Raw genomic sequence first — 141,867 nt, forward strand, 5'->3', positions numbered from 1 at the left:
CCTTGACCTATCATAAAATGGCAAATTGCCATTTTTACACTTTGGTTTTTGTACCAATTAAACAAATGAGATGCAATGTGTTAATTAATGAGCATTAGAGGTGTTGGTAGGTTTTTTTGTCAGAGCCAGGCTAGCTCCTTCCCCCTATTTTTAGTCTGTGTGCTAAGCTAAGCTAACTGGAAGCTGGAGCTTCATGTTGAACGGACAGATATGAGAGTGGTATCTACCTTCCCATCTACCCACAAGAAACGGCATGAAAGCAAATAAGCCAATTGTCCACACTGACATGTAACACTCATTGCTGAGGATTCGCTCAACCAACAGTCGCAGAATATGGCCTCACAAACGTGTCGGCGCTCTTAGTGTCACAAACTGGCACTCTCCACTCCCAGCCTCGGCCCTCTCCCCAGTCAGCTCAATGTTGGTTATTTACTGTGCTGTGCATCAACATCTCACACTCATCCTCATCTCAGCTGGGCTGCAGTTGAGCAACAGGAAGTTGCATTAAAAGGCTTCAGCGCTGTTTGCTGTGTAACGAGGATGAGTCCATTGACGAGGATCGAAGTCTCATTTTTGGAAGGAAGCTCTTTACTTGCAGGCATGTGTTTGACAGCGGAGCATGCTCTTAGTCATGATACACTGTACCTCCAGGAGGAAAAGATCTCCACTCTAACAATATCCTTGACGATGGTCGGTGGCTGCTTTGAGTAATCCTGAGTCATGCTGCTAAGTACATATTTAGCTACCACTTCATCTCCAGCCAGACAGCTGTGTTTGGATTGCAGCCTCAAAGTCGACCACTGCAATTCACCCTCCTGTCTTCATACTTGTGCTTAGTGCTGTGAATCCCTCCTTATCACTAGTCCAAATGTGTCTTTTTTCGTGAGTGATCATTTCCGGACCTGATTTCGATGATCTTTTTACTTTCTCCTTCCAGTTTTTGTTGGACGTGATCAATGTTAGCTGGGGCAGAATTAGTAGAAGAGTACAGGGCAAAGAATGGTCTGACTGGAAGCTTTCTGCCTGTCGATATTATGCCATAGGAATACAGAGAAACAGCTAATATATTGAGTCCTCGGCAGCAGTTATAGTCAAGTATTGAATGTTTTCCTAAAATCTCAAAGAATGGAGATCTTTTCCTCTGGTGTTTCATCTCACGATCTACCACTCAAAGGTGTCCATGCCTACTGTAACCTACTGTGTTTGACTGCCTTAGCCTCCCAGGGAGAGAGGGGCATCATGGGAGCTTGTGAACACTACACTGTGATTGGCTGTCGTTCTCACATGGGGGCGGGACTTTGATCTGCACATGGCTCATTGCGATGTGAGCCTGGGCTCATCAACCCGACCCAGGAGCAGCCATTTCTCGGTTGTAGCATCTCTTGTTTATTTGGTTTCAACCCTCTCTTCCCCCCTGCAAAAAAAAAAAAAAATGGATGTTTTTCTTGTACCTTTTTTTGTTTTTGAGATGAATTTTATTTTCTCTGAAGAGTTTTACCTTTTGATTTTATTTTTAAGAGCGTTGTTTTTGGTCATTGGCAGAAGAGATTTTCAAAAAAAAAATATGTGAAAAAAAAAAACGAAGAAAGAGTGGGCACAAGATCAGTCATTTCAAAATAAAATTGATGTTTTTTCCAAAACCTGCTTCTCCAAGTGTCTTTTGTGTGTCTATGAAGCTACATTACCATGAATATAGGTCATGAATTGGGTTGTGTCAATGCTAGTTACACGTTTTTCAGTTGGCTTTGGTCAACATGTCATCTGTCATGTTAGAAGACATTGTAGAGCAGTCAAAGATCCCTCTGATTTGTTAGAAAATAAAAGGTGAATCAAAATAAATAACCCATCTTGTAATCCTTACAAGGTTTTCTACAACTGATTTCAAACTAAAATGAAAAACTATGGAGGTGATGGAGGCTACGGCTCTGGGGAAGAAGCTGTTCCTCAGTCTGTTTGTACGTGTTTGTATTGTTCTGTACCTTCTCAACCGACAAACAGACTGTGACCTGGGTGGGATGGGTCCTTGCTGATGTTGCTAGCCTTCTTGTGTAGACGGCTAGCAACGTATCGAGTCGGGAGCTTGGTTCCTACGATCCTCTGTGCTGTCATACAGTGTGCCAGTCCTCAGCCCTCTGTTGTAGCCTAACCATTACTCCAGATCTCAGCTGTCATTTTGTTAGACCTCAATAAATGAATATATCACTTATTAAATGTTAGTCATTTCAGAAGCAATGTTATTAAGTTACTTATTACTGTAATATTCAAAAGCTCTGCTGCAGTTTAGTTCTGTGTTTCTGCTACGCCGACATCCCACTCTTCCTTTCTGAAATTCAATTGTGGTGCGAATGATCAGATTAGTTGCACTCAGAGGATATTTCCCTTCACTGCCTTGTATTTAAACAGTTATTCTCTGTATTCACCAAGATAGGTAAATACATCGCTGATAAGTGTGTTACCATTGAACGCTGTTTGCTAACGAATGAATCCACAGACAGTAAGACTTCACATGGGCGCGGCGAGTCAGTATGTCCACAGAGAACGGGCCCAGTGAGTGAAAAATCAAAGGCTGGACACTGATTTCCAATAAAGAAGACCCGATTCGCTTGTTCGCCCGTCGTCCTCGATGCCGATATGAGTGACGGCTGCTGGTCTGTATCGGGTCAGCCGATGGCCGCCAGCTGTTCAAGCCCACATGCCATCGGCATGTGTGTGTTGCTCTGCTACAGCTGTCAGATGAATGGATTAATGGTTTTGTCAACATGACTCAGCAATGATCAAACATGGCTTCTGCTGAGGCAGTGTGTGTGTGTGTGTGTGTGTGTGTGTGTGTGTGTCTGACTGGGTGGCTGCAGTGATCTATGAGGACTAATAGCAAGTTGCATAATGACAGAGCTCTGGTATCGCTCGCTGTGGCTTTAAGTAAGCTGTGAAGAAGTGAGGAGTTGAAGGGTTTGAGTTTAAGCTCATGGGAATTAAAGATGTGTTTTAAGGGGTCGTGTTAATGAGGTTCATTTTCTGTTTGGGGCATGGAGAAATAATTGAGCGTGAGCATCATTCCCTCTTTAATTTTGTTGTGCTCATGTTCCAAAGAATGAGGAACTACTTGGTACTGGATGCCAAAATCCACCTCCGAATATACGCACAATATACTCTTTTTTTCATTGATAAGAAACTACTCTCCAATTTGTTGAATAAAAGTGAGACAATGAGTGAACAGCCATGCTAAGTGCTCCACGAGGCTGTGCTGAAGCAGACGGTGCTTTGAGCTGACTGAACACATTCATGTAGCCATTGATGTAGCAGTGAGAAGTCGTTTCATGACATTGGATAAAGATCACAGTGTACAGGAAACCCACTCGCACAGAACGGTATCTCAGTGGGTTTTTCTTAACCCTAAGCACTACTTTACAACATATAACATCCGCCCTCTGCACAGAGCAACATCTGGTCAGTGAGGGGTGGTTAGTGAGCACGAGGAGGGGGAGGATGAGAATGCAATCTAGACTTAAGACCAGCATAAACACTGCTAACTCAACTGGGACCCCCAGGAGCATTCCGGTGGGTCTCCCTCCTGGGGCTTGGGCTGCCGGAAACATCTGGATCTGAAACAGCTGATGGCAATCACATAATGTGAGCACAACTTCAGTGCTCTGACTGGATCACAGCTTGCTCTGACGTCATATCAGTCGATAACCTTGCCAGATCGAGGTGCGGACGGAGCTTTTAGAGCCAAGTGCCGCAGTTGCTCTCCACCGACTGCAAGGCCCAGGGCATGATGGGAAACGCATGGCGGTCGCCCGATCCAGCTGATTGGCTCCTCATTTCATAGGTAATCCTATTTTTTTGTGTAATATTCAACGCTAGGATGTTAAATATTAATCTCATGCTGTGCAATGAAGGTTTAATTTGTCACCGATCGAGAATGCAGGGTCGACCCTTAAGACACCCCAACGCTATCATCAAGGGTCAAGAATGAACTTCCATGACCAAGTCTTATCGTGGTAAAACTTAACTTTCTAATATTTTTGTACAGGGATACTCATGTGGTACCTACACTGTGTGGAATTAAAACAATATGGTTGATCTCAACTGAATTTCACAATTCAGTTGAGATCAACCATTGTTGTAAGTTTCATATATTATTTTCGATCCATTTGATTACAATAGGATTAATCTTTAGGCATCTTGATTCTTAAATGAATGCAGAAATGAGCTATAGCCCACTTAGACTTAAAGCATGTGTTTATCATCCATGTCTTCATCTTCACATTGACAGCAACAACATTTTGACGAGTTCTTTTTTTCGTTCATGTTCCCGATTCATAACATCACAACTTCCCTTAACCGTTTTCAATTCTGTATCTTCCAGCTTTGTTTAATTGTTTTTGCTTGTTAAAATGCAGCAGTGACATTTTTAGATCCTTTTGACTAAATCACAAGTTGTGTTAAGGTTAACTGTGACTAGTGCAACTTTCTGGGACTTCAACTAGACTGAACTTGGGATTTGTAATGGACATTAGATGTACAGCAGTCACCCCGATTGTATCATAGTTTCCATGTTTCTAGCACATTATAGAACTTAACCAGTGTGATGGTGAGTACAAGAGAGAGAGAGGGAGAGGTTCACATACAGGGCCTGGAGTGTCCAAACAAGGACTGTCAGATTGGTTCCTGCAGGACGACACCACTCAGATCCTTCCTGCATTCCTCAGACCTCCTCAACACAGCAGCATATTTTAAAGCCCACAGCAAGTCTTGTGCTCTGTCCAAGCATGTGTGTGAGAGAGAGAGAAAAAGGCAAGAATTGTCTTTTGGCCACCCAACTTCTCCACATGCTTGTGTGATGACGATCTTGTTTTGTTTTTTTATCCGTGTAAAGAATCAAAGTGCCCTCACAGAGATGTGATGGTAATAGGCTGTTTTTGGTTTGAGGGTTAAGATTGGGAGTTGTTTTTTATAATGTGGTTAATTGTTGAATGTAGTCACGTGGTGTAGTAGGTTGCAGTGTTGTCAGTAGCACTCAAGATTGGTCTTGGTGTCGAGAACGCTTTTCTAAGGTCACTGAATCAACAGCATTTCTACTCAGACAAAGAGGATTATTTCTGTGGTTGAATCACTAAACTGCCTGTGCATTGTCCGATTGATTTGTTAATATCATTACTGTGAATGCACATAGAAAACAAAGGAAAATTCACACACATAAAATGCGGTCTTGACCTTGACTTGGTCTCATCCCCTAAAGTCTTGGTCTTGTCTAGGTCTTAATATTCTCTTTTCATGGTCTTGACTCGGCCTCGCCCTGCATTGGTCTTGGTCTTGACTTGGTCATGATACACTGGTCTTGTTCAAGATTCGGTCTCGCACTGGCTTGGACTTGGTCTTTTCTCAGCCTTGATACACTCTGGCCTTGGTCTTCACTTGGTCTCTTCCTCTCTAGGTTTTGGCTTGGTCTCATCCTGTCTTGGTCTTGGTCTTGACTTTGAGGGTTCTCAACCCCTCAAAGTCTTGCTCGATACATTCTGGTCTTGGTCTTGACTTGGTCTTGGTTTAGGTGGTCTTGACTACAACAGTGTTTGAAAACGCTGTTCTAAATGTCTGAGCATGTGTGTCTGCTCCAGTTTAAACATCTCTATTGCACCACTATTATGTCTTTTTTTTTTCTCCAAACACCGAAAGGCTGAAATACTTTATGTAGGTATAATTCTCAGCAGTGGATACACAATGTAAGACATTTAGTTTGGAGTTTGGAGAAATAAAAGCCTTTCAAAGTTGGTCAGTTGGTTCTTTTCACTTTTGATCTTCGTCTCGGTCGCCGCTGTTTGACTCATTCAACATTTGGTTAGTCACAGCTCAGCAGGGGACCCGCATCCAAACGGGCCAGCGTGCTCTGAGACGTCTGTGTTCGAATGAATTGTGGGAATGAGCTCATAACGTCTCCAAGAAAGAGACAGGCAGCGGCTCTGGGTGTGTATGAGCCCTGTGTGTGTGTTTTGGGAGGGCGGATCTCTTCCCACGTCATGAATTCATTTATAAGAAATATTTCCCTTATATTTTCTCCCACTGCATACGTCTTTCCTACAGTAATACATTTTTTCCTGCATTTATAAGTGATTGTTGTACTTTGTCTGTTGTAAAATGAATAATTAAGTGTATAGTGATAGCTCTTATTACCAGCAGATTCTAGATAGCGCTGCAGCTTGCATCACTTGAAATAATCTGTGTTATCTATTCCCTGTCATTAGGCGTTTTTGGTCAAAATCCTGAATTTATGTTTAAAGCTCTCACATTCAATATTTTCATATGGATGACATAGCGTTGGTGTGATATGAAAGGGGTCACTCTTTGCAAACCAACAGAGAATTTTCAACAGCTCTCCAGTTTCCCTTAGCTCTTTTTATTTGTAATTTATTTGTTTTACAAAAGCGTGACTTGCACATTTAGTCACATCAGGGATTTTATAAAGGCACTACGACTCTGACCTCCAAAACTCTTTTTGTTTTTAGGATCTAGGAATGGCACTGCTGCTTAATTTCAATGTGATAGTCTGTCTAAATAAAATGTAAATTGGGAAGGTGTTGGAAGCCTGACTGAAACATGAAGAGGGAGAGACACACAGAGAGAGAGAGGGAGAGAGATAATGGTCGGCGGGAGGAGGAAGGGGGGGGGGGGGGCTTGGAAATTGAAATTTGTGCAACTGAGCAAAGCAAATGGGGGTGGGGTGGGTCTCTTTTCAGATTGTTCCAGGCCATGTGAAAAGGGAAGACAGAGTGACAGGGAGGGAATGCGAGTGTGAATGGGTCAGTTCTCAGAGCTCCTGTGTGCCAGCGCTGCACAGTGTTGGCACAGAGGTGCCATTGTCGGAGACTAACGAGCCCGGGGCCACTTCATTCTCCCGCCCCAAATGAGCATCTGTTTACCGAGTTTACTGAGTCCGTTTACACTCTGGCCACAAGCTGACAGTGGGGTGTCTGTTTGCTGTGATGTCACTGTTTTTATTCCTTTTTTGTATCACTACTGATGATCAGCCCCTCTGAGTTCATCACCTCTCAAATGAAAGATATTAATGATTTAATGATGTCATCTGTATTACAATGTTAGTCCGGCGTTATTGAATGTGTTTTCTTGAGTTCAAACTCGGCAAGATGAATGGCAGTGGGAACATGTTATAGGCTCATTTACAGCAAACGCCATGATAAATAAGCATGTGCATGTTGGCAACGAAAGTGAAGTTTTTGCCCCAGTCTTCCCGATGAGTTAGCAAGCTTTTAACATTGAAGTCAAACTGCTATTAACCGTGTTGACTACCACTGGACTGTTTGTTTCATCTGTTTTAAAAGTGAATAAAGTCAAACCTCTGAGTCTTTGTCCTGGTGTCTGACGTTCTGTACATGAACACAGATAACGGAGTTGGATCATCTAGAGACATAATGTCTCCTGGTGTAACGTTACAGGCTAGTTTTTCCACCAAATACATGTTTATATCCGGACAGAAAATACTGGGCCACTTGCTAATGTATTCTACCCACTCACTATCAGCACACAGATCTGTAAAGTTCATTTGTTTAGGTTGAAATTTGCGGTCTTTGGTGGTTATTGCCCTTGCACAGCTTGGGACTCAGCCCCCAGCCCATTTATTCCTACTGAATACTCAAAAGCCACAAATATCCAATGGTGCAATGTAGATTTTACCAAACGTTTTTCCAACAGGAGAAAATAGTGCATTTGCTTAGGACTCATTTTGAGTCTCTTCCTGGTTGGTAAGTGTCTCTCTGAGTGATTTTTTGGAGATGAAGAAGGCCTCTGGGGGCCCTGCCACTTTGGGCTTGGATGGATTAAGAGTTTACCCGGCCCTAATCCATCCTTTATTTAGTGTCTCATATTGTATCTTAATGTCTGTCAGTATAATTGTCTCTAATTGTCTCTTTGAATTGTATTCAGTTGTGGTGTGGGATAATGTTTCACATTATATTATGTCATAATTCACATCATAGTGTATTGTGAATTATTACATCATGGTGTAGTGCAGTGGTTCTCAAACTGTGGGGCGCGCCCCACTAGAGGGGCGCAGCGGTATTGCAGGTGGGGCGCCGGGGAAATGCAGATTCTTTTTATTTCAAGAACTTTATTCATACCTGAAACCATGTCGCTTTTCAGCGAAATTCGCCGTTTTGAATCAAAATATATCATCCACGTGAATCGTGTAGATCCGTAGAGGGTTTTTTTCTTTTGGGGGGGGGGGGGGGGTCAACAGGCCAGCCAGCGTTTCTCAGATTGGAGTCGAGGAGAAAAGATGATGTGGTGATCTTCACAATAAAACATCTTTGATGTGTCGAGTCTTGGCCAATCAGCGTTAAGATGTCTACACCGTCTTTCCCTCCGTTAAAGTTACGTTATGTTCCGTTACAGTTGACTTGCTGGGTTAAGGTAACGTTCGCTGCATGCGCAACTTTGTCAACTTCATTTGTTCATCATTATCGCGATTTAGGAGGAAAAAGCGTAACGTGATGAAACATTATTTTTTGCACAGATAGAACTTTATTTGCATTGTTCTAACAAAGTGAGTGCACATTGTATTTGTTTTTCTCTGATGGAGCAATCTGGTTTACTTGAAAGTGATTGCAATTTTCTTTATTCTATTATTTGAAAAAGCACAGATGGAGGAATCACAAAATGTTGTTGTTTCAATAATAGTTCAACATGAACCATTTTGTTACAATTTTATTGGGGCGGTGGTGCATCAACATTTTTCTTCCTCCAAAGTGGGGCGTGACAGAAAAAGTTTGAGAACCACTGGTGTAGTGGATCATATTTGTCTGTATTGTGTCAGTGTAGTATTGCATTGGATCCTAATATTGTTTTGTATTAGGTGTATAGTATTGTGTTGTGATGTATCACACCATATTCAAATGTGCCATATGCATCATGGTATTGTATTGGCATTGTCCTGTTGTATAATATTATTTGACTTGTATCGTATTGAATAATTTTGTGTGCCATTGTATCTCATTCTATTCCATCATATTAAATCATACAGTATGTTTTGATTCATAAAAATGATAGAGCGTCATATCTCGTTGTATTGTGCATATCATATTTTTGTTACTTATGTATTATATTGTATTCCATCATATCCCATTGTGTTGTACCGTGTTGTTTGGCATCACATCGTACTGTCATACTTATAATCTGACATACTACTGTACATACATTTTATACTCATACAGTATGTCACACATGACACCATGTCAGTAACCCTACAGAACATTTTCACATCCACTTAATAAGCCAGGAGGATTGTTTCTTGGCCGTGTCTTTAATTGGTCTCCACAACAGCTCCACTCACCCTCGTCTCAATGTTCTACCTTAAGGCCACACATATACCTCCTTTCCTCCTCCCCTTTACATTCTCTCTGTCTGTCTCTGTCAGACCAGCAATATCTTACATAATTCTGCTTTCTGACCCCCTTTTCTCCAACAATTACTGTGCTTTTTTAAATCTTTCTCTTTCCATTCAACTTTGCCTCCTCCCCCGTAATACACTGCGCTCATCTATTTCCTGCTGAAGACTCTGCTCCGCTTTTAATTAAACTATAACTCTCTGCTCTGCATGGATCAGTGACACCCAGTAAAGTTATTCATTTATTGAACCTTCTGTAGCCATGACGTTACAGTGAAAGGTCAACCACGAACATTTATGACAAGAACCAGAATGGTTGTGCATTTAAATGGCACTCTGAATGACTCCAAGACCAGTTTTTGTAATCTCACTGTAAATCAAGGCATGGGTCAACTGGAGGGGGAAATCGAGGTCTGACCTGTAAGCTATGGCGACATTTGTTTGATTCACGATGTAGAAAACTTAAACTGGATACACACAAACGTCTTTTATCTTCATGTCATCATTAAGTGTAATCGGGTAATTGTGTAAAAAAAAAGAAATTAATTTGATTTAGATCCTGTCAGCAGATTTCACTTAGCTGCTTACTTGCAGCAACATTATCCTCAAACAGCTATAGCTCAACATGCGTGAGAGATACACAGAAACATGTCAGAGCAGACAGGCAGTGACATGGGTGGATCATGGGCCCCTGGGCCCCTGGGCCCCTGGGCCCCTGGGCCCCTGGGCACTGGGACATGCAAAAGGCCCTACCACTTCCTCTACGTAGGAGCCAGACACACATACTTTATAGTTGTTGAGCCTCTTTTCTCTGTGCATTTTTGTCTCTTTTTGGTCATTTTGCATCTCCTTGTAGTCTTTTTGTGTCTCTTCGTAGTTGTTTTGCATCTCGTTGTTCTGTATCTCTTTGTAGTTGCTTTGTGTCTCTTTGTAGTTGTTCGGCATCTCTTTGTAGTCGCTTTGTGTCTCTTTGTAGTTGTTCGGCATCTCTTTGTAGTCGCTTTATGTCTCTTTGTGATTGTTTTACATGGTTGTGGTTGTTCTGCATCTCTGTGTGGTCGCTTTGTGTCTCTTTGTGGTTGTTTAACCGTCGTTGTGAGTCTCTCTGTGTCATTATGCAGCTATTTTGCATCTCCTTGTAGTTCTTTTGTTGTCATTGTAGTCTGTTTGTGTCTCTTCGTAGGGGTTTTATGTTTCTTTGTAGTTGTTGTTTTGAGTCTCTTCCTAGTTGTTAGAAAGGAGGAGTGTCATGGCTTCATATTACATCATTGGGGTAGAACACATGTGCAATAAAATCTGGTCTGCACTGCCGAATGGCTCACTAGCTGGCACTCGTTCACTGAACATCGGGATGATTGATTCGTATTGCTGAGGCGCCTGCAGGGACGGTGTCATAGTAGCCTATTTTATGGGTAAGAATTACAATTCTGCAATTATTGAAAATAACTTTAATAAAGAACATAAACAACTGCTTTCTGTTTGAAAACGTTCCATTGTATATCGGGAGTTAAATGAGAAGATTGATGCCACTCTAATACTTCTTCGTTCAGTATAAGGCTATGGTTAGCTTAGCTTACAGCAAACAGCTAGCCTGGTTCTGTCCAGAGGTAACAAAATACACCTACCTGCCTCTCTAAAACTCACAAATTAATTCATTATATATTGTATCTGTACAAAAACCGAAGTGTAAAATCAACAACTATGTCTTGGCTCTAATAGTTGCCAAGCAACCAGCCCCTGTAAAACCCCAACATGTTATTTTTATAATTCAGTTTTTGTACTAATTAAACAAGAAGATATATATATATATAATGGTTAGTTTTAGGGATGCTGTTAAGTGTGTTTTGTTTGGACAAAGCCAGGCTAGCTGTTTCCCCATGCTTCTGAGACTTTATGCTAAGCTAAGCTAAACGACTCCTGGGTTTAGTTTCCCATTTAGCGTACAGATATGAGAGTAGTATTAATCTTCTCATCTAACTCACGGCAAGAATAAGAATAATAAATGTAGAACTATTCCTTAAATACATTTTGTGGAGTACAATTACAATCTCACAAAAATGTTATTCCATTACCTGTATGCATGGGAGCGATGCTGCTGTTTGAAGTCTGGTATAGTGTAATATTGTACAAAGCACAGAGATGGCACATTCCTAGAATAATGTCATCTTAATTTCCAAACACTATGCATCTGCGTTTCCAATAGATGTGTCAAACACACAAATTTGCAGGGCTAAGTTGAACAAGTGCTAACTCTGAGCCTGCAGGAGCCAGCCAGGAGTGGACACCCAAAAATTCAAAAGCGCACTTGAAATCTTTAGTTGAATGAGCTTCAATTGAAGTTAGAAGGAAGCAGAGCAAGTATTCACAGAATGGAAGTGTAATATGACTGTACCTTTGTCCTGGAAGGAACAGCAGGTGTTCCTAATAACATGGCTCTGGTCTAGTGCATTAGTATGCACAATACCAAGACCCTGGAACTGACACGCCTAAGTGGAATGCAGCCATTATGTTATCAAATTGATGAAACGTGGGGCCTCCCTATTTTTGTAATGTGACACAATTCTTTTGCATTTTCAAGCAATACACTTATTTGTATGTCCGTTCAAATGTGTGTGCCTCTATATGTTAAAAGATATTGTTCTCACCTGGCTGAACAAATGTCAGACAGATAACTTTTCTGAGATATGAAACTGATCTAAGCTCCTGTACTTCCTGGGTGTACTGGGGCTGCATTCTGTGATAGGTCTGTTTTACAAGGTTGCACTTTACAGTCAAACCGACAAGAAGAAGTCCCAAGAACACCCACATGAAAGCTGTGATGACACCCTGGACTGTTCTGCAGATGAATCAGCTGACGTCACAGTGACCACAATGAGGAAGCTGTCTTTCACTGCAGCTGACAGAAAGATATATGATTTGCTTGTGTTGGGTTAATTGTGTGGTTGCTCACTCTCATGCAAGTATTTCCAGTTGCCTTAAACAAGTAAGTTTCACAATAATAATTTCATTAAAGGTTCCAAGTTCATTTGTCATGAAGCTTAAAAGGTGAAGTTCCTTGTGGCCAATAATTCCTGCATCATGTGTGTCAAGTCAATACACTCAAGGCCCAAGTCAAGACAGGCACATCCAGAGTCAGACAGGTAAGTCCCAAGTCAAGTCCCAAGTTATGTCCCAAGTCAAGCTTGGGAGGAGGTATCAAGTATTTTCAAGTCAAAAGGATCAGTCACAGTCACAACTCATTGTCGATAAAGTCCATGTTGAGTTGCTAGTCTTTTTAGATTTTGTCAAGTAGAGTCTAAAGTCATCGAATTTGTGACTCGTGTCAAAGTCACATGACTCCAGTCCACACCTCTGCGAATGAGTATTAGCTGTGGCTCAGGGGACGGAGCAGTCGTCCACTTTTCAGAAGGTCGGTGGTTTGATCCCTGACCCCTGCAGGCCGTAGTGTCCCTGGGCTACCCCAAAATGAGTGTGCGTGTAAATGTTTGTGGCAACTTGTATGGCAGCCTCTGCCACCAGTGTATAAATGTGTGCGTGAATGCTGGCTTGCGGTGTACAGCGCTTCAAGTGGTCGCTAAGACTAGAAAAGCGCCATATAAATGCAGCCTATTTGCCTTATTGAAATCCTTCAGTAGACACATGCAAAGCACTTAGGCACTCAACACAAATGTGTAAAGGATATCAATGTGTTTTGTTGTTTTACTGTGAGATCTTGGTAACACAGCCCCCCTTGTGACAGGCCTCATGCCATTTGTGTTAAAACCTCAACAGAAAAAATGCTTTAGGTCAAAATCGTTTTTACTGCATGTCATTGTGTCTTTCTTTTATTTTTCAAATGAATAAAAACGTCATGTGATCATGTTCATGATCTTTACCACTGGACCGAGAACACAAACAAAACTCAGAAAGTACAAGTGACTACAATTACACGGCAAGCCAGCGCAGAATAGCCTTTCTTCAAATGGATATGCAAGAACACTTTGAAGTCAGGTGACAATTTCTGTTTATTAAAGTGTATATGTGGTGTGTGGCTTTTTTTCTCTTCTTCTTTTCAAACGCGGCATTCAAATGATGGATTTCCTGTGTAGTCACCAAGCAGTGAGACTTTTACCATATAGGGATGCAACTGAGAGGAGGGTTAGTGGGCAAAGGGAAGAGAAAAGAAGAACTAACAAGGCTCACTTCTCAAGTCTCAGCTTGCAGACAGCTGAATCAGTAGGAGCATGCACACAGTTCAGTTCAATCAAGCCAAGTCTCTCTTTTATTGGACGCAATCATGTATCAGTGAACCATATGTATCGCCTGGTTCTGTCTGTGCCGGATTGAACTACCAATGTAGAAATAAAAACAGCAAAGAGAAGTATAGATGGAGACTGGTCTAAATTGTAAACTGGTCTGATTGCACCGACAGGTTTTTGCAACTTTTAACCCAGAATAGACATATTGGGTTTTTTTCGTGGAAATTTGCCCATTGACGTCAACAGGCACCTACCTTTCGCTATCATCCTGCACAGAGGAGGATTAGGCCCCTGTGAAAAATGCATTGACTTCGGGCCTCAAGTGAAAAATCATTTTAATAATATTTGAAGTCATAATTCTGAAAATGAAGTCAGAAGTCTAAGTTTAAGGTCAGAAATCTGAGAAGAAAGTCATAATTCTGAGTTTTAAAGTACTAATTTTGAGAATTAAGTCTTCGGCATTCTGACTTTTCAAATAAATTCTGAATTCTAAATAATAAAATCTGAATTCTGGGTTAGAATTCTGTATTCAGATCTTTACATTTTTAATTCTGAATTTGAATTTAGAATTTTGAGTTCAGAGCCAGAATTCTTAGAACATAGTCAGAATTCTGAGTTTGAAATCAAAATTCTGAGTTTAAAGTCAGACTTCGTAGAACAAAGTGAGAATTCAGAGTTTAAAGTCAGAAATCCAAAAATAAAGTGAGAATAATGAGTTTTAATGTCAGAACTCAGGAATCAAATAAACTTCTTAAAAAGAAACACATTATTCCTCATACATATACAAATATAAATTAATAAGTAATTAAACTACTTACGTGATTAAGCTATACTTACACTACTGTTGTACCCGCCCCACCCCCACACAGTTTAGATTTATGGCTACTATTCAGCAAAAGTTTCTCAGGAGTAACCAAATTTTCTATTATCATTCCCTTATTTTCGTACAAAGCATTTTAGGCCTGTATGGGTATATAAGAAAAGTGTACAAACTTGAAGCATATGCCCAATGAAGCCCAATACAAACTGCCTACCCCAGCTTTAACAGTCTTATCTAAATATCTCTCCATCAACTCATTTTGTCAAATCAAATTAAGTTAAAATGTGTCCTTAAAAAATATGTACCAAAACGTTTTTTTTTTGTGCTCTTATAACATGACAAATCTCTATTACGATTTATCAACACACACACACACACACACACACACACACACACACACTGAACATCCTGTTCAGATGTCTCAGCTTGTAGAGCTGGAGAGTTGGAGACTCTGAAAGAACAAGTAGCCATCAGCTAAGCTACTTCCTATCAACATGGTTATACCTACAGTAGGAAGTGGGCAAACGGTTATTGCGTTGGTGATAAAACTAATGCTCACTATGTGTGAGGGGTTACTTTAGGTAGGTTATAACAAGCTCCAAGGTCAAACATGACCTGGATATCAACTTTGGAATTTGTTTTTACAGTAAATGCACTCCAGAAGACTCAGCAATTATTTTCTAGGTCTGTTTCATCTTATGCTGCACATCTTATGTCTGTGCACTTGGAGGTGGCAGATGGCTGCACGTCACCTTCACATTCAGCCGTGCCGACGTGGGTGCTTCCTCTGTCCTACAAGACCTCATTACAATGCAACACACCCAGCCCAGCGCACTCACATAGTAAATCACATGCCCTTAAAAGGTGCTTTTCAACTGCCTGCTGTTTCTGCAAAGGGCTCATTGTGTCTTCAGCTACTCCTGTGCAGACTCTACTGGTGAAAGATGGGACAGGACTGCAGTTCCTCCTCATGTTGCTGTAAATTATCAGGTTTTTGTGTGGGCTTCCAAGTTTTTTTTGGGGGGGGGGGGTTTGGCTTATAATGTGTGTATTTTCCTGTGAAGGAAATTATGGGTTGAAAGATGAAATTGGGTAAGGGAACATCAGAGATGTCGTCAGACCCAAACGTCCAATCTGGATTTACTATTTATTTCCTGGAAAATATATGAATGATTAAAAACAATTGAGAGTAAACCACACTTCCCAGATTCACAGTTTGATTCATGCCTTTTAAAAAAATTATGTAATCACACAAATCTTTCCCTTTTACTTTTACAACAAAACAAATGATTTTATCAATGTTATTTCAAATCTTTTGAAGCATCAGTGCCTTTTACTTTAGTGAGATATTGGTAACACAAGAGAGTAAAGTTGCATTTGCTCTGATCTAGTCTAAGCTTGTTGGCTCATTATATTTCTTTGACCATGTCACTGTCACTGAGTATGTGTGTCTAATACACGTACGTCATAGATTATACATATATAACTTAATTTTCCAAACCGTTGAATATTTTAGCCCAAAATAAAACGCTCCATTGTGTCACTGAACATAACCCTAATAAACACCGGCCAATTCACCCCGCCTTCCGACATCATGGACCAGTCACAGCGAAGCAGGGGTGACATTTGGCTCGTTTGATTGGCTGCAGTTAATGGACTGCAATGAGTCCTAAGACCAAGAAGAGTTGAAGTCGAGAGATGTCATGGCTTCATATCGCGTCATATTTTTGGGAGTACAACACATATGCAGTAAAATCTGGTCTGCGCTGCGCTGGTCACAAAACATGATTGATTCGTGTCACATAGGCGTGTTTATGGTGTGTGTCATAGGGTATTTTATGGGTGAGAATTACAATTCTACAATTATTGCAATTTTTAAAAATGAAATACCATAAACAAATGTGTGCTATTTGAAAACGTTTTATTGTATATCATCCTACATCCATTCGAGCGTAACAAAAAAGTTCTGTCCCCACGACAAAGAGTTCCTGAGCGGACACCATCGCTTTATATCTAGCGCCCTCTGCTGGAACCCTCCAACATCGTAGCTCCAGTTACACTGCGCATGTGTCATTCAATAGCCTCGCTCAGCACCAGGAAGTTTGCATTTTGTGCAGGATGGAAAGCTTAAGCTGCTGTGCTTTAACAGGTTAGCGACGCATGTAGAGTTCGTTTTGCTTAGTTTGAGAACATGACGCACGTCATATTGCCTTTACATGTAAAGCGTTAAGGCTGTTGTGTTGAGGGAGACAAGTGAAGTATCGTTAATGCTGTGCTTTGCTAGCTAGCGCTAGCTAAGTTGCCGTTAATTATTCAAGGTCCAAGATGAGATGTGTATGTCATTTAAACCACGGAGACTGCTGTGTGCGGTCTGTATTATTATGGCTGTGTAATAAGAGGCTGCTGCTTTACATGTAACGTGTAACGTTTCGTGACGTATGTCAGAGCAATGTTGAATTTGCGGGGCTGAAATTAAGTTTGACGATACAGTTTCATAGCTTTATGTGAAAACGGTCCACACAGTACTCTGGTTATGGATAGAGAATAGAGTTGATACATCTTAATAACTTTAATATTACACAGTCAAGCTTTAGCACACAGACTTTGAAACATGGGGGGTTGGGACCTCCGAGGATTTGTCACTCAAATTTAAGCTTAAGAAGTCATTAAAAGAATAACTAAAAAATGATTAAAATATGTTGTCTTGTGAAATACTGGCATCCTCTCGCTTCAATAATGAATCAGCTGAATAAGGACAACAGCAGTCTTGGTGATTTCGCTGGGATATGGGCACATTTTACAACTGACAACAAATTGCCAAATTCAATTGGAACTGATATTATTGGCAGACTTCTATGAGGATACAAAGTCAGTGGTTAATCCAGTGTCAAACTCCAAAAAAACATTCATGACATCATCACTTTAACTCCTGACAACGTCGTGATTAAACGTAGCCAGCTAGATGTTATTTAGATATATACAATACAATACATGACTTTACTGAAATCATTATTGCACGGTATCTGTTTTAGGGTGGATTAAAAAAACAAAAAATTGTACCCTACTGTATGTCAACATAATGTGCGTGTGCATACCACACTGTGTGTTGGTATGCAGAGCATCATGGGTAACACGGAGAGCGTGGTGGTGCAGAAGCGGATGGCTCGCTTCCGCCCCGAGGAGCGGCCGGTGGTCGAGGGGGTCTTCGACAGGCTCCTGAGTGCCGCCGGGGGCCCTTCAGCACCCCCCGGGAGAATGCCAGCGGGGACAACTCTAACTCTTGAGATGCTGCAGGTGAGGCTCTTAAAGCAGTAAACGGACTTTACCATCAGTATATCTGTCAGGAATAAGTAGTTTCTGCCAGTGTGTGGCCCGTGTATAATCAACCCCTCCTTTCGTCTGTCCCGAGTCCTCAATGGGCAGCCTGGCACCAGACTCCATGGTGAGGAGGGTCTACCAGTCCATGTGCAGTATTGACCCCGGACCGGCAGCTTCTGGGAAAACCAGCACCTCTGCAGCCTCCGGAGTCGGTCGAGAGCAATTGGTCGTCTTCCTAGCAGACACCCTGCGAGGCACCGCAGAAGAGCGGGCTCCTCTCGTCATGGCCATGTCCCAGAGCGGAGACGAGGCAGCGGTGGCTGTAACGCGTGTGCAGCTAACAGAGGTGAGCAGAGGGTAACATTACTTAGCAAATAATGTCTCATTTCTCTAGTATTTATTTTCTTCTCTTCTTTTTCTTTTATTTCAACCCTCCTTCCTCACTTCTTTAGTTCCTCCAGGACCTGATATCTGCTGTAGTTCGTATTCTGGTCCACAGAGGGCGCCTGCAGGCCTGGCAGCCTGAGAGAATGGGTGACAGCTCCCTGGGTGTCCAACTCCTGGCTGAGCAGATGTGTTCTGAACTCAAACCCTCAGGTACACAGAGAAATGTGAATCCTCTCCTCACCGCTTCTCACCTCCCTGCTCTTCTCATCTCCTAATGTCTGCTTTCCTCTCCTCTGCACTCCTCTCTTCACCTCTCCTCTCCTCTCCTATCTTCTCCTCTCCTCTCTTCACCTCTCCTCTCTTCACCTCTCCTCTCCTCTCTTCACCTTTCCTCTCCTCTCTTCACCTTTCCTCTCCTCTCTTCACCTCTCCTTTCCTCTCTTCACCCCTCCTCTCCTCTCTTCACCTCTCCTCTCTTCACCTCTCCTCTCCTCTCTTCACCCCTCCTCTCTTCACCCCTCCTCTCCTCTCTTCACCTCCTTTCCTCTCTTCACCCCTCCTCTCCTCTCCACCTCTCCTCTCCTCCTCTTTTCACCCCTCCTCTCTTCACCTCTCCTCTCCTCCCTTCTCCACAGATCAGGGCGGTTGTGATGTTTCCTGTCTGGAGGACTGGATCTTCAGGGTCTCCCAGGTATCGCTGTACCTGGAGATGCTGGTAGCTGAGGGCCTAAAAGTGTCCCTGAGCGGCCGGCCGGCCCCCACCCTGCTGCCCCCCTGCAGGGAGACGCCCTGGAAAGAGCTGAGGTGTCTGCTGCTGGACATTCCCACCCTCATATTTCTGGCACCACAGGTCAGAATGCAAACTTATTCAGCATCATATTGGTCGATTCTCACCAAAATGTCTTGACTCTTTCTTTGGTTTGAGCTAAAAATGCAACAATCAAACAGCATGGCTTGGTATTTCAGCTTAACAGTCATTTGCTGTTACGGCGACGGATGACAAATATGACTTGTTTAGAATCAGCTTTGCTGTTTTGTAGCATCAAACAAAATAAAAATCACTTTTTGTTCTTTGGAACCATGATAACGATTGCTCATTGCCACGGCTGCTAACGTTAGCATTGCTAATTTGCGATCATGTGTGCTCTCTGAGTTTGACCTTTGACCCTTAAAGTTACAATATAATTCAAGTGGGCAGAGTAGCCAAAAACTGTGCTCAAGTTGGAGTACTGTTACTTTGCAAAAGGAAGTACTCGGGTAGAAATGATTTCAGGTTGTTGAACATGGAGAATCATTTGTAGAACATTTTGTCTTAAGACAAACATTGAACTCCTATTTTGTGCTTGAGAGAGATCAACGTTGTGAATTTGTTCACAGAAATGTAATTTAGTTTGTTGTGCGCAAATATTCGGACTCAAGTTAAACAGTCCCGCAACCTTATTCACGTTTCTGAGAACACGTGTACATTCTATATGCATTACTTTTCCATCCCTGCACTGCTTTATTCCTGTTAGTGCAAAGATCAGCCAAACCTTTGACTGCAGCGAGGCGGGGCTACAGTCCTATAGTTATCACTACTAATATATGTGAGCTGTTCTATTTCTATAACAGGAACTAACAGCACTGAGTCAGGTAGAGTGGCAACATATTATCATGTAGCAGTAATGTGATCAGTTCCACCTTATTGTCATGTAGTTTTGTTATCTCTTCAAACAATTCACCCAACGTCAAGTCTTAAACTTTAGCTTTGCATATCATGTCATAATAGAAATGTTTCTCCCATGATTTAGCAATCTCATCTGCCCCTCTCACGCCATTATTATCAGATGGCAGATTCATAGTTTTGAATCACTGCAGATATTACTTTGCAACCAGATCAGCCGTTCTGGTTTACTCATTTCCTTTAGTTAGATTTTGAATTGGTCATTTTGTTTTAATTCAAAGAAAAGTCCATGCTACCATACTATTTAGTATGGCCCAATACAATGTATTTAAAATGCAGTATGCTAAAATGATACCAGGATGTTCTCCTACATCCGGTCACATTTTGCCGTATGCAGTCTAGCATGCTTTTCTGGCTAATCTGACCCACAATCCTTTGCGCAGCAGATGTATGAGCAAGAGCTTCAAGGTGCCATGTTATGAGGACGTAGTATTTCCTAATTGAATGCAGTATGTGCACTTTGTAAGGGCATCGTAACCCAGAAACAGGCATTAAGAATAACAATACTGAAATAGCCAATCTTCTCGCTGAATGTTTAGTTTTTCGTATTTAGGTCCTTAGCCTCCTTTTCCACAGGAACTTGACCCAGGGGACTAGGAACCTTTTGACAAACACATTGCGTGTCGACCTCAGTGACAAGGGCCTGAATTTTGTTCTGGGGACATTTTACCCCCCAAAAAGGTGCGTGTTGGGTGGGTACTACTTTCTTAAAGTACAGGTGCTTTCTGGGTTAGGTTTGCAGGGATGACCGTCACCGATTGGTCAAACACACACAGCGCCTCTACTTCAACTCGTTTACTGTTTCATTCATAAAAAAAGGAAGTGCTGTAGTATCGAGGGGAGTGCATTTCTCTTTGTTCGATAGCACGAAAAGTAAAGTTAGTCTTTGCTGTCGGTTTCCTGATTCCTGACTGAAGGCACAGAAAAATTGAGGGAGAGAGATTTCGTGACCATGAAACGCTTAACAGATGATTTACTGTGGAGTCGGACGCTCTCCTCTGCATTTTATTCATTCAACAGACTTCAGTAAACACTAAGCTGCCGTAAATGACGTCGCGGTGAGACAAAACCTGAGGTTTACTTCGTTTTTAGTTTTTTTAGATGGAACAAGCGGGCAATGTGACGTGCAGGCTGCAGTGTTTAACCTGCGACCACTAGCAGCCCTCGTCAGTCTCCAGGTCTTTAGATCGCTATGGAAACGCAGACAACAACAAGCTGAAGGAACCTTTTAGTTACTTGAAAAATAGTCAAAATTACAAGGAACTTCTTGGTGGATAGAGGCATCGGTATTATATGAATTCATAACCACTTCTTGGAGTAGCTTTAAGTAATGACAAGGGATAGGTCCTGTAAATGATCACATGAAAATAGACCCATTCATCATTGGTACTTACACAACTACATTCATCTCTCCAGTTGCCGGACAGCTACAGCGCCCCCTGGAGACTTGTGTTTTCCACGCAGCTACACGGCGAGAGCTTCAGCCGGATGGTGGCCGGCCTGACAAAGTGCGGGCCCACGCTGCTGCTCATCAAAGACACAAAGGGCCACGTTTTTGGGGGCTTCGCCTCCCACGCCTGGGAGATCAAACCACAGTTCCAGGGTGAGGGAGGAGCCTACGATGTTATTTGCTATTTGAGGAATAGCTTCTCTAGTTCATTAGCTGCCTTCCAACAACTTCATAGAGAACATGAGCCGACATGTCTTGCTCTCTCATGTTAGCAAGTGAACCAGTGCTACAAAGTTTTGCATAAGAAATAGTATGTTTGATATTGAATATAACTGTAACTCAGGTTCTTGTCATTATTGATATAACTGATAACAAACGCTGTGATTAGCTTCCCTCAACATAAGTATGGTTTAAAGTAATAGCATGAGCTATCAAACTTGCATAGTATATTAGCAACCTGATAAAAGTGCTCTTTCATATTTTTCACTTTTACATAATTATTACTAAGTATTTTGGTCAGTATGATGCTGGTAGTTGGTCGTCTATTGGAACCTTTTCTTGATAAAAATGTGCAACTGTCGCAAATTCGCATCTCTGTATTTATATATTAAGGCTTTTATACTTCAACAGTTTAACAACAAAATGTGACGTGCAATATTATCGTCTAACTTGACAAAGTTAATGAATTTCAGCTTCTAAATAGTAGAAACAGTACTAACACGTTAGTGTGGACCAGACCCCACATGAAGACAGATATTAAAGCGCTGAGAAGGAACCATTGAGGAAGTAATACTACTTGTTTGAATACTGTGGACTGTCACTTGAGTTTTCTCGCAGATCTTAATACTTTGTATATATATATATATATATATATATGTGTGTGTGTGTGTGTGTGTGTGTGTGTGCAGGTGACTCCAGATGCTTCCTGTTCACCGTGTTCCCCAGACTGAGAGTTTATACAGCAACAGGATACAACCAGCACTTCATGTACCTCAACCAGAACCAGCAGACCATGCCCAACGGACTGGTGAGCCTGCACTAGTTTAACGGAGGGTGGCTTCTGTTGCTTATAGCCTGTAATTATCACAGTGAGCTTAAAATGTAATTACCTTCATTTAGCCAGTAAATATTGTTTTTCAGATATAAGTTTTCTGATTTAGGGGACAGAAACCTTTAATAGGTCAAACTGACCTGTCATGTTAAGGATCCAATACAATGCTCTATGAAATACAGTATTTATTGTATAACCAATCTCGGAACCTGTCGGCTATTAGTCTGATGACGATTTAGCTTCTGGGGCAACTGCCAATTTTCCAAGACTCCTCCTGCTCATTGTTTGCAGTCCGATTAGCAACTGGAGACGCAAGAATGTTGAAACGACGTCTACAGCTAATCTCTATAAGCAAAACAAGCTAAAACGTCGTAAGACATTTTGGCCAATGTGTTCTGCCTCTTTTGCTCTCCACATGGACTGTTTACCGTGAACGTGATTGGTCAATACTACAAATGGACTACAAAGGGAAACAACAACCAATCCTATAAAAAAAACTTGTCCCATTGCCGACAGATTCTGCACTCAAATGCAGATATCTGTTTATAAAGATGATTGTATTACTTATTGTGTTTGTCACATTGGTAGAACACAGCCCGAATAGCCAGTAAGCAAACTAATCTCTGAGATGAACAATCGATATGTATCACCAATAAAGAAGTCCTGCCCACACCGGTGGGGAAAACAATTCATTGCTCTCCATTGACTATTGCAAACAACAGTAAGTAAGGCATCAGCAGGAGGAATGGGAGGATCTAGACACTCAATATGATAACGTTATGTGTGTAGCAAAGATTTTTGTCTAAATGTCATTTATAAGCTAGTTCAGTCATTTTTGTGTTATACTGGAATGTGGATAAAGCACAAAGCTATGCATTATTGTGTTTCCAGGTGCCTTAGCTAACTGCAGCTTGCTAACAGCTAACTTGTCCCATCATAATTTTAGTTATCAACTGCATCCCCTGGTAAACACAGGGTGGTAAAATAATCCTTAGTCATGCTGAAATCTGATGTCTTTAGCAAGCTAAAGGCATTTTGTGAGCGTTTCAGCCCTTGTTTTCCCCTCTGGTGGGCGTGGTTTTCACAGTATGACACGTTGAATTATCACCTAAGAGCTGTTTTCAGTGAAAAAACTGTTGAATCCACTGTACACTACCCAACACTAAACAGTAGAGAGACACAAATAGAACCAAAATTGTTCTCAGGAGTTGGTGGAGACCAAAACGGAGCTAAAAGGAGAGTGACTATCCTCAATATATGTCAATTTTGTGTTTTCAGCTTTTTCCTCCAAGTGGCTTAAAAATATATATTAATGCAGCTTTGAAATGGCTTTGTAACATAAAAAAAGTCAATGTGTTCTGATGCAGTATTACTGTTGGTTTTATTTTCATCGTCATCATGAGCTTCAATTTAAGTCTTCCATCGAAATACTTTTTTGGCGTCGCAATGGTCCCATTTTACTGAAATTAGATTTCACAAAATACTGGTAGTTGAATTCCAGATACATTTTTCCCACTTTAGGATAGAACAAAAAAAGACTTCAATGAATAAAATAAAAATAATTGTCTTCATTAGGGTATGGGCGGTCAGCACGGCTACTTCGGCCTGTGGCTGGACAGTGATTTTGGCCGTGGTCATAGCCGTGCGCGGCCCAAGTGCACCACCTACGGCAGCCCGCAGCTATCCGGAGAGGAGGAATTCACCCTGGACTCAGTGGAGGTGTGGGCGGTCGGAAAACCCCCCGAACCAGAGGAGGTCGGAGTCCTTGCTTTTTTTTGCCTTTATTTAATAGCAGTCACAATACAGGCAGACAGGAAGCAAGAGGGGGGAGGGGGGGTCACATGTAGCAACGGTCCCTAGCTGCAGTTGAATTGGTGATGTTGTGGTTCTGCAGTATGCAAACCATTTAGCAAGCAGAATACTTGCTGTTTCCACTGGGACGAACCCGGTACAACCAGTGAGAAAACAGCAGGGCCTGCTGGGTAATGAGGAGCTCACAGAGAGATGGAGGAATGAACGAGGGAGACAGACCTTACAAGTTTGTTTTTCAGGTCTACACTGAAATCTCTGTAATTGTAACAAAACTGGCCAACCTTTTTTTTTTTTTTTATTTAAGCAGAGGAGAACATGCACATCAGGCGTGTAATTATCTGCACCAGAAATAGAGAACCTCATTTACATTCCAGCTGTTTCCTTTCAGAATATGAAGAATTAAACCTGTGCTATTTCTGTATGTCGTGTGTTTCAGGGCGAGGAGGGGAAGGGCAAGAAGAGCATCCTGGATGCTGATCTAGAGGTCCAGGCCATGATGGAGATGACAGGGAAGACTCTACACAGTCAGGGCCTCAGGGAGCCAGAGGAAGACCGGGAGCAGTGAGGGGCAACAGGGAGATAGACCAAAAACAATCTTAACTTATTGGGGCTCCCAGTCCACCTGGTACTACTGACACAAATTGGGATTTTATCATCTGTCACAGCTGGTTAACGTTTACTCCTGACTTTTAAGACATGTCTTCTGTATACGATATAGGGATATTTCCCTGCCTTTATGTTTGGACCTTTTAACAGACACAATTCAGCTCTTTTGGATTACTGAAGCCCTGGGAGGCAAGTGAGGGACAATATCTGGTGATCCAAACTGATCTAAAGTGTTTTCTCACCTGTGTTTATAACTTTTAAAAAGTTTTGATGGGATAATCTTTCTAATTTTTGCAAAGTTCTTTCTCTATTTGCGATTAACATCTATCTGGATTTTGTTGTTGTTGTCAGGATCATTTTTCTAAGTGTTTGTTGTTGTATTACTCATTTTGGCCACAAGAGGCTGAGATGCACCACTATTCCATTTTCTAAATAGCACTAAAATCATTTGTTTTCTCCAAGGTTTTAATTTACATATCACACAATATAATTGTGTTTAGATTGTATGGATAATTTAAAAGTCACCTGGAAGAAAACACAAATTCTTTTAGCACTATTTTGAACATGGGGTGACATGGGTCACAGATGGCAAAACAAAACATACTTTAAATAAATGTCCTACCTTAGAAAAAATATCCTGACAACACGTTTTTTTCACCTGTTCTAAAGACATAAACACAGGAGAGAAAACTATTTAGAGCAGAAAATGGATACCTAGATTTGTTCTTGCTCACTTGCCTCACAGGGCTTCCATAATTAAAGATGGAAGCCCTGTGAGGAGAGTGAGCAAAAAAAAAATAACACTAAAGTCATTCTCATGTTTATACCGATCAGCTGTTGAAGATGGCATTTGCTAAAGAAGATGTCAGAAGTCATTACAACAAAAACCAGGCCAACAAGGTTTAAGTAGGTCTGAAGGCAGCTTCTAATTGGTCTGTAAAGTCAAATCTAAACCCTTCACACAACTGAAAGCTACCAGTGTGCATAAAGCCAGCTTTTGTCATCAGTGTGAAAGGGACCAATGTGTCATGGGTGTGTTCACTCTTACATCCTCCAAGCTCCAATGGTGTTAAATAGATAGAAGCAAACTTTTTTGAATACATATTCACTAGATACCGCAGAAAAATCTATCAGATAAGAGGCAGTAGAAGATGTTGTTTTCTCCCAGCAGTAGCCTCAGGCAACCAGAATGCAATGCATCCACATCATCTCTAATCAAACAAACTGAAGTACTAGGTTAAGGAAAGTGAGCACAATAAAACTAAATTACACCATTAAAAGTTGTATATAGCAGTAAAATACACTACCTGGCCAAAAAGAAAGGCGCCACCTGGATTTAACTAAGCAAATAGGTAGGAGCCTAGGTTCAGCAACAGTATGTGCTCAAAGAATGAGGTCAGCTGACTACCTGAATATACTGAATGACCAGGTTATTCCATCAATGGATTTTTTCTTCCCTGATGGCACGGGCATATTCCAAGATGACAATGCCAGGATTCATCGGGCTCAAATTGTGAAAGAGTGGTTCAGGGAGCATGAGACATCATTTTCACACATGGATTGGCCACCACAGAGTCCAGACCTTAACCCCATTGAGAATCTTTGGGATGTGCTGGAGAAGGCTTTGCGCAGCGGTCAGACTCTACCATCATCAATACAAGATCTTGGTGAGAAATTAATGCAACACTGGATGGAAATAAATCTTGTGACATTGCAGAAGCTTATCGAAACAATGCCACAGCGAATGCGTGCCGTAATCAAAGCTAAAGGCGGTCCAACAAAATATTAGAGTGTGTGACCTTTTTTGAGAGATTGACTTTTTATTCTAATACCAGGGATTCTAAATACTTCCTCCCTTCTCAAACTGACAGCTGTGGATAAGCTTCTTGAATACAAGAGACAAAAGTACCTCTGGATTTTTTTTGCGTTGAATTTTTATTTATTTAGCAATTTTTTGGTTCAAGGTCTATTGCTTATCCACCCACATCATGGCCCACACATTAAATGGGATGTTGGATATGTCTTTTTTGTGTGGAGCAAATCTACGACATGGAGCAGCAGGTACAACAGTTTTAATACAAATTCCTGTAAAATGTACCATTATAAATAGACCTGTATTGTGCAAGCAGATGTGAAACTGTGCATTTTATTGTCTTATTGTATCGGGTACAACTGAGACTGAGGAACTTCATCCAAATCATCAGGTGTGTGGTAGAGCATGTAATGACAAGCAAAGTCTCAATCTTTTAAAGCTAGGGTCAGTAATGTTGAGAAACAACTAGTGTACGGTAGATTTCAAAGATTATTGAACATAAAAACCCGGCCCAGTATTGCCAACTCTTTTCCATTAACAGTAGCTAGCAGCATTAGCTCCAGAGAACGCTGAATGTACGGAGAAACTGGGCAAGTCGGCAACATTGAGCCCGCCCCTTCAGGCCTCACTCCAAAGCCATACCCCCAAAATGATCATGATGAATGCAAACATGTCATGACATAAATGCATCATAATTAACCTAAGTGCATGATAATGAAGGTAAACACATCATAATGAATGTAAGCACATCATAATACAAGTTTCCTTTTAAGAAGAGGGGGCCCGGAGGGTGCAACTACTTACACTTGTGTTTCTCATTTGAGTGAACTATCAGTGCGTCATAATTTGCTCATAAGCTGTAAAATGTTGGCATCACGATAAACGACCAGATCTCCACTTTGACACCACTAATTGTACCATTACAACATAACAAACACCTTCTCAGAGACCGAGACAGGCAACTCTGTATTGACCCCCCCTCCCCCTCCTCCTCGCTGCTCTGCTACCATGCAAATTTACTGAGGCGAGCTACACATGCAAATCTCTGATATATAATCTTCCCACAGTAGCACAGCGGACGTGACTCCATAAAGAATGTTTATGATTGTCTTTATATTTGTGTATGGAAATGATTTGACCATTTTATTCCCAGAAATGTGAATATATTTGGAGCTCAGAATCATCTCATTATATGCTTTTCTTTGCACCTATTCCTCCCCGGCTGGAAGAAATGCTGTATATTTGTATATGGATGGTCAACCTTGATCCCTTAATATCTCAATAAGCCAATCAAACTTTACTTGTGTAGCACCTTTCATACGGGTTATTATCCGAGTACTTAATGCAGGAGGCCTATGACATAATTATGATCTTATTGTTATTTGCTAACAATATCACAGCAAAAAGATACTGTCAGCAGTAAAACAGACATTGGAAGACCAATGCACAAGTGTCGTGCATTACATTGTGTTTATTTGCAATTCATTTGTTTTCCCATTTTTGTAATAATTATATATTTTCAACTTTTCTCAACCATTATTTTTGTCTCTCAATGCTCTGCCCGCATGCTGCAGTTCATGCACATATTTACATAGTTCTAGTGACGGAGCTGTATTTCCCTTTATGTCCAAATATCACTTTTGTTCAACGCTTACATAAATTGAGTTTTCTTTACTTTGATTCCACGGTATTTGCTGTTGTGGGGACTTGATTTTATTCTTATATGATCTTTTTCAAAACCTTTTTAGATGTCAAGAGACCCCCATTTGGTTTTGTCATCAGATTCTAGATCAGTTATTCGCTACCTTGTTGCCGTGCAAAAGGTAGAAGGAAAAGACAGAAGCATGAATTGGAGGAAATTGGATATACATTTCTTTCTCTGCTATCCTCATCCACAATTATTTCTTTGAAGGATATATTTTTGATTTCATGACAGTGGTTGAATGTAACTAAGTACATTTACTCAAGTACTGCAAAAAAGTTAACTTTAAGTTAACTTTGCTTAAATATTCCCAATTTAACTGTATTTCAGAAGGTTTTATTGTACTTAATATACTCACTACTGTTATTGATGAAACTACCCAGTAGGTAAAATAAGGACATTAAAGTTCTGTTCATCCATCAGTCCTAATATTCCAATAATATAACAATATAACTCCAAATTGGATCACTCTTAAGCATAATACACGTTGGTGAATTATGAGACAATGGGCCCCCTGTACACAGACATGCCAAAGGCCCCACTAACCAGGAGCAAGACACAAAGACTTTAAAGTTGTTTGGCCACTTTTCTGTAGTTGTTTTTTGTCTCTTTGTGGTCATTTTGAGTCTCTTCCTGGTTCATACATGTCTCTTTGAGTGACATTTTGCAGGTGAAGGGAAGGGGGGCCCCTGACACTTTAGGCCCCTGCGCCTAAAGTGTCAGGGGCCCCCTCAATAATCCCTCCATGATCATACGTACTTTTACTTTTGATACTTTAAGCTGACACAACTTTTGCACGTTAACTTGATTAAGGTTTTGAACTGTGGTACTTTTACTTAAGTGTAGGATCTGAGTTCTTCTTCCAGCACTGATAAAAGATTAGAGTAAAACACATGTTCTCCATCTTTGTTTTTCCTTCTCACTTTTTAAAAATTTAAATCTAGCATTCTTTCAAGTCAGTGCGATAATTCTTAGCAGTCCGCAGACCTTCTGGACCACCTCAACGGACAAGCAGGAGTCCTCGTACCGCAGTTTGACAGCCACCTGTGTAACACATATGTCAATGGAGTTCGTTTAAGATGGCGCAACTTTCTCTGCGTCCTGAAGCTGCACTCGGCATCAGAGACTGCGACTACATCCACTGAGACAAGACACGGAGCTCCTGAACATGGAGAACACGTCTTCATGCTGACGCCTCGGAGCCTTCCGCCCGGTACCTCCCGCACAGTCTCGTTTGCATAGATACCGTCCTGGCTTCCGGTCCTTTTTTATTTTTTAGAACTTGTAAGCTATGCCTGTAATGCAAGTTAACTTTTACTTCCTTGTACACACAGATAGAGGAACTGACCGTTTTGCCAGTGGCCTGTTTTTGAGTTGTTGTCAACACTCTACATCCTCTCCGAGCCTCAATTCATGACTTTCTAAATCATGACCAGTTAGAACGTTGCGGGAGCAGAACACCACACAATTCACTAGTAAGGTAAGTCTTTAACTTTGCTGAAAAGTGCTTTTTTTATACGCTGCCTGTGGTGTGAGTGTGACTGAGTTCAGTTAAGAAGAGGGGGAAATCCGCTTTTTACCGGCAGCAGCACATCCTCCACTGGGCTGGTGTGACTTGATAGCTCACAGCATGGTGTCGGTCCCGTGTCTGTCTGTCTGTCTTACCGGCTAAACCGGCTTGAATCGCACAAGAACAGCAGCTGGCGGTTTGCTGCGTTCACCATCACACTTGGATCTTTTTCTTATATGTCATTATGGCCCTAACGGCGAACAGGGCTGCTGGATTCTTTTGACGGCGCCTCTCTGGGGGTAAGAGCCTTTGAAAGCTTCGGTATAGAGATATTATTATCATCATTTATGTTTCATTCTGTTGTGACCACATTTGTTTTGGTTTCCCTATTGTCTTGCCTCTTTATAGGGGAGACATTGTACATGAAAAGTCAAGTAACTGAAATGTTGTGTTGACATTTTTGCATAGCTCCTTTACGTCTATTCACTATAAGATCATTGCATATTTATTATAAATTCACATGGAATAAAATACCAAAACAAATGGTGTGAATAATACAGCAAGATAATGTCTACTCAGGAGAAGCCAAGATAAGGATAAAGCCAAAACTTACAAATGATTTGATTATTTCTGCTTCTTATGGTGATTCCCTGCTTGGTATGAAGCCAGGGTGACCACCTATTGGGTCCATGCAGAACCATTTTTGCTTCATTTCTGATTTCTGAACTTCCTAGTTGTATATTGTACATTCAGTTCAAATCATATCTTCACCGTATCTTTACCCCAGAAGGGTTTTGTTGTTGAATTATATCAAGATGTGTGTCTATACGTATTGATAGAAAACTATGAGGGGTGTTTGACATGTCTCTGGAAGTTCATTTGATCTATTTGAGTGTCGTGCTGTCAAGAACTGTTTTTTTAAAAAGGCTCTGAATAAGCCCTGAAATTCTCTACGCTCCAAATATCGAGACTTTTATCCCCGATACAAGCAGTTGCTATTCTGTATAACTAACAAAACAAAGAGCTCTGAATGTCTGCATAGTTAGCTAAACAATGAATAATAGGCATTCCTTAATGTTTTCAAGTAGTTGACAAACAATGATAGACTGCAGGTCTTGATTGGACTCACAGTATGTTAGAGCCGAAGAGAACATGCCTGTTCAGAAAGGGCAGAATGCTCGGCCTGTGGTGCTGCTGCTTGCAGCTTTCTGGAACCGCTCATGCAAACAACTTCACACTCAGCACTGCGCTTCCTTTGCTCCTCAGCAATACGCCTGCCATGACACGCGGCTAGTCACGGTCAGAAATGAAATACACTCTAGTTCAGGGGGGGGGGATATTTCAGATTTTAGCGTAGGCTTCAGCCCGTTTAGTCTGAGGCCCCGAAACAGCTATAGGTTTATTATGATGTTTAGATACGGAAAATATTGAATTATGTTACTATTCTAACTCATCAAATAACTTACAAAAGGCCCCCAAAGCACGAAACTCTCCAGCATCGTTTTAGGATTAGAAGCTCTGTAAATGTCAGTACATTGTGCTGATGATGCCTCTCTTTCACTCTGCACTGGAAGGAAACATTTGAATGCAGGACCTTAATGTGCGGTGTTAATAGTTTGGAGTTTTACTTCAATATTTTTTAGTCAGCCTACTTCTTCTACAACTGTCAATACCAACATGCCAAGTTAGAGAAATTGTAAAAACTAAAGCAAGACGGCATTTGCCCTGGGCCCTTAAATGACTAAATCCACCCCGTGAAAAACACAACCTGGTCTGGGTTAATCGCGGTCATAAACAATGGGGAATACACTTAGCGGAGGTCATTTCCAAAATAGGCGTATTCGGCGCTTGCTTTGACATGAACACCGCGGTTAGAAAGTAGAGCTTGGCTTTGAGGTATTTAGCTGCCGTAATGTTATTAGTGTTATAATCAAGCATCAAGTTAGTATCAAGCCTTATTGCTTCCACGTTGTTGGGGGGGGGGGGTGTGGCCGGTCATTGCTCGTGGCTCTTTCGGAGCGGGCCGAGTGCTTGACTCCAGGTCCGGTACACGCTGCTGGGAAGTGAAGGGTTTGGTTGTTAGCATATCCAGCATCCAGCAGCAAAAGTGAACTGCAGTCAATGAAAGCCCCACTGCTGACGACATGCTCAAGTTCACTCATTTATTCAAAGTTTATTTATATTGAATGAGTCACGCGTCCAAATTGCACCCAATTCAACTAAGCACTCCATGAGATCCACTGTGAAACACCCACCAAGTGTGAAGTACATCAATTGACCACTTCTGGAGAACATCTTCCCCAGGTTAACACTGTTCAGCACTGTAACCGTTGTTTGCCCTGTTTGCACCGTTAGCTGAAAGCCATCGCCATGTTGAGAGCGCTGTGAAAGCAATAGATATGTTCTGGATTTTGTGCGTTTAGTACCTTTAAAGAGGCTAAAAAAAGCTCAGTAGAGAAGTATAGTTGAAAGATTATTGCTGTGGGTTTACAAGCAATCATTTCACATTACACATGATCAATCAAGAGTTTACAGAAGAGTTTGTGTGTGTGTGTGTGTTCTCTCATTCTTTTTTTACTCCCCTTGTGCCGAATACAACTAGTGCAAACTCTTTGCACTCGCTGGACTTGGGCTATATTTACATGCATCACAGTTCTCTTTTTGTCTTCAAATTGGGCAATGTTTCTTTTTTCTACCTTCATATTCAATTATGAATTCCATGTTCATCCTTTTTCAAATGAGTAACATAGCTTTAAGTTCCGTTACTAAGTTTGTAATAAACTGATAACGCATTTGAATATCTTCAGCTTGTTTTGAACACACAAAGCTTACTTTCAACTTTAATCCATAAGCTCATAAAAAGAACTGTGGTTGCAGTCAGTGGACTGTAGTGAAACAAACTTTTGGTTTAGTCTACAAAATATAAACTACACTATTTTCACTTCAACTACCGTATCTTCCATTCCTCTTCCTTTCACTCTGGTTTATTTTAACCAGTGAGATTGTTCTGCCCCTTGTCGGATTTGTCTTATGCAATTCATGCAGTTTTGACCTGGGGATTTTCCACCCTGTGCAAGTGTATGCAATTGTGTATTTTTTTAGCATAAAAGAGTTTGTAGGCATTTGTGTGAATACCTATGCACTCCATCGGTGTATATGTGTGAGTGTTCCGGTGTGTATAAGGAATAACACAGCAACATCCTCATTTCATATAAACACTGGCTTTCCTGAAGCGGGCGTGCTTGTGAGTGTGTGACGTGAACACTGTATCGCCACAGTATTTGTGTAATGCATTGCTGCAGCACCAGTATGAGGAAATTTAGTTCATCTAAACAAGGCTGCAGTGATGCCAATAGGGACAGTCCCTTCACAGGGGTTAGGGTTTCAGCAGGGAACACAAGGGGAACAGTTGTGTGATAATGTCCATTAATCATTAACATCCCTTCAAAAACACTAAGGAGCACTTTTTATTTACCATATTCCATCTTTCATATATAATAGTGTAGATCAGGGGTGGCCAACCAGTCAGAGACCAAGAGCCACATTTTTTACTGTGTTACCGCAAAGAGCCACATCATACACATGGGCACACATGAACATCACCCTATCCCTTCCTCACACACACACATACCTTTGCTCAGCCAGATTTATTGTAAATGTCACACACCAACATGATAATGACAGAAATGGACTCCTAAGACCACAGGCCAGTCATTTTCAACAATGAACATTGTGTGCACTGTCTCACACAGACAAACTCTCAGTTCAACCAAGTCCACAAACAAAAATATAATCATTTACAATAGTGTTTTTCTTTTACTATGCATGTTACTTAGTGGGACTTCTAGCATTCCTTGCCTTGAACAATCCTCTTCAAATCTGGCTTGTATTCCGTTGTTGCCACTCGAAGCAATTCTTTCACATGGGTGTCAGTCAGAACAGATCGATGCTTTGATTTCACGTGTTTCAGGGTAGAAAACACAGACTCGCAGACGTATGTTGACCCAAACATTGACAGTATCTTAACGCAGCCCGTTTGACATTGGGGTATTTTTTCATTGGCACACTTTTCCAGAACTCAATGGTCCCGTCCCTTAAAGCAGGTTTGAGTTGATCCTCCTCACAAAGATCGATCATCTCCAACTCAGCCGCATCCTCATCTGTGACTAGCGGGGCTTTCAAACAGTCCGTCTCGGCGTTAAATGGGTCGACGAGGAACGTAATCTGTGGCCGCACATGCGCGTTTGACGAAAATACCGTATTTAACTCAAGCGAAGCGAACACGAACATTAAAAAAACACAAATACAAACTTCGATATGAACGTAAGAGCCGCATGAAACCGGGCAAAGAGCCGCATGCGGCTCGGGAGCCGCGGGTTGGCCACCCCTGGTGTAGATGAATGCAGGTAATGGATATTTACACATCTGTGGTTTCACATTTATTGATATTAAGCAATGAATTCATCTGCATCTTTTTATAATAAGCCTTTTTTTCTCAGTTCTTTCTGGACCTTAAATAGAAACATATGTTAAAACACTTTTATATATAAAGAACGGGGTCCCAGTGTGCACAAGTTTATGGGCTTTATTGGTTATGTCTTGTCTCTAATAACACGTTATTTCTCACTTGATGTAGAAATATTCTAGAAAACTCTCCGCAGTACATTCAGTTCAGATTTAATCCAACAGAACTCCTATAGCACTGTTTTCTTTCAATATCTTTCGGCTCATTTGCAATTTAAAGGGAAGATACCAGGTCGACCTTCAACACTTCCAAAGTATGTGCCACACTATTTCTAATTGATCTGGCACCATCACTGCACCATTTGTGTTTTCCTGGTTCGTTTGAGCCATAAAAATGCACCGCGTCGGGGGAAATTGTCACCCAACTACTGACAAATTTGCTGATTAAGCGGTGGGGATCAAATGTGCTTTATTTTATCAAACAAATGTCAGTTTCACCCCAATCAAAGCCACATCCTCATTACCACCTATCTTACCCTCCCTCTCAAAATCATGACGCAACACACTAACGCAGCGTGCTGTGGGTATAAAATAAATGATTGACGTACGTGATTGTATTGAAAAGAGGACGAGAGACTGATAAAAGTGAACTGAGGCAGAAAGAGAGCACGCTCACACCATAAGATTTGTATCTGAGCTCGAACATTTGCATGTGATATTACTACTGCTGTTGTACGTGAGGAAAAGTGGGTGGCACTTCAGGAGGGCTGGAGAGGACACAGAAACCACCAGTAGACAGGAGTGCAAGGGCCCTGGTGAGCGTGGGGTATTAGATATGGCTTTAATTTATATTTTTAATGGGGACCTACGAGAATTTTACAAACTAGTTCAGTTTACTCGTTGAAAGGAGTGCTAATCAGTCGGTGAAAACATTTCATTAATAATTCTGTATATCCTGTAGCTTTGAAAGCTTTACAAAGTTTGAAAAAAACAAAACCTGATGGTGCCATCAGGGTGGTCTCTGATTGGACTTGAGGCTAAACATGTTAAACAGAAAACTTGCATTACAAACTGAAGGTGCAGGTTATGAAAGAAGTGGGCATTTGGGAGGCAGAAAGTGTCTTAATGGAAGACGCTTTTTAAGTTGCATTATGGGTAAATGCAGTGGTGTATAAAGTACCCAAAAGCCATACTTGAGTAAAAGTAAAGATACCTTACTGGAAAACGACTCCAGTAAAAGTGAAAGTCGCCTATTAAAATAATACTTGAGTAAAAGTCTTAAAGTATCTGATATTTACTGTACTTAAGTATCAAAAGTATTTTTCTGATATTAAATGTACTTAAGTATTGAAAGTAAAAGTACAAGTAAATGCTGTTAATAAAAAACCAAAGGGCCAGAATTTTGAGAATTATGAAGTTTATTCTTTTAAGTGCTGTGGCCACCATGACCAAGGACAAGGAGTTGTGTTGAAAATAATTGGGTTGGCTGTGATCCATCCAGGAGCAACAATGTTGAACATCATATATTGTACATAAGTATACTTTTGCATCTACTATGAACTATGTGCCTGATTTGAACACAACAGGCAAAGGTTTTGCTCAAACTGAATCTGCAGTTGGTCGACTGCTACCATCATAACTCGATCTGATCATCCACAAAATGACTCAAATATCAAAACATGATCAATACTAAAGTATTACAAATCGTAATGCGGCGCTCTCGCGGCTCCTGTCAATCATGGTGGTGGCTAGCTAACGTTAAGTTAGCTAACGTTAGCCAACTAGTGCTGCAGTGATTATAGCTATGATGACTCAAATCAACATCTCACAACTGTCAACACTTCCTCAGCTCACTAAGTCGCTCGATCTGTCTACTACACTAATTGTCTCATTTGATTTACGATAGCTAGCGAACGTTAGCCTAACATACACCATGTATAGCTACATTAGAAGATCAGACACCTGTCTCCCCCGCCAAAGATATACCCCAAACCTGTGGGAAACACTGCTAGATATCTTAACAGGTTTATGATAATTAGAACTAAACATTAACGTTGCGGCTCATGGGATTCATCTTCATTTACCCCAATGTGTTTCCTGTGGTTGGATGGGGAGTTTTTGAATTCCAATATTTCAGTAGCTTCGGGTAAGCATAAGAGGCACTTCATCCGGTACGAAGAATCTTTCACTCCAACATAAGAAAACATTTCTCGCTATATATGGCCACGGGTGTTGGTCTTCGTCACCACCGTCGTTTGTTGCGGGAGCAGCAGGTGCTTCCATTTCTGCTTCCATCATGAAATCAGTCATCGTAGAGTGGAATTCTACTCATGGAGTCGCTCGCTAGCTAGCATCCTGGGCATCACTGGGAATCAAAAAACCGCGGCTTTGAGAGCACTTGTTTGCAGTTGCGTAATAACGTGATTAACCAATGATTTAACTTGCAAGCTAGGTCCACTAATTCACCAAACCTGCTTGCTTGCAGTCTGTGTTCCACCACAGTCCCCGACGTTGGTCTCATGATTCATTTTTTTTCTAAAGATAGATTTTATTTTGTAGCGAGTAACGAAGGTTTCAGGGGAAATGTATCGGAGTCAAAGTATCAGCTTTCTTTGCAAAATGTAGTGAAGTAAAAGTAAAAGTCAACAGAAATATAAATAGTAAAGTAAAGTACAGATATCCAAAAAACAACTTAAGTACAGTAACGAAGTATTTCTACTTCGTTACTGTACACCACTGGGTAAATGTAGGATGTTGGTGTTTCGGAGCTCAAGCCATACATTGAAAATAATGATTTCCTTTGAAACTATAACGCATGCTTCAACAGTCCTTGAAAAAAACTCTTCCAAGAAGGGTTCTTCCAATGAAACGGGTTCTTGAGGGAACATTTCTGTCACGTTCTCTTAGGTTCAGCTAAGGTGCAGACACAGGAGACAAGGTGAAGTGGACAACTAGGTAGCTTTACTGGGCTCAAAGTCATCAAACACGGCAACAGAAAACAACTCCAACAGGGAGCGGGCAAAAATCCAAACTGAGTAAAAAAAGGGCAGAGTCACAAAAAGACAAAGTCACATAAAGACAAAGTCACGAACCAGGAGCAAACACGAGGAGCAAACATGAGGACCAAACGCTGGAGCACGGCACATATACACGGAAGCCACAATGCTGGGACATGTAGCAGACAGGGAGACGAACAAAGCCGATCTGACAAACAGAACAGGGAAAGCAGGGGAGTATATATGTGTGGGGTGATGAGAAGATTGAAGGCAGCTGGGTGGACTTGGCAGGTGAATTGGATGAGTGCAATCAGGGGAAACTCACACACAGACACACAGGAACACGGAAACACAGGAGCAAAGGGGGCAAAGCCTAAACCGTGACAATTTCATGGAACATCCTTGAAAAAACCTTGCTTAAAAACAGTTTTCTTCCGAAGCAAATGAACCTGAGCCCTTTTGGAAACATTATTTTTGAGAGTGCATGAATAACAGTGGGAGACTGGGAGAAACATGAAGCAATCAGTAAGAGTCAAAAATACAAAAATACTCCTGTACACTCACGGTTGTTGGTGAGTGGTGTCACAGAGCGATGCTTATTTTGTAGACCTACAGAATCCAGCTTGCAGAGTTTACAACAACAGCCAAGTTTAAGTCATTTAGTTACTCACAGAATTACCATTAATTAGCAACAGTTGATATGTTGTTTGATGTTTCCTCCATAATCAAAGCCTTTTATGCTGTGAATGAGCATTTCTGTGTGTCTCTCCCGTCCTGTCTCAGCTGCCGAGATGGCTCGTTCGGGGCAGCAGGGCGAGATGACAGAGTACAAGAAGATGCTGATCAAACGGGACATGGAGATGGGCGTGGTCATGACGGTGTTCCGGCAGAAGGCGGAGCGGCTCACCGTGCAGGTCATCATGGAGACCCGGCAGGTGGCGTGGACACGCACCGCAGACAAAACGGATGGTGTCCGTGAGTATATTAACAATGAAAAATCATCATCATCATCTCCTTGGTTTATGGAGCATTTTTCAAAATGCAGTAACAATATCTCTTCACCATTAAGGGAAGATACACATTTACATTTCAGTGTTTATTTTACTACTTTGTCTATTTGTGTCTGTAGAATTTCTCCTAAATTCACCAATAGTTACCATTAGATAATACCTCATTGGTATATTTGAACATAACATTTCAGATCCAGTTCCTGAAAATGTATGCAAATTTGTGCACATTAAAAGAAGATAATGCATCATTTGTATATCTTAACATACAATTTCAGAATACTTGTAATAATGAATAATAATTGTCTTAGTGTAAGTAATCACCTGGGGATGTTTCATGGATGATATCTATTAGGCCTGTACTTTCCACCCTATACACCTGGGTTGTCTCTCCTTAAAGCCATTGGGCTATAAGTTTCAGAAGCATACAATTTCAGAAACTAGGTAAAAGCAGACGCATAAGAAATTTCATTTTTTTATTTGTATTTATTTACATTTAATATTCACTAATCATTACAGGTACACTGAATTAATCCTATCTACTGAAATGATAGTTTACATGCTATTACACAGTTCAACCTGTAGATGACGGCTTGGGGTCTGTCGTGGTTTGGTTTAAGAGAGAGGAAGCTAGAACATTCTATATGCTAATGTGTGTTACCCGTTGTCATTGTTGTCAAGTGGGTAAACTGTTAAAACTTGGGAAATAAATGTTATAAAATGCAAATGGTTTATTTGATGAACAACTTGAGTAAAACTGGTTTAATGAGAAATACAATAAACGCTGTTATTTTTTATTCTAATTACCTACTCGTTTTAGCATGCTAGTTTGTAGCCTAGCTTGCGGTGCTAGCAAATTTATTAGCTAGGTGGCTCTTTAGTTTAGACTTGTACTTGAACTCTGATACCTTTTGTTGGTATTTTCTCTGTGTTAAGGGATAGGTGAATGTGAAGTTTCACGTTTTGAACTACATTTTGAGTTAACAGAGTTTTCAGTACAATATAAAATCATTACAGAAATTGGTATTACATTCATAAAAATATCAAGGTAATTTTGGTTACCGTTACATATAAACCAGGTAACTTACTTACGTGTTGAAGGATATTTGTTGAATGAATCACATTTCTAATGCAGACTGTGAACCTGGGATAAGTTGCAGGGGAAATGTATTGCATTCTAAAATGAGCATAAAAATGGACTTTCCGCAATCCTTTAAAATGTTTAACAGCAGATTAAATCGTTTTTGGTACTCTCAGACTCTCTACAGGCTGTGACATTCATCCCCAGCAGAGATGATGACTTATGCCAGAAATATGCGTGTGCTGTGTTTCAGTGGACCTGTTTGAGATCAGAGAGGTTCGTCCAGGGCGGAACTCCAAGGACTTTGAGCGCTTTAAAGATGGGAAGGACAAACACGATGAAAACACCTGCTTCACAATCTTCTACGGCTCACTGTTTGTTCTCAACACCCTCAGTCTAGGAGGTGAGATCTTTATTTATTTGTTCTAATTACTTTTGATCAAAAGTGGATTTCTGTAGTATTCTATTGGACCGCTGTTTGTGTCCTGTGTCAAACCCAGTGGCGGGCCTTGTATTTCATACCTGGGCCTTCAGTGCTGTCCTACTACAGTTGAACCACTTCCTAATAACCTCATTATGACGCCAGTATGACGGATGCTTCGTCATTAATGGACAATGCATATAGTCAAAATCAATGTAATTAACACAATGACATGAACAAACTCACAAGAACCAGTCACATATATTTATATGACAACAAAGCAGGTAGAATAACATAAAACCCAAATAACATGATTCAACAGGCCTCTGCACATTCCATCTGGCTAAAACACGCATTCCGCCACAAACTCAAGGGCATCATTTAAATATTTTTCACATCAGAGGGAACAATATTAACCATATCATAAAAACGACACAATAGAAAGATTAACACAGTAGTTACGCTGATGTAAAAACAAAAGCAGTTCACTTACCAAAGCTACTGTTCCCTAATTAAAGACAAAGTCCATCCTCCTTTCTTTGTTAATAAATCGGTGAGGTTCAGTTCCAGCAAGAAGTCCTTCTCGATTCATGGACACCAGTGATGACAGTCGAGCCTCCCCACTTGTATTTCTTGAATACGTTTTAATGCGTTTGAGGGCTGAAAATGGCCGCTCGACAGAGGCAGCAGATATTGGGATTGGCAAAACGCAAAAAATGTAATGTCATGTAAAAACTTCTTGCATATCTTTTAAACTTCAACTCTTATTACTACAAAGTTCTGCTAGCTAGTTTCACAACAGTCACGCTAGCCCACTGCCCACTAACCAAAAGTAAACATGGAGTTATTTTAACTTGTATATGTTGTAGCGTGAACGGATCCTGCCCCGGGGAAAGCGGGACAAGCTTGCGCACCTAACACGGTGGTCACTCCGTCGGCTGTCCGACCTGCGTGGGTTAGGTTCCTCACAGAGGTGTTGGAGCAATACCTTTGGCCTTTTATCTCACCCCGTAGCTGAGTGGTTAGGATTTCAGAATTATTGTCTTTCTAAGAGTCTTGTACGGCCACGCCCTAGGCGCTCTCAGTAGGATGTAACCCTAACACCCAGTATGAATAGTTATGTACATCGTCTATACTTTACTACTGCCTATTGTGAACGTCTCACCATTTATGACTAACACTGCCAAGTCTTCACCCAGGGAACTTACCTTAAGCTCCTCTGGTAGATTCACACAGTTAATGGACAGGGGAATAGGGTTAAATAGTTCTAAAGAACCAGAGTCTTTTGTTTGGTTTCAGCCACTTACAAATGGTAAGGCTGTGGTTTTATTAAAGTTTTCTCACAACAATCACATACAACAATTTCAATTCAATGGAACAGTTTCAGTGCTACAAAAGCTAATGCTGACAATCCTACTGTGTTAACAGGCTCTCTCAGTCAGCTCTCGCTGTGAGTTTTTTTCTTCTTTTTTTCATGCTGTCTTCTGACAGCAGAAATGTCTTCTAGTCACCCCTAAGGGCGTACGACCGTTAAGCCTATTCCTCTTGTTGAAGAAGTATAATCCAGACCCTATGCTGGAAATCGCTGTCTCTCTCTGCTCTGCTGTCTCTTCTTATGCTGGTCTGGGGCTGATACCTTCCCTATTTCATGCGTCACTCACACATGAGTCCTCCTGTTTCTAGGTCTGCAACAGAATGTAACTGGTTTGATCCTGTTTTGAACAGGAAGGATTATATAAGTTTTGAGTGACTATTTTACATAAAGCTTCTAAGCAGTTTATATGTTTAATTACTTATATTATGAAATGAAACAGGTTATATGTTTAATCACTTCTATCATGAAATAAAACAATTTATATGGTTATACTTTTAAATCAAACAGGTTATAGGTTGTAATAGTTATACTTTTATGCTTTCATACTTTTCTACGATCTTCTTACAATGTTAACTTACTTACTACTTTGGGGCTGCTGTGGAAACATGGCGGTGCAAGATGGCGGACTCCGTGGAAGACGAACCGCTCCCTTTCTAGATTTAAATGGCTTTTTCTAAGCTAAGGACATAACGATTATTAGTTTCAGGTGATTATACTCTGATTAAAACATAGTTATGAATATTGTATTCAATATCTGCTAATAAACCCGCCTAAATGTCATACACTGTTACGTTAACTTACATCATGTAAGTAATTCTAGGTTAACTTGCGTACTATGACAAACATTTATTCTAACCCAAACCCATGATCTTTCCTGAAACCTAACCAAGTAGTATTGTTGTCTAAACCTAACCATACTGCAAATGTTAAGGAATATTAACCACATGTTTAAAACCGCAACCGTTACATTTAGGTATGAGAACATGTTGATCTCCTGCCACCGGTGGTGGTGCTAATTTTGGAAATGCTCCAGTAGGATGTATTAGAGAGTAGGAACAAATTACCTCTGTGGTCGCATGGGTTGGAGGACTTGTTGGGAATAAGAGCTACCCTGGTTATAGCCCAACAACTCTGAAGTTGACACATTTGGGCCAGTGACAAACAAGGGTTTGCAAGATGAGCAAGTCAATAACATTTTGGTAATCAGGTTTGGTAAAATGTACATTACGATATATGTTGGTTTCTTGTAATTAGCAAGATATTTGCACCGTTTTCTACATAATGTCAAATAGTGTAATCACAAAAGAATGAAAAAATATTTGATCCACCTACCAGTATACTCATTACTATTATAGATTTCATTAGGATTATGTCTACATTTTAACTGTGACAAATTATGTCAACATTTTTTGAAAAAAGCAACATGTTATAATACTGCAATAGATGATTACATTTAATTCCACAATAATTCGGACAACTTTCTGAAACACCGTAGAACACGGCTAAGTTTGATCCAGACCAGGGGCAGAACAGAAGATAAACGTATTAGTTCAATTTTAACTTCAAGCTTACAAATCTCAGGGAAAATTGTGCACAGTGATTTACAGTTTCTCAATATTTTTTTAATCATTATATTAGGTCTCATATACTCTCAATTGACTCTTTGCTAAGCCCCGCCCCCTGCTGCTACTCTGTCAAGCTGTCATAGCTACCATGGAGCCCACAATGTCACTAACTGCACTCCCTGAAGAAATATTATCAATTTTTTTGAAAAATAGATTTCATAGAGAAGCAGACGGAAAGAACCACCATGCGTTTGAAGGATATATTCAGGATGCCAAATGGTGAAAACAGGTTAAAAAGATAAAGACAGAAGCTAAAGATACAGATCACAGTTTAAAAGTGAAGCACCACATTTAACAACACCGTTCCTGTAAAGCCGGGTAGGTCTTTATTCACTGTTGCAATCATTAAAATGCTAAAGCAGCATGTGTATGCATTAAGTATGCTTTCAGTAGCTACTGTAGCATAGAAGTGCTAACGCTAGTTAATGATGTGCTAACAAACTCTGCTAATGTTATCGCCCCAGGTCTTTACCATAGACTGTATATTAGAAGTGGACGTAGTCATCGTGACGTCACTCATTGGTTTGTGGACTGTCGTTATGTAGCCTCCAGTTCGGCGATTTTGCTGTCTCCATCTTGGATTACGGCTGTCGCCATGTTGTTTTTTTAACTGATAAACGGAAGTTACCATATCTGGAATGCGGAGGAGTGACGGAGAGACGCTGTATAGGCTCTGGTAGCGGCAATGACCTGTCAATCACAGTAAGCCTGCCCTAAAGCATCCCCTGCTTTATGGTCTGTTTGACTCTAAATGGACCATCATTTACTAAATGAACATCATGCTGTATTGAAGAAGACTTGAAACTAGAGATTGAGACCATAAACTCATGTTTACAATGTTTACTGAGGTAATAAATCAAGAGAGAAGTAGAGTCATTTTCTCATAGACTTCTATACAACCAGAGGAGTCGCCCCATTGGCTTCACTCGGCAGAACCAGAGTTTGCCATCTGGTTTTTACGTAGAAATGTAACATTTTAGAAATGTATATCTTCTTCCAACCTCTCTGGCCAACGAGTTCCACTATTACACAACGTTTAACCATGACTAGCTCCAAATCCACTAAACCGGTGAAATGGCGAACAACTCTTCTTGTGTGAACAAATGCTAAGTATTTCCTAAACAGCGGATCAGATTATGTTTTGAAAGCAGACCCACTGCTCATCACCCCCCCCCGTGGAAATTGTCTACGTAGTACAGTAATACTTTCTGTTGTGCTCATTTTTCAGCTGATTCTGTTGAGGAGGCACAGAAATGGCTCATAGGACTAGAGTTGCTGAGGCAGGAGACACTGGAAGCTTCGACTCCGGTTCTTATCGAGAGGTAGACTAACACACACATTCACACAGCTACTAGTGATAAAGACACACCTCATAATTGATCCCGTTGTGTTCCTTTTCTTCCAGTTGGCTGAGGAAGCAGATGTATTCTGTCAATCAGACCAAAACACACAGGTTTGTATGATCTGGTTACTCATTCACACTAGCTCTGTATATGCATGCTAAAGATCAATACTGTGTCTTATGACTGGTATGATATGGCAAAATTCTCAATGGTAAAAAGTGTGTTTTCTAAATTATTCGATTCCATAGGACCATGTTGCATTGCACGGCTGCTGATCACATTCTTTGTCTTAACTGCTGAAAACTTAAAAGTAATTTTTTTGCTAAATATTTTCCACACAATAACATGTATTGAATGCATGTTTATGATCATGGGGCTCGATGCACACATGATGCACTTTTCATTTTTGTGTCCTCCCCAGTATCTCCATGAAGGAGCTGAAGGCTCTACTAGCTTCCATCAACTACAAGACCCCCAGCTCTCGTTCCCTCAAAGACAAATTCCTGGTACTCTTGTCTTCTTCTCTTCATGTCATGTCCTCGTCAGCCAGAGGACTATTAGTCTATTCTAGAATGCAAAATATTCCAACTATCTTTCTCAGTCAGGGCTTTGTTTTTTGTTCTGCTTTCACAGGAAGTGGGAGGAAAAAAAGACCGCCTGGACTTTGTGCAGTTTCATAAATTTTACAAACTTATAATGTTTGAACAGAATGAGGTGAGTCTGTATTGAATCATATTTGAGTAAATATATACTGTATATATTATTGCACATGAGTTATTCCAGCATTTTCATTCATATTATATTTTAAACTCAGATCCTGGATGAGTTCAAAAAGGAATCGTGTGCTTTTATTTTGGGGTGAGCTCCTTTTTTTCCCCCTCATCTTTGCTAACATTACACTAAAAAGCGTGTAAAGATAGTGTGTATTTTGTCAGCATGACTGTGTGTTTGCTCTTCTTCATTATACAGTAACACAGATAAACCAGATGCCTCAGCAGTTCTGCTCCATGACTTCCAACGATTCCTCATCTACCAGCAAAAGGTAAAATAAGCTCCAGTGAATGAATAGTACACCAGAAAAAAGAGGTGGTGTTTTTTTGTATCTGCCAATTGGAGAGAGAATAGTTGATTGAAGGGCATATGCATGCACTTCATACAGTAACCTGTATGAGTACTAGTCATTCACTTCAAACATTGTGACTGTGCTCCTGATGCCGTTATATAGCAGCAATTTTATAAGAATTACCGTCCTGTTTTCTTTGCAAACTTGTCGGCCTGTAAAACTCTTTGAGATGACATACAGTGATTTGAGGCTTTAGCGAGCTAAGATATCTGCCTCGGCAGCGGTGACCAGAAGGCTAAACTATTAGCAACATTTTCTCTCCGTCCCAGAAACGCTCCACCAATATTGTCACACTCTTTTTGATAAGCCCGGCGTCCTTTTTGGGGTTGCTTTGCAGTGTTGGCAGCTGTTACCAATGGTGGAATAGCAACTTTTCTGATGTTGTTTTAGGCTTTCACCCTTGTGCGTACGGGCATCTGCATTTGTAGAACAGCCAATAGGAACATCCTCCTTCTGAAATCACCTGTGATTGGCCAAAGTCAAGATTTTCTAGAGCCTGAAAACAGAGCCAAGAGGAATTCTAGATCAGTCTCAAACCACTTGAATTACAATATGCTAAAAGGTTATTATGGAAATCTTGCCACTGTCATCACCTTTGGTGCCAAATTCTAAGTAAATCATCCACAAACTACATCCCACCTCAACTGTAATGCTTGGTTTTATTCATGACTAGTTCTCATAGTAGAACCGGTTCCTGTCATCATTCACAGCGAAGGAAACTGACCTTTCATGCTTTCAAAGGACCTAAATTATGGCCTAAATTTGTTTTTGCTGTCAGTTTGAATAAATCAGAGTCACCTTTATAAGCCAAGTAAATTTATGTGTACACATACAAGGAATTTGACAAAGCTGGGCAAATAATGGGCAAGAATAGAACAAGTCTACAATGTACACAAGTAGTGAAAAATTAGGTGTTTATAAATAAAAAGCACCAATGACCAATGAATGAATTAAACATTAATATAATCTTTTCAAGGCCGATCTCAGACAGTATATCTATCTCTGTTTTTCTGTTTTTCTGTCCCTTCATCCCTCAGGAATCCTGGGCCAGTGACCTGAACCAAGTCAGAGAACTGATGACCACCTTCATCGATGACACCATGAGAAAAACCAATGATCCAGAGTTCACCGTCAGTGAGGTATTCTGCTTTGTGCCTGCAAGTATTGTGTGTACCAGAAATGTATAACAGACTGAGATTAGGTCACTACAGCTACTTTTGTTGGACGATATATTTTCCCAGATAAACATTACTGTCATTTTAAGATGTAAGATTTTATGCCATTGATGTAATGATAATAAAATAGCATAATAATGCAAGTATGACCTCTCAAAAAGCAATGCACTTTATTCAGAATATTTAGACATTGGAATGTGAAACAAATATTAGAATAATCACAATAATTTGAACTTAACTAAAATAAAACCACACAACCAAAACAATAACAAAATTCTGCACAGTGTTTTTTGGTGTGTGAAAACCCTTGTGTCTATTCTGGCATCATATTGGCGGCTGTGGCTCAGTGGATAGAGATGGTCACATGTCAAAGTGTCCTTGAACGAGACACTGAACCTGAAGTTGTTTTCTGGTTTACAGCAGCAGACTGTTCCTAAAATGTTTAGGGATGGTTAAGTTTTTTCATTCATTCCTACCACGGGCAGTTCAAAACCAGTGTCTCATATGTTCAGAGGCCGTGAGGATTATTAAAAGCAGCAATGTGAAGACGAAGCACAAATCTTTTGCGCAAACGTACCCACTAACATCCGATAAATCGATAACATAAAAATGATGGGGAAAATGCCATATATGGTATATGTTAATAATATAAAAATGATCGAGGTCATATCCATATATGGTAAAATAAATTAATAACTTAAAACGATCGAGGTCATGTCCATATATGGTACAATAAGATGACAACGTAATTATCGTGGCAGGCCTAACTGTGATCAAGCAATTTGGCACCAAGTCAGTCATTTTTAGCCTCTCCATGCATTTTATGTAACACTGAGCAGAATTTGGCAGGATATTGCAGGCTACATAGTTATTTTCTAGGAATGCAGTTCACTGATCTATAGGCATATTATGTGAAGTTTGTGTTAAAAGTAAGATAAGAAGTCTGACTCTTTGGCCTAGAAAAATGATGCTGAAAATCGTGTTGTTACTAAAATGAATCACACAAATAATGATTATCCTCTTAAGTCTGAAGCCTTTCTCCACCTCTAGTTCCTCAGTTTCCTCTTTTCCAAAGAGAACTCTGTGTGGGATGAGAAGTTCTCAGAGATCAGCAACCTGGACATGAACAACCCTCTGTCCCATTACTGGATCAGCTCCTCACACAACACGTCAGTATGACTCCACACACATGCACTACACAAGTGATAATGGAGTAAATCAAAGTGGTAGATGGACTTGCATTTGTATAGCACCTTATTAATCTTCTGACCACTCAAAGCGCTTATGCTACATGCTAACATGTACCCATTCACACACAAATTCATACACTTGATGGCAGAGGCTGCCATACTGCTCATCAGCCTTCTGGAGCAAGTTGGGGTTCACCTTCCTATCCAGCTTCCTACATTCATGAAAAATAACTTCCATTCACCACTGCATTGTCGGTGGATTATTGCACAGACCGTTCATAAATGACCCATTAATCTCACAGATGATTTTCTAACTTTTGCCGATGGCTCATTAGAAAGTGAGACGTGTCTATTGATTGACTTTGGTTGTCTGGAGGAGCTTTGTCAGGTCTGAGAAAAAATGAAGTTAGTTTGCTGTGGGTTTGGAAACAAATTTATAATAAAAAGTCTGCATTAAAAATATATTGCATTACAAATGTATGCAATTGAGTTTTAAAATGTGTCTTTTAACGAACCGTGAGGGTCTAATATAAATATAATAGTTTCATCATGGGAAATGCAGGGTTTAAGTTTCTGGGGCTTCACTCATTGATCCAGCAGTGTTTTTCTTTCGTGATCTGGCAACCCAAACATTGTTCTCATTAATGATTTAAAGCCGATCCATAAAGCGGTAGCCAATTGTTTATTAACATGAATAAGTTACACATTATAAACCTTTTTTTTTAGAGAGTGGTACATCTGGTACACTGCTCATCAAAACATTTCATAGCAGAGGTAACAATACATAACCTTTTCATTTTGTGAAAAATATACACATATTATAGCACGTCTCCTGTGTTGTGTGTCCTTCAACAGCTACCTCACCGGTGACCAGCTTCGTAGTGAGTCGTCCACAGAAGCTTATGTGCGCTGTCTGCGTCTGGGATGCCGCTGTGTTGAATGTCAGTATCGTCCAGCCCTAGATCATTAATGTATTTTAATTCACATTTGGGAGTTTCATTTGCAGGAGTAGGAGTAAAATGATAATAATGAATGCTCTATTTTATATTATCAACATCTGTTGTGTGTGGTACTGAATCTGTCCAGTGGACTGCTGGGAAGGGCCCGGGGAGCCAATCATCTACCACGGCTGGACCAGGACGACCAAGATCAAGTTTGAGGATGTGGTCAAAGCCATTAACGATCACGCTTTTGTCACATCAGAGTAAGAACCACAAAAAACACAGTCACTATATCTGTGACTTTATGACTCTTTCTCACACACACACACACACACACAAATGGCAGCTTTCAGAGTTGTCTTTCTAGCCGATATGAATCCATGTAAAACAACATTAGTTAATTTTAAATTGGGCAGGTGCCCTTGAGGGCAATAGATCTGGGTTGTGGTTGTACTGGGCTTGATAGATAAAGGTTTCATGATTTGAAAAAATATATATTTTTTTGTATTTTCATTGAATTCTTCTATTCACATTTGAATCCTCATTAAGCTCATTAAGCTTCAACTTTATTTGGGGAATTTGCATACATTTTTTACCCACCTCACTGATTCTATTCTAAATTTGAATTGCAAAATGATTTTAATATTATTTGATGTCATTAAACTCCATCAAGGTGTTGTTTTTTATGTTTTTTCTAATGCACTGTGCAAGGAATTGTGGTTTTAACATTTTGTTTTTGACCCAACAAAAGGTGATTATGCCACTTTAAGTACATTTAGGTACATTTTTCTTTTCTTATTTCTTTTTTTAACTAACTAATGTAAAAGTCAAATTCCTTTGAACAATTGTATCACGTCCCATTCCCGTCATGCGTCAATATATTCAACCTTTTTTGCTGATTTTGACATAGATAATAAGAGCGAGTCAGCTAGCCGGTCAGAGCGAGTCAGCTAGCCAGTGGGCTCGCACACAGGGAGTCACATGCAATAAATGGCAGGCGGGGCCGGACCGGCTATGTAAACAAAACCAAAGAGAAGCTCTGACTACAACACACAGAGCGTGAGTGACTTCATCATCTGCTCAAGACGCCATCACTCCACTATATCTTTACATAGCTAATAATTGTTTGCTGATATATTAATGGTCTGAATTTTGAATTTAGCATTCCAAATCTTCCTATTAACATTGTCATCTTACAGCCAACCCATTTTCTCAACCACGTCGTCTCTCTCTTAGGTTCCCAGTGATCCTGTCCATAGAGGAGCATTGCTCTTTGGAGCAGCAGCGTCAGATGGCTCGCATCTTCAGAGACGTGTTTGGAGACAAACTGCTGACTGAACCTGTGGAGCAGATGGCTGAGCAGCTACCGTCACCTACGCAGCTGAAGGGCAAAATCATACTCAAGGTACTGTCTAAACATACCGATGTGTCAGTGGAATTTGTGTTTCGATGGCGAGAAGGTTTTGTTATCATTCCTAATGACTGCGCTCTTCTTGTTTCTTCCTTGTGCAGCACAAGAAGCTCAGTGTGGAGGGAGGAGGAACCACCAGAGACTTCAGGAAGGGGCAGAAACAAGGAGATCTGGAGATCTGGGACCCTGTGGACCAGGTACTGTCAGAGGGGTCAAATGGGTTCGGCGAGGTAGCTGAGACTCCCTTTCGTGTTAACATGCATTTCCCAACATAAGGATGATTGTTGTTGACCTGTTTTACGTCACATATGAGGCCTGTTTAGCAAACCTTTATGATAAATTAAGGAACACACATTTTATGTTTGGTCTCACTAAAATCCCCGAGTTAATTCTCTCGGTTATATTTTAGTGCTACAAAGACACGTGTACATGAGATATTGCAGCTGTTGTAGCAGAAGTAATTACAGTCTCATAGATTATCCTACAGACAGAAATAATCACTGAAACAACCTCATTAATGTGAAATTATGAGCGTACACTTTCAACGATGTGTATCATTGTTGGGATTTCCTTGTTGATGTGATTTCCTTGTGATTTCCTTGTTGATTTTAATATTATTTGAAGTCATTAAACTCCATCAAGGTGTTGTTTTTTATGTTTTTTCTAATGCACTGTGCAAGGAATTGTGGTTTTAACATTGTATTTCAACTTCAGTGAGTAATTTCTGATTTGAAATGACTGCATGTTGCGCTTGAAAAGTTCCCTGTAGTAGCAGCTTGTTTGCATGTAGAGTTTAAAATGTAAATTTCCATTTGTCTTTCTCAGCGGTGGAACAAGCACTACTGTGTGATCTCTGATGACAAGCTGTATTATGCAGAGGAGTATGAGGAGGAGGAAGAAGATCCCAGGAAGGTAAAAAGACAAGAGTCTACCTGTAACTGTTTTTTCTGCTTTAACTTATCATTGTGAAGTAAATGTTGATTGCACAATGTAATGGCTGTAGAATATTGACACCATCTGCGTTTAGATTGCTTCCCGATAAGCCTCGCTTTCACTATACTATTATGTCTACCAGCGGGTACGATCTCCCGGGAAAATGAAGGCTCACTTTACGGCACAAAAGTCCAGTGGTGGCTGCTGACTTAAAATATTGTGGCTCACAGGAGGAAAACCAAACCACAGCGTCATGTTATTTTACACTAGTTGGCAACTTATCTATGCTTTCTTATGTTCAATGAAAAAAAAAGCAGTGAAACAATGGCTTACAAGACTTTTAAAACAATCAAAGCGGAGCTCTGCTGCGCCCCCCCTAGAAGGATTCAAGGAACATTTATTGTCGTTATGAAACACAGGGATCCACAACAAAATGCAGTTGTAATCCATTTACTTCATAAGAAAAACATGACTAACAAAAACAGTAGTAGTAGTGCATTTCTTTTAATTTGCATCAGGAGGAATGTAAACAGCAGCACCAACAACAATTCTCTGGGCAATAGGGCCCACATCTTCACATTAGAAAGTCAACATCATGGAAACATTGTCCATCAACTTTGACTGTGTTTGAGCACCAAGCATCATGATGTGAACACAGAGTCGTCCTCCTCTGGTCCTGAGAGTCCTGCTTTCTGTGCTGTTGTTCACCTGTCAAGTTCAGCTTGATCCTGGACTACGATGGATCCAGGTCTCTGTGAAGATGTGGGCTCAACAGTCACCGACCTCCCGCTGCTTTCATTCATCTTATTTTTCTGCAACAGAACATTGGCCAGCCAGCAGCATGCTGGAAAGTGGAGTAGCCTCGGGTCCTAGCTGGGTTAGCTTAGCTTCTATCTTGGCTCTCCTCCCTGGGGCAGATCGGTATCGTTTGGACCAGCAGGTCTGGCTGGTTGGTTGGCCGTGGAGCGGTGATCATTTTAAGGGCAGCTGCACTTAATCCACATGCTTCCTTTTCAGATGTTGATGAATGTATTCCTTCATATGCCATAATATGCTACCGGCCGCATATAAATGCACTGCCGTTGCCATAGTTACCATTCTCGCCATTCGCTTAACAATCATAAGAGGTATGTATTGTGGCAACCCAGGGGACATGGAGGCAAGATTCAGGAATAAAACAGGAGACTCAGAGACAGTAACTACGTTAGGGTACAGGGAGATGGGGTCAAAGTTAACAAAAGATTCCACCTGGTCGGGGTCTTTGGCCTTCGGTCCACACCCAGTGTGAGACAGTTCCTTCGTCCTGTGTGGGTAGGACAGAGGAGAGAGGTCAGCCTGCTGGATTACCTCCCGTCTGATGCAGCTCCTCTCAAGTGGTTCAGGAGATCCTCCTTATCTTCTTCCCAGCTCTGTGAACATATGCTCACTCTAATCACTTGATGGGCTGCAGGTGTGACCAATGCCACATGCTTAGTGGCTGCAGTACCTGAACTGGATAGTAGACTCCCTCTATATTACCTCCCCCAACCTGGGCTTGGGGATCCGCCCCCTGTGCTGGGTCTGTTCAGCTTTTCCCCCTGGTTTTCCACATAATGGAACAAATATTTTATAAATTATTCTGAGATTTGGTAAAGGTTTATTTCAAACAATTACTCTTAAAAAAAATAGAGGAGGAGCAGCTTCTATGGACCAGCCTCCTCTGGCGTCAACCATTGCACCACCAAAACAGAAAGAGGATAGTGCCTTTGTTTTCCCTGGTAGCTATCGGTAGCTATCCCCAGATAGAAGAGTCTCAATACAAGTTCTTTGCCGTTATTGCCCCCAGTAGCAGAAAGACGGACAACCGAAGTAACTGTAACTGATGCAGGTTGTCTTGTGTTGTTGGTAGTTGCTAGGCTCTGAGGAAATCAGAGAGCGATGCGGTTGCCTTTGCGACAGGCAACAATAATACCACTCGGAAACGCTTTCCTCTGCCCACAGTACAGAGGTTATGATTAATTATAAGACAAGGTGAAAGGCACCCTGTGGAATTACTTGACCACTGGTAGCACTATGGAGTAGTGTGTTCCCATATTGTTTGTGTGGTGCTGGTAATGCATCAAGAAATGCAGCATTTACTGATTAAACCATGCAAAATATTTATAAAACCAGCTTTTTTTGTTTTATGCTTTGAATGGAAACTCACAATGCATTTTGGTAAAAAAAACACTAAATGTAAACATAACTTCAAGGTGACTTTGAGGTAGTTTAACCGAAGTCCTTTTTCTGATGTGATTATTCTTGTCAAAGACAAATGTCGCTGATAAGGAAATATATAGGAGAAAGAATTATTGGCATTATAAATTGGTCAGTGATGATTTTCTTACAAGAAACGATAAGAACATGTCAAACCAGTGTTGTTGTCATCTTTCTCAGTACCAGGACATGCACTGTTCAGAGCCATGGTTTCACGGTCGTCTGAAGGAAGGCAGGCTGATGGCCGAGCGAGACCGTGAAGGCAGGCTGATGGCCGAGCGACTGATTCACGATTACTGTGTAGAGACCGGGGGAAGAGATGGTACCTTCCTGGCCCGACCGAGTGATACCTGTCGCACAGACTTCACCCTCTCCTTCTGGTACAACATCCAGTCTCTTGATCTCATGGCCAACCAAAAACTTAAGGACTGTGTTTTTTTTTGTAATAGTGTAATATATTTAAATTAATTGTGTGTGTCTCTTAACGCATTCATCATCTGCGTGTATTTCAGGCGCAGCGGGAAGGTCCAGCACTGTCGCATTCGCTCGGGTTCAGAGGGGACACGCACATACTTCTACCTGACGCCAAACTTGCACTTTCCCAGCGTGTACTCCGTGATCCAGCACTACAGAGAAAACCCGCTGCGCTGCCAAGACTTTGAACTGCGCCTCACCGATGTTGTACCGCAGCCCAACCCACACCTACAAAAGGGGTTTGTCATACATAAACAAACATCAGTCTGATAAATCACAGGGGACTGGCTAAAAATCGATATACACTGTAAGCTAGCAACTAATTATCATACCGTGGTATAATTTTTGTATATATATATATATATATATATATATATATATAGATTTCGGCGGATTAAATCTCGCTAGCTGAGTTAAAATGACGGGTAACAATAGATTATGTCTGTAATAATGGTCTATATATGGCATGCATGGGCGGTTGATATATACTATATATATCAGTGGTGGGCCATCAGGGCCTGCAAAGCCTTCTCTGCCGGCCTAAACAGAATCACAAAATTATAGCTATTTTATAATTTAATAATTTTTCATAAATACACCACATGTATTCGAATTATTTTATGTGCGGCGTGATTGGTCAGTGGGCTAGCATGACACTGAAGCAGCTATCAGAAGTTAGTAGTAGTAGTAACAGTTCAAGTTGATATGTAAGAAGTTATGACATTGACCTGACATTTTTAGCGTTTTGCTTGGTGTAGATTCTTTTTTTTTTTTTACCTAGCTTTGTTTTTTTAACATTCAATGGCTGAAGGAGGAGGAGAAATGGATTTCTCAAGAAGGATATTTCCTGAAAAAATTGGACATCGTAAGAAAGGCTAACCCCACAGCTAGCAACCCTGACCCAGCCAGGAAAAGGATTTGTACGAACGGTATTTCTGGCTCACAGCGCTCACATTTTATGCCTGGGAATGCGTTTAATTTGCAACTGAGCTACGCTACGCTAACCTGAGGTGGCTAAGTGTGGCGAGAGGTAGGTGGGATGTGGTTTAATGTTTACATGTACATTAACCAATAGTCAGAGCACAACAACGCCAACTTAGAAATTTCACCTGAAGATTAAGTTTTGCCCACACAGTATCGAGAATTCAGAGGACACTCTTCATTATACAGATTTAGCATGAGACGTGGTTCCGATACAAAACAATCTTTATTTATTATACAAACAATGGTTCACAGATAATTTTAAACACAACCTACTAATAAAAGAGCCTTTATTTATAAAAGAGGTGTAGGGCTGCGGCTTACCAGTGGCGAGGTGGACCAGTACAGGTGAGGATCCCAAAAGAGGAGGCACCCCGATCACACGTGTACACAACACTCACACACAACCACACGTGAGGGTTCCTAACCAGGGGCACACCAAACCACACCGCACACGAAGGGAGACACAAACACCCGGAGGCACCAACCCCACCACCTTGGCTTGGCAGCTCCTACAGGGACAAGGAACACAATTACAAAAGGCTCTGGTTCTCGGAAAGGAAAATCAAACAAAGGAACAAAATAAGACAAGACCAAACAACCAAAATAACTCCAGTTAACGGATCAGTCGGGGGATGATCAGTTACGCAATTTATATAAACTAAAAGCCAGAGTGGGCCTTAACATCCCTTGTCAGAATACACATAAAATGGCTCAAGCTAAAAAGAGGTTGTTCTCATTAAAACAAGGGTGATGCTGACGGCAAACAGCACAGAACCGGGGTGCAGTGCTGATAATAGCAGTGTCAAACCCTGTAGGCGACGCAGCGCAGCAGAGTGGCGAAACTCAGTGTTCCACAACCCCTAGTCCAACACAGCCGTAGGCAACACGCCGGTAATCACACGCCGGTAGGCAAAACACCCGTAGACAAAGCAGCAGCGTTCTTTCAATATGAGCAGGTTAGCTGTAGCCACTTTGTGGCAACGTTCCACTCGAACCCAGCAAAAAGTCCCCGATCAGGCAATATTCGTCTGCTCCAGAAGGGGGGAGGAGGGCATGTAGCGCTGCTACCAGCGGCGACACAGATCCGCAGGTGAGTCTCCTGTGCAGGAGGAGGGGAGCCCAAGAGATCGTCTGCAACAGTGGCGGAAGTCCGGCAGACCGGAAACGGGACACTCGTTTGACGTCAGGGGGGAGCTAAGGGAATCCCCGTCACATTTATATGATGCCTGCGCACCGTGATTGGCTAGAGATGGCCATGCAATTAAAGGGATGACAGCAAGGCCCAGCGAGTGACAAAAGCTCCCTTCTGCTACACTCTACCCCTCCTTCTTGCATCGTCGCCCCGACGATGGAACAGACAAGACTAAAAATAGTTTGAACTAACTCCAGGGCCTGAACACAGCAAACATTGCATTGGACACCGGACCAGGGGGATTTGCAGGCCTGTCTGCGATTCTCTCTACTGATCTGGGAAGATGGTGCACATTAGAATGCTGACAAGCAGTTGACGTGCTGCCACATCATTACATTCATGGTGACTGGATGGTGGGCCAGCCCAGGAGGCAGATGGTTGATCTGTCCTCACAATAGTGGGAACGACTATGGGGTCTGGCACAGCAGAGGCCGGGTCATATGGTGGGGGTAGCAGCCCCACGGTGGTTTGTGTCACTGCAGTCGGTCTGGCAGATGTCACGATAGGTGTTGCTTGAGGACATTCCTGCTGCTGCGGCATCAACAAATCACCATCGGATGAGGACTCGTCCTCAGAGAGTGGCATGTCCATGGAACATGGGTCACTGGTGGAGCCACGACCTGGGGAGTCTGCTCCAACCAGGTCTTTTAATTGGTTACGATGGACTTGCTTAGTTTTACTGTGGTCGTCCACAGGCGCAATGGTGTAAACTGGGCCACCATCCTTAGGTGCCTTCAGGACACTATACACCACAGGACACCACAGATCCTGGATTTTATGACGTCCCCTCACACTAAAATCCCTCAACAATACCAACTGACCTTTCTTCAAAGGCGCAATTCGAACATGCTGATCATAGTTTCTCTTTCGACGCTCTGCCGCCAACCTCAACCTCTCCCTAGCCCCTTCAAAGGCTACCTGCAGCTGAGCCTGGTGCTCCTGGATCCACTCATGGACGTTTCCTCCCACCGGATCCTGAACTCTGCCCAGCAGGAAATCGACCGGCAGCCTGGGTTCTTGACCAAACATGAGGAAAAATGGTGATTCACCAGTTGCCTGATGGGGAGTGGTGTAGCAGTACAGTACCTGCGGCAGGCAAGAATTCCAATCTCTCTTTCGAGAGACGGGTAGAGTGCGCAGCAAGTTGGTGAGAGTTCTATTGAAACGTTCGCATTACCCATTACCGGCCAGATGGTAGGGAGTGGTGCGAGAACAGAGGCGATTTACTCCAGGTTCTTATGGTTCGTCCAGACTATGAATGGATGAAAGGCCCCATCCAGCCAGTGTCTCCATTCCTCGAGAGTCAGTTTGTCAGCAATTCTCTGTTTCTGACGTCACAATTTCTCTCCGCTGGAGTCAACCGGTGAGAATAGACAGCACAGGGGCGGAGCTTAGAATCAGAGTCAAAACGTTGTGACAGGATGGCTCCCACGCCTGTGTCAGTGGCCTCTACTTCGACAAAGAACTGTCGAGTGTCGTCGCGATGAGTCAGGGTGGGGCAGAGGAGAACCTTGAGGAGTTGGAACGCCTGGCCGGCTCCTGATGTCCATACAAACGTGGTTTTGGAGGAGGTGAGTCTAGTGAGGGGGCCTGCTACCTTGCTGTAGTTCCGGATGAAACGGCGGTAGAAGTTGGCAAACCCCAAGAATTGTTGAAGCTGTTTCCGAGAGGAGGGGGTCGGCCATTCAGTCACTGCCTTGACCTTTTCCGGATGTGTCCTAACTTGACCCCTCTCGATAATGAACCCCCAGGAACTGAACTGAGGTCACATGGATTTCACATTTTTCAGCCTTAACAAACAGTTTGTTCTCCAGTAGGCGCTGGAGAACCATCCGGACATGGCGCTGGTGCTCCTGAAGGTATGCTGAGTAGACGAGGATGTCATCTAAATAAACAAACAAACGGTTCAGAAAGTCCCAGAGTACGCCATCTACCAATGCCTGGAACACTGCGGGGGCATTGGCGAGTCCAAAGGGCATGACCAAGTACTTAAAGTGACCGAGGGGGGTGTTGAACGCCGTTTTCCACTCGGATCTGCACCAGGTGATATGCATTGCAGAGGTCGAGCTTAGTGAAGATCGTGGCTCCTGAGAGAGGTTCAAACGCCAAGTTAATCAGAGGCAGGGGGTACTTGTTCTGGGTGGTGATGCTGTTCAGACCCCGATAGTCGATGCAGGGCCGGAGGCTATTAACCTTTTTGGCGACGAAGAAGAATCCGGCTTCGAGTGGTCGGTGAGGTGGTAAGGAGAGAGCCCGAGCTTTGCTAAACACCTCCCCGATGTCATGGTAGGCAGTGGGTATGGAGGCGAGGTCTGGCGGAGGAACCGGTAAATCCCCGGGGGAACTTCCAGGGGGCAGCGCAGATCTTAGGCAGTTTGCATGACAGTCTGGTCTCCATGCAGAAATCCTTCCCACCGTCCAGTCAATCTGAGGGTTATGAGTGGTAAACCAAGGGTGGCCCAGCACTAAGGGGGTTTTAGGAGAATTGGTCTCTCTCTGTGATTTCCAGACAGGATGAGCCGGAGCGGCTGGGTCCGGTGGGTTATGCTCACCAGGAAGCTGCCGTCCAGGGCGTTGACCATTAGTGGGCATTAGCGTTCCATCATAGGGATCCAGAGCCGGCACGGGGGATTCCCGGTGCTGGAGCCGGATTAGCCATTCGAGGAGAGGAGATCGGGGGGAAACAGAGGTTAACACACAACGGGTCAGACAGGGATCCTGACACTATGCTGTTGTGTGTGTGTTGTGCAGGTGGTTCTACAGTAACCTGAGCAGAGGTCAGGCCGAGGACTACCTGCTGAGGATTCCTAGAGACGGAGCTTTCCTCATCCGACAGAGAGAAGGAGAACCAGACTCTTTCGCCATCACGTTCAGGTGCAATAACACTTCAGACTTTATTTGTCTTTGCTGGATCTGTGTGTGCATGTGTGTGTGTGTATTAATCATCTGTCTCTCATTCAGAGGTGACGGTAAGGTCAAACATTGTCGCATCCAGAAGGAGGGCAACATGTACCTGCTGGGCACCACAACCGAGTTCGAGAGCCTTGTGGACCTGGTCAACTACTTCAGGAAGAAGCCACTGTATCGCAAGATCAAGCTCCGTTACCCAGTCACCCCCGAGCTGGTGGACCAATTTAGCACAGTGAGTGACTATAGGAGACATACAAAGACCAGAGATAATTGAGACATAACAGAAAAATGCTTTGAATCAACATATTTTAGAAACATTTAACCAACAAGTCAGAACAAATCCAACGGACTTATTGTAAAGCTGCACCTGACACGTCACTTTCTTCAGGTGATAACCTGCCAGGGGATCTTGCGTTTATCCTCTTCTTCATTCTTCTTCATCTTATCTTTGCTTTTGGGTAATGGGCCCTAGTCTTTATAAGTGGGATGTCTGTAAATCTGCTCTGTCTGTATAGGGGACTGCATGGTCCAGGACTGGATCATATTATCACTAAGCAAGCCGTGCTAGTGGCTCTGTGATGCTGTACTTACACTGAATGCTAACATCAGCATGCTCACGATAAAAATGTTGACATGCTGATGTTTGTGTCAGCAGGCCAAAATTTCCTAATAACGTTAAACTCAAGGTACAGCTGAGGCTGATGGAAATGTTATTAGTTTTGCAGACTTGTAGTTATAAACTAAAGCACTGGAGAAACTGATATTTATGCCTGTGGACGGCCCTAGAGGAAACGTCAGATCATTAAATTCATTACAATTCATCATGAGGGTGACATGAATGTTTGAGCCAAACTTTATGGCTATCCATCAAATAGTTGTGGAGCAGTGGTGGAAGAAGGATTCAGATTGTTTACTTCGCAAAAAGCTGGAATACCACAGTGTAGAAATACTCAAGTAAAAGTTCAAAAACTGACTTTACGTATAAAAGTATTAGCATCAAAATATGCTAAAATGAAAAAATACTCATAATGCAGAACAGCCCATTTGAGAAAAGTATAAATTACTGGATTGTAATTATTGATGCATTAATGTGTTATATACTTTATTGTTAAAGCAGGTCAATGTGGGGCTTATTTCTTTACAATCTACCCTGCCGGGTAACAGTCAAGTCTTATCTTTAGCCATAATAATACATCATAATGTATTTGTTGATTATATATTTGTATTATTAAGCTGCGATGCAACTAGTAATTACAGTTATCAAATAAATGTGGTGAAGTGAAAAGTGCCATATTTGTCTTTGAGATGTAGTGGAGAAGAAGTATGAAGTAAAGAAAAGAATTAAAGTGCAAGTACCTTAAAATTGAACTTATGTACAGTACTTGAGCAAGGCAAGGCAAGTTTATTTGTATATCACATTTCAACAACAAGGTAATTCAAAGTACTTCACATAAAACCATTAAAAAAGCATCAAAATATAAGGCAAAAGAAAAGGAGATTTAAAAACAATTAAGAACATTCATTGAAACATTAAAAACACTAAAAAGCAGTGTAAGAAATAAAATACAGTAGTAAAATGCAGAAATGCAGGACATTGATTAATATCCTTGAATATGGTTCAAGTAAAGGTACTTTGTCACTTTCCACCACGAATGAAGTTCATCACCAAAGTCATTAGGGTTCATAAACTGGGAACCATGAATGTCTGCAAATGTTTGGGCCCATTATTTTAGTATATGTTAAGATATTTACCAGGATAATTAGTAACTTTGACCTGCTGCTATACGAAAAGTGAGGAGATCACCAAAGTCACTAGGATTCATCCTCTGGGCACCATGATCATCTGTACAAAATTGTTATGGCGAACTATCCAATAGTTGCTGAGATATTTTAATCGCACCGACTGACATTGTCATACCTATGACCTCACTGCTGGCATGGCTTAAAAAATTATATATTTGAAAAAGAAAAACACATAGGCCTTCCAATGTCTTCAAATCTCCAGCAGCGTAGTCACTGATGCATCCTAGTCACCCATTGTTTTAGCTCTGCTACTTGGCATTGAACTGATTGCATGTCGATGTGTCCTTGAGCAAGACACTTAACCCCAAAATTGCTCTCGTAGCTGTGCCTATGGTATGATAGCATCTGAATTGTAAGTCGCTTTGGATAAAAGCGTCAGCTAAATGACTGTAATGTAATGTAACAGTGTATTGTGCTAACACAGGAGAAAGACTGTGCCTCTCTGTATGAAGTGAAGACGTACGTGGAACCCAACGAGATCGAGCCCTCACTGGTGTGTATACACACACCACTACACTGTCTGCTTTAGCTGTCTGGTATCCTGTGTGGTGTCCTGTGACAAACGCACACTAGTCATGATAGTGTGCGTTTGTCTCCTTCAGCCTCAAAGTACAGTGAGGGCCGTCTACAGCTACCAGGCCAAAAATCCGGATGAGCACAGCTTCAGCAACGGAGCTTTGATACACAATGTATCAAAGGAGAGCAATGGATGGTGAGTCCACACACACAAGCACATCACAGTTATGAGTCTTTGCCATATCTTAGGAACTAGTCACTTTAATACCCTGCATAATGCATCGTCATCTGCATATACTTGGCTAGCATGGCATAAAGAACAAAACAGGTCCTCACGTTGTCCTCCTCCGCTCTATGCTGCACTACAGGTGGAAAGGCGACTACGGTGGAAAGTTGCAGCTGTTCTTCCCAGCGAACTATGTCGAGGAAGTGTCCAACAACACCAAACCTGACATCAAAGGACAGGTGAACATTAGAGTTCAGGTCACAGTTTAAATGGAGATCCATCAGCACAGCGATCGACTGATAAATAATCGAATGTGTTTGCCACATGTATTAAAACAGGACATGGAAGACAACCCACTAGGTGAACTATGTCAGGGCGTGGTGGACATCTCCAAGTGCAACATCCAAAACTGTGAGTTCTTTAAGTATCTGATGCATGCTAGTTGTCGCTATCCTCACTACACTGATGTCGCTTTTCCTAGTAGTTAAACAACCAATTAATAAAGCCTGAAAACTTAAACAAAAAAAACAACTCCAACAGCAAACAAGTCTAAAGCCGTGTTCTTCTAAAAATAGAAGAAAAAAACATCTTCCTCCCTGCTTTTTGCTGGCACTTTGCTTAATTTCCTTACCAGGGGTGTAACGGTATGATGCGTTTCGATACGTGTCTCGGTTTTTGGGTCACGGTTTGGTACGTTTTTGGTACAATAAGGAAAAACATATGGACTGTATTTAAGAAGAGGACGTACTGGTTTGTGGACTGATGTTTTGAACCCTTGAGTCTGGAATCTCGCGTTGCCATCTTGGAATAAGGCTGCCACCATCTTGGCTTTTTTGCATCTGAAGAAGGGAAGTGACCATATTTGGAACGCGAAGGAGCGATGTAGATATAAGATATACGTATAAGATTCTGGTAGAGGCAGTAACCTGTCAATCGCAGTAAGCCCGCCCTAAAGCATACCCTGCTTTATGGTTTGACTCTAAATGGACCATCATTTAATAAATGAACATCATGCTGTATTGAAGAAGACTTGAAGCTAGAGATTGAGACCATAAACTCATGTTTACAATGTTTACTGAGGTAGAAGTAGAGTCATTTTAATAGACTTCCATACAACTGGACTTTTTTTAAACCAATGTAGATGGGACCCCTGCTGGTCAGTAGAGAGAATGCAAGTTATAAGACTCTTCCGCATCGGCTTCACTCGAAGAACCGAAGGTTGCCACCTGGGAAAACACAGAAACTGCAAAAAAACTAATGTAAATGTAAAGTGTTTCTGATTCTGTAATGCTCCATCATAAGACTTTTCTGTTGATAATTCCTGGACTGGGATGTGGCTTATGGTTCATTGTACAGAGCAGCACAACAGACTGACTAAATGCACATGTGAACTCCCTATTTAGAGGGGCTCAAGCACTTAAATGCTTAAAATCTGTGTTGTCTACAATCGAGTGTGGTCGAACATACGCAGCGACACTCTGTAGCATTGGTCACTTTGGCTCGGTCTGAATCTGCAGTGGGAGGCTGCCTGAACTCTGTGGAGGGAAGGACTCGCCGTTCAGTACGTTTTTTCTTTCCGCTTATCGACACATTCTGGTGATGCCCTCGTAAATGAAATGTTTGAAGTGCATCCACAGATATACCCGACTTCAGTTTATCTATCAGCATACAGTTTGACACAAATCGTGGTCCATTGACTGTTATTACTCCAGCTTACCGAGTCAAACCAACTAGCACGCTGCACGCAGCAACTGGTGCGCTGCCAAAATCTTTCCCGGTAAAACGTGCGCTCCAGTATTTCTGTTCCACGTGCGTGAGAAGTAGACGTAAACAGCTGTTTGGGGTCACAGGGCGTACCGAAAGGATGGTGCATACCGAACCGGGCGTCCCATACGAAACGGTTCAATACCAATTCACCCTTATTCCTAACAAGACTAACACAATCATTGTCATAGCACAAAAACATTTTCCCTTATTGTGTGTATTGTTGTGCATTCAGCTGCAACCTGGTCATCAAAGCATTGTGTAGTATATTTCATGCGACAGTGCTGTTGAAGTGTTGATGAAGGAAGATCCGCGGACACTGTTCTTGCTGGTAACATGAAGTTTATTACAAACAAGCAACACATGTCATACAGACGGCTAGCACGACCGGAGAGTCCTCAGTCAATTCATAATGACTCTGCCGACTGGAGAGTCTTCGTCCTCTTAAATGCAGATGATGCTGTCCTCTCCAGGACCCCTAATAAACATGTCTCGGACATGGGCCCCCAACTTCTCCTCGGACTCTGGCTCCGATAATATGAAACATCTGGACATGTCATCAGGGTGCATAAATTAAGGACATGGCTTCTACACGGCCCCACACATTCCATATCTCTGCTCCTAACGAAAGGACAGAGTTCATGCACTTTATGCTGCTACATACGATAGAGGAGAATTCACGACAATTGCTCCCCTAAGTGGTCACAAACCTCAAGGGGTAAGATTTTTTCATTCATAATTTTACCGTTTTATCTATCTATCTATCTACCTACCTATCTATCTATCCATCCGTCTACCTTTATTAGATGCTGTGCATAGTATACAGATGTTATATGTCAACTAGACGTTGAGCATTGGTCACCAAATTGTACTTTTTGTTGACACCGACAAGTTAGTGAGAAGGGACCAGTGAGTGTGAATTGTCCTTTTGCAGGCCATTTAGGCTACTCCCACATTGTGGAATTAGGTCTTTGCATTTGGAGCGATACATGTGCTGTAATTACAAATGTGGCTTCCTGTAAATTATTTACAATGGGATGCGAATATGCCGTTTATTAAATAATTGTCTATGAAAATATGGGAGTAATGTGTCCCTCTTTGCTTCCAGTGAAGAATGGTAAGAACGGGAAGCCCAATGTGTTGACCCTGCAGGACGTGGAGCAGGACAGTCTGCAGTTCGACCTCGCAGCGGGCTCTCTGGAGGAGCTGTTCGAATGGTACCAAGTGGGCTGGGACATTACCCAGAGAGCGATGAGCAAGCAGTATAACAGGGAACAAGAGGTTAGCATCTTGTGGTATACGATAATGTATGTAGAGGGGCCTTCTAAACTAGGTTGTTACACAAGTATTTATAAAGTCTGCTATTTATAAAAGCTTTCTATTTCTGTTTACATTCGTATATTTTTATGACATTTTGTATGACTCTTGTGGGATACTGTGCTATGATATTTGTTATGACAAACTATACTATCAGCTCACATTCTGCTTTTTCATATTGTCAGTTTGTGTAACACTAGTTCAGACTAAATCTAAGGACAGTATATGATTGAAACATACTGTAAAACCCCAATGGGAGTGCGATACCGGCGGTCTGTCAGCATCACTGTGCAAACAGGAAGTGGCTGTTTTTTCTGTCCAATCTCAGATCAGACAGCAGGAGGAAGTGGAGAAGAAGGCAGAGGTTGCCATGGAGATGTCGGACATGGTGGTCTACTGTCAGCCGCGCAGCAAGGAGAAGGACCGCTTTGGTAAACACATGCAGACGCACATACTGAACACAAAGGCCTGTGAACGCGTGCAACATGATGATTTGACGAGACTTTACCACAGCTTCAAAGTGTGCTCCGATGTAAACAGTCTACAATGTGTTTATTCTTTCAGTGTGATTAAGTCAATATGTTTTAGATAAGTTTTAGATTATAAAGCCATACCAAACTTGTTCTTATCGTTATTACCTCTATGAAACTTCATAATTTTAAGTTATGAAAGAATTGTATGAATACTGTTCATATACATACACATCAGATTTGGTTACATTAGAATTACCCGAGCACAGATTATGTCTGAATATCTAGCAATTGAGCAAGAAACTGCACCAGAAAAAGTGTAAATCTTTATGGTAACTCTTAAAATTGTAGTCACTATTGTGTTCCACATGTTAGTTTGAGACAAAAAACATACCTTATTATTAGGTTCTAATGTACCATTCCTCCCTTCCTGCTAGGGATATCAAATTGCCCATAAATTGCCCCAAACTTTCAAAAAAAAAAAACCTTCATGTTTGCACTATTTGTTTTTGCACATTATGTCCATGACGCTGTGACTGACGATGTGAGTGACTGTGCAGCAAATGGCTGATTCGTTACGTTGAAACGAGGAGTTACCTGTACTATACCTCCACATTTCAAAACAAAAACGAATTTTAGGTTGCAGCTGGCTGGAGGGGGAGCTTAAAGTTTTGTTCATTCTATTAAATTTCACAATATAAAATGTGCGTTTTCTGTTTGTGAAGTAAAAACATTGTAAGAAAGGAAGTACTACTCACCCATCTTTTATTTTCAATTAAAGAAAGAGAGGTTGTGTGACTCAGTGCATTCAGTGGATGTGAGGCTGACGAACCCAGTAGTGCTGCTTCTTTCCCCCTGACAACAAATATTTATTTTCATGTTGAAATATCTGTTTTTTTTACTATTGAAATATATATTAAAAAACAGATTATTCGTTAACAGGCCTACTCCCTACCTCCCCTATTACTGGCGCCCTTGCTCGGATGACACCCATCTTCAAACTCAACCTTGATTTTGATCTCAGCTACACTGTCAAATCGAATGACGCTTTGTCACTTTGACAAAATCTCTCCACAGAAATATTAACAACTGTCGAGGTACTCAAAACCCCTTTTTGGGGGTCAGTTCCATTCATCTGACCCCAAGCTAGTCTGCCAGCAGCCACAAATAATGCTGGTAGATAATCTTGATAATTTCCACTATAAAACTTTCAGAGAGCTTGTAAAGTGACTGTTAAAAGGTTTGCAGTTTCCTTATATTACCAGACTAGCTGTTTCCCCCCTGCTCCCAGTCTTTCTGCTAAGCCAAGCTAACCCTCTGCCGGCAGTAGCTTCATATTCACCGTACAGATATGATAGTGGCTTTAATCTTTTCATCTACTGTTGTCAGAAAGCCGATTTCCCCAAAATTATTCACAATAATCCAATATTATTATGTCTCTGTAGTATAAAGAAATGAATGTTACACTAATCACAAGTCGTAATACAGGCTACAGGTCATGAGCCTACAGTTGACCAGTGAGGAAATAGTGCACCTCAGCCTGTTCAGGGAGTATCTATCTTCACTGTTCTTCTACCACAACTCAAAGTGCTTCAGCAAACAGGATGTGACCAAAGAGAAAGATCTGAGGACTAGACAGCTTCCTGTGTGTCACCAATCTACATTTAGAAATACACTGAGTTGCACATAACCTACATCCACATCGCACCGGTCCTCATCAAGTGACTCTGTTGTTCTAGTTTGGATTTTAGATACTGGGATAAGGGAGCATTCTAAATGTTTTTATCAATATGAATCATCTATCTTGTGCCCAGGGCTGTTTCTAGGATTTGAGGACATCAGGGGGGCACAGCCCGGACCTCTGTAGGTGCCCCCCCCGGGATTAAAAAAAAAATAGTGGTGTAGCGGACCACTATCGATCCGTGATCCGTACAGATCCCCCCTCGCCGTACGGCCTTCACGTGAACCGCGGATTAATTACCCAGTTTAACGTTAAACCATCATAGCGTGGAAAAAGAAAATTCTGCCAATGTTCAGTAAAATATGCGATCAGGAACTCGGCATTTATGCTTTCTGTTCGCTGATAATGTTGCATTGTAGACGACCAATCCAAGTTGAAATTGACAGGAGGGCTAGTAACATTAGCAGCACCGCTAACGGCTAATGAACAAAGGTTCTGTTCACTTACATTATGATGCGTTCAGGCTCTGTTCAGTGCAAGGTGAATAACGTTATCATGATGTGTAATCTCGTAAACTGTAGTGTTGGTGAGAAACTTGAATAAATCCAGTTGTTTGAAGGAGATGTTTTCACAACAATATAAATAGATATTAGAGATGAATTATGAGCTGTTTACACTAGTAAACTAGTCAAGTAGCTTATAATACATCAGTAAAGCTACTAATGACAAGATACAATCTTTTTTATTTCCATATCATTTGATTGTGTGTTTTTATGAAGATAAAAACACATTATAGATGACTAAAACAAAGTAAGGATAACATTTAGAATTTTTTATGGTTAACATTGACTTTAGAGGGGTTGAAAAGATTTTTGCTGCTATAACCAAACAGAACAGAAAAGGGATCTGTATCTGCCAATATGGATCATCAATGATTGGCAATAAGTATTGGCGCAAAAAAACATAATCAGAGATATCCAAAAGTAATGTCCCAGTGTCCCAGAACCACCTCTTTATCTGCACCCACGCACTCAACACAGCCGTCTAAAGCAAGCAGTGTTCACTTCTGTCTATAACAGCATGCTAGCTTACAACAACCAGCTAGAAGCGTGTTCTGCTACCTGGTACGGTGTCGTCACTGGCAGCATGCATGCTTCACCACCAATCAACAAACCGTGCACTCTTCCTTAGCTACCAACAAGCAACAAACGTATCACTTACATCACCAGCTAGCAATATTTCAAGCTAACTATCAGTAACCAACAACCGGATAATAACAGCTAAATATACTCTATATAGTCACAGGTTTCACTATTAACAGTTTCAGTCCAGTTTATTGGTCGGGACCATTATCAGCTCAACATGTACCTCTCAAATGACTGCTCCTTTCTTTGTCCTCACAGACTCTTACAGCTACAAGGAGATCCGCTCCTTTGTGGAGAACAAGATGCCAGGAAAGAACCGCACCAAGGACTTCCTGCGCTACAATCGCAAGGCCCTGAGTCGCATCTACCCAAAAGGCCAGCGTGTGGAGTCCTCCAACTACGACCCTTACCCGCTGTGGGCCATTGGGAGTCACATGGTGGCTCTCAACTTCCAGACTGCAGGTACGGTAGTTTATCTAGACTGATCTCCTGTGCCGCTCGGTGGAACAACTCAGGGGTATAAGTCTTTATCGACGACACAGATCCTCAGTCTTACTAACTGTGGCCAGCCGGTCAGGTAATCCAGGAAACAAGTGGAGTGCAAAAGCATACAGTATTTAAGGTTTCCTTAAAAGTATTGCCAACAGACATTTTTCACAGTTAAGCAATGTCAGTGAGCCGACAAAAGACCAGGGCCCTGGAACTGACGCAGCTAAATGAAATGCAGCCGTCATATTTAGATTTTGTATGCACGGTCTATAAGACTTCCCATTTGGCATCTTGGACACAAACAAATCTGTTGCCACATGAGGTAACACAATGGTGATTGAATAGTTTGCGGTATTATGAACTGGGTGACTGCGGCAACATTAGTGACACGATTTTTTTCATACCCAGCAGTTTCCGTTAGAGAGGGTAGGCGGAGCTAACGCAACAGACTTGCTCCATAACCTTTTCATCTTGTGGGGGAAGTGGCGGACTGATTTATTTACCGGTCTCTGCCAGCGCTGTGAGTAAACGGTCACTATGGTCGTACAAACAAAGAAAAGAGCGATGAATACAGACAATGAAACTACAATAACAAGTGCAAATCCCCGCCTCCTCCGTGAATGAAGCGTGTCTCACGGCAGAGCTGAAGGTAAGCAGCGACGAGACGATTTCGTCTGATTTCATGACTTCGGCAGGTCAAAGTCGGCTGCTCGGTGTGGAAGGATCCCCTGTTGAGACCTCTCCCAGGTGATGGCTGGCCTCTCGCCGGGCGCATTTCCTCTGTGAGGCACCATGGCCGCTGGCTCTATGTCGGCTTGGAAAGGCCCGGGGTGAAGGTGGCTCGCAACTCCAACTGTGAACTTTACAGAACCCCCTCACCCTCAGACCTCGCCGCTCAGTTAAAACTACACACTTTACGAACTACACTGTTTATGAAACTAGCTCTGCTGTTAACATTGTGACTATAGATGTCAGTGTTTGCTGAGGAGACTTGCGTAGCTAGCTAGTGACGCAACCTCAGCGGCCATTTTAATCATTGACTAGCAAAACGAGGATCCCAACATCCACTGGTGAAAAAAACCTTGTCACTCTGTTTGAGCTTGATTTTAATCAAATATTATAAGACACAATACCTACTTTGAAGACGCAGTGTGTAGTTATTTTAAAAACACATGAATTTTTTTTTCATTTCCTGAAAAGGGACAGTTTTGGTTTCCTGCCCGACAGCGGCGATATGTAGAACAGAGGTTTATATATTATGTATGTGTTTCACCCAGATAAATACACCCAGTTGAACAGCGCCCTCTTCGGTCTGAATGGACGTACGGGCTACGTGCTGCAGCCGGATTTCATGCGTGACGATAGCTACGAGCCTCAGCAGGAGAGGAAGAAGGTCAAGTACGACATCGTGATTAGGGTATGTCTGTCCACAAACACACACAGTAATAACTGGCTAACACATACACCATCATCATCATCATGAGATTGCTTTAGGATATATCGAAGTGCATGATGCTGACTGGCTGATCTTTACTTCGTAATAAAGTAAGTAAATGCTGAATGAGCTGCTGGGGAGAACTTCTTAACAGCAGCTGTGTGTGTCTGCAGGTGATCGCTGCCAGACACCTCCCAAAGCCCGGCCGCAGCATAGCCAGTCCATTCGTGGAGATCGAGCTGTGCGGGCACACGGAAGAGAAGTTCAAGACCATCGTCTATCGTAAGGAGAGGGCGGGAGGGTTGACAGTTAAACCCCGTGGGACGGGGAAAGAAATGAGACTGAAGTGAGAAGCTGTTTGTGCTCATGTGAACGGTGCTGTCGTCCTGTCGGCTGCAGGTGACAACGGTCTGAACCCAGTGTGGAAATCCCCGGCAGACTCGGCGGTCTTCACCGTGCACGAGCCCGAGCTCACCTTCCTGCGCTTTGTGGTCAACGAGGAGGACATGTTCTCGGACCCCAACTTCCTGGCTCAGGCCACGTTTCCTGTCAAAGGCATCCGCTCAGGTGGGAGCACAGAGGGCCAGAGCTGGTGGGAGCATCAAGCTCACAAAATACTCGTTATCAAGCAATACTATATTTTTTTATGTTACACTTTTATTTAATGTGCAGTATGAGAGATCAGTGAAGACAAGTCATGTATGTCAAATATTCTTACATTCATTTGACACAGGGTGTGAATACTTACATTTTTTACATTAAAAAGATCCCGCGGCACACCAACGACCAAAAAAGTTACAAAATGACACATTGTAGCGTAATACAGCATATATGCTGACAATTTAATGACAAGTCTCTCAATGCGTTGATCCTTACTGAGTGGCTCACACGAAGCTCTTCCTCAACAGCTCAGTCTCCCTCTGTTTTTAGTTTTGTTGCCCAGTTCAGAGTCTGCATATTTCCTTTTCAAATTTTTCTCCGTCGCTGTTCGTCTTGTCACCGCAACCTCTCCCACGTATCATTTAATAATTATTCATCATTAAATTAACAAGGTAACTACTGCCATCCACTGGCATGGAAGAGTATTTCATTACTGAGCCAGCCATTGCAGGCTCAGACGCTCAACAATGGCAATTTTTTTGGACCAATTAAGTGAAATTGGACATTTTCCATGGCACAGTGGTTGAAAATCACTGCTTTAATTAAATAACTTTAACTTCAAGAAATGTGAAAAACTGCATGTGATGTACAAATAGTATCACCTGCAGCTATTATCTAAAGAATTCAATAATGTTTTGAATTTAATTTGAATATCTTCATCTGGTTTAACTAGTGTGAACATCAACCTGTAAAAAAAAATAATTACAAAAAACAGACTATCATAATGGTCCTTGAACACATCAGAATCAGAACCGTTTATTACCATGGTATGTTGAACATACAAGGAATTTGACATGACGGGAGGTGCAGAACATTTAACAATCAACAACAATCAACACAGTGCAAAGTAGAGACATATTAAAATGTACAGAAAAATATATAAAATAAAGTAAAATATAAAATAATAAAGTGCACAAATGAACAGATAACAGGACTATAAACAAGTGAGATGTAAGTGTAGTGTAAAAGTGTCGAGTCTAATTAAATAAGAACCTAGAAGGGATGTGCAGGGGAGTGACCGGTAGGGAATTGTCCTGAGGATGACAGAGTCAGTGGGGGTCCCGGGCTCTGTTAATGAGCCCGACTGCGGAAGGGAAGAAGCTGTTCATGTGTCGTGAGGTCTTGGTCCTGATGGACCTCAGCCTCCTGCCAGATGGAACGGGCACGAACAGTTTGTGTCCAGGGTGAGAGGGGTCGGCTACAATCTTTCTTGCTCGCTTCAGGGTCCTTGAAGCGAACAAGTCCAGGAGGGACGGAAAGATTGCAGCCAATCACGCTCTCAGCAGAGCGAATGATGCGCTGCAGCCTGCCCTTGTCCGTGGCGTGATAGATTTTGACGAAATATTCCGTCATGAAAAGCAACCAAATTAAAGCTTAATGTTGTGCTATTTCATCAAAATCGCTTTATTTTACATGTCTTGTTTAAAATTGCACACAAAAAAAAAAACATTTGTATGAAAGAAGATTCTGTTTAAAAACATTAAATTCTGCGCTTCTCAACGCAGCTGGGAAGCGAGACGAAAACTAAAAAGGCAAAAGGGACTGCAATATGCAGTGGAAGGATATATCCAAAACATTAAGATCACGAAGGGGACACAACAATAATCGAAGCAAAAGCATACAGGTCTCAATCAAAACATCTCTAATGCAGTCAGACGTTAGCTGCTATCCAAACAAACGCATGTAACAGACTGTCTCATGTTTGTCCTTTCTGGTGTTGAAGATATGTCCCATCAGTGTTGCCGTAGAGAGGGGGCGATTCCCGCCTCTAGGAAAAGGGGCGTAAACGTAAACGGGAAGACGTTATCGTTTCACCGTAGCACTACCAGCCTAAAGTACCATCTCAACGCTACGCATGCGTTGGTCGGTGAGGGGAGTTTAAGTGGAATGCGCCAAACCACCCTCACTGAACAACGTATAGTTCCCTCACTAAGTCTGCCTGTGACAAGTTGACTAGCACAGTTGCCAAATGGATTGCAAAAAGCTGTAGACCGATTAATATTGTTGAGGACGAGGGGAAGTTTTGCGAGTGGCAACGGGGGACTCGAGCATCAAAGCACCGCAAAGACGCACAATAATGACAAAAATCGGTAATATGTGATTAATCATGATTAATCCACAGAAACCTGTGATTAATTTGATTAAAATGTTTAATCATTTCACAGCCCTAATATATATATATATGTTGTACAAAAGACATGTTTGAGTTCTTTCTACTTCTAGCCATGCTTGTGCTGTTTCCATAGAGGTGCAGAGTGAAAAACGAGGCCAAAGAGTAAAATGTGGACTATATATGAAAAATAGCCTCTTGGCTAATTCTGGCGCATTTACATGAATGTTTTAATAGTGTGTATTGTCCCTGCCAAATAAAACTCTTTTAAAAAAATGGGTCAAGGCCTCAGCCAGACTATCGCAGGGAGACGCAAAGACACGGACAACAATTCACGCTCACATTCACACCTACGGGCAATTTAGAATCATCAATTACCTTGCGTAACCTCGTGAAAATACCGCCGCCGTAACAAAGGTAAACTTATTGATACTCTACCAATAGCAAAGTATACCTGCCTCCTGATTCTACACAGCGACTTGACAGCACAATTGTTTCCTCGGTGAAAGGTTGAGTCACCAGCGTAGCTGCTTAGTTACTGACGCCTACCTCGTTACCACAGCCACCCATGCAGATAGGCCGGTGATGTCTGGACACACAAATCTGATCACTTGCAAATAACAGTGAAGACAGTCTGTCGGTGAGGGCCCACGGTGAGGGCCCACAGCTGCTTTTTTTCCCTCCTCGGCCTCCGACCAGGTGAATCAGCTCTACCACAGTAATGTAAATAAGATGAGGTTTGTAGTAAATGGGCCACAACAATGATCGTTTCAGTAGTTTGATATGATTGGTTGATGTCGTTTCCTCAGGTTACCGCTCTGTACCTCTGAAGAACGGCTACAGTGAAGACTTAGAGTTGGCCTCTCTGCTGGTCTACATCAATGTTCAACAAGCAGGGGTGAGCAAACGCACACACACACACAGCACATCAGTATCGATTTACACCTGCAGTTTGATTTCGGTGAACGTGATCACACGACTTGTCCTTTCAGAAAGCAGAGGAGGAGCTGTACTCGTCCTCCAGCCAGCTGAAGAAAAAGCAGGCGGAGGTCGGCGGCGAGCCTTTCCTGTACGACACGCACACCAACATCCAGCGCTCCGCCGTCCCGCGCCAACACAACCCGCTCACCAGAGAAGGCAGCACCGGGGAGAACCACAGGTTAGCCTCAAACCTCCATGGCGCGTAGGGGGGAAGCCAGGTGGTTTAAATGAGATAAAGTCCCTTCTAAAATTTTCCGCTGTATTTTCTTTGCACCCCAGGACAAAAGATAAGAAGATAAACAACAGTAAGTTCTACTCGTGAAGACTCGTCTGTCCACGTCCTTCCTGCCTGAGTAGCTCAGAAATGCCGACTACAAATCTAACATCAGCTCTGTCTGCATACGTAAGAAATTGTGATCTGTGCAGTTAAGAGTTTTCCAATTTTGAGACGTTATCATTTTTCCTTTTCATACCCAAAACAACTTTCTATTTATTTAAGATTCAAAAAATCTTGAGGCACATTTTAATGTATTTTCTGGGGTAACCTCTTGGAAATGTAGGAAACCAATAAACTATAATGCAGAACCGGGTGAGGCCGGTTGAGGGAAGGTGAATTGTGTAACTCCTTTATAAGAGATAAGATGTGAGGCTGTAACATTTCCTCTGAGGTCTCCACAGACAGCCAGCGTAGTGCATTCAGTCTGACATCAAACTGTTAAGAGGTGGACAACACTGATACTCAGATGATATTTATTGTGTAACTGAAATAACCTTTTCACTGCAGACTGTTCTTCTGCCGGGGAAATGTGTCGAATTAGTCTTTTATCTTAATAATTCTTAATTTCAAATTCTGATGAGTGTGAGACGACCTGATATGTCCCGGGATGTGGAAATGCTGTTTTTGATGTGTAGTTTCACCAGCGTGACATGATTTTCTCTGTGTGTTTGGAGGTGAGAAGTCAGATTAGTGAAAACGGGCGATGCAATGAGAACATTTCATGTATTTCATTTGAAGCCAGTTCCTGTAACTCCTCTGAGGCCTTCTTATGAATCGAGTCAATAAAGAATGCTTGGTGAACTTTACCCTTTATTTCTGTTTCATCTTTATTTTAGCCTAGAGCTGTGTTGCATTGTATTCTCTGTAATATTAAGCATGTATTTGTGATGTTAACATTAAGATTGAATAGTAGGCCGTCCTATATTTTAAGCTTAATTCTGTGTAACGTAACTGTAAGCCACTTTGTGCCCCTGCCACGTGAAAAACACTACTTTTTATAATATGATACTGGGACACCATGTACCACTTAGCAGGTGGGTTTCCAATTCCCTCATGTATCAGCTATAAAAAATAGCTGTTAATAAAGAGGCCCAGCTTCAACTAGGAAGTTTGAAGTCAAGATGGCTGACAAGTCCAAGGTTATATTGAAATGTCCATTTCTCTGCCCACATATGCTGACTGTATATAATACACGACAGCAAGTGCATTGGCTCTTCTTCAGTATATTACAAATATCTTAAATTGACAACATTGCACTTATCGTGGTCTTCCCCAGACGTTCTTAACTTTGGGTTTTATATTCCGATGATAAACATGTCACAAGTAAACAAGTCACTCTGACTGCTGATATTTGGACTTGTCGAGGCAAAAACACTTGCTAATTGAAGCGTGACAAGTTAGTGCAATATACCAGGGTAAGTGATTGACTTGCTCGCCTTAGCACTCATGGTCTTCAACACGTTACATGCAAGGAGCCATAATGGTTGTCCATAAATCTCTACACAGATAGACTTTTCACCAGCCTTCTCTTAGCATCGCGGTCAAACAAAAAAAACTGGCTACTACATACAAGGTCAAGGTACAAGAACCAGTACACGGTTCATTAATTGTCAGTGTACAACAGGGTTGCACGACAAGATGCTCTCTGTAGACCCATTTTGCAATATAACAAAAACAAAACTTTTTTTGTGGAGGATGAGGGTTAACAGGTTGTGGCTGAGGTGAGTATTGTCTTATAATATCCTTTTGAGCTCTTCACAGGCACCTCTTGTCATCAATATCACTGATGCTCGGTAGATGGGTGCCAATGATGTGTTGGGCGGTTTTAATCACCCGCTGTAGAGGCCTCCTATCCTGGTTGTGTTTGTGATGCTGATTCCCAGGAACTTAAAAACTATTCACTCGCTCCACCTCAGCTCCATTGATGTAGACAGGAGTGTGCGTCTTCGCCTTTTTTTTTTCTAAAGTCAACAATCAGCTCCTTGGTTTTACTGACGTTGAGCAGCTGGTTGTTCTCGGAGCACCTCTGCAAGATTGTTGATGACCTCTCTATATGAAGCCTGGCCCCTTATTGTAGTGACTTTACAATTCTAGGAATCACAAATTAAGGAGCCATAAACAAAATGACACAATGACGAATACATTTCATTCCCAAATGCTCCAAATACACATGGTACTCAGGGAAAACCTGCTTCCCTGCAGTCTCATGCGTCAGGCAAAATGTAATCTTGGTCTTTCAACAACATTAGACTTTGTCTGCGAACGCACTTAATGCAGGAGTTCTTTCTTGTCATGGCAAGCCTCCAAGTCTCTTCCGAATGGCCAGGATCTTTGTGAGAAAGTAGGGATCCATTATAAAGCAAAATCTCCCAAACTTAAGATTTCTCCATTTCTTCCTGGACTTGGTGTCAGCAACTGGTTTGACTCAAGGTTGTACTGCTTATCAGCATTTTGTCCAATCTACACGCAGAAATCCTTAAGACAACTGCCGAAAGGAACTGTCGCTAAAAGCAACTTAACGAATTGAGTTCGAGGCGTTTACTTAGATTCAAGCAATAGTTTTATTTATCACAGAGATATTAGCCGAGCAGTTAAACGTGCACGGTCCTGACAGTTCCTCTCCGATTGAGAGCAACGTAAAAAGGCGCTTGGACACGGCAGCGCGGTAAGTTTTGTAGGTTCTCCTTAAAGGAGCCATTGGTCAAAGTCAAGTTGCAGGCGGGATCGATTTTAGCAGAGCGACGGCCTGGTTGGAGCACTGAGCATATCCGCTCACACTGGCTCTCGTCCGGGATCCTCCTTCGATGCGTCTTCAGTGTGTGCGTGTGTTGTGAAAGCCTAGCCTAACAGGCTCCAAAGTGTGTAATCTACGTTTTGCTATCTCAAGCTGTGGTACGTACTGTTCTCAGCTGGCAGTTTACTCCAAGATTTGATATCAGTGTATAGTTGCCCAAGCGTGTCCTTCAGAGTTACAGTTTTCTCATTCCTTTGTACAGGCGAGTGCTAGAGCGCCCCGCTTGGAGTTTTAAACCTTCATAACCTGTAACTCGCAACTCCGCTAATTAGCACATAAAGCTCTGATTACATTTATTTACATAACAGAACTCAGCTTCCAAGCCATGTTGTTCTTATAGCGTATGGGCCGGCCCCATGTTCCAACATCTTGGAGCCTCCAATCAACGGGTCAACATTTGCCCCTTATGCTGGGATACGTTTGGAGGATGAAAACCTCTTTCGGGTCAGAGCAGGTTCCTCCTAAATACAATAAACATGTCGGTGGAGACCGTGGACACACTGGTTGTGGCAGCCTGCATTCTGTATAACTTTCTGACGAGGCCTGGTGATGCAGGATCCAGGCTGTTTTGGAAGGGTGAAAACCTGCAGTCAGTGAATGACCATCTAGACTGCAGTGATCAGGACGCATTTGCCGTGCGGGATTCCACGGCATAACAAATTATAGTTAATTCATTGATTATTATCTCCAACAGGAAGATCATGCCATCGCTTGTGCTTGTGCACCTCTGTCTGTCCACGGCTAATCTCGTCTTCTGCTGCAGCAAACTGCATACTCTTTTGGGTGGCTGGCTCAAGGACCTCTCGTGGTTGCGGCGACTCACGCTTTCTCAAAACATATTAATGTTGTCGGTTTTATACTGCCATTGACTGCCTGATGACTCGTCACTCGCTACTCTTAACGGGCCCCCAAGGATAGACTGTATAAAAGAAGTGGACGTAGTCATCGTGACATCACCCATTGGTTTGTGGACTGCCCGTTTTGAAGCCTCGAGTTTGTCGATTTGGCAATCGCCATCTTGGGGTACGACCGTTACCATGTTGTTTTTTGCAGCCAATGAACAGATGTTACCATATTTGGAATGTGGAGGAGTGACACAGAGACGCCATATACGTCTCTGGTAGCGACAGCAACCTGTCAATCACAGTTAGCCCGCCATAAAGCATTCCCTGCTGTCTATTTGACTCGAGATGGACCATAATATATTTAATCATGCTGTATCGAAGAAGATTTGAAACTAGAGATTGAGAGTTTACTGAGATAATAAATCAAGAGAGAAGTTGAGTCATTTTCTCATAGACTTCTATACAACCAGACTTCTTTTTGCAACCAGAGGAGTCGCCCCCTGATAGATATTAGAGAGAATGCAACTTTTAAGACACTTAAGCATTGGCTTCACTTGGTAGAACCAGAGGTTGCCGCCTGGTGATAATTACAGCTGACTGCATCGCCGACCTTCTAGCCGCTATTCTGCGCCCCGCGAGGATCCCCCTGGACCCCCTTAGGTCCATGCTAAGCCCTACATTTCCTACAATACTTTAACACTTTTCTCTGCCTTAATAATTCAAACAGAGACTAAAACACCTTTTCTACATAACTGTTGCTGGATGCGCTTATTTCAGGTATGAGCAACAGCCCCTCAAAATGTCCGTGCACGTCCCTGCAGAGAGTGTAACTCTGTCACAGTGTAACTCTGTAACACTCTAACCGACTCCATTCTCATATCTTTGACACCACAAACACACACAAATTCCACACACTGTGGTCAGCGAGGTGTCCTTTCACTCATGGCGTAAAAATGAAGCAATAGGAGTTACAAGGCTGGAGTATGAGAGGTGCACCTCAGCTTCATTTCTATGAAATTAACTGTCTGAGCCAAGAGTTTTTTAGCAGCTCACCATGGCAACCTTTGACACAGTTAGATACACACAGCTGATTGAGATAGCTAATTAGTGCCATTTGACACGCCCACTTAAACAGGGGGTTTATTTTCTTATTATAAACATAATGGGTATTATTCAACTTTTGAAGCCAACAATGCAGCTTGGGTATATGTTATTCATATTCTTCAACTTGTTTTGATGACATCCATACATATAAACATATTTCCAGTTTTCCAACTATTCCTACTACTTCACTTTCCATTTAAACCAGCAATGCAGTGTAGCACACAATCTCAAAGAGATTAGATAAATACAAACGATGTTAGAATGTGAACTGTACATAGAAGTGTTTCTCCATAACTTAATTATGGTTATGAGCGAGTGAAACAGGAATAACTCACTTGTTAGAAGTGAGATATGCATTTGTCTTAATAATGACCTTTCTTGCTGTCATTTGCCCCACTTGGGAGCACCATCTCAAGTGCGTCTGTCTCTATGTCTGTGGGCCAAATGTTTCAGGGGTTTAGCTTCTCAGGCAGCCTACTTCCTAGCAACATACACATCCAGCAGATCCCCCAATTTTCCTCATTGAGGGGAACATTCTAACCAACCACTACCATTAATATTTACTCTCCATAGCCAACAGCATTAAGTTTGCAGTTGTATGACCACTTCTATGGTTACGCTGCTACCTGACAGACCCAGCTCTGGGGCGAATTGAAAATGGGAGTTGCGTGACGTCAAAACAAGTTGTGTTGACAGCTAGCCCAACTAGCCTGATGCTAGCTAGTCTTCTTGCGTCGGGTCCTGGCAAGTCCCTCGCCGACTCTCATGGTTTTAGAAGTGTGTTGGCCGTCTTTCGTCCATGCACCGTAGTGTATCGGTTTGAGACATGCAGGATAGGTACAGCGAGATAGGCTTTGTCCAGCAAATACTCGGTTTGAATTTAGTGCCGAGAAAAAATGGCACGCACCGAGGAAACGACACATCTCTCGACGACTTCTCAGGTGGGCTAATGTTTGGTAGCTTGCTAGCTAACGTTATAAAGGCTGTGTATCAGTGCTGAAATGCTGTAACGTGTTCTGAAGATGGATACCACTATAGTATTTTCATTTTAACGAACATGGGGAACGTTTTAATGTGCAAAATGGCCCTTAAAATATATCCCTACATGTTTGTTTGTACGCGTTAGCATTGTCAAGGTACTGTGTAGCAGTGAAACTAGCTAACTTCCTGCTTCATCCCAACCATTGTTTTTATAATCGGACTTTTTTTCGGATATTACTGATTGTGCCACTGCATTGTATTGTTTCTAGGTATTGTAGGCGTGTAGGTTATTGTCCTGTTACCTGTAGGGATTTGAAGATAGAAAGTATATCGTAACTGTTTATGTATTGCGGGAAATTAATTCAAAATGTCATCGCTAACCCTCTGTCTAAGCCTCTCTTTTGTATAGTTTACAAATGCGTAGTAGCGCTATTAGTGGAAGAGACTAACTTTACAGGTGCTTGAGTTATACGATACGGTGTGTATCACAGAAAGCCTGCACAGTTGAGTGTATATGGTGGCTTTGTGGACTGTTGAGCAGCCATGTTCTGCAGTTGTTCCGCCAGAGACGTGGCACTTACTGTAATTAAACCGTGTTTATGTTGCACTGACTTGTTCTTCCATTTGACTATGAGCCTGAATAAAGCGTAGTCTGTGATTCTGGCTTAATGCAGTGCTGTGATAGACAGGGTCTTAAAGGATGCATTACATTGCAGTGATAGTTTGCTGTTAGCTGTTTTAAGAATGCATTCTGAACATCTCACCTTTTGAATAAATTATTTACATTTATAACAAATACCACAATGTGCCATACTGGTGTACCTAACAGGGTATCGGACTACCTGTCCTTGAATTTAGCTGTGTAGGCTACTGAAGTGTCTCAGTCAAGACTGTCCATTTACTACCATGGATTCACTGGGTATCACAGAGCATTCATGATTATTATTGATTCACTAACTGCTACTATGTTGTTGTGTGCATTTTGAAATGGCCATTAATGTGATAAAAAAAAACCTATGACCTTTTTATGACTGTGGGACAGTCCTGACTTAACTTGGGACTCGAGTCTCTGCCTTAGTTGTTTATTCAGCTTTTTCTTTCATTTGCAACACTTTCTTCTCCAAAGAGGAGATAAAGTGCGTGGAGCCAGATAGCCCGGATCACATTAATGAATGATCTAATTGAATTGTCACAACTTGTACTTTGATTGTCATGTAGTGATGTGTGGCTGCATGGTCGTGTGTTTTTCCAGAGATGTGGTATGGAGTGTTCCTGTGGGCAGCGGTCTCCTCGCTGATCTTCCACCTGCCTGCGGTTCTGCTGTCCATCGCCACGCTGCGCCAGCACAAGATGGCCCGATTCATGCCCATCGCCATCCTCCTCATGGGCATCGTGGGACCACTTTTTGGGGGGGTCCTCACCAGTAAGCTGATACTTGATCCTGTGAAATATGCTCGTATATTGGATTGTATTGATTTGGTTCGGGTAGGGATGTCACTGATACCAGAATGTGAAATTCCTTTATTCTCGATACCCAATTCGATACCACGTTGAAAAACAAACCAATAAACACCGTGTTCCGTTCAACAGTGTACATAAACTGTACACACTGCTCCCTTTTCAGGGAATGTCAGTTAGAGGAACTTCTTCAACACATTTCTTTAATTTGTAAAACACCCTGCAATGACATCACTTCCTCTGTGCATTACCCTGGTAACTTCAACACATGCTCGACTGTTTGTTACGTTAGTTTCTAACTACAGCAGCTAACATTAGCACTGACAGCTAACGTTAATGTTTGTTATATTATTCATGTTTCATGCATTTTACAAGATTACATTAGCACACATCATTTTAACGTTGTCATTTACCTTCGTCTAATACTCACTTTACTGATTAGAGCTTGAATGCACCATAATGAAACTCAATGCAACCTTCGTTAGCGTTAGCTCCGCAGGACTGATCGGCTGCTAACAGCTGAATTTAACTAGCCCATACGATCCATTCATTACATAATTTAATACAATTTTACTGCTGTAAGAGCATTTCTAGTTTATCAGAAATGAGGTCAAACTAAACAACAAATCTGTGGAATAATGTTTTTTTTGTGTGTTTTTTTTTAAAGGTGCAGCCATAGCAGGTGTGTACAAGGCGGCAGGAAAGAGGATGATCTCTTTGGAGGCTCTTGTGTTCGGTGTGGGACAGTCATTCTGTGTCCTCATCATCTCCTTCCTCAGGGTCCTCGCCACCCTCTAGCAGCACCGAGGCCCACCTGGCCGGCACCTAATGCCGCCGGGTGAGTCTGACACCAGTCGCACCTTCTCTCGACGGGACCTGAGGAACCCGAGGAACCTGAGGAGCAAGACTAGATTCACCCGGGAAAATCCCGGGACACACGTAAACCAGTCAGACCTGGGACGTGATGTCATTTGCTACCGGTGGACCAGAGACCAGAGTGGATTTTATTCAAACTCCTGACTTGCTTGCCATCTGTGTAACGTTTCCACCGTAGGACGTCACAATGCTGCGTTCACGTCACATGACCTGTATGATGTGACGGCAGAGCAGGATGCTGTAGTCTCCTGTTGCCGGCGGTTACAGGTTAGCAGCAGGATGACACTAACCTTTCTCAGGGGGTGTGTGTGTGTGTGTGTGTGTGTGTGTGTGTGTGTGTGTGTGTGTGTGTGTGTGTGTGTGTGTGTGTGTGTGTGTGTGTGTGTGTGTGTGTGTGTGTGTGTGTGTGTGTGTGTGTGTGTGTGTGTGTGTGTGTGTCACAGAACGGCAGGCAGGTTGCTGAGACAGGAACGCGATGGTTATATGCAAAGACTCTGGCTTTTTCCCTCGAGGCCTTAACTTCTATTTTCTAACTTCCAAAGTGTTGTTTTCTCTTCAGGGCTGTCTGTTCTTTAACACGGTCTCTCTTGCTGCTCCTTTATGTTCTTCCTCATATTTCTTTGTTCAAACTAATTGAAACCTGACTGCCTGTGTGTTATTGTTAATTCCAGTTAGTGAGAATCTTTCTCAGCTAATTTATTCTCGACGAGCATCAAGTAAAGAGGTTTTTTATATATCCGTTTCCATGGGACAGGACATTTACATTTGTTTTTATTCTGCCCCGCACATGCAGCGTAGAGAATGTCTCCGGTTTGTCTGCTCTTCTTCTTCTTCTGAATAGATCGGAGGTTGGAACACGGGCCTCCAGGAAGGTCCGACCACTAAACAAGAGCCTTTCTCGTCTCTCTTTGAATGATTCTATCGGTGTGTCATTTTGCCACACTGAGCTGATTTGTACATATTTTAAATTATTTCCAGGTCTTTTATAGCTTTTTAATCTTCACGACCAAATGTGTTTTGCTGGTTTCTTTTTCTGCACTACACTGAACAATCGACTCACCCAATTCCCACAGTCCTGAGCGACTGCTTTTAGTTAGCGGAGCGGGTGCTTTTTAAATTAGCCACCTTAAGGGCATTACGTGGGAAACAACGTATGCATGTTATTTCTTTAAACATCTGGCCACAGGTGGAATCTGTGGAGCAGAGTTTGATGCATTTTGCTTCTGTCACATCCAGAACGTTTCTTCCTTTGTAGTTTATTTTTTATTCTGTTGCAGATTGTTCTGCACATTCCAACTGGACACATGGTCGTCCCACATCTCGCTGCTTACGCCATCGTAATCTTAAAACAGCTGATTTTCTTCCAATCCCCTCAAAGAATTCCTCTAACCCTTGAATATTTCCCTGTACGTCACTAGCTACAATCAGTTCTGTTACATCAGAAAGAATAGTCTCACAGTGCAACAAATAAAGTGTTTGTTTAGTTCTGGGAAGTCAAATCTGTAATACTAGGGAGGGCTGTGATTAAGAAATTAATGGTGTCAACACACTTAAGATTGTAAGGACAAGATTACAGACGTTCAGCACCCATGGGACCAACAATGGGACAGTTACCCGAAGACTCCTTTTGTCTTCTAGATGCATTTTAACGGTGGCTCTTTTGGACCCTCAACACAAGATTCCCCACCACACCAAACCGCTTCTTTTTTCAGATTTGGAGTTTTTCAAATTTGAGTTTGATTTTCTTTTCAACTGCGAGAAGCTCGGTATCTGTGTGTGGCATCGCACTTTACATATTTTTTAGAGCTTGCGGTGGTTTGAGAGGAGTTCGGTGAAATTAGCTCTGACAAAGACTTGACTGAAATGTGTGTCTGATGCAGAAACAAGCGAGCCTTGTTTGAAATTTGCCCTTGGCCTTGCTTTTACGCGGTACATTTTGGAGAATGTTTATTTTTTTATGGTTGCTTTTTGAGCATGTGTGTGTGCACTCTCTGGTTCTGTTACAGCAGCACATACTGGCTCAGAAAGGAAGCCCGCGTTTTCCCTTATCTGCCTCTGTGACATGAATTTCCCATGTTGTACTCTTGTGTCGAGAGAAAAAAGCTTTTGGCGGTCAAAAGAGAATGCTTTTATGTGCACTGTTGGTGCCCGGCAGTGAATGTCTGAGTCCTGTACCTTAGACTCCCGGATGGGGTTAAAGTCCCTGTTCACATGTTCGTGAAGCTACTTAACTCAGGAGGATAAACCAGGAGTTGAGCAAACACTAGAAGAACTTTGAGTACTGTAACACTAATGAAAGTAGCTGCACCATTAGCGTACGGTTGAATCAACACCATGATAACCTTCATGAAGGAGGATTGCTGTGTTTGACTACACTCTGCCGGGTTCAGACGATGCCGTATCAGCTCGTTTATAGACACGGCAGACGTAAGGTGTCTGCTCTGAAGGGGAACAATAAAAGCGCCATTGTTTGTTTGCATTCTTGTTCCTGGAAGGCGGTTCCTAGCACCTCCTTTTGATGACATCATGCGAGTCGTGAAAGACGGCAAACTTTGATTGGTCTAGTAGTCTGTCATGTCTCTCCGCCAAGTCACGCAAGAATTTAAAACTATAATCGCCGAATCTGACACAGTGACCATGGTAACAGACAAATATCGTGTTGTCTGAAGACATTAGTTTTAGCTCGGTGGACCAAATATATTATCTAAACTGATATGTCAAAATTGAGAGATCAAGTCTTGATTTTGACTGTCATTTATTTTAATTGCCATGAATTCATTTCTATTTACATTTTTGCATTTCTACTTTTATTTTTTGGGCAGAGATTGACTTCCATACTTGCCAGTTGTCCCGTTAGTTTTGAAAGTTTCACGACTCCTGGGATCTTCTTCTTTTGTCAGATGTATTGATGCAAATGATCTGTGATCAACAGCCAGCCGAAGGAAAATGTCACGGTAAAACGCAGAGTGTCTGCTGTAATAGAACCGCTTATTTCCACATGGTTTGGTCCACATTCCTGGACTGGTTTTGTTCCATTTTTAACCAGATTGCAAAGGGTTTTAAAAGTTGATTTTATTAGAGTAAATTAAGTGCCAATGGTTGATATTTTCATGGAATAAAAATGTTTCAACTATCATGTTGTGGTTACTCTTCCTGTGCTTCCTCTAGTGGGGAGAGCTGCTGGTAAGAAAGCTGTTTTCAGAAGGTTCTGTTTGCACATAATAACAAACCATGGTTTTTATATTTGACCCACAAGGAGGAATAAATCAGGACATAAATCAGTTTGTTTATATTCCAATTCAAAAAGTAGGAGTAAAGTATTTCAGACTTCGGAGACAAAGATGTGTTGAATACACAGGTGCAGCTCAATGAATTAGAATATCATCGAAAAGTTAATTAATTTCAGTAATTCAATTCAAAAAGTGAAACTCGTATAGATTCATTACACACAGGGTGATTTCAAGCATTTATTTCTTTTAATTTTGATGATTATGGCTTACAGCTAATGAAAACCCAAAATTCTGTATCTCAGAAAATTAGAATATTTCGTAAGACCAATTAAAAGGATTTTTCATACAGAAATGTTGGCCTACTGAAAAGTATGTCCGTGTACAGTATGCACTCAATACTTGGTCGGCGCGCCTTCTGCATGAATTACTGCATCAGTGCGGCGTGGCACGGAGGACATCAGCCTGTGGCACCGCTGACGTATTCTGGAAGCCCAGGTTGCTTTGATAGGCCTTCAGCTCGTCTGCATTGTTGGGTCCGGTCCAAGTCCTGCTGCAAAATGAAATCAGCATCTCCATAAAGCTTGTCAGCAGAGAGAAGCATGAAGTGCTCTAAAATGTCCTGGTAGATGGCTGTGTTGACTGACTGATACTGGTTGATAAAACCCAGAGGACCAACACCAGCAGATGACATGGCTCCCCAAATCATCACTGACTGTGGAATCCTATCCTGTAGATAGAGGTGGCGTTTAAATCCAATGCAATCGGTAAACATGCTGACTTAAAGTGCTGATTTAAACAGAATATTAAGATGGACATTTTTTATGGAAGTTCACATAAATAAAAGAGACCAACTTTAAACATTTTATAAGAGGAAATACTGAGCAGATGATCAGAACGAACATTTTGTTTCCAAAGCAAAGACGCGATCAATCAAATGGCATCACATTGATATTTCTTGTTACCGGTAATTGTTTTAAAATGTAAGTCTTAGTGCAGCACATACTTTCTGCAGATAAATGTTCTGAGTTCTGCCTGTGTGTGTCATCAGCCGGCCACTGAAACAGCCGTTGTCTAAATTAGGCTGTTAAAAAGTGAGAAACTATCGAGTCATGTTTGGGGGTTTTGTGCTGCACACGGTAACAAAGCAGCAGACTGAAGAGCCATTCATGAAGACACTTTCTCTAGTGGTTCAATAAAGTGTTATCTCCTGTCTGTGCCCTCCTCTTCCTCCTCTTCGTCCTCGTCCTGGTCTCCTACAACATGGCCGTGGGTGGCTTTATGCTGTTGTCATTCTTATAATCATTAATTCATTACTGTACAATACTAAACCAAGTCCCATCCCAGTGGTTCAGGGATCTTCTTACATGTGTGTTCCATCTGCCTCCTGTCAGCAGGATCACTGTTCATTTTTGAGATTTTGGTCTATTTTTTGGTCTACTATTTCAGAAAACTTGTAAGACAAAAAAATAATAGTCTTAATGTCAGTAATCAACTGGTGAAGTTTCATGGTGATATCTATTAGTTATGTGTTTTGACCCTATTCCCCTGTAGTGTCTTCAAAGTGTCTGTATTTTAACTAAACGTCTCTTTAAAGGACGTTTTCTCTCAATGAGTTTGTTCTCAGACTCTGATCCAGAAATCTCCACTTCAGCTCTTACACACACCAAACTTTACACTCTCATTCCTCTCTAGATTCTGAAGGTTGTTCGGGTTTGTTCACATCATTTCTTTTTTGTGATCACATTTTTATTGATTTTCAAGATATGCGTTAAACCATACATTACAATGAATACATACACACCAAAAATAAGACAAAACACACATCCAAATATCTGTCATGTGAAACAACCAGTGACCTCCTCATGCTGACAGACAACAGTGTTCATGCCAGACCACATCACTTACAAGACGGTGATTAAGAACACACATAAAAGTGGACACACACTGATTCAGATCCCAACACACAACCACAGACACGCAGCATAGTAACTACTAAGAACATGCTGATTTTCACAAGTTCTTACCTTGCCCGGTCCACCTATAAGCACAAACGGTTGAAATCAAAGATTAATCATAAAAGTATATATATATGTACAGTGTAGATATACACTATAGTATATTATATATAACGCTTTCTATTTATCATTCCTACTTTTAAGATGTACCTAGTATCTCAGTAGGATACATTAAATTAGGTGATACTCTTCAGATCTTAGCTAACTGGTTCCCAGCTGACAGTATATCAACAGTTAACCACAGGTATAGACTGCATATACACTCTATACACAGCCCAGAGGATAATCCTGCAAATTTATTCAGTGTGGCTTTGTGGCACAAAGTAAAACTGCCTGTGCCAAAGCACACTGACTGTAATCCTGCGGGCTTAATCTTTATTATCCAGAAAAGTTTGCCATGCTTCTCCTCACACAGCGTTGCCAACACCTGCTTAAAAAGTACAACACAACGTGCGGCCTGATCAGGAATTGTGTGCTATGACTTTTATAAGAGATTCGCCCAGTGGTTTTTCCGAAAATCCCGAAAAATGGAGCAACATTTCTCCTTTCACTTGAATGGGGTTTCGGCGTGAAGAGAGCTAAAAAAACACTTAACTTTGGGTCCATATTGACTAGCCATCCTTTAATGTAGAAAAATGATTCTAAGTTTAAAACGTAAACAAAACGCTGGACTTCATTGTGCCAAATGGACATTTTGATAGCTAGCACAGTTTTCATCAAGTCACAGATTAAGTTTCAGGAAAATTTGGGTCTGTTTCTGCCTTTATAATGGGTGTGTATTGCGCAGTTTAGAGTGCGTGATGTCACCGCTAGAGTGAAGAGGAGCTTGAGATTCTTGTGAAAAAGATATTTGTCTTTTGCCTTTGACTCCACAATTTTCACTCTTCATGCATAATTTTTGGTTTTAAAAGTAGCTAATCTTGTCCTTGTCGTAGACAAATGACTGTGGAATCCCATATGATATTGAAATGATATTTTAAAATATTTCAAAAACGTACATGACGAAGAGATTCTGATCAAATGGACCATGTAACCTATTTTAATCACTCAAAAACATATATATACACAAAGTACTTCAAGGTACTACAAGTACTACCACAATTTCACCTATTTCTCGCCAGGAGAAGGCGAGCAATGTTCTCCGTTATCGATCCCAGCCGCGATCTACGGCACTTTCACACACACACTTCATATCCAGGAGCACGAGCACAACAAACTGCATCGAACTATCGCCTCAAAATTATTCTACTTTAAACCATTATAAAGTTACTATTGATCTGCCACAGATATCAACTCAGCCCATCATCAAACATTGAAACGCTCCGTACCTTTTAGATGTTTCCTGGATCAAAATCGAAAAAAAAAAATAATTAATCCGTGCCCCATTTCGAAGCCGTCTCTCTGCTCGTGTGTGAAAGAAACTGAGTCTCTGACGAGCTTCTATGTCGAATGAGTAATAATTTCAGTTTTGGCAAATGTGTTTGACCCATGGGGGCGGATCACAGTTTTCGATTATTTTATTGGCTTCAAATTCTGTAAACAACTCAAAGAACGAATGACTGCACTGCCCAGAGTCTTCCGGGTTCAAATCATGCGCAAATCGGCCAATCACAGGCTGTGTTAGGTTCAAATACATCACGTAAAACTGAAATTCTTACGAAAATGAGCCATATTTTACAAGTTTTCATATGGCCCAGGCTCTCTCAAAATGATGCCAAACGTCTGTATTAGATAGATTGAACACTATTAGTGATAAAAGAAGTGAAATATATAGATATATAGTATTTAAAAGTACAATAAGACAGTGATATATGCGCCTTCCAAAATCAGAATTGACGTTGGCTGACCAAAGCTGACCTGTACACCGGCATTAATTTCTCAGGCATACTTCACTCTATCAAAGCCAATTCTTTTTTTAAAAGGACTGCTGACATGTTGTGATATGATTTGGGAGAGTTTAGGCCTGTGCATCATTTAAAATCAATAAAAGTGCTTTTTGGGCACAAAAAAAAAAAGAAAACTGAAAATTTTCAATTTGAGCTGTGTGTAACATTCGTTTCAGCATTTACCAGTAACATATACAATGATATGTACACATATTAACAAAGCTCACATTTATTTGTGTTATTTTGCCATTTCAATTATTCAAATAGACCTTGTAGTTAGCGAGATAAGCCCCTTTGCATAAGGGTAGGACATTTTCGAGCACAGGGCTAAAAATAGGCCTAGGGTTCAAGAGGTTAAAGTTAAAGCTCAGGGTAAACAACTCTTTTTACAGTCAGACTCATCACACATCTCAACACTACAGCCTGAAACATTCACCCAAATAGTTTTAAAAGCCTTTAATTAAATAAATAGATAATATAATGAATCATTACATACAAATAATTCAGTGTTTGCGCCCAGTTTATTCACGTTTAATTGTGGGAAAGTGGTAGAAATATGACTTTATAGCAGTAATATATTATGTTTATTATTTAGAATATTTGTTTATCTATTTCATTTACCTCCATAAATTGATCGCTGGAGCAAACACGTTTAAAAACATGCAACTTTTACTTTGAAGGAGAGCTGTCTCTGTTTACAGCTCTCGACTTCCTTGACTCAGTTTTCATTATTAAAGTTGAATAATGGAACAAGCTGACGTGTTCATTCAAAGCGACAATAACACAGAGAAAACGTTAACCGCGTTTAGGCAGCATCGGCTATGAACAACGACCTCATTAACCATGGCATGACTTTTATTTTGGGGGGTAAAAAATATTTCACCCCATTTTGGGGAGCTTGGGGGTCCCTGATAATATATCAATCATAAAATGTGTCCCCCCAGCCAGATTTGGGTTTGTTGCCTTAGGGCAGGGGTGCCCAATACGTCGATCGCGATATCGCGGAGGCAGTGCCGGTAGATCGCATACCATTCTTTTCTAACACACGGGTCACCACGTATGCACAGTGAACCGCGCAAGCTACTGCAAAACTCCGCGAGCTAATTAGTTAGCCTGATGCAGCAGTCGCTCTCCTGCAAACACCGCTCTCCCCCCCCCCCCCCCCCCCCCCCCCCCCCCCCCCCCCCCCCCCCCCCCCCCGCCGACGAAGGTCCGGCAACAGCCGCTCCTCTTGCGATCAGCACCAACATCAACATGTAAACCAACATCCAAATGACTGTGTGTGTGTGTATGAATTATGGCCATATTTTAACTTTACTATCTTCTGATAATTACAGAAATGGACACGGGAACATATTATGAGCATAACGAACATGATCAGGCAGTTAGGGTCGTTTGAGAGACAATTAGGAGGTCAGGGGTCAGTCAGCAGAGTAACATCTGTGTGTGCATATGTGTGTGTGTGTCACATCTGGAAAGACCCTGATGTTCTGGGTAAGCATTGTAGAAAGTATTGCGGGGTGTTCTCCACCAGGATAGGCGTGGAACCTCTGCCACTTCTTCATCTTCCTCTTCATCCACAGACTCAGTGTCATTCATCAGACAAGCATTCCCCTATAAGAAAGCAGGAAGCATACATTTGAATGCGTCATTTACCCTTTTCATCTACTGACATGCATGCATGCAAACAAACTCACACTCACACATACACACGTATGCACACACACACTACTCTGCTGACTGACCCCTGACCTCCTAATTGTCTCTCAAACAATCCTAACTGCCTGATCATGTTCCTTGCTCTCATATTATGTTGCTGTGTCTATTTCTGTAATTATCAGTAGATAGTAAAGTAAAAACAATTACTATTGTCATTTATCATCTCCACACTATAGCAGGATATTGCCTGAACATAAGTGGTCTAACTGCACAATGTTGCCCTGACGCAACAAAAAAAACAACGCAATTTTAGTATATAAATGAGAACAAAATAAGTCTTTAGACAATCAAACATACTTCTTTACAAACTAATGTACATGCATAGATTTTTTATATGAAGATATTTCAATTTAAACATGTTAAAAAGCCAGACTGAACTTACCAGTTTGTGGCACTGTGTCCTGTGCAGCTTTGCTTCCTGGAAAGAGTGCTTCACTCCCAAACAAAAGCGTATTTGTAATAAATTGCACTATATACACATTGCACTTCTTGTTTTGAACACTAGATGTCACTGACATTTTGAACCACTACTTGACCTTCATTGTCTGCTAGTTGATGAAAACATTTCCCCTCAGCTGATCAGGAAAACATGGAGAAAGACGGAGGACAGAGAGCGAGTGCCAAAAATGTAAGGAATGTTGGGAAAATGTGTACTTTTTTACAGAAGTCAAGGAAAAGTGTGTTTGCCTTATTTGAGAGTATAATGTTCAAACATCAGTCCCACACTTCGTACACTGGCACGTGGTGCTTCCTGGTCTAAAACACTGGCTTTCTTGCAGTGTAACTGGTTGACAACATTTGGACCTTCTATCGTTTGGCCCGTGACTCCTTATACTTTTCTGTATATGGCCCACAATACATACACACTAAAAAGGAGACAGGAGACAAGAAAAAGGAAATGGAGAGAAAAAACAAGTGAGAATATGGAGCTTAATCGGAGGAGACAGGTGAGAGGCCAGTGGATTCAACTTTAAATCGGTGTTGTGTCTGTCAGCTATAAACTGTCTGGATTAGAGATGTGACCTGCAGATGAACCACTATAAGTGTTTACCTGGTTAGTCCATCCATTAGTGGACTAAATGGAGCCACAACTGTTTTCTTCAAAGGTTTCAACTTCTTATGAAGCAAAAATGTCAAAACATTCTCCAGCTCCAGCTCTTTTCTCTCTTTATATCACTATAAACTGAATATCTTTGGGGTTTGGACGGACAAAACTCCAACTGTGATGATTTGTTTTTCTGACATTTAGTATGCTACATCTGTTAATTAAGAAAACATTGACAGATGAATCCAACTTGGAAATAATCTTGAGTTGCAGCCCTGTGAGGCTCATCAGTGCAGTTTCAATCATTACTACAATCACGACAGCACACACACTGAGCCCACTCTTCTATGTACTGAACATGTATTTATTGGTAAGAGCTTGTGCACAGATGCACGTTATCGCAGGTCAGAAATGCGCAAACAACTTGAACTTGGTCTCGGAGACGGAGCAGAAAGACGGAGCAGAGCGGGAGACCTGGAGGGAGAGTGGGCCGACTGATCTGCATTTTCATCTGGGCCGGAATGATACTCTCCTCTCCCTCTTCTTCCTCCTCCTCTAATGCCCCTTCTTGTAGTCCTCCAGGTGAGCCAGTATCCAGCCGGAGGGACCCAAGATGGCCACGAACAGGGCAGTCATAGCTACTGCCTGCTCCTGAGGGACGCACGGAGACAAAAGGATGGATTTTAGCAGCATGTGAGGACACTTTTAATTCTCTAATGCCCCCTGAGAATAATATAAACTAGAAAAGAGCAGAGTGCAGGTCTCCACCAGGTGTGTCTGGAACGACCACTGCTGTAATGTTAGTTTGAATGAACCCCAGTGAAACACAATCATGTTTATCAGTGTTAAAAATAAAAGTAAAATAGATCAGGAATACTAGTGCAGCGACGTTTGCGACCTGTCGGAAGCAGTTTCATCACCTACCGGCCGGTTCAGAGTAGTGCTGAGTCAGCAGTCGAGGACGGTATAACACAGTCAACGAATATGTTTTTCAAAAAGTGTGAATCGCCGCAACCACAAGTGTAATTAATTAGAATTACCACCACGCAGTTGTACGCCTCCGCCAACCAGTCAAAGTAGCAGTTTACATCCATGTCTGTCCAACATCATCATTTAATGACATTTGTATGGAATTGTCATAATTATCATATGAATTCTTGAGTAATGGCCCAAAACGTGTTTTTGTGAGATCACAGTGACCTTGACACTTTGACCTCCAAAACCAGTTCAACCGTTAGAGCAAGTGGACGTTTGCGCCAAATTTGAGGAAATGCCTTCCAGACGTTCCTGAGATATCACATTCACGGGAATGAACTTAATATCTTTATGCCTCCAAATGCTCCACAGCATAACAATATTAGGCTGATGGGTCCAGTATGCAAGATTAACCGTGGACGGACGGACAAATGCACATACACACACACAACTCAAACACATAATCTCCGCCCAGACTTTTCTGGTGGAGATAATTCATTTTATTTAGAGAAATGGGTAAGGGTGGGAAACACAATACACACTCATTAGTCCCATCAGTTCACAGCAACCTTACTGAAACTCCAAAACAAAAGGAAGGGAATGGTTGAATTCTCTTTTCCTATTTTGGTATCTGATGAAGCTTTATCTAGTGGTTCAGAATAGCGGTTGTTGTTTACTACACTGTGTCCGTATTTGGTCAATATAAAGCAGAGGGTTGCTGCTATCTTTGGCAGAAAAGACTGCTCTTAGATTCTGTAGTCTGTTCGGCTTCAATCCACAAACACTCTACCCATCTCTATTTTCAGGACTCAAAAAGTCCTCTAAAGAAACGGAGCACGAGCAGCGACTCGAGCACCCTGGTTTTCTAATGGAATGTGACCTATTAGAAGACAGTCCCGATTAAATCAAAACAGTCACCATTTTCAATTATTTGTCTGGCCATTCTAACATGTCTGCTCTCTGTCCTGCTAATTAGACTGATAAGATATTGAAGCCAAATCGGGACCATGTGGCTGGTTTGGTTAGTGTTCTAAACAATAACAAACTCTATAAAGCACTCTCCCTGTCGCTTGGTGTCTCTCCTCTGTGAAGAGGAAAGTAGCAGCAGGAAAAACAAAGCTTCAGTCAGATATATCTACATGTATTAGAGTCACATGGAAGCCTGTGGTGAGGGTTTAAAGGCACCCTGCGGAGGGTTTTGGCCACCATGTGGCGCTATGGAGCAACGTTTTTGATACGTGAAGCCCTCGTTGTGTTTGCATCTTGTACCCTAGGATGCTTTACGCTCAAAACGCATCTTGGATTTTATTGTCTATTTGTGATAGACATGAATATTAGATCATTGTTTTCATTACTATCCTCAAATACTGATATTAAATATTGCATATATGTATTAGCACAAATAACAAAACAGTCGGTTTATACTAAAATATGACACACTTCTCAAAGCATCAGTGTCATGGTAACATAACACAAGCTATGGTTGCCCCGGTGCAACACGTTTGGAACACATGCTGGGCCAATCGTAACAATGCATTTCATCTTCTTCATGAAGATACTTTGTTCAGCAAATTCATAGTGAAAATTATTCTGTAACTATTTCCACACAGAGGACATATGTAACATTAATTTAGAAAAATCTAAGCTTTCTGCTTAATTTTTGTTTTCTAGTTGTAACTTGGGCAAACATTTTTCCAACTGAGCCCAGCCCCCCCTAGTTCTAATGCCATTCTGTAACCTTATCAATACGTCATTTTAAAATGCTCTTTATAGTAATAATAATGCTATTATTAAGCCATTCCCTCTCCAAATGGGGGAAATAATGAGCTCCGTGTAAGCGAATATTAAATGGCGCTGAATAACTCCTATTATAGTTCATAAGGTCATGTGACTAATGAAATCTGTCTGACCGTGATCAAGGTCAGTCCTTTGGCACTTGCTCAACAGCAGGACTACACAATATGCAGCCTGTTACTCAAGTAAATCATTGTGGACCGAATATAAAAGGCTTTATGATATATGAACATTTACATTGTCCTTATCTTGCTGATTGTGCCTGAGCTGGCGGAAACGTCTACGTGTTGGATTTAGGTGGAATAATGGCGAGGTGCTGACGCACTTGTCGAAAGAGTTAAAAATAAATCAATTTCATCAGATACAATTCCTAAAAATGGTGCATGGTGCACAGCAGGGTCAATAAATAGGATAATACAAATCCCATTTAAGTAAGCTATTAGTGAAGCATGACATGTCAAGTTTGACGCCGTCGGGGGAAAGTGAGCCCCGCGGGTGGATTGTATGCTCCGTCATATCTGCTGCTATTAAAACGATAGCACTTAATAAAGCTAATGCTCGCGCTGCGGTGAATATGTGTTCATGTTATGTCAGTGTTCCTTAATGTTAGTTCGATTAGAAGTGAACGTGAACTCACCGCTGCAGTGATGTTGTGTTTGGCCGGTTTGGACGACAAATTGGCGGCAGGCACGAGCTGAGTCCTCAGAGCGCTCCTGAGCAGGCGGGAGACGGCGGGCAGAGACATATCGATCGCTGCTGGCCCAAAGGACTGGAGGACAGGGACGGTACAGCCGAGCAGGTCTACTGTTGACGTTACTACTGATACTAGCTGGCCTTACTTTCTGTTTTTCACTCCAAGTACCAGACGCAGTGTGTGCGTTAGTGCGCGCGCGTGTTTGTGTGTGCGTGTGTGCGTATGTGTGTGTGAGGGAGGGAAGGAGGCCGTTACGTTGACAGCCTCGGGCAGCGTCGGAATTTAATTGGCCGCCGCACCTCCGGGTATCTGACACAGTGACCGGGCACGCGGGACGTGTCCTCATATAACCCTGATATCACGCTTCCGCGAACTGTTCGCATGAAACGCTGGTAAGCGACCCCTGCAGTTATAAGGAGGAACCTGATGATACAGAAGGAGTCTCTTCATTCATATAAGCCATATTTGACATGCTTATACCTATTACATCTCAAAAATTACTTTTGGTAGAGGGCTCGTGTACGTGCTCATGTTCATGGTGAACTGAATATATCCGTAGGCAACTACTGAACGTGCACATGAGCGTCGATAACTCTCGGGACGCTCACGCGCGCGCAGAAGAATAGGAACACCACCCGTCTGTCTGTTCCATCCGGGCCACCAAAGTCTCTAAAGTCACCTGGACCAGCCGACGATGTATGAGGAGAACGGTCCAGAGAACGAGCGTTGCGAAAGCGTGGGGTGGGTCGGGCTCGTGCGCAATACTGCCCCGTGCTCGCAGGATCGCATTTCGTGCACGCGGAGCAGAAATGCTCCCCCGCCATAGGAGGATAATTTTCCGCTCGCGGATACTGTCCTGTGCACTCGTGTCACGCGCATAGTTGCACGGGGTTTCAGAATCGTTTCAAGTTTCAAGCTCTTTATTCTATATATGTCTACTACAAGTTTATAATACTTCATTTTATACTTTATGATTACTTATATGATATCTTATATTCTAGCCCTTGTATGTTTGTATCTCTCTCTGTATATATATACAGTATATATGTATATACATACATATACATATACATATACATATACATATACATATACATATACATATACATATACATATATCTTGAAACTTGAAACAACTCCATTGCAATAGCAGTCAATCTCTATAACCTGATATATAGAGAATACCTATAATGTGATTAGTGGATGATAGTAGTAAATCAACCTGTACACAAATAGAGGAAATCATACCTGTACTAGGGACTGCAGTTGTGCCTGTTTTAATAGTATAAGGTGGAATGTAAATCAATGTAATTTGTGTACAATTCATGCAGGTGAATGCATAGTGCTTAGTGAGACATGGACACAAAGACTAAATTACGAGAAATTAGAAAAAAATCGCAGTCTGAAGAAAAATATGAAGATCTAAAACAACTTATAGTTTAAGTTGATTTGAATTTGCTTTGCTCTTTGTTTGAGTGTTTGCTTAGCAGTGGAAGTACAGACAGTAACAGTGGTTGCACTGGTCGTTGCAGTAGTAACATTGGTAGGAGGACAAACGGTAATACAGGTAGCACTAGTTTTGCCAGTCATGGTTGGCAAGACAGTTGAGTTATAATGACACCCTGTAGTGGATCTTCAGTGAGGTGGTTACTGATCACACAGATCACTGCCTCTGTAACAGTGCCCTATTTCCCTTGTGTTGGCTGTTTACTTATGGATTTTATATTTATTTAGGTTTACAATCTGGATGACATTATAACCAAAATGTCACCTCAATTAAATGTTCTTATTTGAAATGAGAAAAAAAGTCAAGAATTTCCTTTAAGTCATTAGGGAAGAGGCCACTGTCGTTGCTGGTGAACACACTCTGCAGTGTGTGAGGGCCAAAGAGTCTGCATCAAGTTAAAGAAATGAAATAATATAGCCAGGTTCAAGGTTATAATACTATGTATACAACAAGTGAAGCTTGATTGGAATGGAAAACCCCTCACTTTAGGAGATGTTTTGTATCAAAGCCTGATGTATCTTCATCTCTGTGCCACAGAGCTCCATCACATAATAATAACTATAGTGGCCAGCTGTTTGAGGACATTAATGATTGTTGTTTTTTAGGATGAAAAGTAATTGTGAGGCGTTTTTAAAGGCTTACATCACTAGGAATCAATGGGCATGGGGCTGAATGCCACAGACGGAGCAAGGATTATTTTATTTTATTTTACATATTGCCGCAAACAGCACCAAGAGTATGCCTTTTTTTAATCGTCTGGTTTTAGTTTGGTGTGAACTGCAGAGGGCAGAAATTCGCCGATGATGAGTCAACGCTGCCAGAAATAAAGCTGGAGAAGAAGAAGCTTACCTCCTGCTTACAGGACGTGTGGAGTGTCACCTGGCTATCTGTTCGTCTGTCTGTGCTTGTTGTGTTCATTGAATCAATCACAACATACCGCTGGTAAGTGTCCGAATTCACATTCATTGCAGTTAGCACGTTAGCGGTTGCGTTAGGTTATCCAGATAACCCACGCTAATCAAAACGCCATGTTAGCATTAGCTAGGCTACAATGTGGATGTTATCTGTTATCTTATTACTTATTCTAAATACACCCTGTTCTGGCATGTTAACTAACGTTACCTGTAGCATTTGAAACACATTTTATCCACAGTGAACTTTAGCCATTGGAGTTTAAACTACGTGTTGATTCATGTTACCGCGTTAGCAGTAACGTTAGTCGAATACGGGCTAAACTTTGGTGTTTCTCATCCGAAATAACGTTAGTTAGAGTTGGCAACTTTCTACAGTTCCGTTTTCTCTAATTGGTCGTCCCGTGGCTTATTTACCCAGCAGGAACATAATAACTCATTACATTCGTAATGTGAGCAGTATATTCTGGTCAGTGTAATGTTAGCGCACCACGGTTACAAGCATACATTATCTATATATATGTTCACACAGTGCTCTTGGGTTAACGTTGAAGTGTATTGGAATATGTTTATCAAGGTATGTGTTGATATAACGTAATGCGTTGGTTGGTTGGTAGCCCGTTTAAATTGATGTGACAAAGAGTTTCTCCGTTATGTGCTGAGGCAACGTTAAACAGCTATTGAACAGAGTTTGGTCTCGAGGCGTTCTACTGTTGTCTCACTACTTTCCTCCACGTAGGCATCTGCAGCGACCTTTTGAGTATGTCCTGTTGACATTGAGGGCAGGTCTCCGTGCAGAGCGTTGTGCTGGAGCTGAATGGCACCAGCCCTCGTTAAAGCCTTGTCCAACTGCCAGACCTCAGTGACTTTAATGTCCGTGCTTTCATGAATAACAGTTCTCAATAGATGTAATCATGAGCTTACTTGGAGGCTCTGCCAATTTACTGTCCTGGCATTGATATGTAAAGAAATCCCATGAGGTCCAGGTGGATTTGTTGTTGGTATGTGTCCCCCTGTGTTTTTCTGTCCGACTCTGATCCTTTTGTCTCATCTTTCTCACTCGGTTCATTAATACCTCTCATTCAGTTCTTTTTTTTATGTTTCCTGATCTCTTCCCACCGTGTCCCACTTTGTTGTCCTCTGTCTCCTCCCAGCTTCTCCTCTGTCGTCTCTTCCTCCTGCCCCGTCTTTTGTGTTTCTACCAATAGATCAAGTCACCTGATCTCACCTGCATATGTCGAGATGTGAAACAAATGCTTTGTTAAAAGCCATGTTAAAGATTAAAGGAGCATGAAGCTAGGCTACAATCAATAAAACCAATAAACCTTTGACACAGTGGCAGAGCCAGAGCATTTTTATAGCGGTGGCCAGCCTGAGGCCAGTTGGCATCTTGTTCAGTTGTTTCTGTGTGGCACAGCAGTATGCAGGATTCTGTCTGAGTGTCCGAAGGTGGTTTGATTAACCACAATGACAAACCATTCAGGAGATTACCTGGTTTCTAGGCTTTCCGACAAAGAGGGAACCACTGTGATGTCCATTTTTGAGGAAGATATGCTTCTTCAGGAGGGTGTTCGTGTAACGTCCCCTGAATGATTCTATCATGAACGTAAACATGTTTAAATCGTACAGGGTGAGCTCAGAAAGATATTGATTTCTGACTGAATGCTACAGAATCTAGATGATGTTTGCTTATGACCCAAAAAAATTCACAATGTCAGACTAGTGCTATTTCTTTAATCACTTTTTAAGCTCTGACATCAATTCCAGGCCCTGTAAAGTCAGTGTAGGTGTTTGGAAGCAGAAGTTTCAGTGAAAGTTGAACCAAAGCCTGTGTAAGAGTTTGAACATAGTCAACAACCACAGCTACAAATCCAACCAAACGCTTCAAGGCTGTGAAATTCGTGAAGGTGGGGCTGTTTCCTCAAAGTGTCACCTCAGAAGAATTGAAAAACAAATCAGATTATTAATCTTACTTACTTCATGCATCGCCTGCTGCTTAATCCAACTGTGAAGCATTATTGCTGAATTGTATTTTCATCTCCAGGTTACATATTCAATATAAGAAGCTCCTGGCTTCTTGAACTTGATCCTGGTGTAAAATAACATTTATTTATGTAAAATCATACCTCTGGGGGAAAGGTTTCAGGTTTCAAGGTTTTTCTTTTGCATCACATGACCATGAATGGCTGCTCTGCTGCACTAACTTGTTCTGACACTAGATGGCAGTCAGTCCTCACATGTGACTCCTGGTGCTGCTCTCTGTCCCCTGTGGACAGCCTTAAACCAAACTCCTCTGTGCTGGAAGCCTTGATTACATTTCACAGTAAAAGGCTGAGAGCAATGTGTTTGTACTGTAATAATGTGAGCGCGTAGCTCAATATAAATAAATATAAAATGTGTATCAAAGCCTGATGTATCGTCATCTCTGTGCCACAGAGCTCCATCATGTAGGATGTGAGCCACACTGTTGCACTGGATGAGATGTTCACCATGAACACACACTCTGTCGTTTATTCTGAGTCCATCCCAAATACCCCGTCCTGCTGCCACAAACACTCACTAGAGCATAACATGTGGATTAATCCGCCGCTGAAAATAGTCTCCAACAAATGCCCCAATTCCTCCTGTTTGAACAATGTTTAATAACTAGAGTGACCAGCTGTTTGAGGACATTAGAGATTGTTTTTTTTTAGGATGAAAACTAATTGTGAGGCGTCTTTAAAGGTTTACATCACAAGGAATGAATGGACATGGGGCTGAATGCCACAGGCGGAGCAAAGAAGTCAAAAAGTTTTGACATTTATTTTTTGATAATAACAAAGAAAAGAACACCAGACTGGACCTTGTTTTGTTTGCTTTTGAACAGCCGACTCAAGTCTCAAAAGTCTGAGTGTCCTTGAACACATCTGTTAGAAGCGTCTTTGCTTTCAAGTGCATCAATACATAATAGTATCTCTAATGGTTGGTGTTGGTGTCTTGTGCAGGTCCAGAGAGCGGATGCTGCCTTCACTTCCTCCTGGACTCCATCCTCCCATTTTATCGGAGCCTCAACTCCCTGTGTGTGTGTGTGTGTGTTAATTCGTTGTAGGCCTATGTGAGTGTGTGAGTGTGTGAGTGTGTGAGTGTGTGTGTGTGTGTGTGTGTGTGTGTGTGTGTGTGTGTGTGTGTCAATGCCTCCCCAGCCCACCATGTCCCCGTGTCCCTCAACGCTCCAGCTGAGTCCATCTGTGTGTCTTCGCCTCCTCTGCCTGCTGCTGCTCCTCACTGACTGCTCCTCCTCGGTACCCAGAGGGGACCCGGTTCCGGCCGAGCCCCTAACCCGGCCCAACACAACACAAGCTAACTGCTCCACAGAATGTGAGTATGAGCCGAGATTTATACACGAGGGAGCTGTGGACACATGATACAGCTGAAAAAAGTAGAAAATGCCTTTACTAATATGTAAATAAATGTGTAAGTATGCAGCTGTTTTAGTTCAAAACCACTCAGTCTGCAGTCCCTCTTCCTTTTACAAACACAGGCTTTTCCACACTGGTTGCTCCTACTGGACCCATCACCAGCACTACTACGGAGCATGTGACGAACACAACCACTTCACCGGTGACTTCTAAAGCCACAACGACGGCAACGTCTACAACGACGGCAACATCTACTACAACATCTAATACAACAACATCTAATACAACAACAACATCTAATACAACAACATCTAATACAACAACAACATCTAATACAACAACAACAACATCTACTGCAGAACCAACAACTAAAGCTGCAGAACAACGTGCAACAACTGCAGAAGCAACAACCACACTCGCAAAAGCTAACGCAAGCGTCACTCTTCCTACAACCACAGGTACAAAGACATCCCCTCCACCGCCACCATCAGCTGCCCCGCCGCAGCCAAACGCCCCGAGCACTGGGATGCCACCGGTTCAGACCTCTTTACCCAGAGGTTCTACGACCACAACCGTCACCAGTACCAGCGCTACCGCCGATCGCGACAAGCCCGTCGCCTCGGGAACGAGAGTCGCCATGGTAGACGTAGCGGGAGACGCTCTGACCAGCCAGCTGGTGGACACGGCGTCTCTACTGGCCGTCCTGCTCTTCGGCCTGCTCTTCTTCTTGGTCACGGTGGCCGTATTCGTCACGCAGGCCTACGAGAGCTACAGGAGGAAGGACTACACCCAGGTGGACTACCTCATCAACGGCATGTACTCAGACTCCGGGGTGTGAGGGGGGGGGGGCTAAGCACAATGCGCGGGGATCTTTTTTTGAGCTTTGAGTCAGACTATGGACTGGATGGTAACACGGCAATGCTGTGAATTCACAAGGTGAGTGTAGGCGGCTCATGGAGAAGTAGGAATGGACTAAACTGACCAACAGCTCACTGAACTGACCCTAAAGCAGTCTCTGATCTGTTCCTACCACAAATGTTCCAGTTAACGCTTCCTTCTCTCCCTGCTTCCCCTTCTTCGATGGTTTGAATGTGAGGAGTTTGGCTTGTCCCAGTTTTGCCAAATGTGGAGCAGCAAAATAACCGGTTACCGGGATGTAACTCTAGTTCTATTGGCCCTCGACACAATCTCAGTCCAGCTGTAGTTGTTCCAGGGTGGCTGGACTCAACGGGATGCTTCCAAGGTGATAAACGCAGCAGATTTATTTTTTATTTCTCATGTCTTACTGAAAAAATATGTCAAAATTGTTTGAGTTATTGTACCTTTGCAGAAGAATGTAGAGCTCATTGGGGGCTGTCTCTTGAGAAAAAACAAAGAAAATCGAGTTGGAACAAATTTTAACCAACACCAAATTCATTGTAGTTAATTTATAGCGTGAGGCATTTCTTTCCCACATTCGAGCCCTAATAAGGACCAAAGCATATTGTGGATGTAATGTCAGAGATGTGACTTTAATTTCCTAGAAATGAACTAATAACTTCTAATTTAAGGAAATGAAAGTAGCAGAGAGCTACTCCTAGCCGACAACATTTCAGTCTAATGTCCACTCACTTTGAGTTTAACCTCCCAAACAAAGTGGTTTAGAGAATCTGGATAAACTGTTGTTTACTTATAAAAGATGGCCGAAACTACAATAGTGAGATGCAAGCTGTAATGCATCATTCCAGTGGAACAATCCTCTGAATGTAGCAGGTCTGACCTGAGTGACTCCACAGTGTAGAGAGCTGGACTTGAACCAGCCTCTTCCATACTTCACTTTAAAAGCAAATAACCACGTGGAAACCCTTCACAGGACTCCACAGAGGTAGAGCAGTTTTACACAGAGGGAGAGAATATATCCATCGCCAGGAATGAAGTTTCCCCAGATGTGGCCCGGTGCGCCAGCGCCAAAGAATATTCTGTGTGTCTGGTTCAGTCGGTAGGCCAGAGAGGCACCTCCGAGTCGTTGATGATTTCGTCATCGTCCTGTCGGCCGGTTAAGGTTGGCTCTGTGTTTTTCTGCCGTCTGTTTGTTTGGCAGCTGCTTCGCTCCGTCATGTTGAAGGAAGAAAAAAAAAAAAGCCAGCTGTATTTTAACAAACGGCCTCATTTGATTCACACTGAGAATGAATCAAATCAATCCTGGTCACGTTAGTTCCACTTCTTTCAGGAACTTGATCAATGACTTCAAATATTGAATTTGACATCAGGCGCAGCAACAGCTGTTATTCCTACAAAAGATGACCCGCCCTGATTATGTGGTTGCACTACACAAAGATATTGTAGCTTGGATTGGGGACTGGAGAAAATACTCACTTTTTCACTCTAGCTGTCTTAAGAAAAGGTCTGGAGATAATAACCAAGGAGGGGACAAAACACCATCACTTTTAGTACATTCACATGAAATATGACTGACAGTGTGTGAAGCCTCGGTTGTGCGCCATTTCTTTATTGTTGTTGTTTTGGTTTGACTATAACATCTCTTCATTTCAAGATTAAATCAGACATTTGGGGAAATCAGTTTGTTTGTCAAACCCACAGCTCTAGTACACGGGAGATGCTATCAAGTTCAGATTTGACATGGTCACAAGCCCTCCTTCCATTCACACATTATTAAGCACATTTTGAAGTATGGTGGTATGGGAACCACAAAATTCGATTAAAAAAAATCCTCAATTAAGCAAAAGTGTTTTTACCCTCGCTTGAGGTGGTGTTTGTGTAAATAGTTTAGGCGCTACATGGGATATGGAACGTTCTTGCCGAATACATTTTGACATAGCGAAGATTGAACTTGCATGACTGATCAGCTTTCTGCTTTCGTCTTTGTCTCCGGACAGCATGAAACATGGCCAATACTAGCCGACATGAAAGAACAGCTAAAACCTTCTCAAGTGAAACAAATTCCTGAAGACCTCTCTCCATTGCTCTATCGCACAATTCTCGCGGTGTCACGAGATCACGCGAGAGTAGCAGGACGTCATATCATGTGAGAAATCCATCGCGTCGGGCTTCAAATAATGCGTTTGTGACCTCCAAGCTAGTGCACGGACCAATCAGCATCCTGCGAGGCAGCTAGGGGCGTGGCTTAGTATGTGGGAGATCACACACTTTTTTTGAAGTGCCTTCCTTTTTCCAATGACGGCTTGTCGGATGTTTCTGTTTAACAAACCATCTGGTGTGTCGTTAGGGTAGATGGCCTAGATGACTTGTTTTGTTCCTCTTCTTCTTCTCTGTTTACCGGGTCGATCACAGCTATGCGTAGCCTAAAGCGCCAACTTCTGACCAAACTACTCTTTAGCCGAATTCTTTTGCTCCAAACTGGTCAATAAAAAAGGACTTGTACTTGTATTGCAGCCGTGTTTCCATTCAATTCTTAAGCAAATTTTAAACAAACTTTTGAAATGTTGCAAATGCGCAATTGCTTTTTGCAACATTTCAAAAGTTTGTTTAAAATTTGCTTGAGAATTGAATGAAAACACGGCTGCAATACAAGTACAAGTCCTTTTTTATTTCATTTAAATAATCCACAGCTAAGCTAATGACAGCCCCACAGTGTCTTAACAGTTTCACACGTGTTAAGACACTGTGGTAATAGCCTAGCTTAGCACAAAGACTGGAACACACATTCACATTTGATGGAGCTTGGAGCACTTTCCCCTGCTAAACACATCCTGGGCCCGACAACATCAGAGGAAACTCATCAGACTGTGGTTCAGTGCCAAAAAAGCCTTTTTCCCAAATGTGTCTTTTCTATTTCAAAGTCTTACGATTTCACTTCCATTCCAGTAACTTTCTTTGATGCCAATGACATTTCATCTTTTTTATTTTATCTTTTCGTTCAACGGGTACGGGGCTATACTAGTTTATTTCAATCTTTTTTTGCTCACGGCGAATGTATTTTTCAATGCTCGGCTATTTACAATGTATTGTGTTGTGTTAATCCGTCGCCTGTCTCCGTTCATGACCAACTTGTGGGTTATATTTTATCCATAATTCCTAAACGGAGTCTTCATGTAGCTTCTTGTTTACCTCCCCATGCAGCGTCTCTTGTTTTTATATTTCACTGATGAACATGGATCCATTCAGTCACTTATTTTCAATAAGTTTGTGGAGACGTGTCATTCCTGTAAACATTGCATTCAGCAAAGCAAATAATTATGAATTCCACATCATATGATACTCAGTTTCCTCATTATCTCATGTTATCAGAATTATGGAATTATAATAATGAATGAATATACTCCAGCTCATGAGATAGATTACTGTTAGAATCTCATAGTCATGAGTCACAATTCCGACCTATGGAAGCTCTAAACGTGAATGACTAGTATTTGAGAAGGTGATGAACACGTACTCGGTAGCTCTTCCCTTAAGTTGTTCTCAATGACTGAATTACTGTTGCCTTTTCTCTTTTCCTTACCAGTTTGTGAACGTTTGTCTTATGAGGCGTTCATGGTTGATGAACGATTGCCAAATAATCACTGAAGCACATTATTGTATGATAAAGCCAAGGGAAACATAAAGCCATTATCAATATGTGACTGACGACATGACAACAAGATGCGGGTGGATGTGAAAGCTCACGCAGCAGAGGAAGTTGTCAAATGTTTGCTGTTCAGTATCTCTGCCGTATCTAAAATGCATTAGGTTTGACCCTAACCTGTCTTTCTATTGGACCTGCTCAGTTTGTGTTGATTTTCCACATCTTTGAAGATGATGTCAAACCAGAATGGGTTTGTTTCTTTTTTTGATGTTTTGGTTTTAGAAATGCAGGAAACGTTAAAATGTGTTTACAAGATGCCACCAGTACGTAAGCAGAGAGCGGCTTTGTTTGCAAAATGTTTTTGTGATGAAAATTTGATATTTATTCCGTTATCTCTGGAAAACGAGGTGTCTGATGATTTGAAAACAAGCTTTTGTTTTCTCATGAGAATTTGAGATGTATTCCTTTCTGAAAGATCTTTGTTCAGTTCTCTTGAGAAAACGAGATGTTTATCACATTATCTTCAGACAAAAGAACAGTAACTTCATTATAAATCCTGAGATCATTAAATAATCAAAATGGAAAAAATAATTTTGCTGCTCTCGGCTTCCATACATGAGTGTAATTACTAACATTTAATTTTCTCGTGATCACTGACTCATTTTTGATAAGTTTAGTTTTCTCATCAGAAAATGATTTCATGATGTCTGCATAACCCAAACCATTTAAACATCATTGGATAAAAACATTAGGGAATCACTGCCTGCTATTTAGAGGGGATTAGCATAGTGCACTGTCATGCAGAAACCGTTTGGGTTATTCACAAAAACAATGATTCAGCGATCATTGGAAGTCAAATCTAAGGAGGTCTGAAGTGATGACTAGACTTGTTCTTGTGACAATGAGAATGTAGTGCAAACTGATGATGTCAGTGTCCAGCATGTCAGTGAAGCATTATCTAGATTTGGTGATTTTGTAACTGTATTTGGAGTTGCTGACGTCAGTAATTCTAAAATGAGCTGTTCTGTCCTTGAAACAACACCGATTGTGTTCAAGATGGATTTGTGTTTGCAGTGTCTGATGAGCAGAGTGACGAGAGAAGACACCTGCCGTGTGCCAACTGAACATTGTACGAATGCACTTTAAAAATATATTTTTACTTGCAGAGAATAAATAATAAATAAAAGAACCAAATTGATCTCGCTGGTGTTTTGAGTCAATCGATGTTGTCTAATCGTTATGTGTATTTCATAGGAGCGAGCTGTACTGCAGTTATGGTGTAATACCGTCATTCCGCATGTAGGGAGCACTCATTGATCAAAGCTGGAGCCAGGTTTAGCCAGCGGTTCAGTCCGTGTGGGTCCCTCAGAGAGCCGGCTGTTCCATCTGCACATTTCTCACAGCTCCGCCTTCGCCTTGGGGATGCACAACAATCCCCTTCTGGCTTCTGCACCATGTATTTGTAAAAGGTGAAATCATTTTTATTGATGTGTTTTTTTTTTGTTTTTTTTTAATCAGATGGCAAAATGCACGCTAATAAAATTCCTGTCTGTGTTTACCAGTGGTTTGACAGGAAAGTTTTTTTTTTTCCATATTTACCTCAGTGATTGTTCCAATACCTGTTGTAGATTAAGTCCTTTTTGGTTTTCTTGTAAGCTTGAGCACACTCGCTACAAATCAGACATTTTTCACAACATTATTGTTTTATGCCTTTGGATTCCAGTAAACCTTGTAAACTTTTTTTGGTTTTCCATTTGCAGAAATTGTGGATAATATCTGGTTCTTTTTGCAGTAATGCCTCAGTTAAGGTTTCAAGCGAGAAGGTGGAGTTGAAACCCTTCAGACCACTGATTGGTCAGAGAATCATCGCTAGAATCACTAAAACTGATACCAGAAGTGAATCGAGTTGTGCCGATCTGTACGATGCAGTAGAAATTCATTAAAACATTGCATGTAATGCCATACGCAGTGACAGACTCTGGCTGTGGAGGACCAGCACGCAAAAAGTTTTCTACAGCAGCCTCTATAACACTGCATCTCCTCTCCACGGGAAGGGCTTTTGTCATTTTTGTCATGTTTTTATACATGGAGAGCCCTCTGGTTGCCGCACCCAGAGGGCTCTCCATGTTTTCTCCACTAGAAGGGCATCCTAGATGACACATTATGCCCATAGGGCATTAGGGCACTTTTGCTGCATTTCTTTTAAACATCATGGGGGGCGGGCCTTTATTTCTGTTCACACCCAAACTGACTAGAAACTTGAAACTAGAGAGCACTGTTTTTCAGCCTGGTGTTAAGTTACTCTTTAAGTAAAAGAATAAAAGGCACTTAAAGTATAAAAAGGAAAAGTACTCTGAATGGTTACTTGGTTATATTTGTATATGTATTAAACTATTGGAATGATGTTACTGATGCATTTATATGTTAGCAGCATGTTGTATTCTTGGTGGGACCATGTTCTGCTGGTAAATCTTTATCTGCAGAGTTATTTCTGTAGTGCAGTATAAAGTACAATATTTGTCTCTACAATGTAGTGGAGTAGAGGTACAACTATTACGATAACCTGACAGGGAGGGTCTAATGAATGTTGCATTGTGGGAAGTGTAGGATCCAGGATTTTTGAAGGATTATTAACATAACTTAGGAACTAAAGGTCATGGCTTAGGCCCTGCTGCAAAATGAAATCAAGAATGAGGTGCAAGTCCTTTGTCAGTTTTATGGATGAGAGGAAGGTTACAAAAAACCCACTAAAGGAATACAAACACAGCAGAAAGATCTTCACATCAACTGTACTTCAGTCCAAACACTTTCAACCGCTGGAAATACACACCGATCCCTCAGTACTACAGTTTCCATGTACACCGCCGCGTGTTGCAGCGACGCAAGGCTCGCCATGCCTCACCTCCGCACTGATTTGGTTTCCAGAGCGTCAGCGAGTGCTTTTCATCTTAGTCATCCGCCGTAACTCTGCCAATACACCCACAACAAAGCCGACGCACACAGCAACACATCAGTCAGGGTGCATGGGAGTCCAAACACTGCGAAGCCACACGCAGACTAAACACCACACAGTAAACAGGTTCCTCAGCCATCCCCTGCAGCTCACAGACACACAGACAGCTCGGCCTGTGTACTCTGGATGAATCATTTAGAATACAGTATTTCAATTTAAATCTTTTATTTCCAACGTGGGAATGTACTCTCATTTCAAGACGTCACGGATCACAGTAAACAATGCCAAGACTGCCATAGACAGAATACACATATAGTCAAACAAGATTTGCCTGATTCACTGAGCCCGGCTGCAGAGCTCTCCCTCAATAGTGCACCTATTTAAAAAAAACAACAGTTTCCCTCATAAGCTACTTAGGCGCAAAAGCATGGTTGAAAACAAAATACCAAAGTTTCCCTTTAATATTTTGTAACATAGTTAAGTTTTGTTCAGAAAAGGCTTTGAGACTTTTCTTGATGTGTGCCATAACATTTTCCAGCCGTTTACCGTCGCCCCAGTGAGTGACAGGAAGCCTGAGGCCCTGGACTGTGCACCTGAGAGTGCAAAATACCTTTAGGAGCCAAATGCAATTCCTGCTCAGTCTGGTTGTATCTCATTATCATAAATATTATTTTAAAATAATGTTTCATAGATTGCAGACCAGAATGGTACAAAGGTTGCAGCCCAGCACACCACATTCATTCATGAGATAGTAGGCTTAATAACGACCAAAAACTTGGATTATAGTGGACACTTGCAGTTTAAGTCTGACTTTTCTCACAATATAGAGTAAAGTTAATATTGTACATTTGTAAACATACCCAGACGCTCAAGGCTGGATTATTAGAATTATTGCCCAGGGGCCACAGATCCCCATCTGCCTCAACAGCCACGTTCTCTGTGTGTCACTTGGTTCTTGGTATATGGTTTAGGTTTGTTTTTGTGGAGCATGCAGGTTTAAAGTACAATATCAACTGAAAGTGTAGGGGCATTAAGGTCCTTGACCTTGTGGCCCTGTGTTGGAGGAGCCTCGTGTGAAATCTACTTATATGGGCTAATATTTGTGCCTCTGGTAACGAGACAGGCAGGTGAACCCAACTTCTTGGGTAAATTCACACCTCTGTTAGTCTCCGCCCAGACATAGATGCTGTCAGCTTTGAGCGCCTCATTGGATGCAAACCACGGACTGTGAATGTGATTCTCCGTTATTCTTCACAAATCTAAACATCTGTGTCTTTTGACTCCCAGCACTGATGCTGTGTGTGTTTGGTAAAGATTGTTATCTGCTTAGAATGTGTTGTTTCCCAGAGTTTTCAGGGTGTTTTTTTATTGGGCACTTTATATGAGTCATGCCTCACGATAATCAAGGAGCTTGAGACACAAACAAAGAGCCATCTGCAGAGAGCTGATTGCTTCCTGATCTGAAGATCAAGAGGGAGTTAATTGGCTGAGACAAACACACTTAGAGGTGTGTGTGTCTGTGTGTGTGTCTGTGTGTGTGTCTGTCTGTGTGTGCAGGAGGTGTGAGGTGTCCAACACCTGTGTTGTAATTTACATACTGTCGTTTTGACAAATTTGGTCTGTTTTATTTAACAGTAAGAAAACTCAAACTGGATAGAATGTGTGTCAGTCTTTTCAAGAATCCTGGAACATCTAGGGGGGGGGGGGTTAGTTTACGTATCGAATACATGTTATTCTTACCACCACCATGTACCATGCGATCGCTCTGTGTCTTTCCATGGCTAATCTCGCATTCTCATTACTCATAGCTGGCCCCGGCCAGTAGGGGCCGCTGTTGATATCACAGCCGAATGCGTAGCTGCTACTCTGAGGGGAAAACAGTTAGCGCTCTTTCAGTGTGTTTGGCTAACAGCTAACGGAACCACCAGTACACACACTGCTGAGTACATCGCCGCAACTCAGCCGCTTCTACGCGGGCAGACAACTTGGTTTGATTTTGTTTTTGGCAAGTTTATATGAAATGTCAAACTCAACAACTTTGAGCCGATTGCCTGCATACTTCGCCACTTGTTTTTTTATTTAAATAGTGTTTTGCCGCACCGGCGCTCTACTGAGTGCACCTCTCTAGTTGCCCAATGTTTTTTGTTTTTTTTCCTTTAAATAACTGGAATACAAAAATCCTAATATTCTTTTCAAAAGCACTGGGAGCATCTTTCTCATTGGAAACCATTTGGACGATAGTGCCAATATGTAGGGTGCACATGAATTAGTCCTCACGTGCACACATGCATGCGGCCAAACATATGACCGGCACACCCACACTGACGGCTCACCAGCGCACCCACATTCACACGGCAGGGGGGCGTTTAAGGTTCAGGGAAAACAAAAGTTTTAAGAGGAAAACGTGGGAGCCATTAAGTGTGAAAACTGTGAGAAAACACATTTTCGGCATCAGAAGGTGTGTTTCAGGCTGCCTCGTCTCCGGGCCTCGTTGTGAAACCGATGAGGTTCAGTAATGTGATTACTGCACTTCACGTTTCCAAAGCACGACAGGGCGTTACGTTTCAATGGTTTGGTCGCAGCAGGTGCGCATCTCCAATCAACGAATCCGGCACCTCTGCGCCTGCCAAGTCGAACTTGTCTCACCTTTTCAATGTGAACGTATTTCCTTTCAAACAGTCACTGATACAACTCTGTGCCTTTTTTGTTCGATGGTGTGGGACACAACTTCGCGCAGTGGTGGAGGAAGTACTCCTAAGGTAAAAGTAACAATACCACAGTTGTGAAATGACTTCAAGTAAAAATCCTGCATTTAAAAATACACATTCGTAAAAGTATTCTTTATACAGGATAGCCCATTTCAGAACGTTAAATTAAGGAGCCCTCAAGGTCCCTGTGAAGGACCGGGGTACGCATAAAGCCGGAGAGCGAGCTAAAGGTGAAAAACATACAGAATTTATTCACCCAAAGTATTTACAAGAATTAAGATGGGTAACAAAATTAAGTGACTAATTAAAATAGCTATATAAACTTAATATAATTGCTCTGGAGTCTAAGCACAACTTAACTAAACAGAACTTAATTTAAAACAACGTAGTAAGTGCTCTTCTGACCAAGATCTCCTAACTGCATGAATATATATACTATGCTGGCCAGTCCATAGTTGATTGCAGGGGAGAGAAGACGTTCCTCTTCTTCAAACAGTGTGGTGCAGATGTAGGGGCTCCTGAGAACACCCCCCTGTAGTAGAATGGCACAGTCCAATTTTCCAGGCTAATCTACTCAGGTGGGGGAGATGCAGCAGCTCAGTCTTGTGCCAGAAGGATGGTCAGCTACAGGGCACTGACAGGAAAGTTGTTCACACTTGTATTCATTTTTGCTTGATTTGTACTGAGTACTTGCATATCTCTATCTGTAGCACTCAATCTAGAGAAATAAAGTGGGCACAAAACGAGTGTCTGAAAACATCCCCTTCACTGGTTGATGGTGTGGCTATAGTTGCAGCTGCCACAGTCCCGAGTGATGAGATTCCATTCTTTCCTTTTGCACCCAAATTACAACTTTAGCCTTCTTCATGTAAATCTTTGTACAATTCCAACCTGAGTAGGTCCTAATCCAGTGGTGTAAGGTAGTGCTGTGTGTATAATATAATATATACAGTGGGGAAAAAAAAGTATTTAGTCAGCCACCAATTGTGCAAGTTCTCCCACTTAAAAAGATGAGAGAGGCCTGTAATTTTCATCATAGGTATACCTCAACTATGAGAGACAGAATGAGAAAATAAATCCAGAAAATCACATTGTCTGATTTTTGAAGAATTTATTTGCAAATTACGGTGGAAAATAAGTATTTGGTCACCTATATACAAACAAGATTTCTGGCTTTCACAGACCTGTAACTTCTTCTTTAAGAGGCTCCTCTGTCCTCTACTCGTTACCTGTATTAATGGCACCTATTTTAACTCATTATCAGTATAAAAGACACCTGTCCACAACCTCAAACAGTCACACTCCAAACTCCACTATGGCCAAGACCAAAGAGCTGTCAAAGGACACCAGAAACAAAATTGTAGACCTGCACCAGGCTGGGAAGACTGAATCTGCAATAGGTAAGCAGCTTGGTGTGAAGAAATCAACTGTGGGAGCAATTATTAGAAAATGGAAGACATACAAGACCACTGATAATGTCCCTCGATCTGGGCCTCCACGCAAGATCTCACCCCGTGGGGTCAAAATGATCACAAGAACGGTGAGCAAAAATCCCAGAACCACACGGGGGGACCTAGTGAATGACCTGCAGAGAGCTGGGACCAAAGTAACAAAGGCTACCATCAGTAACACACTACGCCGCCAGGGACTCAAATCCTGCAGTGCCAGACGTGTCCCCCTGCTCAAGCCAGTACAGGTCCAGGCCCGTCTGAAGTTTGCTAGAGAGCATTTGGATGATCCAGAAGAGGATTGGGAGAATGTCAGATGAAACCAAAATAGAACTTTTTGGTAGAAACTCAACTAGTCGTGTTTGTAGGAGAAAGAATGCTGAGTTGCATCCAAAGAACACCATACCTACTGTGAAGCATGGGGGTGGAAACATCATGCTTTGGGGCTGTTTTTCTGCAAAGGGACCAGGACGACTGATCCGTGTAAAGGAAAGAATGAACGGGGCCATGTATCGTGAGATTTTGAGTGAAAACCTCCTTCCATCAGCAAGGGCATTGAAGATGAAACGTGGCTGGGTCTTTCAGCACGACAATGATCCCAAACACACCGCCCAGGCAACGAAGGAGCGGCTTCGTAAGAAGCATTTCAAGGTCCTGGAGTGGCCTAGCCAGTCTCCAGATCTCAACCCCATAGAAAATCTTTGGAGGGAGTTGAAAGTCCGTGTTGCCCAGCGACAGCCCCAAAACATCACTGCTCTAGAGGAGATCTGCATGGAGGAATGGGCCAAAATACCAGCAACAGTGTGTGAAAACCTTGTGAAGACTTACAGAAAACGTTTGACCTCTGTCATTGCCAACAAAGGGTATATAACAAAGTATTGAGATGAACTTTTGTCATTGACCAAATACTTATTTTCCACCATAATTTGCAAATAAATTCTTCAGAAATCAGACAATGTGATTTTCTGGATTTATTTTTCTCATTCTGTCTCTCATAGTTGAGGTTTACCTATGATGAAAATTACAGGCCTCTCATCTTTTTAAGTGGGAGAACTTACACAATTGGTGGCTGACTAAATACTTTTTTTCCCCACTGTAGATATAGATATAGATATGTCTTCCAGGAGAGACTGAGTACTTGTATATCTCTATCTGTAGCTGTCCTGTTAACCAGTATGTGTTCTGAATGTGTATAGTTTAGCATCGTATTACTACAAATCCTTTAGTTACATTTTGTGCACTTGGAGTCACTCTCTGCAAAAAAGAGCAAACAAATAAATGCGAGAAGAGTTTTGAAAAAGAGTACATTTTAGAGAAGTGTGAGACACAAAATGACCACAAAGAGACACACAACCACAGAGATGTGTAACGACTACAATGAGAAAGAGACCAAACATAGAAGTCTGTGGTCTTGCTGCTATGACGGACTGTTAAAAAAAAACAGTTAGTTTTCAGTTAGGTGTGGAAAAATACAATGAAATGTGCTTAAATATTTCTGCCTGCAGAATAAAATAAAACCTTTTTTGCATGTGATATCAATGTTGAAAAGTATTATTAGTCCAGTGCATTACTCCAGTATTAGAGCTGTACTGGTGTGTTATTCACTATAGTTAGTAGTTATTTTTTAGGATTAAAAGCACTGTTACGTCCCTTTTCTATTACTCTAGTCTAGTCTAGACGATAAGTAGGGACGAACACACGACAACCAAGTGAGAGTAACAATTTAACAATATTTATTCAAACTCCGTTTTTTTCAAACAAAAGATTGTCAAACAGAGTGGGAGAGGATGGGACACATGTAGTCCTGCCAAACAAATAGAAATCAATATAACAAACCTCTGAAACAAAACAAGCAAAATGGCTTTAACTGCTTCTCTAAACACTTCTTCACCAAAACAAATACAGAAGGGGCACCGACCAATAAACCAGCGTATCCAGAGAAAAACAACTACGTGTTTGTACCGATGTAAAGGGAACCCCAGACTCACCTGTCCTCAACCTCCACAAACCTCCACAACTTAACATCAGTGTCAGTATCAACATGCAGAGAACACAACGAAGCAATAGACTGAACTCCTGAGGCTTCCTCCTTGTATTCTGGGCCCTACTCTGCTGATTGGCCTGCATGGAGCAGCATGACTGGCCTGCACCGGGGGAACCGATCCCCTGATTGGCACCTGAAGAGGAAACAAAGGAGGGAGAGAGAAGGAAAGACATGTCTTATCTGTGATAATAAGCGTCAACTGAAATAGCATTTTTTACTTCTAACATGTATTGTCACAGTGTGTTTTAAGTATGCAACACATAAATGTAGGAGATACAGCAGAAAAATAAGTGCATTTTAAAAAAGTGGATGTCGATGTGAGAGCTCAGAAGAACAACAATAACAAAAACACACAATAATACAAATAATACATGAAATGAAAAGAGTTATCCCTTTCTGAAGTTTTTGAATTGAAATCTAGCAGTGATTTCAAAAGTCCCAGTCATTGGGACCCATCAGCATACACTATAAACTATAAAGTACATATCTTAAAACAAAAACAAAACTGCCCAATTCTGACATTGGGGTCATTGAGGGCCTGCACTCGCTCATGTCTGTAGCCTGCCTGACCTCTGCGATGAGGAAAAACAGGGCTGATTTGAGACCAGCTGACAGATGACACATTGAAGCATTGCTCAGAAAGGCTATCCTATAACTAAAAAAACCACAAGCCACGTCTAAGTTCTCATTAGTAGGTCCGCTCTAAACTTGACCAGCCCAGATGGTTCAGCGCTGATTGATTATTGTTTCTAAATTTAGATTAAGAAAACAACATGCATCTCTGCCAGCACCATGTGAGAGTGGCCCAGTACCAGATATGCATGTTTGTTCCCTTTTATCCCCATTCCAATCATAGCCGTAATCCAACCAAGCTGCTGACAAGAAACACAAGGGGGACAATGCAGGATCAATCACTTAAGTTCTGCTGGGACAGAGGCTGCATTATTCATGCAGGCAACCTCCGGTTCTGCAGAGTGAAGCCGATGCGGAAGTGTCTTTAAACTTGCATTCTCTTTACTGTCCACCAGGGGGCGACTCCTCTGATTGTATAGAAGTCTATGAGAAAATGACTCTACTTCTCTCTTGATTTATTACCTCAGTAAACATTGTAAACATGAGTTTATGGTCTCAATCTCTAGTTTCAAGTCTTCTTCAATACAGCATGATGTTCATTTAGTAAATGATGCAAAAAAGCCAAGATGACGAAGGCGAAATCGCCGAACTGGAGGCTTCATAACGGCAATCCAGAAACCAATAAGTGACGTCACGATGACTACGTCCACTTCTAATATACAGTCAATGGGTTCAAGACATGCGCGATAAAGTCTGGTCTGCACTTTTTATTTAGTTTGTAGCCAGCAGGTGGAGCAGGAGTCCCGGCTGTTATAAAGTTAAGCCTTAAAACTAATAGCGTTGTGTCTTTGACGGTCTGGTTGTGAAGTTGAAGGAATGGATTTCTCTGGTTAAGTCCCACAAGTCATATTCATGAGCAGGCAATGATTCAGCCCTGTCTGTTTTGGGTTTACCACTGTAGAAATATGGCTCAAATCTCACTTTTTTTTTTTCTTCTCAAACTTAGAGTGAGATGAAACCTGCATATACAAACAGAGAAGTTTGGATTACAACACACACAGAGGGAGAGTAGACATTATTACGCCACTATATCTCTACAAAGATGTTTGATGTTAATGCTCTGGATATTGTATGGAGAACCTTTAAGTTGAAAAAACGGATTAAAGTGTAAAGAAATGGAGATCCTTCGGTCAGTCGGGCTATGATACACACCAGCCTATGTTTACACGGGATGGAAGGCTCTGAGCTGGAGGATGTATAGAAATCTCTGCTGCTGGTGAAACAAACACACACATACATAAACATATCAGGACCAGAACAATAGAAAGCACTTCCTGCACTCTGAGTTCTGCCTACACACCGAGCAGAGTCTCCAATGCTGTACATTCAAGTCTGCTGAAATATACTCAATGTCATGTTGCCATATGTGTACTGCAGGGGTTTTCTGAAGGCAGCCATGTTGCTCGAGCCTCCCACATGTGAAGCGGTTCTGTTTCATAAAGAGCTCTCCTCACTGCGGCCTCAGACGGCGGGGAGCCTCACCTGTTCCTCGTTACCCACGGAGAAAGAGAAAGGTATTTGTTACACTCGGCCATATAACTCGTAAGCCTCTGTCTTAAAGAGCAAAAAGCACGGACCAATGCAGAGATCGTTTTGATATGTGTGGAGAGCAGTGCGTGGATCAAAGCGAGGCCGGCGGCTGTGGGTTTGCAGGTGACTGGGGAAAGAAAATATGTTTCATTCCAGCATTCCAGCACCGGGGCTGGGAGCCTAGAAACAGAATGAATAGAAGGGATGTGACAGGGTCTGATGAAATAAGTAACCTAACTGGAACATCGCTCAAATGAATTGTTCCCCCGAAGGGAAAGTAGCTGTCCAATATAAATAGAGCATAAATTCAAGAACATTAGTTCGAACATGAATTTCAATCGGCCAAATATTAAATACCCCCCCCCCCCCCCCCCCCCCCCCCCCTCGCCCCTGGACCGCTTGTTCGTCTATCACAAGGCAGACACACAGAGGTTCAAGGTTAGTTTAAGCGTTGTACAACCCAGGGTTACACAATGAAATGCAGCCCCTTTATGCTACATAGGAAAAGAAAGAAAAACGATTTTTATGACTTTACTGACGTTGAGCATTAGGTTGATCTCTGAGCACCAAGACTATTGATTTCCTCTCTATATGAATATGGGGGTCTCCGGTGTTCAACGATGGAGAGATCAAATCAAAAAACTCCAGTTAGGCTAGCCTGCCAACACATTGTCAATCCCAACTCGCCAAATACCTACAATGGTCAGTGGCCTGTAAACTGTGATGGAGTAGGTCCCGCTCTACAGCTATGAACAGGTCAGGGACGCGTTTCCGTTTCCACTCGTTACATGCATATTGTCTTTTTAAAACAAACTTCCGTCTTCACAGGAAGTTACACTTAGGTATCAAAACCACTTAGTTAGGTTTAGGAAAAGTGTGTGGTTGACGCCAAATTGACCGGCTAACAACTCACGTGAGCACCGAACATTAATGACACACGTGACTAACGACTCACATGACAAAATGTCCACATTTACGTTTAATTTTAGGCACAAAAAGCGGCCTCTTAAACAAAGGTCCTGTGATTCCTTCATACTTACAATAATTGCTTTCCAAAAGAAACAAAGAAAGTGACTGCTACCCCATAGCCCTATCCCTAAAAAAACAAACACATATAATATTTTATACTTAACAGATGAATAAATAAAAAAGTAAACAAGCTAAGATAAGCAAAACAAGAAGAAAGATTTACTACATATTCATTAATATAACTGTGAAATCTTGATTATAAGAGTGCATTGGAAGTGCTTTAGGAATGGATCTTTTAATGGCACAGACACAGACACTCAAAAAGCCCAACCAGCTCTCCTTCATAGCAAACTCTTTTTGTTGTTGTTCTGTCTCCTTGTAGTCGTTACACATCTCTCTGTGGTTGTGTGTCTCTTTATTGTCATTTTGTGTCTCTTTCTATTTGTTTTGGTCATTTTTGTGATCATTTAGTGTCTCTTTGTAGTCATTTAGTGTCTCTTTGTAGTCATTTAGTGTCTCTTTGTGGGCATTATGAGTCTCTTCCTGGTTGGTATACTTGTTTCTTTGAGTGACATTTTGTAGGTGAAGAAAAGGGGTGGCCCTGACACTAGGCCCTTAATCCATCCATTCTTTAATGTATCAATAATCAATAATACTCTGATCTTTTCATGATGTGTACTTAGCTGTACATTCTTCTGATAATACTACTGAAGTAAAATATAAAAGGTAGGACTTAATACTATTTTTACACGGTGGTATTGCTACTTTTAAGCATCGGAATGCTCCCGACAATGAAACGTCCTAGAATGGCCTCTACAGCCACATCTACCGCCACCACTGCTGCCAAAACAGTTCTACCTGGTCTGTGCTGCATATTCTACGGTGTGGAATGACTGCCTGCCTGTCTCACATGTACACAGAGAGGCAGAGGAGGAGAACATGTGCTTTGAGTTTACAGAGCCTTTGGAGTGGAGGCCAGTTGGAACAGAGGAACAAGGCATTCAGAAAGGAGAGGAGAAATGCCAGGGTTGGCTTGGCTTCAGGTGAGTGTGAAGAGCTCTGGGACGTTTCATCTTGGTTTCCATCAGTGTGTGAACAATGGTGTGTGTGTGTGCTATTACAATGCCATAAAGTCTCTCCAACGGCCTTATCGCTGTGGAGTCCAGCGTAGAACATTGACCAGATAATTCCTCCTCATTATTCAGGATCTTCTGCTGTTGTATTGTGTATTCTTGGAAGATGTTATGGAAGATCTATTGTCAAGTACTGCAGTGAAGGACATTGTAGGCCCACAATTCAGGATTTCAGTCGATACATGGAAAGCTCAGTGTCCATTCTTTAGGCTACCAAGACTCATTTAAAGCTGTTTACTGACACGCACACACTGCCTGCACACGTTTTGAATATACAGTAAAGTATGTGGACACCAGAACACGAATGTGCTGCTAAAAACAGCCTCCACTCTTCTGGTTTCAGGCATTCCACCATGATGTTGAAAATGGCTGCAGAGATCTACTCTCATTCAGACACAAGAGCATTAGTGAGGTCCAACTGGTCTGGCTCAAGGTCCGGTTCACCCCAAAGATGAAAGGTCTGAGCTCTGTCCAGGTTAAGTTCTTCCACAGCAGACTGGGAAAACCATTTCTTTATGGAGCGGGTTTTGTGCATGGAGGCATTGTCAGTTTGAAACAGGAGAGGGACAAAAAAACAGTTGACACTTTATCTGAGACATAATTGTACACTGGAGCAGTAAGAGCTGCTTTAAAATCAAGTCACATTGTTTATACTGCATTTCAATTTTCAAAATTAAATTAAAATGTTGATAATCTCCACTGTAGAGCTGGGTACAACTTTAAAAATGAAATGTCAAAGTGATTTTTCATTTTAATATGGTCATGGAACACCCATATATGAAAATGAAAATACTGGGTGTCTGAAATGTCATGTTCATTTTAAAGGAATAGGATTTAGTAGTATAGTGGTGAGGTTGCAGATTGCAACAAACTGGATACCTTTGCACTCCAAATGTGTCAGAGAACTATGGTGGCCTTCAGGTAACATAAAAACTTGAAAGGTTCTCAAGAGCCATGTTATTGGTTTGTCCGTTCTGGGCTACTGTAGAAACATGGTGGGGGAACATGACCTGCTCAGTATGTATGAATGAAGGGCTCATTCTAAGCTAATGAAAACACAAAGATTCTTAGTTTCTGGTGATTATACACTCTATAATATGAAAACATATCCATTGTATTCCATTTCTGCTAATAAATCCCCCTAAATCCTACACACTGTCCTTTTTAAATTGAACACAGACGTTGAAAAATATAATGCAATTGTGGAATTACATTATTATTATAATTTGAATAAAGTCCCCCCCATAGCATCAGATAGGGCATGACATGACACAAAGGTCAGGATCGGCTCTTTAACCCCTCAGCCTGAAGGGCACTTCAAGACATGAAATCGATATTTGTCTTCTCTCATAACTCTCAGGGAGAAAGTAAATGAGAGTAGTTTCCAAACTATTCCTTTAATTGGACCTAAAAGGCAAGACAAAACCAAAAAGAAACAGCTTGTAGCTACTTCAGCATGCTATTGTTTTCTATGGTTCCGCTCCCACAGCACTTGGTTGAAGTTCGGAAATGATATGGTCTTATAATCATGGTAAATACTGATTTTGTATTCAATAATCATTATTGTATTTTCTTGTTAGAAATACCAACACAATAAAGGAAGACAAGCATGAACACTAAACAAAGCTGATTTAGGATTCACTTAAACCTTAAACAGTTTGAGCTGGTTGCTGTGTCCAACATCTACAGGTGGTTCAAATAAACGGCTGGATAATCAAAGCCTTGATCTTTCCTCTGGCATTATCTAACAGATTGAGATTGCACTGTGTTTGGCGGTGTATGCTCTAACATCTGAATTTACTGCAATAAATGTGTCCAAAACAGTGAAATGCCACGCATCATGCAGGCTGTTTCCACTGAGTAGCAACAATTGTTGCGTTGAAGCTGCAACCTGCTGGTAGGCTGAAGCTTTGGTGTCAGACCTTTTATCCCTGACTAAACCTTTGTAAAAGCTGTTAAGGCTGTAGGAATAACATGTCAGTGACTACTGTACAACACTTCTGTGAGGTGCAACGGTCAGTGCGGCAGTGTCTATAGGGCAGGCTAGGTTTCACAAAAGGACACCAGCTACTGTACTATGGGAGCCTATTCCTGCCATTGTGATAAAACTATGCTGTAAGAAATTATAATGAGAAACTATCTCAAAATAGTAAGTTAGAATCTAAAAATAATGAGAAGCTTTCATCAGATTTGTGGAAATCCATTGAACCAAAGCTACAGAAGCAAGTGTAGAAGCCCATTTCTGAAAATGTGATTGACATTATTTTGAGACACTAAGACATTATTTTGAGATACTAACTCATAATTTGAAGATACTAAGTCATTCTTTTGAGACACTAAGTCCTTATTTCAAGATAATAAGACATTATTTTAAGATACTAACTCATTATTTTAAGATACCAAGTTAATGAATAGATCAAATAATGTCTTAGTATCTCAAAATAATGTCTTAGTATCTCAAAATAATGACTTAGTGTCTTAAAATAATGACTATCTCAAAATAATTACTAAGTATCTCAAATGAATGAGTTTGTATCTCAAAACAATGACTTAGTATCTCAAAATAATGAGTTTGTATCTCAAATAATGAATTAGTATCTCAAAATAATGAATTAGTATCTCAAAATAATGAAATAGTATCTCAAAATAATGTCTTATTATCTCAAAATAATGACTTAGTATCTCAAAATAATATCTTATTATCTCAAAATAATGACTTAGTATCTCAAAATAATGTCTTATCTCAAAAATAATGAATTAGTATCTCAAAATAATGAGTTTGTATCTCAAATAATGAATTAGTATCTCAAAATAATGTCTTAACTCAAAATAAAGTCTTATCTCAAAATAATGAATTAGTATCTCAAAAATAATGAATTAGCATCTCAAAATAATGTCTTATTATCTCAAAATAATGACTTAGTATCTCAAAATAATGTCTTATCTCAAAAAATAATTAATTAGTATCTCAAAATAATGACTAAGTATTTCAAAATAATGTCTTATCTCAAAAATAATGAATTAGTATCTCAAAATAATGAGTTTGTATCTCAAATAATGAATTAGTATCTCTAAATAATGAGTTTGTATCTCAAATAATGAATTAGTATCTCAAAATAATGACTTAGTATCTCAAAATAATGAATTAGTATCTCAAAATAATGAATTAGTATCTCAAAATAATGTCTTAACTCAAAATAAAGTCTTATTATCTCAAAATAATGTCTTATTATCTCAAAATAATGAATTAGTATCTCAAAATAATGACTTAGTATCTCAAAATAATGAATTAGCATCTCAAAATAATGTCTTATCTCAAAATAATGTCTTATTATCTCAAAATAATGAATTAGTATCTCAAAATAATGACTTAGTATCTCAAAATAATGAATTAGTATCTCAAAATAATGTCTTATTATCTCAAAATAATATCTTATTATCTCAAAATAATGACTTAGTATCTCAAAATAATGACTTAGTATCTCAAAATAATGAATTAGTATCTCAAAATAATGTCTTATTATCTCAAAATAATGTCTTATTATCTCAAAATAATATCTTATTATCTCAAAATAATGAATTAGTATCTCAAAATAATGAGTTTTTATCTAAAAATAATGAGTTTTTATCTCAAATAATGAATTAGTATCTCAAAATAATGACTTAGTATCTCAAAATAATGTCTTATCTCAAAAATAATGAATTAGTATCTCAAAATAATGAGTTTGTATCTCAAATAATGAATTAGTATCTCAAAATAATGTCTTAACTCAAAATAAAGTCTTATCTCAAAATAATGAATTAGTATCTCAAAAATAATGAATTAGCATCTCAAAATAATGTCTTATTATCTCAAAATAATGACTTAGTATCTCAAAATAATGTCTTATCTCAAGAAATAATGAATTAGTATCTCAAAATAATGACTAAGTATTTCAAAATAATGTCTTATCTCAAAAATAATGAATTAGTATCTCAAAATAATGAGTTTGTATCTCAAATAATGAATTACTATCTCTAAATAATGACTTAGTATCTCAAAATAATGAATTAGTATCTCAAAATAATGTCTTATTATCTCAAAATAATATCTTATTATCTCAAAATAATGACTTAGTATCTCAAAATAATGACTTAGTATCTCAAAATAATGAATTAGTATCTCAAAATAATATCTTATTATCTCAAAATAATGACTTAGTATCTCAAAACAATGTCTTATCTCAAAAATAATGAATTAGTATCTCAAAATAATGACTTAGTATCTCAAAATAATGAGTTTTTATCTCAAATAATGAATTAGTATCTCAAAATAATGTCTTATTATCTCAAAATAATGAATTCATCATCCATTAAACCAGAGCAACAGAAGCAAGAGTATAGAAGCCCATTTGTGAAAATGTGCTGAATATTTTTCATTATTTTGAGATACTAAGTCATTGTTTTGATTATCCCATCTAAATGCCTCTGGTGTTCCCAGCATATTCAGTTTTGAATCAGGCTTTAGTTAATATATTGGAGAAGATGCTGAATATTTTGCTCCAAAGGCTTTCTATCCTTGGGCAGAGAGCAACACTGTTTTTGTTAAAGTGGCTTCTTGGATCTGACATATGTCGCAGAGAGAGGGAAACATGAAGCAATTGTTTTATTTAGTTTTGATTTTGAATAATCTGTGCAGCACTTTAAATTGTATTAGGCACTGATACATTATAACAATATGCAAACTATGGTAAGCTGGTCTTGTTAAAACTATCTAGGATTACCTCAAGGGTTTTCAGTTCCCTTTCACTCCGTATTCTCCTTTTTTTCATTTGCAATCGTTATGACGACCTACTCATCATGTAAATCAAATGATTGCAAACTGTGTATGAAAAACATTTTTTTCTTTTCTTAGATGTTTTGAAACATGTCCATACCAAAAGGGAGGGCAGGCAGTTAAATATGCACTTTTACTTGTGTTAGTGAAGTGCAACTTACCCTTTAGTCTGGTTAGTTACGTGTATACTAGATGTTTTAATTGTTTAGCTTTGTCTTATAAGGGCGTTATTTAGCTGTATATTTAAAAATCAGTTTTTATTCAAATTCTTTTGTTAAATTAAAGTTATGACAGGCACAATTATCAATTTCATCATAAGGAGTTGTTTGATAGATTGTTTTTGTTTTGTATTTTATGGGTTGAAGAGCCTCTGATTCTTTTGTGTCCCAACTTTACACAATATCTTAACTGGTTATTTCCTCTGTTTCATGCCAAATTGTGTAAAAGCTTTTTTTTGTCAAGGGGGGCTAACCTATTACTTGAAATCAAGGAATTGTCCATGGACATTTATGTTTTAAGGGGAGACACTAGAGGCAAAACCATCGCTTTTTATGCACTGGTTATTTTTAAGATTTTGGATTATTTTGCTTCCATAACATGTCATCTTTCAGGAAAGAAAACATCCAAAATACACATTTAGTGTCTATAATCTGTAGATTTCTGCAAAATTTACCAAGAGTTACCATATAATGCCTCATTTGCATATTCAAACATAACATTTGGGATAACTTGGTATTCAAAAATAATAAAAAATTGCCTCAATAAAAGTAATCAACTCTCAACGTTGTTATGATACGTTTGATATTCAAAATTCCTTCTGTTAAAAACCTTTGACTCTAACACACGGCTTTATCCAATGTTCAGATTTCTCTTCTGGAAATGTAACATGTATATAATGAGATAATCTATGGTTCGCATATTTGAAACATACATTTTCCCCAAAAATATTATACAACAAATTATAAAGTAAATACGTTTCACACAGTTATAACAATAACACAAAAGTAAAATTAGTAAATACAAATAAATAAATCTTGCGGCCTCGTGTCGGATGACGTCACTCCACGTCCGCCTGCCCTTTCTATCCGTGCGCGAGCTCGACAGTCCAAAGTATAAAGCAAGTAGCGCGAGCGCCTTAACAGAGAAAAAAGTGTTGTCGATAGAGAGGGGCGCACAGAGGAGCGCACACTAACGCGTGCAGACACATATTTAGTGGGTCAACGGAATACTGGCCCGTGCGTGCACATGTACACGCAGAAAAGTGGACGTCTTTACAACTTAATTAAGGAGTAAATCACCCAAAAATGGAGCGGGAGTTATGGATTTAACGGTTAGAGGACTTGAAATGGGCGGTCGGCTGGTGGTGTTGCTGCTGTGGAGTTGCCTGCTGTCGGCGGTTGTCGGTACGTTGACTTTTTTTGTTCACAACATGGATCCGCAGGGAACAAGGACCGCGGAGCCACCGGGAGAAAGCCGCGTTAAGAACACCGTTGTTAACACGCTGTTGTATCCGTGCGCCTCGTTCCCCTCTAACGCTGCCGCATTGAGTCGAGCCACAGCGCTAGCTGTGATTCCTTGTTCTGAAAGTTGAGTTTTTTTGTGTGTCCCAAGGGTACAACAACACAGTAGTTGCAATGAAAAGTCTCGAAACTTTTGTATAGGTGCGCGCGACACACCGGAGAAGAAAGCCCAGTATAGCCAAACAGCCTCTCGCGCTTTGTCAGAACCGGTGCGGTTGACGAGTTTAAATGTGTCGGAGCATAAATGAAGTTTGAAGCCGAGCCTGGGCTATTTTTCTTGGGCCTCGGCAGCGCGAGCCATTCCTGCTCGGTGTCGGGTGTCACGCAGACTTTCTGCTTTGATAGTGAAAAAAGAAAGCCGGAATGTCTTATTTTTGCGGGAAGAAAACGCTGCCGGACACGCTAACAAATGTGATGTTCACTCCGGGTCAATGTCTTTTATAAGTCGTACTTTCTCCAGCGGCTAATTTGCGGTTTTTATTATTTTATCTTTAAGTGCCCAGTCAGAGGCGGAGCTTAGCTTCCTCTCATATGGATGCAAGGCATTAGCTAGCTCGTGTTTGTCTGCTTGCATCTTACAACTAAAGCTTGATATTTTATGCTCTGATATATATATATTTTTATATATATATGTATAACCCACACAGACCTATAAACTCACTCAGTAGTCCAGTAAAAGATGCATATTAACCTCAAGTCCAGATCTGGTGATGATAATCTAATTATTTTCACTAAAGACATGATATCTGTGCTTTTCCTTTTAAAGCTATGCCTTCATAGAACTCTCAGCATCCGCTCGGGAACTAGTTCTCATAATCGTTAGTTACACGAGAACAGGATGCGTTACAGTGAGTTTACCTTCAGTGAGTGAATGTTACGCTCTCACGATTGATTCTTGCCTTTATATGTCACTTTGACCTCCCCTGAGACACATTTATAAGCCTGCCTCCTGATTATAACCCTCTCTAAACCAGATAAACACGGTTGGTAAAGAGTCCCAAAGGTCCCAAAGGGTGCAATTCTCTGGAGATTAAATGGTTTATTTCGAAATGTTTAAATGGTAGAAATGACAATAAATAAGATATCCAAACAAAATATACATCCAAATTTAGGTTTGCTGTTGTTAAAGATGGTGTGAGTTTTGTATTGTGCTGTAAAATAAGTATTTAAAAAACAAAGGACATGTATCCACTGGGTCTGTGGGTATTGGAGCGAGGTGCTATTTTAAAAAAAGTCGAATATTATTATATCTCTGTACTGCCCTTAGTACTCTTTTAGTATTTTTTTAGGGGCAAAAGATTTATGTTGGAAAACTGCATCGTGTCAAAAGTTGGCACTGAATGTGTGGTCGGTCGGCTTCTGAGTCCTCCTTTACCCGTTCTTTATTCCGATATTTCTTTGTGGTTTTGTTCATTTCATGCAGTTTATACATTTAAATTATCGTTTGATTTGTAAGGCTGTGTGCGTTCAGATCATTTTGTATAATCTCTTAAAGTGACAGTGACAGCCCTATCTTCCTGAATAGTGTGAACATCACGTCCACTGAAAAAATGCATTTATTACAGAACAGTAATTCTGCTGAACAACGGCAACTACGGAGCTACAACAGCATCATAACCAACACGTAACATATCATAAGTGCAAAAAACAATTGTTGACTCAAGTAGGTTTTGCCTAACTTTTACTTTTACTCCAGTCAAACCATGTCATTAAACATTCTGACTCTTATCAGGGTCAAGAGTCAACACCAAAATAACTGATTTACAAAAGCATCATGATAACCAATGGAAGCAACTATTTACAATAGCAGGAGTGAACTTTGTACCACCTACTACCTCTATTCAGAACGTTACAACACAGAGGACCTTCAGTCAGATCCTTTTTATTTATGGAGCCCAATATCACTCATCACAAATGTGCCTCAGGGGCATTACTATCTGTACATAGACACACTCCGACCGTTGACCCAAACCTACCTTGTAACTAACCTACTTTTTGTAGGCTAAGCAGGAAGTTAGCATCACACTGCTTCCCTCAACAAAAAGCAAATGGGATTCTTCCATTAGATCTTTGTAGAAAATGTGCTTTGTGGTGAACAAACGTTTATGATACTTACACGTTTTGTTCAGCAAGATCATCTTCACGATGATCACCAATGTTTATGTCTTTTGAAGCATGAATGCTATCGGCAAAAGTAAAAAGCTAACGTTAGGCTATAAAAAATACCAACAATACGGTCACATGACTTCACGTCGGCACCACTAAGCTAAAGGTGTGTTCACCATGGTGACGTTTTGTAGTCTCATTTAGCCACTCGTTAGCAACCGCCTTTTTAAACAAAATATAAAAGCGTCACAATTTTACAAAAAACTAATTAACGAGTGCTGTATTTACTGAATAATTGTATGTTGTAGAGCAAAAAAACATTGAATCTCTTCAGCTTGTTTGAACTAAAGACCTTATTTTCATCATCTACACAAAAACCCATGAAAAAAAAGAATTGACTTCTGGACGAGGGAACCAGAAGTGATTCTACAGATGTCATATGAACAGAATAATAATATCTCTTGAGTATGGTGGTATTATGTTTTGTGATAGTGTATTGATTAGATTTTGAAATCAAAATGTTTTGGGGAAAAAATAACTTTATTTACTGTATGTATTTTTGACTGATGTAGAATGTTATTTCCTTTTCTCAGGTTGCAGACAAAGTAGGGCTAAGATGTCGGATGGACTGTGATAAATGCAAATGCACAAAATTAAAATTAGATTTAACAAAATTAAAATTGCATTGCTTACAGCAATGAATTGAATCATAGCCCCTGTGTCATGATACGTCTTGTATCATCACATTATTGCCAATACACATACAGAATAACAAAAAAGTCAAACTACAGTATTCATCAGCGGGACAAAACCATAGATATATTGTAAACGTAATATGACAAATAGATCCGGGAGGACATCGAGCAGCTCCCAGGTGTTTGCAAACACACATTCCTCATATCACCATGACAACAGGCGGCCAAGCAGGATGGCTCATGAGTATCGTGACTATTAATATGTTTATTGACAGTGAAAACCTAAACACTGAGTGTGCAGAAAACTCTCGCTTTCGTTTAGTCCTGAACAAATAAGAATGATGTCCCACGTTTGGCACTGAGGTGACCACATGTACGCACGCTTCACACCCATTGGCCAGAAACATCACAGAGGTGTCAAAACCATTGCAGGGCAAACATCACAGCTGTGTGTGTGTGTGTGAGTGAGTGGACGGACTGTCGGATCACTCAGTAAATGGTGCGTTTTTTCATAAATGATATTAAGTCGACACCACGGCGTCTGATCTTTAAAATGCTGCTTTCTTGTGAGAACTACAAACTTGTGTCTCCATGTCAGTTGAGACCTCCATCCACAGTGACACCTTTCTCTGTGTCTGCTGTATGAAATATGCTGGTGATAATAAATACTGGACATTGTCCTTCCCAAACTGCTGCCCTGCGCTAAAGAAGTGTTTACTTGAGTGCCTGAGTAATAATTGATATATTGATAAGTGGTTCCCGTGGTGCATTCAGAGTCCTGTACACGACAGTGTTGCTTCGCTCCAACGTATACTGGAATTTTCTTACTTTGATTGTAATACCTCAAAAAATATCGATATTCTATACCACGCACCATTGAGGGCATAAAATGTAGATTTTTATTGAAAGATCCATCATTTGTGGATGTGTCAACTCGCTGTCGAAGAAAATATTATTTCATATATTTATTTTTGACAACACTACTCTGACACTCATAAGACTTGCATCAAATTGGTATCGGGCCTCAATACTTGGTGAGTAAAGCCTGTAGCTTTGAGTTATGAAGAGTAACATAGAATGTTAACTTGCTTTTTGAAGAAAGAAAAAAAGTCATTCCAAACTGGGACGTGTCAAACTCATTGTAGTTCATAGGCCCAGTTTGATTTCAAGTAAAACCATTGCATAATAACCAATAAATGACATCAACTTTGAATGCTTCCCTCTCTTTGAGTGTCAATAGGTACACGTACATTCTGCAAACGTTCACAGTTAATGAACTCGGTTTTACAGAACAGTCCATGAGCAGTCATGAGACGTCTCTCTGATCTCTCAAACCTGCCGATCATTCATTGATCTTCTCAAGTTCTCGTGTCATTCGTCTGTGGGCCTGTTGTGACCCACGGGCCGTGTGACAGCCATGCTTTTTATATTATATGTTATTTTAGGCACTAACACTGATGCAGTGAGCAGCTTTGCATACTCTGATCGAAGGTATTGGGGGGGAAAAAGCATTGCTTTGGTATCATGAATTTGGCCCTAATTTTGACTTTAATAGCGACGCAAAAAAATTCTTGACTTCTCGTTTTCTTTGACGATCGTAACACAAGGTCCACTTACTAGCTTTTCTTCTCCCCCAGAGCTTTCAACCACCTCAGATGGTCTTTTTCAGTGGATGAATAAACTTTCACCATTTATGACCGTTTTTCCCACACTCGCAGGATGTGTTCATCTTCTAGTCAAATTTTGAATCGAAGTTTGCCGGCGTGCATGTGGTCCACCGGTCAGGACAGGATGGTGTGATGCACGGCAACGCGATGGGCAGCAAGAACTTCCGGCTTGTTCTGAAAGGACTCCGCGATGCATTCACAATCCTCTGTCAGGCAGACCTCGCTGCACACGCATCAGTTTTTACTAGTTTGACGAGCTGAGAGTCGTAACAGAAAACATCGAGGAAAGAAGCAGCAAAGTGTCTCGTGTGTTGAGCGCAGCCGCGTCATGAATCCTGCTTTCCCTCTTTGTCTATTTGGTCGTGCATTACTCTGTCTTGAAAACTCTCAGACATTGAAAAGTAGATTCCTTTTGCTGGTCCTGGTCCAACACCCATCTTATACTTTGAGTATACCTTCATTGCTTCATTACCAATTGTAGCTGTGTTTCCACTTCTAATCCTGCATAAAAAACAAAAGCCAGTGTCCTGTTCTTCGGATACTAATATCTCAAGGTTCATACAGCAATGCATTTATTTTTTCCAGCATTAAAAAGCATAGAAACCAACAGGTTATTTCAGCGTAGGACTGCAGCTAACCATTATTTTCATTATGTTTTAATCTTTAATAGTTTGTCAAATGTCAGAAATTGTGGAAAAGTCCTGCCAGTTATGATTGCTTAACTATGGTGGGCCACTCGAAAAACAAAGAACAAAACAAAACAAACTTTCTCTGCCAACCTGGGTATTTTTTTCTTTCCACCGCTGAGACCAACCAATAGGTGATTTCCACACTGCTCTCCATTAGCCCGCTCTATATGGACCATTGCATTCAGTGCATTCAGGAGAAGTGGGGAGAGAGAGAGATAGAGGAGAGGGAATGTAGAGGAGAAGAGGAGAGGGAATGTAGAGGAGAGGAGGAGAAGTGGGGAGAGAGAGAGGAGAGGAGGAGAAGTGGGGAGAGAGAGAGAGAGAAGAGAGGAGGAGAAGTGGGGAGAGAGAGAGGAGAGGAGGAGAAGTGGGGAGAGAGAGAGAGAGAAGAGAGGAGGAGAAGTGGGGAGAGAGAGAGAGAAGAGAGGAGGAGAAGTGGGGAGAGAGAGGAGAGGGAATGTTGAGGAGAGGAGGAGAAGTGGGGAGGAGACAGGCGAGACAAAGAGAGGAGGAAAGGAGGAGAGAAAGAGGAATGGGACAGAGGGAGCAGAGGTGGAGGGAGAGAGGAAGTCTGTGGTAGTCTACCTTGATTTCTCCAGGGTCCCCACGCACGCACGCACACACACACACGCGCGCACACACACACACACACACACACACACACACACACACACACACACACACACACACACACACACACACACACACACACACACAAAAACACACTCACTCACAGAGGGTGCTGTTAAGATGGGTTCTGATAAGATGTAAAGCGAGGGAGCCTGCAAGCTTTCTCCAAGCAGAACAAAGCAGGAGAGCTGAGTTGTGTGTGTGTGTGCGTGTGCGCGTGCGCGCACATCCAGAAAGGGGTGCAGCAGTGCATTGCCTGCGCTTTAGAAACTTCTTTTGGGATCCTTCTTTCTTTTCACGCTGCCACCTCAGTATGACCTCCTTCCCCCCCCAAACACCCCATCACACACACACACACACACGTACACACTAAAGCCCCCCCCCATATCTAACTATATCTTGCTAATCCCATTGACAAACTCAAATGTAGTTTTCTGGTCTTCTTTTGTGTTGTGTTGCACCCATGCGCGCGCGCACACACACACACACACACACACACACACACACACACACACACACACACACACACACACACACACACACACACACACACACACACACCCATCCATCCATCCATCCATCCAAACAATGCCAGGTGCAGTGATGTCATTTGTCTTCACACATGATGCAATTTCAAATTTAACAACATTTGTAGCATTTCATAGCTGTGATTTAAATAGATGGTTTTCACATCTGTGCATCAGTGTTGGATCAGATAATGTCCGTTTAAATGAATTATTACTGTGTTAATAAGGAGCATTGAGCCGGAATGTAGGAGAGTTAGCCAATTGTCTTTGTCTTTTGACATATTGTGATATATGTTGTTGTTTTTCAGCGATGAGTTGAAAAGTAATTATGTATTAAGTTGAATCTCTGATGGGAATTTCAAACTGCCAAAGTGACATATTTGCTCACAAGCTGTATGTGAGCAAATGGTGCTCGTGTTTTGCCTGATAGTGTTTTCATCAATACAGTTGCGTTATTAATATTGTGCTGCAGCTGTCTTGACGTCGATGTGACAGCATTCAGACTAGACTTGTGCAGGGATGACCCGAGAAACTGGTACTTTGGTACCAAGTCGATGCCAGAACTGTGCACATGTGACAGTCTGGTCAGGGCTGGAGACGAGAGAACATGTCTTTGGGTGATAAACTTGAATAAATCCAGTTGTTTGAAGGAGATGTTTTCTCAGCAATATAACATTATAATGGAATTATGACAGTGGCGGGCTGTGGATTTTATACCTGGGCCTTCAGTACTGTTCTACTACACTTCTAATAACCTCATTATGACGTCACAGCTACGGGTTATTATTTGTTTCGTGTAAAAGCCGCATATTCACATAACACTGCAACATTTGACAAATGAAATAAAATGTTACATGAAGTTCAACACCTAGCATACAAAACACGAAATGCAGAGTGCAGATACATGAATATGAGCATGATGGGACGCTGCGTCATTAACGGACAATATAGTCCAAATCAATGTAATTAACACAATGACAAACTCACAAGAGCAGTCGCATATATTCATATGACAACAAAGCAACAAATCAATCCAGCAGACCTGCAGCGGATCCACTCATTCCACCACACAAGCACGAGCCATTCAAATATTATTCATAAAAACGCCACGATTGACAAATGAACAGTAGTAACTAGAGGTAAACAAACGAACTTCACTTCCTCCTTTCTTTGTTGACAAAGAGTTTAATCCCAGTACATCAGTTCCAGTAAGAAGTCCTTCTCGATTCATCGACGCCAGTCGAGCCTCCCCAGTTGTATTTCGCCGGTCGTCGTCGGTTTTCCGCCGCCGGCCGGTTGTCGGTCTTCCGCCGCCGTTCGGTCGTCGTCTTCGACCGTGGACCGGTGTAAGGGCGGGCCGCGGTTGTGGAGCTGTTTCCCTGCGAACGTGGTCATGAGTTGTAGATCCACTCGAGTCTCTCCAAAAGTACGCTCAGTTAAAATGAAACACATTCCCAGCCATAACATGTGCAACGCTTCTCCGACGCTGCATACAAATCCTTTTCTTGGCTGGTCAGGGCTGCTAGCTGTGGGGTCATTTCTTACTGTGTCCAGTTTGTTCAGAAATGTCCTTCTTGAGAAAAGCATTCCCAGTAGGGCTGCAACTACGATTATTTTAATAATCGATTAATCTGTCGATTATTTCTTCGATTAATCGATGAATCGGATAAAAAAACAAAGCATTCATTTCCAACTGAAAAAATGGCGTGACGCTGTGGCGCAATAGCCTATCAGCGTTGAGATGTTTCTCCTGTCATCACTGACGTCCCGCCGTTGTTGAATCAGGAAATAAATAATGTAGCCATCTGTGTTCACCCAGAGCTCTACGATCCCTCATATCAATAGAGACCAAACTATGTGTATAAATGTGTGTGTATAAACCATATAGTGCAAACAATGAATAGACGCTGCCGTATTTACATCTAGATGACGTTATTGTGAGTGTTGATGGAGCGGCTACATTATTAGCATAGAATAGCACCGATCCGAGCTCCATTGAGAAAACAAGTACAAATGGGCATCTAGGGCTGCAACTAACGATTATTTTAATAATTGATTAATCTGTCGATTATTTGTTCGATTAATCGATGAATCGGATAAAAAAAAACTACAAACTAAAAAGCATTAATATCCAACCCTTTATTCAAAAACAGAACTGACAGGGCTAATTCACAGTGCAAAGAATCTTCAGAAAGTGCACAAACAGGTTGCTCAAATATCCCTGAGCTTTTAAAGTAATAATTAAAAATAAATGGACTAATATCAGGAGTGGGGTTCAGCGGGTTACCCACGCCTCTCAGTGAAGGGTAGACACACGCTGATCCACTCAGTGTGGCGCGCGTGCAGCCCCTAACATCTCAGGGCATCACAGACCTGTTGTTGCTCAATCTCGTTCGGCTGAACGCCACTTGTCCCTCTAAGAAGTTGAACGCTGACCGCACGGGGCCACGTAACTAGTTAGCATGCCGGAGTCTCGTTCGTTATCGGAATTAACCAGACAAATCGCTCCACCAACTAAGAACGGCCATGCACCATGCGTCCCTCTTAATCATGGACCCAGTTCAGAGAAAAACCCACAAAATAGAACCGGAGTCCTATTCCATTATTCCTAGCTGCGTTATTCAAGCGACTGGGCCTGCTGTGAACACTCAAATATCTCTGCCACTCATTGGGGGACCAGGGACGTGCGGTCTGGTAAGGCAGGGGAGGCTGAGCCTCCTTTTTATAGTCAAAATCGCTGAATGTGCTCATGTCCTGTTCAAACAGAGAGGAGACACGCGAGGTGAGGCACCGAAGAGCTGTGCCTCACCTCAGATTGCGCAATCCCTAACAAACTGGGTTGAGCGCGTGCCTTTTGCTTTCTCATTGTTTGTCACCACTGTAATATTTGTAGACACTTGTATTATAAGTCCTTTCTTTCCATAGAATAGGTCATGTATTGTATTTCACGTGTGTGTAGAACATATTCAGTCTTGCTGATCTGACAGAAACCGCAGTGAAGAAGCACAGAGGGGAGCAAACAGTACCTCTGCCTCACTGAAGGGGGCGCGCGAGAGCCCACGGGTCGGGTTCATGCTTGTAGTGCCGTTACTCTTCTTCTACACTTTTCTTCTTCTTCTATTTTGCTTGCAAATGTTGAAGATTAAATATCTAAGCTTTAACAATTCTAAAAAAACAGGGAAATGTGACCATATCAACAGCAATTCAACCTGTGTTTGTTGTTCTCTTTATAAATCCGTGGTTGTTACACAGATTTTCGCGGGTGGCGCCCGCGAGCGCTCCGCTTCTGAAACAGGTTGGTGGGGCAGGTCACAGATCGCGGAGCAGACGCTCCTGGTGCAATCAAATATGTACCTTACCAATGTGTGTAAAGAATGCTGATATGAAATATGAAAAACAACCAGTAGTCAATGTGCAAGTTGCCAATTGAATGGTGATTTAAGCTGCTCTATATTGGGTTCATATATTTGTAAATCTGACTCTGAAATAGTCAGTGCCTCACCAGCCACTAGTGACTAACCTCACTGCACTTCACTGAGTGGCGTAATAATCGCGCGACACAACGAATCGATAATGAAATTCGTTGCCAACTCTTTTAATAATCGATTTTTAGCGATTTTATCGATTCGTTGTTGCAGCCCTATGGGCATCATTACGTAGTTATTTCGGAGTCACTTTTTGTCGGTTTATTGCCGTTAATTCACAGCCAACTAGTTTATTTTGTGTTCATACAGCTGTAGTAAACAGCCGACGTGGCTCACTAGACACAGTGAGCTCGATGAAATCCACGGAGCTCCTCTGGACTATGTTATAAACCAGACATGACGGCGTTTAGTTTCCCGTGATATCTGGGACTTCCACGACACGTACTAGGGAGAAATAGAGGTGATTTTTCCATGGTTGATGGCGGACAGTTGAACGGCTTTCAGGCCGATAAGCCACGCCCCCTCTCCGGAATGAACGCGAATGAACACAAATAGTCCCCGCGCGTCATTCGTGCGTTCATCGCGTTTGGTGTGAACACGGCATTATTGAGTGGCGTAATAATCGTGCGACACAACGAATCGATAATGAAATTTGTTGCCAACTCTTTTAATAATCGATTATTATCGATTTTATCGATTCGTTGTTGCAGCCCTAGCTCCCAGTAACTCCGCCACTAAATCCGTTTCTTCCGCCATTTGATGTTAAAAAAACAAAGCTAGGTAAAAAAACAAACATAATTTTCCATAATTTCTTCCATATCGTTCCACTTGACTGCTACAACCTAAGTTCTGCTAGCAAGCATAAGTTTCACTTTAGTCACGTGCTCGCCCACTGACCAATCACAGCACACTATGCACCCTGTAGCAGAGCAGCACCTGGATTCTGAGCTGCAGTAATGCTGACGTAGCTGTAGGCCTGCAAACCGCTCTGGCGCGCCTAAGAATCTCAAACTAAAGAATCTCAAACTAAAGATCTGATTGGTTGAAGACTATGTCAATCAACAATATCGTCCCCATTCACTTAACCTGCACATGGAGGCACTGGTGAGTCTGCAGGCCTGGGGCCTCTCTTCTTACCTAGAGACACAGAGGTGAAATCTGATTGGATAAAAGCTCTACTTAAAACAAGCTGCACTGGAAGCAGAGCAACTGAGGTAGCTGTGCAATGAGAAAATAAGCTAATGGAAACAATATTTGTATAAATTATAATACATATAAGAACAAATTAAATGTATTTAAGAAAAAATATTAAATTATAAAATAGCTATAACTTTGTGATTCTGTTTAGGCCAGCAGAGAAGGCTTTGCAGGCCCTGACGGCCCACCACTGAATTATGACCTGTTTGACTTCCTAACAAAACTTGTATGCAAACAGTAATGAAGGATTGAAGGACATGGGATTTATTATTCAACTTTATTTTAATTTTTTTACCATGGTACTTAATTGGTATTGAAAATTGAGGAATTTCTCTTGTTTTATTATCGATTTCTGAATATCTGCTATCGTGACATCACTAGACTTGTGCCGAGTTGGAAGTGTTATAGAAACCCTAACGTCAGGACTTGTACGGATATGTGTTAAAAAAAACCTGTAAAATCGGCCTTGCATTTATGTCACGAGGTGCATGACTAAAAGGGGTCTAAAAAACCTCCATTTATGTCTGTGTAAACCAGCCAGACCCTTCAAATATACGTTCTCCATGTGTGAGTGTGAAGGTTAGATGCAGCAGTCTCGTCCTCTAGCCAGCACTAATCCTCCTGGAGCATCTCTGTTAGGCCAGAGGTGGCCTTAAGAGCCCCCCAGTGTGTGGTCTGGACGCTCTCTCATATCTATTTAGATCTGTGTCACTCTGTTCTGTCTGTCCCGGTGATGGGCCTGTTGTTTAGTGTCTTACAGGAGCGGGCTTGGGCCGTCACTTTGTGCTATCGTGTTAGCTCAGTAGATGGAAGCTTACTTCTATGGTTCCTGTGTAAGCCAGATCACTACTTCCTGTTTGAAGGGAACATTTTAAACAGTGATTTATCAGATTAGTTTGACGCTTCTTGTCTCAATGAATATGTTTGATCTATAAAACCGGAATCAGAAATTCCCATCAAGATATCTTCGAGCACAAGATGACGCGATTAAATGTCTCGTTTTCTCCAACCAAATCCTAAAAATGTCAGAATCACAGCGCTGTCAATGCTGACAGCAAGCAAAAAGACAACAAGTGTAGCCGACAAAGCACCATAAACCAATTGTAATTATCTGTAAATTCATATCTCATATTCATGGACTACTTTATTGCTTTTATACAAGCCCTGTAAAGAAAGGAGTCGAGTATTACATATATTATAAAGAATCAAAGATTGAATATCCCGTAAACAATTTGATTTGGCTGAAAAATATTTGTAAGACCTCCTGTTTCTGAAGCATCTTAAAACAAATCGGTCTTCTTTGTAAAACCCCTCCGACATATTTTAAGTGCTTTTATCAGTGAACTATTTGTGACAGTCATGACTCTGAATCCACCAAGTTCAAATAATTCGGAGGGGCGAGTCCGCTCGTTGTGCTAACCTCGGCACATGCTGCTAACAGCGCACAGCAAATAATTAGTATCTGGGCGGAACTCGCACGGCAGAGCTTTGGTTCCACATTAACATGCATCAATCGACACACAACATATTAGAAACACTAAAATGGGTCACCAAATCTACTTTGGCGGACGTTAATATACCGTTAATATAACACTAAAATATGCCCTCAGTACTACAGCTTGAGTTAAATGTCTTAAGAGTGCTGTTTTACCACAGTTTTGTTACTGATGCCAGGACCTCTTTCAGTTCAAACTTCCCATAGTGATTTGTTCTTTGTCTCAGTGAGTCTGCAAACTTTGAAAGTTACTTTCTATGCGATTAGTGGACACGAAGACTTTCAAATCCAGGCTCTTTCTCACTATGTGTTTCACATCTATCAGGTCTTATCATCTAACCGCCAACATATGATACAAACTAACTATGAAACAATATAATACACAGATAGAGATCACAAACAGACTCTCAAAGCTCGATAAAACCGGAATCTTGGATGTTAAAATCCACATGGTGGATTAATGGTGAATGGATTAATGTTGTGTCTCCTTGAAGGACACTGGGTTGCTGTGGGACAGTGTCCACACTGATGAGGCGGTGTGTCTTAATGCCGTGGGATTACAGTAGCCCCGCGGTGCCAAACCGCAGCTTAGCGCTCTGCCGTCCTGCCAGACCAGACCACAAGCTTCCCTAGAGGCACCGCGGCAGCTGCTGTGACAGCCACGGCCTCCGACAGTGGAGGTCAACGTCCTCGAGTCACACACACACACACACACGCGCGCGCACACACACACACACACACACACACACACACACACACACACACACACACACTTTTTTTGTTTGTTTTCTATCTGGTAGCGTTTGAAGGACAGAAATGTAAAACTTGTTTGTGCACATTCAAAAGATCTTTGAGGTCTTTCTTTTCAATGGCCTCTGATTCTTCCAATGAGTTTTTTTTAGCCAAAGCTTGTTTTCTGTTTTGGTGTCTTGTTGTGAACTTGACTTTGGCATGTGGCACTGTGGTGGTGTGCAGTTAATAATCTGGATACATTTGGTCTTTATGGGTAAAGTATACGGGATTCAGTGCGGTAATGTCTACCTGAGCTGCCAATGTACGCCCAACGACTAAAGTGTATTTTTTTATAGTTGGTGCTTCAGTGGAAAATTGAAATGCCGTGTCACCTCAACAGGTGATCAGATAGATCAGAAGTGTTTTTGCACGTTTGCACACTGCAAAAAGTTGTCCGCCATGTTCATTTGGGAAATACAGCATCAGTGAAGTCAGTCTCAGGACAGTGACACTGAAAGAAACAGCTGTCTGTCAAAACATTTCTGAACATATTTACACACTCGCTCAGATAAAAATGATAACAATAATTTGAGATTATAACATTCCAAATAAATTGTTCCTTTGCCCTTGAGGTAAAAATCACAAAGCCCTCTGGGTAAATAGTCAGAATGCATCATTTGGGGTGAAGAAGAACCTCTTGTTGTATGAAGTCGAGCCAATTTATTGCTTCTCTACTTGGAGAATTTCAATCGGATCAGTTCAAATCAGTTGTTTCTCTATAAGACTGATGCAATAATAATAATGATTTACTCGACCCAAAACCATACAGCAGTCACAACTTCACTGTTTACCAATAAAAGCATTCAAAGGCGTGTGAAGTGAGTTTCTTCAGTTACAGAACACAGTTGCAGGATGTTGGTCTTGTGTACTTGGTGCCGGTAAAAACAAAAAAGGTTGGTAATGTTTCAAATGTTATTTATCTTCTCCTTTCCAGGCTCACCTCTCCTCCTGTTCGCCAACCGGCGCGACGTGCGGCTGGTGGATGCCGAGGGCGTGCGGGGCGAGTCGGCCATCGTCGTCAGTGACCTAGAGGACGCGGCGGCGGTGGACTTCCTGTATTCTGAGGGCCTGATATTTTGGACGGATGTCAGCGAGGAGGCCATCAAACAGACGCACTGGAATCAGTCATCCAACTGTAAGGCCGTTTATTCATAAAACCAAACATTAACTGTAGCTACAAGTTAAAGGGTTTTGGAGAAGAACGCATTTTGCCACAGTTTTTTTCACACTGTGTATGTTTTGTGGTTGCAGCCCTTAAAGAGGCGCTGGGAACCGGCCAGACTGTGGTAGTGTCGGGGCTGGACAGTCCCGACGGGCTTGCCTGTGACTGGCTGGGCAGAAAGCTCTACTGGACAGACTCTGAGACCAATCGGATTGAAGTGGCCAACCTGGACGGCACCTCCAGGAAGGTCCTGTTTTGGATGGACCTGGACCAGCCCAGGGCGATCGCCCTGAACCCCGCTCAGAGGTAACAAAAACACGCTCTTCACACTACTCCAAGATAATGTTAGTAATAATTGGTTACATTAGTTGTAAAAGGGTGGTCAGGTACAAAACAATGTGTCAGCAGCGGCGTGTCTCGAAAATTATTCTAAAATCCTATCAGAGGCCAGATGTGGGAGCAGTGAGAGTCTGTCCTTTATGGTGTCATCTTCCTCAGCAGAGAGGATAGTGCTGTCGTGTCAGGAATTCAATGGACTCAAGATTCAGATTCAAGAAGTATACAGGAAGAACACAGTATTTATTTATTTATTCATTCACTGATTTTATTCATCATGATAACAGGTGAAACTGGAAAGGTGACAGTGGAGCTGGGGCTCTGAATCAAACCATTCTAAATGTAGTTTATGAGTTCACAACATAAAGGCGACAGCTTAATCAGCCTGTCTCTCTCAGAGTTGGCGTGGATTGTTACATTTGTTGAAAATGAAAGCGTATCTGTTCTAAAAATGTCACACAATAATTGATATCCTCTGCTCTTGTGAAGATAAGGTCGCCTGCACCAGTGTCAAACAGGCTTGGTTAGCAAACGACACACTAACACACTGACAGAATCTGGGTTTTTGTGTTTTTACCTGAGCTGGACCAGAAAATATTCAGCTAAAACTGATCGCCACTGTTCATCCGTGAAGTTTGCCGGAAGCGATGTAATGTAGCCCGGATGCGTTTTATGTGGAGTGAGCACTGCGCCGGACGTTTAAAAAAGATTGCCTTTTGAAAGCTACATAGTTTGTTGTTGGTTAGGAGGCCCTTTGGCCATTTAATAGCCGCACAAAAAGCATGCCTTCGTAAATGAACATTTTGAACTATAGTAGCAACACAGTGTAAACAATGCCGAAATATCGTTAGTAGCCTAGCATACTTGAGCTAAAGGTGCAGGGTGCAAAGATATGAGAGTGAATATGGTGGAGGAGAAGGCCTGCTCCCTCCATGCTTTGACCTCACGCTGACCTCCCTTCTCTCTTTAGATCAGATGATAGATTTATCGTTTACTTATGATTGCTTGTTAACAGTTTTCATGATGACATGGGGTACAGAAGTCTTCAACCATGACCTCTGCAGAGCTTGTCTGAAGACTGCTTTTAAACCAAGAGGTTCAGTGAGTCCACTGAGCTCCTTAGTTCAGGCTAAATGCACTGAACCCTTTCCTTATACTGCAATTAAACACTCTTTTATCCCGTATTACTCAATCCTTATGGGCCCATCGTACTGTAAACAGCCTGAATACCACGTCCGCTCCAGGACCAGTCCGATTGTACGGCTTACATTTATATAGATTATGATAACCACAGGGTGTGTCTGTGTTTGGAGTTGTTGGTATATCTGTTGGTCACACTGTAACTGAAGCTGTACGGGTGCAGGGCAGGCGGGAGAGAAGAGGAAGCCCTCAGTGAAACTATGCAGTTCAACCACTTCATTTAAGTGAATGTTACGACCCCAAAACTGTCCTTTTATAACGGTCACAAGATCCAGGTTGTTCTTGTCATTTGTATCAGTATACAGTAGAGATGTTCAGATACCTGAACTTGTTTGTTGGCTGTTACCAAGTACCGATTCGATACCACAGCGAATTCGCGCCAAAACGCGCCAAAACGCACCGCGCCATCGCAAATTCGCGTCACTCCAGTCTCATCACATCTGTGCATAGACTTTGTATGTAATCTACTCGTGCGAATAATTTGCACCGCGTTTGGTGTGAACACGGCATTACAGTGCGGAGGCGACAGGTCAGAAGTCAGCAAACAATGTGATTGGTTGAAAATCAGGCGGACATCTGATTGGCTACAGATGGTCCATGTTGAAAAAAATGCATTTGCGAATCCAGCCACGTCAGGGGAGTCTCAAAAAACCCACACACAAATGTGGAGCGATCAAAATACAAATACATACAAATCCACAAACAAATAGAAAAATCCACATACAAATGCATAACATTTTAACATTTATATAAATCATAATTTATTTATTTGTGCATTGGAATGTATTTGTGAATTGTTCTGCGTGCATTTGTAAATCGAATATATTTGTGAATTGTTCTGTGCGCATTTGTGAGTC

At 41.4% G+C, this 141,867-nt stretch overlaps 6 protein-coding genes across 7 annotated transcripts in view; 5 read left to right on the top strand and 1 right to left on the bottom strand.

Annotated features, from left to right (window-relative positions):
* Positions 1 to 16,545: 16,545 nt before the first annotated feature.
* On the top strand, positions 16,546 to 27,964 carry meak7 (MTOR associated protein, eak-7 homolog). The gene is made up of 9 exons (XM_079162354.1): positions 16,546 to 16,604; positions 17,573 to 17,749; positions 17,865 to 18,119; positions 18,226 to 18,370; positions 18,796 to 19,010; positions 21,300 to 21,486; positions 22,242 to 22,360; positions 23,960 to 24,139; positions 24,633 to 27,964. Exons 2-9 carry the CDS (start codon positions 17,579 to 17,581, stop codon positions 24,759 to 24,761), a joined length of 1,401 nt encoding a protein of 466 aa, XP_079018480.1. The 5' UTR covers positions 16,546 to 16,604; positions 17,573 to 17,578; the 3' UTR covers positions 24,762 to 27,964.
* A 1,725-nt stretch (positions 27,965 to 29,689) lies between these two features.
* On the top strand, positions 29,690 to 74,387 carry plcg2 (phospholipase C, gamma 2). Its single transcript, XM_079162353.1, has 33 exons — positions 29,690 to 29,797; positions 38,071 to 38,262; positions 39,629 to 39,778; positions 44,025 to 44,118; positions 44,202 to 44,249; positions 44,561 to 44,645; positions 44,773 to 44,853; positions 44,954 to 44,997; positions 45,109 to 45,181; positions 46,300 to 46,401; positions 47,488 to 47,606; positions 48,483 to 48,568; positions 48,714 to 48,831; positions 49,805 to 49,973; positions 50,081 to 50,176; positions 50,805 to 50,891; positions 53,328 to 53,527; positions 53,660 to 53,860; positions 58,549 to 58,671; positions 58,759 to 58,939; positions 60,935 to 61,003; positions 61,113 to 61,222; positions 61,395 to 61,491; positions 61,591 to 61,663; positions 64,125 to 64,297; positions 64,662 to 64,764; positions 67,888 to 68,091; positions 69,396 to 69,535; positions 69,727 to 69,835; positions 69,953 to 70,120; positions 73,133 to 73,221; positions 73,316 to 73,482; positions 73,584 to 74,387. Exons 2-33 carry the CDS (start codon positions 38,079 to 38,081, stop codon positions 73,624 to 73,626), a joined length of 3,786 nt encoding a protein of 1,261 aa, XP_079018479.1. The 5' UTR covers positions 29,690 to 29,797; positions 38,071 to 38,078; the 3' UTR covers positions 73,627 to 74,387.
* A 4,658-nt stretch (positions 74,388 to 79,045) lies between these two features.
* tmem170a (transmembrane protein 170A) lies at positions 79,046 to 84,775 on the top strand. The gene is made up of 3 exons (XM_079162202.1): positions 79,046 to 79,265; positions 80,558 to 80,728; positions 81,431 to 84,775. The coding sequence occupies exons 1-3, from the start codon at positions 79,151 to 79,153 to the stop codon at positions 81,559 to 81,561; spliced, it is 417 nt and encodes a 138-aa protein (XP_079018328.1). The 5' UTR covers positions 79,046 to 79,150; the 3' UTR covers positions 81,562 to 84,775.
* Positions 84,776 to 91,870: 7,095 nt separating this feature from the next.
* cox8b (cytochrome c oxidase subunit 8B) lies at positions 91,871 to 95,257 on the bottom strand. The gene is made up of 2 exons (XM_079163628.1): positions 94,941 to 95,257; positions 91,871 to 92,185 (listed from the first exon to the last, which is right to left on the bottom strand). Exons 1-2 carry the CDS (start codon positions 95,046 to 95,048, stop codon positions 92,090 to 92,092), a joined length of 204 nt encoding a protein of 67 aa, XP_079019754.1. The 5' UTR covers positions 95,049 to 95,257; the 3' UTR covers positions 91,871 to 92,089.
* A 2,090-nt stretch (positions 95,258 to 97,347) lies between these two features.
* Positions 97,348 to 101,684, top strand: LOC306698120 (uncharacterized protein). Its single transcript, XM_079162298.1, has 3 exons — positions 97,348 to 97,446; positions 100,400 to 100,772; positions 100,936 to 101,684. The coding sequence occupies exons 2-3, from the start codon at positions 100,586 to 100,588 to the stop codon at positions 101,649 to 101,651; spliced, it is 903 nt and encodes a 300-aa protein (XP_079018424.1). The 5' UTR covers positions 97,348 to 97,446; positions 100,400 to 100,585; the 3' UTR covers positions 101,652 to 101,684.
* Positions 101,685 to 124,804: 23,120 nt separating this feature from the next.
* The window catches only part of lrp5 (low density lipoprotein receptor-related protein 5), an 80,823-nt gene continuing 63,760 nt past the window's right edge, over positions 124,805 to 141,867 (top strand). For both annotated transcript variants that reach the window (XM_079163535.1, XM_079163536.1), the window contains exons 1-3: positions 124,805 to 124,972; positions 139,247 to 139,447; positions 139,564 to 139,780. In XM_079163535.1, the coding sequence (XP_079019661.1) occupies positions 124,888 to 124,972; positions 139,247 to 139,447; positions 139,564 to 139,780 (503 nt within the window). In that variant the 5' untranslated portion in view covers positions 124,805 to 124,887. The remainder of the gene's footprint in view (positions 124,973 to 139,246; positions 139,448 to 139,563; positions 139,781 to 141,867) is intronic.

Source organism: Pholis gunnellus, assembly GCF_910591455.1.
Source record: "Pholis gunnellus genome assembly, chromosome: 7".
In the NCBI taxonomy this organism is placed as follows: domain Eukaryota; kingdom Metazoa; phylum Chordata; class Actinopteri; order Perciformes; family Pholidae; genus Pholis; species Pholis gunnellus.

Coding starts and splice junctions, on each gene's coding strand:
- meak7 (XM_079162354.1), top strand. CDS start 17,579: ATGGGTAACACGGAGAGCGTGGTGGTGCAGAAGCGGATGGCTCGCTTC. Junction 19,011..21,299: donor TCATATTTCTGGCACCACAG/GTCAGAATGCAA, acceptor TCATCTCTCCAG/TTGCCGGACAGCTACAGCGC. Junction 22,361..23,959: donor AGACCATGCCCAACGGACTG/GTGAGCCTGCAC, acceptor TGTCTTCATTAG/GGTATGGGCGGTCAGCACGG.
- plcg2 (XM_079162353.1), top strand. CDS start 38,079: ATGGCTCGTTCGGGGCAGCAGGGCGAGATGACAGAGTACAAGAAGATG. Junction 47,607..48,482: donor ATCAGCTCCTCACACAACAC/GTCAGTATGACT, acceptor GTCCTTCAACAG/CTACCTCACCGGTGACCAGC. Junction 64,765..67,887: donor CAAGGAGAAGGACCGCTTTG/GTAAACACATGC, acceptor TTGTCCTCACAG/ACTCTTACAGCTACAAGGAG.
- tmem170a (XM_079162202.1), top strand. CDS start 79,151: ATGCAGGATAGGTACAGCGAGATAGGCTTTGTCCAGCAAATACTCGGT. Junction 79,266..80,557: donor ATCTCTCGACGACTTCTCAG/GTGGGCTAATGT, acceptor GTGTTTTTCCAG/AGATGTGGTATGGAGTGTTC. Junction 80,729..81,430: donor TTTTGGGGGGGTCCTCACCA/GTAAGCTGATAC, acceptor TTTTTTTTAAAG/GTGCAGCCATAGCAGGTGTG.
- cox8b (XM_079163628.1), bottom strand. CDS start 95,048: ATGTCTCTGCCCGCCGTCTCCCGCCTGCTCAGGAGCGCTCTGAGGACT. Junction 92,186..94,940: donor AACACAACATCACTGCAGCG/GTGAGTTCACGT, acceptor TGCGTCCCTCAG/GAGCAGGCAGTAGCTATGAC.
- LOC306698120 (XM_079162298.1), top strand. CDS start 100,586: ATGCCTCCCCAGCCCACCATGTCCCCGTGTCCCTCAACGCTCCAGCTG. Junction 100,773..100,935: donor AGCTAACTGCTCCACAGAAT/GTGAGTATGAGC, acceptor TTACAAACACAG/GCTTTTCCACACTGGTTGCT.